Source organism: Argopecten irradians, chromosome 7, assembly GCF_041381155.1.
Source record: "Argopecten irradians isolate NY chromosome 7, Ai_NY, whole genome shotgun sequence".
NCBI lineage: Eukaryota > Metazoa > Mollusca > Bivalvia > Pectinida > Pectinidae > Argopecten > Argopecten irradians.
In genome coordinates this window covers 34,477,788-34,621,966 of record NC_091140.1, presented here as the reverse complement: position 1 = coordinate 34,621,966, position 144,179 = coordinate 34,477,788, and the positions used below count along the sequence as shown (strand labels likewise).

At 34.4% G+C, this 144,179-nt stretch overlaps 3 protein-coding genes across 3 annotated transcripts; 1 reads left to right on the top strand and 2 right to left on the bottom strand.

Annotated features, from left to right (window-relative positions):
* Positions 1-6,021: 6,021 nt before the first annotated feature.
* On the bottom strand, positions 6,022-11,051 carry LOC138328246 (small ribosomal subunit protein eS1). The gene is made up of 6 exons (XM_069274961.1): positions 10,893-11,051; positions 9,624-9,727; positions 9,182-9,495; positions 8,056-8,138; positions 6,471-6,580; positions 6,022-6,174 (listed from the first exon to the last, which is right to left on the bottom strand). Exons 1-6 carry the CDS (start codon positions 10,952-10,954, stop codon positions 6,059-6,061), a joined length of 789 nt encoding a protein of 262 aa, XP_069131062.1. The 5' UTR covers positions 10,955-11,051; the 3' UTR covers positions 6,022-6,058.
* LOC138328247 (PDZ domain-containing protein 11-like) lies at positions 11,048-18,172 on the top strand. Its single transcript, XM_069274962.1, has 7 exons — positions 11,048-11,212; positions 12,587-12,673; positions 14,830-14,886; positions 15,267-15,317; positions 15,570-15,617; positions 16,334-16,394; positions 16,644-18,172. The coding sequence occupies exons 1-7, from the start codon at positions 11,132-11,134 to the stop codon at positions 16,709-16,711; spliced, it is 453 nt and encodes a 150-aa protein (XP_069131063.1). The 5' UTR covers positions 11,048-11,131; the 3' UTR covers positions 16,712-18,172.
* A 26,129-nt stretch (positions 18,173-44,301) lies between these two features.
* On the bottom strand, positions 44,302-141,711 carry LOC138328245 (carbonic anhydrase-related protein 10-like). The gene is made up of 10 exons (XM_069274960.1): positions 141,216-141,711; positions 103,439-103,486; positions 84,485-84,618; positions 81,813-82,004; positions 79,405-79,500; positions 55,033-55,108; positions 51,103-51,257; positions 49,428-49,535; positions 48,735-48,774; positions 44,302-48,150 (listed from the first exon to the last, which is right to left on the bottom strand). The coding sequence occupies exons 1-10, from the start codon at positions 141,337-141,339 to the stop codon at positions 48,128-48,130; spliced, it is 996 nt and encodes a 331-aa protein (XP_069131061.1). The 5' UTR covers positions 141,340-141,711; the 3' UTR covers positions 44,302-48,127.
* Between the last annotated feature and the right edge of the window lie 2,468 nt (positions 141,712-144,179).

The window sequence follows — 144,179 nt, the reverse complement described above, 5'->3', positions numbered from 1 at the left end:
CAACTGATCTACTAGTCTTAGAAGTGTGTAATTAGGGCAACGCAGTGTATCAAATCCAAAGACGGGGATCCTCAAGAGACAGGAACAGTGGTGTGAAGATAGCAGAAGAAGGAATTAACATTACGGTGCTTTTAGAGTTGAGTTCATCGGTGTGTGTCATACAGCATGTGGTATACTGTGACAGCTAATCATCACAATGGTAACTAATAGATTTGTTATTTTAGTCAAAATATAAACAAATGTATACCACAAGTATTTCCAATATTATACAGTAAATTAGTTTTGAAATGTAATGAATATGTTATATTTCATCTAAACATACTTTATATGTATACCACAAGACCTCACCCTATGGGATGCGAGTTCGAATCCCATGTTGGGCAGCTGCCAGGTACTGACCGCTGGTCGATGGTTTATCTCCGGATGCTCAAGTTTTCCTCCACAAACAAACATGGCATGTCCTTTTACATGAGCTTTGCTGTTAATAGGACGTGAAACTAATAAAACCTAAACAATAAAAATCCATATACAGACATAAAGGGTATAGGTACTATACATTATATGAACTATAGATCTTTTACAGGTATTTTAAGTTTTATCATAAAGTTAAACTTTGAAATTGTTCATCATCATTTTTAATTTGCGGTCATACGGAAGAAGACTAACCATGATAAGTTTTTAAACTTGTGACTGAACCCATTCAATGCAATTAAATATGTTTAAAGATGCTCCATCGCCGACAGAGTATAAATGATATTCATCATTTAAACAATAATTGGTGTTTAATCGTGTATATATGTGCCTAATTAACACTAAAAAATATATCAAATAATTTATTTCGCATTTGGTGCATGCTCAAGCAGTACTTCATTCCATAAAGGATATAGTGCCACGGAATTTTTTTGGGATGCAATTAATTATTTTTCAATTTTTAACTTTAAGTAAAATTAGAAGCTCACACTTTTCAATGGTGGTAATGGCGTAAAGTAAGTAACTTTTGCAACTTAAGAAAAATACTAAATCGTCTGCTCCTGCTTTCGACAGTGAAAAAATACCATTTGTCAGCGGTGGAGCATCTTTAAATCAATCATTGTAAAACAAGAATATGATATTATTTACATTACTCCTACGTCTCAAATTACGTAATTTACCAATCCCACTCAAGATTTATTTTAAGGGAAATTGAGGTTTTCACTGATTACTCTTTTATGCTAATTGTGTTTTGAACAACTGGTCTCAGGTGTTGTAGACAGCCGATCCTTCCCTTTCCTCAAAGATGAACACTATCAAAATTCTCCAACTCTGTGGTTTCGTAAGGGTGTTTCTTTATAAGTTACATAATAACCAGCTGTGTCAATGATTATGAGCTAAACACACCATTGGAAGTGACATTTTTTGTAGATAGTTTCCGTCTAATTGGCGTATGCATGTTCAATATGATATTAATATATATAATTAACCGGCTTATTCATGTTATGTATATCAAACCTCCCTGAGATATCAGCAGTGTATACCATTATAACACAGATGTTCTAATTTGCATCTCTGACTTTAATTGCTTAGATTTCTAATGTGTGATTAATGTAAAACATATATCCTTTATGTACAGTAACTTTAATATACAGATGTACCTTGTACATGATGTTGTTTTGTACATATATATATAGTAAAACCTCGGGGTCAGTGTGTCAATAACTCTTTCTTAACGTTATTAAGATTAAAAGCGCTATTAAGTTAATAACTTTTTATTTTATTTTATTAGCAGTTTGCAAACTGGATGTAGTGATCACTATGCCTCTCCATGGTTCTTTTAGTGCTCTACCGGTGATCATTTATAAATCCAAGATGATTACACAATGTTCTTGTATGTCTGAGTTTCCAACATCAACAGAAGCTATGTAGAGGGTTCCTTAGATAGAGTGAAGACATTTACAGCCTATGTTTCATTATCATTAACATCATTTACAGCCTATGTTTCATTATCATTAACATCATTTACAGCCTATGTTTCATTATCATTAACATCTAGCATTACTCTGATTCTTTTTTATGATGTGAAGTCATGATGCCTCTTAATTAGCTAAGTACTGTTGTAGCGGAAAAGATGATCAGAAGGGGATATCTTTTCCGCTATTCCGTATTGGTATATAACACAGTTAACTGCCATTGCGGGTATAGGTATTGATAGTTATGTCATATGTTTGCGAGCGAAACGTCATACTTTTTCGGAGTTAACGACGTAAATTGCGCTCTCAAAATAATGACGTCACAATCGATACCTACCCACAAGGGAGCTAACTCTGTAATATGCAAAGACGGAATAACGTATGCAGTAGCTATACCCGTTACACTGCCTATTTGATTGTTCCTGTATTTGACCTAGATTTGTATGGTAGTTGCTACCAATAAAGACAAGGAGGCTTCCGCACTAGAAACACTTTGTCATATCATTTATATTCAGTTATTAGACTCTGTATGCATTTGTATAAATGTTTCTAAGATCTGGATTACGTTTGACTAATTTAAGTTTATACACACACGTGTCAATGTATGTAAATTTATATTGTAATCATTTCGTCTCATTTACTTTCAAGTTTTAGTGATCTAGTCTCGGTTAACAAAGTCATACACTTTATTATATATGTCTGCCGTAAAGGAAACATTTAATATTCTATTTATCTTTACACTCAGGACAATACACCGTAATACATTCAGAGTTGACGATATGTCCCTCTAGCTCTGCCGATGCTATAGGGCCATGTTCTATACATTGCATGCATTATGTACCATCGTAATGACCGAATTACCACAGTAACAAAAACACGATGTCTAAAATTTGTTTGGGTTAAGATGATGAAAGTATGTGGGATACAGCTAAACTAGATTGCTTTAATGTACATGTACATCTAAATTGAATTTCGATGCCATTTATTGGAAATGTAAAGTTACAACACCTGCACGTTTACATGAAAATTAGATAGAATGAATCTGTAAAAATGTGCTGTATTGCAGTCCAAAGTAACTAATTAAATCAACAGGAAATGATCGTTTTAATCTCTCTAAGATCGTATAGTTTACTAAATGCGTATATGCAATGATACGAATACATTTAAGTTAGGCTGGTTATAAATACTACATATACTACTTTACATAATGCTGTTAGCTAATGAGGCCTTGGTAATCAATTCCACTGCATGTAATTACAGTTGTTTTCGTTCGATTTGATATATAATTTGCATATCTGTTCATTATACTGCTTCTATTTTGCTAAAGCTACATAAATTTTGTACATTTCAGATCAAAAGACCGACACGACATTTGAAATCATGCTTTTAATTATACGCATTTGGTGTGTCGTGACATTCCTTAAATAAAGTTAGGAGCGTGTGAAGATAAATTATGATTTGAAGATGGTAGCAAGATGGTGACTTGAAAAGTAAACTGCAGTGTTTTTCCATAACGAAAGCTATGTAGACGAACTGTTTAAGTAGAGACAGTGACCGTTTGTATCGATATCATGTAAATTGTAAATTATATTCCATTTGGATCAATTGTGCAAAGTTATAAATTATAAGTAATTAGCGTGTTGTTTTATAACTTTGATATATATAAACTTAATGGTTTTGGAAAACATAAATGAACATTAAAGTATTTCAGCATCGTCACTAAAGACTTCCGGACATGTAAACCCGAAATTTCGGAACATTAATCAATAATATTACAAATTAATGATATCAATTTCAATATGCATTAATGGTATCAATGAATATCATTAATTAATAATAGGTTAAAATCGCTTTTAGTTATCGTACCACAAAACATATCTATAAAGTGGTATCACAAATCCTAGTTTTAGTATTATTATTAAATAGCGACATGATTATTTAATCGAATTAGTACTAGTGATATATTACATTCTGCATACCTACAGATAAGTACTATACTGTAGTTCCATATATTGTACCCCTAGCTACCTTAGTACATACGTACTAGTACTGTAACAGTACATATGATGCTGGGCGTACGCGTGTGATTCAGTGTACATGTAACTCATCACATGTACACATATCTGATAAGAGGCGACCAGTACAAGTAACCTGCATGCAAAATGAAATTCTTTAGTTTAGACCATGGTTACATTAACACTGATTGGCACTCAATTGGTTGCCGTCTTTATCCGAGTGTACTTCAGGTCCTCTTTCAAACAAAGTAATTATAAATACAAATGTCAATTGAACTCAATTCGTTGTGAAATCGTTTGACATCCGGTTAAGCAGATTATCTACCATGTTCACATTCAATCAACTTGTTAATCTTCTCATACAAAATAATTAACATCATTTAACTTTTCATTGAGTTTTAGGCTAATATAGATGGGATGTTGTAATTACCTAATTATAACGAGGCATTGAAGGTGATTTGGAGTGGTTCACCATCTGACAATGGAGCTCAAATGGATGATCTCTATTACAAACGAATCAGAGAATGGAAGTAGTTTTGACATTAACTCTTCAGCCTTCAGTATCAATTTCAAAGATGAATTTTAAATTACCGGTATTTCTCTTTATCTAAGTTCATGGATGAATTTTAAACAGTCAGTGACCATTCAGTAATGCAACTTACATGTAACAGAGAGACCACATTCCACTTGTTTTGCTGGCATTTTAATCACTTTACTACATCTTTGCTTTCTGCCTGTATTGTGATACTTATTTTTTCACCTTGCCTATAAAAGCTTGATATTACCCCTGCGAGATGGTATTCATGACATCATAAATATTCATGAATGATTCATGAACTTTCAAGAATATTAACAGATTGTGGTTCATGAACATTCATCAAATGACTTTCATGAACTCTTCATGAAGTTTTATGACTCCATGAAACATTCATGATTGTTCATGATAAATGTGTCAAGAATTATCCATGAAGTTGTATGCATGACTGATATTCATTAAAATTCTTCAAAATGAATGAAAATATTTCATTCATTTTGAAGAATTTTAATGAATATCAGCTATGCATAAAACTTCATGAATTATTCTTGACATGCTATTTCATTCATTTTGATGAATTTTTATGAATATCCACTAAAGTCACGTGACTAGTCACATGACCATATGAGTCACATGACTTATATATATATTTCCCGCTAAAGAAGTCACAATCCAAAATGGCTGCTGTTTCTGCTGGCGTGTGGAAGGGGAAAAATTATTCATCTTAAAATGGAAGTTTTGGAACATTAGTGAACGGATAATTCCATTCCTGGATTTCTTTAAGCACAGATGAACACTTTCAGTAAGTTTTGATTTATCTGCGGTTCTTTTTCAGCATGAAATTGTTGCCCATTGATACTGCTATAGTGATTATGCATAGATATTGGTTTGTGAAATTTTGTCAAATGTTATTGAATGAAATCGCCCATATACATGTAAACTATCATGCTTTACAATTATAGGTTTATTTTGGACATATACTCATTTACTTGTATGGAATTGACTGCTGCGTATCACTGAAAACAGATTTTGTTAGCACTTATAATTACTGTATCTGTGACAGAATGAAAATGTAATGAACACAGTAAACTTTAAATATTCATCAACTTTTGATGAATTTTCATAAATGGGTTGTTCATAAATGTTCATGATTTCATGCATAAAAGAGATCCATGAATGTTCATGAATTCATAAATGTTCATGAAATATTTTTTCTAAATTATTCATAAAGTTTTAAGTTCATGAATTGCATTAAAATATTCATGAATAATTGAAGAATGTTCATGAATTATTCATCAACGTCTCGCAAGGGTAGCCACAGTAGTGATTATGTAGTCACGTACAAAGATGCAAACCTACATGTATATAGCTATCATCTGGAAAATATAGCTGTCTGCGTTGATAATTTACAATGTAAATACACTGATGTAGGTGTTCCTCATGATCATGAAGAGACTTCCTAAATAAAAGACACCCACATGAATGGTTTGTAGCAGCTTCCAAAAGAAATCCAGAACACAGTATATTCCTTCACAGTTTTTATTACATAATAATGTACAGAGTTAGACCGACTCGAGCACTGGTGGTTCGTATCCTTCTGGCCGTGTCACTTGCTCACCAGATTCTGTAGTAACGGTCTTGGCTCCTCCCTCACCGTGAAGTTCCATTAGTTTTCCCACTGTAAGGACAAAGTATGGAATGGTAAAATATTTATACTGTATATCAAACCACTTGAATATCCTTTAGTAACATGTGCGGAATTAAATTACTATGTGAGAAACAATTACATGGGGAGTAAATAGATAATTTGACAGATTGAAGCACACGTCATACTATCAATGCGCCTAATAAAGACCTAGGAAATAGTTGAAAGAATGCAACTAGAATATTTCTTGTTTCCTGATGAATAAGAGTTAAATTTTTCTTGTGAGGTAGAAACTTTTCTATTGGTCCCACAAGATAAAATAAACTTACAGTCAAACTTGGGCTTCTTCAGGACCTTAACTTTCCTGATGAAGACATCGTGTAATGGGTAGATGCCTTGACAAGCTTTCTCAATATCTTTGCCGATGCTGTCTGGAATCCTGAAATAACCAAAGAATAACCAAATCAATAGAATTTTGAAATGATAAATCATATTCAAATCAATTGATTTATGCTTCACTTATTTCATTCAATAGGTTAAGTTGCAAGACATGACTGAGTGAAGGGAGCAAACTCTATCATGTTATGTAGTATTATGCACAGTCCTTTGGTTCAATACCAAGTGTCACTTGAGTGCAGTGTTCTTTTTCCGTCAAATGCACAAAGTTGGAGCATGATATTAATACTTTTATTGTGTAAAAATTAGAAGATAAATATCTAAATCCAGTTTAAAGTTGTATTATGCTGTTTTGACACCACATTTTTTTCTTCAGTTATGTAATTAAACCTACAAGTTTTCATGAATTCAGTCGTGAAAATCATTCAATGCATGGAAAAACATGTTTGATGCTTTATAAGCATTGGTAAAAACACTGCACTGTAATGTTTTTCAGCCTTTGTATGATAGATAAAAACACATCTGATGAAGTCACTTAATAATAATCAACAATTACATAAGGAAATGGTATATTTTATCACAACTTGGCGTGTTAGTTAATCCATGTGCAATCATGCTGTCCATTACAGGGGTACGTACAATTAGAGAGGGGGTACCTGCTGTCAATTACAGGGGTACAATTAGGGAGGGGGTAACTGCTGTCCATTAAAGGGGTACAATTAGAGAGGGGGTACCTGCTGTCCATTACAGGGGTACAATTAGGGAGGGGGTAACTGCTGTCCATTAAAGGGGTACAATTAGAGAGGGGGGGGTACCTGCTGTCCATTAAAGGGGTACAATTAGGGAGGAGGTACCTGCTATCCATTACAGGGGTAGAATTAGGGAGAGGGTACTAGCCCGAATTGTGATGTCCATCACAGGGGTACAATTACATTTACAATTTCTATCTAACAAGGCAACCCAATGACATTTAATACTTTTAAATCCCTAGTTAAATTTAAACTAGCTATATAGTCAGTATCAAAAATTTTGCCATGGTTAAAATCTAAAATATGCATAAATTGAGCAAATAGAAAATTTTATGATAAACGTAATCTTATAACAAATTTTACGTTTACTGAGCATTACTTGGCACTACAAATATATCTTTCACGAGAAATACAAAGTTTGTTCAAGCATGTGCTGATTTTCTAGTTGAAAATTGACACACTTTCCTCATAAGCAACTGCTGCAGCTTTAACCATGTGACCATACCTATTGTACTATTGTATCATAATCAAGGATGTACTGAAGTATTTAAATTCAACAATTTAATCACTAAATAAGATGTTTGATTTTTCTTTTTCTTTTTGGAGGGTGGGGGGAGAGGATCAATGGAAAGGTCATTTCAAGGATGTAAATTATTATTTTTTTTAAAGAGAACTATTCATTATAACTACCCGATAAACTGATTATGGGCTAGATATTCGACTATAGACTTGGGGTAAAGTAAACTACTGTCGACTGGTATCAACTTACAGTTTGTTGACGACTTCCTTCATGTCATTTGAAGAGACCTCTCGTGTGATGATGTCCACCATCTTCTTCCTGATGGTCTTAACCTAAATGATGTTAAAAAAAAAAAAAAAAAATCCAAATTATTGTCACGGTATCAGAAATATTTCCTTCTTAATACAGGGGTTTTGAGTTACCAAAACAACTTGTGTAAAGTACAATTTACCATTGATTAGTCCCACCTTCCGGTGATTTTGATGACATAAAATCGACGTAAACAAATGACTTCGCAATTGCCAGAAGGTAGTGTTGGGAAACGGTTGAAATTTTATGACCAAATCATTGTTTTTGTGTAACCAATCAATGATCATTTAAAATTGATTATATTTGATGGCATATATTTTCCAGAAAAATTGTACAAACTTTTTTCATTAGGCTCATGTGTTACTATTTACGCAGGTCGCTTATGTTTTCACGAATAAAATCATACTCCTTTAACCATCTACATTACTACACGGTTTTTAATATGTGTTCTTCAATTCGTTTAGACACTATGACTTGATATTTGAAATGATATGAGCGACAACACACAAACAACTGATTGCAACAAGTTTTCTATGATATTTCTTGTGTGTTTTACTGATGTCTGGCAATTCCCACGAAACTCGATTACAGATTTCTTACTCAATTAATCGGTCAAACACCTCAAACCAACAATACTCTACGTATATGAACTTGATTAATTGGAACACCATTACCAGAAAGTGGGACTAACCACAGTTAATTGTACTTCACTCTTGTTGTTTCGAGAACTCAAAACCACCGTATTACATCAATTTCTCCTCAAATTTAATATTCAAGGCTTTTATTAACATGCAGGATAAGGGGTACAATGATTATCTTAGCGTAAAATAGTTTTCTTTAAAACCAAATCATTTCAAATGATTTAGCCAAAATCCCACTGTACTGCAACCAAATTAAAGCAAGAAAGTACCAGATACTGCAGGCAGCATCATAATGTCAGATATCTAGGAACTATGTATTTTGAATGATGTTAAAATTTATTTATATAGTAGTTAAAATAAAACATTGATATTATATGGAATGGCTTTTGAAATGTGATGAATTTTGTAGCAAACAAAAACATTACCTGTGTGTGCTGGGCATAGCAGGTTTTCTTTACTTGGTACTGCTTTTTCTTGGTAAAACCAATGCAGAACATTCGGAGGAGAAATCCGTCTGTGGTCTTAACATCTACGTGAGCCTCAATCAGGGTCTGCCATTTCTTGACCATGGAGCAGAGTTTGTCTCTTGTCAGGTCCATTCCATGGAAGTTGGTCAGTACATTGCGACCTTGGACATCCTCGGCCATCAACTTGAATTTTCTGAATGATACCTCATCGTTCTGCAGATCAGCCAAGGAGATTTCAAACACTCGGCCTTTCAAACCATCAGAAGCAATTTCTGAAAAAGACAAAAGAATTATTTTTAGAAAAACTAGGATTCAAGAAGTCCAGGCTAATACTGAATTTTATTTCTTTTGATTTTATATATTCCTAGTTATTAATCATAGAGCCATATGATATACTTACTTGTTCCCTGTGTCCTTGTTACAAGAGTTTTACCAATCTGGCGGACAACGAACATGGATGGGGCCTTTACATCATACCAATCTTTCTTGGTGAAGGGATCGACTCTGAAACAAATAATAATTAACATAAATTAGAATTGTCTGCGAGATATAAATGCTCTCATTCTTTATTCTTCTAAAATACAAATGTACACAATTGAACTATAGATTATATATGGAAATCAATATATTTAACATGAGCCATTTTCAATACAGGGGTTTTGATATCCCAAAACAATACGGGTAATATTAATTCAAAGTACAATTTAGTACCACCATCAATTATTTTCATCATCCGATATTATGACGGAATCAATTGACCTACATTTCATGTCATAATCACCAGAAGGCAGCTGTGACAAAATGACATAGGATTCACCCACATTGTTTTTTAGGGATCTCTAAACCCCAATTTTGGGAATATGGCCTTACATTGGTCCTAAATTTCAGTGATGCACTACAGAACAGTAACAGACCTGAATAAATTTTGCATATTAGTATAATTGACATTAACAAATACAATGTCCATGTTTTATGGCATGAAAACAATGTAAAGCATCCTATCGAAACATAGGCAGTCATGCAAAACTCGTATGTCAAAAGATATTTCACTGCATACGCGGCCACATGGTAAAATCTCAGATTATATATAATAGGGATTTATGAATGCCAGGATAAATCGATATTAAAAACTGTAACATAACCTATCAACATTAACCTCAGCTAAAAAAAAATTGGGAGTAAAAAAAATCAACCCATTTTGGTGTTTAGACGGAATTTATTTCAGATGCTTAATTAATTGTTTTTGATATCCAAAATCAATTAAAACGTTCATGCACAACAATAACACTGTCGTCTAGGCGTGTGCTAGACCATAATATGCAATGATAAGAATAACCATATTACAGTAGTAACGTTTCGGAGACTAGTGAATTCGGTTTCGTTTTCATTTCGTAAGCATAGCGACTCAAAATTTGTCGATATGTGTATCGAAAGACAGCACACATATCAAAAGAGTTGATCGCGATATATAATTTGATTAAGAACTCGCTGTAGACATTAATATGAAGAAATTGCATGTAAATATTGTTATTTCACGTGTGGATACAGGTCAAGGAGTAGTTTTCAATCTATTGAAATCAATCAATTTCATCCACATCAGTTGATCAACCCAGTTTTATTCCATAGATTAGTATTTTATTTATATCATATGCTCGTATAGTGCACTTACACCTTCTTCTTGGCTCCCTTTTTGCCACCTTTAGTAAGCCTCTTATTTTTTCCTACGGCCATTTTGGCTATTTGAGGCGAAAAAGGAAGTACATATGCACAACTCGAGGAATTATGGGAAATCCGGATCCGGGTCTTCAAAGTGTTTTGATAGGACGATGACAGAGCACGGACCGTCAGACGTCTTATTTACGCTGAACATTAGTTTATGTTGGTATTTTCTTATTCTAGCCAAGAAAAATGGCATTAGACGGCAAAGAATTAGTGTATGCGAACCTGCCCGATTATGAAGATCCACCTGAATGGATACATCCTCATGATGTTCGTTAATCAACTTAATTTTATTTACATGCAGATAATAAGTCTGTGCGATCTTTCTCATCAATCAGAGCACGATTGGGGTCACTGGCCATGGTTTGATGGTCGTGCGGTTTTATCGTTTCACCCTAAATCCCGTTCGCCTAATCCAACAATGTTAGACTGTTAGAGATTAACATAACGAGATACTTTTGAAACATATACTTTGTAATCCATCACTTGTAATAAGTTTAATGACCCATACACGTGTACCCTGTTAGTGTTAGTGCACACATGACACAGATGCATGTTTTTGCCTATAATCACCTTTTAATTATATTTCTTTGGTGTATCACCATCCGTTGATATTGACGATTTTAGGTGAGGTGATTGGCTCAGTGGCGTGGGGGAAGGGGTTATATACAGTGCATTTTTTTTATATGTATATGATATCGTGAAATTAGATGATATTACTTTTAACATAATTATGTACAAGTAGTTATCCATTCAAACTGTTAATTTGTTCAGTATCCATTAATGCACAAATTTACATCATCCTCGATTGAGGGGTTCCTATCACTTACAATCTCTACACCCCTGTATTATCTCATAGTTAATTCGAAGGCAGCTAAGAGGAAAAAATCTGAAGAACTCACAGGCCAGCAAAACTATTCATTTGAGACTAAATAGTATAAAGAGAGTGACATCCAACTTCAAAGCCAAACAGTCAACCGCAGAGTGCTGTTATACGGCTCTTTTGATCTGACTGACTCTTTTTCACTACAACAGTAGCTAACTCATCTACTACTCCAACAATGCTCCATGCATAGCATGACGAGACACTTTTGATCATTTATCAATATTTAAATCTAATATAATTGGATTAACTCATCTACATGCAATCTAGAATATCTTGAATATTTGTTGTCTTACACAAAAAAAATTACCTACAGTGTTTGGTATAAGTCAGTAAAGGGGAAACAAAGTATTATACTGGCTTGAGTATAACTTACTGCATATGAATGATGCCAGTAGAAAAGATTAGATTATATATACCAGCATAATGAGGATTTGTTAATACAGAAATGACAGGTATAATATCAAGTAATCTTTCAACCTCTGAAAATCTGTAAAATTACTGATTTTTATAATCAAAGCTGTTTTGGTTTAGCTGATGTCATACAGGGTCTACAGACTGTACTAGATCAAAGAAACTTAATTTACCGTCGCATATTAAACAAGTTAAACAACATTAGCACGATAGCACTATTTCTGCAACTGCACCTATAAATACAAATTATAGGATGTTCACATTATTTTACAAATGGTATACATATGTATATGTTCTACTCTGTCAATACAAAAATGATTCTTTCAGAACTTCTCTTTTTTTTCCAGAGAGACTACAGTGAGGACTACAACAATGACATACATCAGTTTTTGCCAAGACAATTAATTCTGCAGCGAAACCAAGTTTCTGAGCAGGTACAATATACATATCTTTACTACCCAATATACATGTAGTCATTAATTTTCCAGGTACTTGGCAAAGAGCTTAGATTGAGTCACATATACAGTGAGCTATTAGGCAAAGTGTACAGTGAAATGCATTCTAGCGTCAGGAATTGCCTTTCGGATCGTTTAAACCACATATCACGTGAATAGTTTCAACCAGTCGTATGTGCATTTATCGGCTCGGGAATGGCGTCAGTCAAATTATGGGCGGAGTTTAGTAACAGCGATAATCTAACTGAGGGTGGAGTTAACCTGTTATAGCCATTTCACATTCAAAAAACTTAAGTACTTTCAATCATTAATACCACAACCATTCGGTTACATAAATGTAAAATAAAAACAGAATTACATGCATGTATATATATATATAGTCATGGCCTACATGCACATAGACATAGTCACAGGTTAAAGTGTGTGGAAATTTGCTATTTGGTATCTTAACTTTACAATACTATTTTATTTGAAATCACCAGTGAGTCGCTACTTTATACATGTTTATGTATATTCGTCAGTCATGTAATATAGAGTATTCCATACGTCAAATTATGCTTTCTTGAACTACAATAGCGGAACATGTTTTTAGCACAACTTATAGCATAGGTTCGATTACATATTTATAAGCACACTTTTAAACATTATTATTACAATTCATACAACTAACAAAGCATATAAGAGGTGGGATATCTGATTATGGATGAAACATCGACATATATACAGCTACAACCGTGTATGTTCCAGGGAACATTTTACCTAAGCTGTTAGGATATAAAGTTGTTGTCTTTCGATGGTTATGTGTTAAGATTGACTTAACAAAAAACATATATTAAACCTTTTTATCTACAAGTGTATGCTAACAAATCTTTGGTACAAAGGTGTGACCAAGTCAAATCAGTAGGTTCTTTTGAAGTCATCATAGTTTGCGCTACACCACATGGAGTCTAACCAATCAAGACAATCTCCAGAGTTTCATTGGCTGTCGTTATAGAAAGCTACAACATTTGGGGGAGGAGTCTAATCCGGATGCTTGAATGCAGGTCACTGTATATGCGTACTGTACTGTGGCACGATTGAATCATTTCACCCATTTCGGCCCATTGGGATGTTATAGTGTATTCAGCCGTGTCGAAATCAACATAGATCTTGACTTTGATTTCAAGGACAGCTCATACATTTTTTTACACTAAGATGTACTTATGGTGCCTGGTCTTTTGTCTGATTTAGGCTACAGTGTACATAGTGTACTGTACTAGTCATCAAACATCACACAGGAAATATTCGCTAATTTTGTCTCAAATGAAATATCATTACATAAAACATACTACAGTTGGAAGAGCTAAGACTATCTAATCTGATTAAAATACAGATCCTTATTATCATTTTGTTTGATAAGAAGATCTGACAACATCCCATTAGGGGTCATGTCCAGGTGACCTTTGGAAATGACAAATCAAACTGCTGCTGCCAGAATCTTAAATGTGACTTTAAGGGGACAAAATGGTTTGAAAAAAGCTGTCAGAATTATTATTTTCGTGTACAAAATTATCTCGCTCAAATAGCACAAGAAAGCGAATAGTATATGTAAACTTGGACGAAATGACGTTGTCAATTGATGTAGCAATGTGTAGAAAATACTTCAGATCTGAAGTACACATGTTACAAAGGTCATCCAAACACCCTTATGGGATGTTGTCAGATCCTCTATTGAACAGAGTGGTTATAAGGATCTGTATTTCAATCGGATTGAAAGACTATCTAAATCTGCCACAACAAGTGATCAACAGAAAATAACCAGACAGTAATCGAGGCTTTTACTGTAAATTGTCTTCACATGCAAATAAATTTTGTGTGCAACGTTTTTTGCAGCTAACTAAAATTTACAAAAGGAAAATGCTGAAAAAATGGTTCAATTGATACAAATCATATTGGCTATGATATACCTCGAAAAAATTGTTGGGATTGAAAGTGTGAAATGAAGTCCTGCATGGTTTGAAAAAAATGCATTCAATGCATTCATTTATATACTGAATTCTTGATTTGTAATTCAAATTACTACATAATAGATCTATATGGTTTGTTTCATTGAAAACAAGTATATTTATTTATTTCATTTTTTTTTTAAATTTTAGCTTGGATTCAATATAAGGGGAGGAAAAGAACACCATTGTGGAATTTATGTATCTAAAGTAAGTCATACAAAATATACTATATTGTAAACATATCTTTTTCTTCTTAAATTTGGATTATGGATTATTAGTCATTAAAATCACTAATTATTTTAATTAAAGCTAGGAAGTGCTTGACTTAATCTAAAGTTGTAATAATACAATGTTCCTTATTATGGTTAGCAATGTATGATATATATATATATATCTTGTACATTATAACCCAAGTATCCTCATTCCCTGACCATAGGGCAGTGATTTTTCTGTGGATACTCAGCTTTCTTAAATCTCCTAAATCTGTGCTTTAATAATAATATTAATAAAAGAATAAGTAATTCCCCAATTGGCAATTGATGAATTATATTTGTAAGAGTTGTCTCTCTTTGTTCTACTCTTTGAAGGTGACTGTTAACAGTGAAGCAGACAAGCTTGGATTACGAGAAGCAGACCAGGTGATATTCTAACAATTTCTTATTCAGTCATGAACTTAATTGTCTGAATAAAGCTAGAAAATTGTGTATAAATGAACAAAAATTATAAATCTTGTATAATTGTTTAAATTTTAATTATAGTGTTGTTTCACTTTTATTCTACTTTCTGAGATTAACTGGTCACTGATTTCTTCCTTTTGTAAAATGTCTCAATATATAATTCTTTTTGTTTTAAATTAGCTTTATTTATTTTTTCTACTTTTTTTCTTTCAGATTTTGTCAGTGAACCGAGTAAACTTTGAGGAGATAGACCATGCTGAGGTTTGTATAGCAAGATACGTTGTATACATGTATATAGTAAAACTTGTGAACTTTAAGCTGGATAAACTGCATATATATACAGTAACCCAACTATTTGATCACAGGGGTTGGAGATCGCAAAACAATGTGAGTAAGCTAGGTACGATATACCATTAATTAGCCCAACATTTTGGTGATTATGATATCGCCAAAATCACGTCAAAATATGACGTAACCATTACCAGAAGTTGGGACTAATTAGTGATGATAAATTGAATTATACCTAAGTCGTTTTGGGATTTTAAAACCAAACACAACACTTCAAGGTTTTCAATTTGTAAGAGTTCCTGTTTATGTCATATGTGCTATTTACAATCAGTCACATCTAAGGTTGTCCATAATTGTTTTAAAGATAAAGGGAAACTCTGGCCTTTAGATAGTGCATGATAGCCGACATACTTAGTTCATGGCCTAAAGATGGATGACTAGTGGTAGAAGCTTTGGATGGCTTTGCCAACTTCTTTTAATTTATACCTTCTTCGGTCCATTAGAAATGTTGATACCCTTAGAATGATCTTTATCCTTCAATACAACCAAGACACTGTTTTTCATTCAAACTACTGTTCTTATTTTTTTTCTATTATGTGTGTATGAAGCTGTAGTTTAATTCCTTTAAAGCAGAGAAACCAGAATACATATACATGTAGCAATAATTTACTATTTTCATTTATATTCAGGCGGTGAACATTTTAAAAAGAAATACAACAATCAATATGCAAGTCCGATATTTTCCATATGGTAAGTGATGACGAGTTAAATTCAACATTCATATTTTTTTAAGAAACTTAATAGATTGATAGCCATTTTTTGTAAGGATTATCGTTTTATTTTCCATTTAGTGTCAAATAATGCATACCTAGTATTTTGAGTTACTTGAAAATGTGTTTTCAGTCATGTTATGGAATTTACTTATAAGAAAAAGTTCATAATACATGTAAACTTTTTCACAAAAGACATGCAAATATGATATAATGTTTTTGGTTTCAGGTTACGACAGAACTTACAATAAGAGTCGGTATTTATTGGCCAACCATCAACAGTCCCCGAACCATTAACTCATATTGAATATGGAACCTGTGCCACTTCTTGGGTCCAAACTTCTCATTCTGTGTCTGTCGACTATCTGTTACAACTCTATTTTAAACATTATCTACACTTGTACAGATCGAGACGATACTTCACCAGTTATTTTTTTTTAATTGTAGTCGAAATTTAGATAGATCTACACATTGATTACGCATTTAATAGCCATGTTTGATGTTTGTTGACTAATTAACCTTAACAGAGTATTTGTTCTATGGCTTTATTAAGCCAAGAAAATCAAAATGAAATTTGCAAGTTAAATGAGCTAACATTAAAAAGTTCATTCTGGTCAAGTTACAATTTTACTATTGGTATGGACTCTTTAGACAAGAATTTACTTTTGAAAAAATATAATTGATGTAAGTTTCTTGAAGATGCAGTGTATTTTTTGTGATTGATAATGTGCTTTTTCTCCAAGATCAAGTGGTTAAGACCCAGGGTTATGAACAAATTCAATTTTGTAAAGATCTATTATTTGTTATTGTACATACATAAAATTTGAATGTATGCTCATTTGGCAACTTCATTATTTTGTTGTTATCAAGGTTGTTATATTTTATTTACAAATAACATATCAAACAAATTATTTCATGATGTTTACAATTTTAATTACTGATGTATCATAAATTATTGTATGAATATGTGCCCTCATTCTAGTAAAGCCAGGCATATAAAATTATTTTTTGTAATTTTTTTTTTTTTTTCTTCAAATTTTGTAACACATTTGACATGACAAACAAGGACACTTTCATTCTTCACATACACACACATACACCTTATACTATCAAATATACACAGAGAGAAAAACAAAGGGAAAGGAAAGAAAGGGAGAGAGAGAGAAAAAAAAGATAGATAAAGGGGAGGGGTAGACAGCGTGATGGTATTTAGAGTGGCACGTACAGTAAGCAAAGATCGAAGAAATATAAAATTATATTCATGTTTAATATTGTGGCTTTTTAATTATTTTTGCTATGATAATTATAAGGCAGTTAAAAGTATAGACTAGCCACCAGTCTCTAGTATATTGAAAAAAAATCACTTAAATATGGCTTGATTATTTTTGTCTTTACTACATGTCTGATTCTAAGTTTCAAACTAAGGGGAGATAATCTAGTAAAGAACGCTGCTGAGAAAGCCTTATCAACAATTTAGTGGCCAGTCTATTAAAATCTAGTAAGTCAGAGGTCCTGATTTTCATTCATAGCAATGAAAACCTGTCATAACTTGCATTTGTACAGTACTATACAATTTTTTTTATTGTTGAGATCTTTCGTTAGTTAATGAAAGTACTAAATCAGGTATTGTATGATGAATTTGCTAGTATACTATTTATATAATATATTGTGTATCATAAAAAAATGATCAAAATGTCTTGCATAATACTTTTATATAATGATATAACTTTATATACTAAAATAAAATAGTAAAATTCATCTGAAAGAATTAGCGTTTTTTTCCACAATCATTATCTATTTCAATAATTGTATTACATGTGCCTCTTCATGTTATTTCATACATTGTACATTTGTGTATACATGTAGTATCTATCATTATTGCGATAATTTTAAGGAAATTAATATAAGCAGGTGTGTTGTCTAATCAAGAAGGAAAGAATGACAGTCTTCTGTATCTTGGTGTACAAGAGCCGGACAGTGGCGTAGCGCCCGTGCATGCTTGCATGCTCGAGCATGCAAAAAATAATCTGACTAACATTTTTGTACGGTCAGAAAAAACCCACAAACATTTGTATACACTAACGCTGCAGAATATAAATGACGTATAAATACACATGATATGACCGACTGTATGTCTAACATAACTTTGTGCACATTTGAAAGACTTAATGAAGATTGGCCATTCCGGAAATTTATTAGAATAGTGAATATATTTCCTGTCACCAAGTTGTTAAATGTGGTTATGTTTGAATCATGTCGAAGAAAATATTAGATCCCTCCAGCAAATGTGGATTTTGAATCGGCAAACACTTACGATCACCAAAATAAACAACATCGCATGAAAGTTAGATATTCTAAAAACAAATGATTATGTTAAATGATAGCAAAACATCTCAAAAATAGCACTTACAGCATGTTTTTTTCGCCTTAGTAATGACAAAAGTGTTTGTTTTCTTTTTCATTTTGGTTCACTTCCAGTCCGTTAAAACGCGTGTTAACCCATGAATTCCGGGGTACGAAATAGTTGGCTTTGTTTTTTGTCGAATATGAAGTTCAGGTTGTGGATTAAGAAAATTGTTGTTGATTTTTAGAAAAAAAATATCTAAATAGACCAGAATAGGTAGAAATCTTGTCATAAATATAATGTTTCATTTTTTATTGACGTGTTCGAGGACTGATCTTACGCAATTTCCGCCATTTTGGCAGTGGTCTTTGACTTGCTGTCGTAAACAAACAAACAAACCACGTGAACTTAATCTTAATTTTGTTAAAATATTCACCAAAATTTTCTTTTAAGTTAAAATAATACAAAATCCAGCCATTGCTTAGTATTTTATTTTCAAAGCAAAAATCCGTGGTTTTTTTTCCGAGCACTGGTCAGGGGAGTCTAGTATAGTACGATTATATGTATATAAACTCACCACTGTTCTAATTTTGTGTATTATTTTCGCACGATTGTAAACCTTAATATCGTGACCTCCATTAAACCATTCATATATCTAAGTTAATAGTTACCATAGAGGTAAAATATTTATTACATTGTAACAATTTCCCGTCAGCTTCTGGGGGGATTCGCCCCCATACCCCCTACCGGGGCTTCGCCCCTGGACCCTGAGCAGGGGGCTATCGCCCCCTGCACCCCCAATTGCAAGCATGCAGGTCTTTCCAAACCTAGCTACGCCGTTGCCGGAAATGAGAATACATCTTGCATCTCTTTCGTAAAAAATGACATTGCTATAAAACGGCCTTTATGGCAATTTTGGTTTCAAGACTGCTGCAGAAAAAAAAAACAAATATAACTTTAATTTGAAATAGCTTTTGGTTAATATGAAATAGTTTTGGATAAAGAAATGAACCCTGGTGAACACTTAGTTCTGGAGGAAATCATTAAATTATCGATATCACAGGACCCGAGACCTTTAGCGCTATTTAGAAAAAAAAATCTTGTTGCATTTCTGTCAAAGTACTACAAAAGCCTAATGGGTTTTGTCAAATTGGTACCTGGACGAAATTCAATATTAACTCATACAGCTCCATAGCTGATAATTTCAAGTAATTGATGTCCATCACTACATAATGCTATTAGAATCATTCGCACAAAATAACTTATATTCTAGTGTTAAATGGCGACAAAACATCGATATCAGTATAATAAAAAGATGGACATCTTTTATTTATGACTTGTACACTATATATACCAGCTAAAAGATACTAAACGTGCTTCCAAACATTTTCTACGCATTAGAAAATATTGGTTTATATGATGATGTTTTCTTCACGGCCATTCAATGGTTGTGTATGGTGGCATATTTCTGCCATCGATTTCCCGACTTACGACTTAATAATGTCGACATCGTTAAGGCATTAAGTCGACATCATATCGGAATATGTCGACATTAACAGAAAAATATGTCGACTTACCACATGTACATGCCCACATAATGATTCCAAGATATTTATGTAGACAGTCGGTAACTCGGCGATTAATGTGTTTATGCTCGGGTGTGACACCGATTTGTCAGTTATTGATGTCGACATCTAAACTAAAAGATGTCGACATCTGGTCTTGAAAGTGGAAATCAAAGGCCACCCTTTCAAGCCATACAGCAGAGATCGACGTTGATTTTGTTAATTCAAGTTTTTATTCATTTGATTTCAAAAAAAAAAAAATGTGATCCTGCACATCCCGGCCATGAAACTGTAGCCTGCGTGTACAATGTACGTAGCTGTTAGCCCGAGCTAAGGAAGTGTACAACGAATTATTAATATATATAACCGTGGGTTGAAAATTCGTTTCAAAGCTGTGTGTGTGTTTTGTTGATTGGCATTCGTACCAAGTCCATGTAGTACATACCGTACTATACTATATTAAAAGAATGAATGAAAATAAAAATAAAAAAATAAAATAAAAAAAGATTTTTTTATGTTGTATTTTCTTGTGAATCCCGAAAAAAACCAGTTACGTAATTTAAAAGCCATAAAGGTCACAGTACAGGTACACAATACACGTTGGGAAACCAGCTTTACTTGTTAGCTTGGCCTACAATATACACTTATATAAAGGCACAACGAATTTTTGTTACGGTCTTAATGGTCAGATTCAAACTTTGGGCTAAAAATCCTCCAGGGACGCGGTTTTAAACTCCCAACTCGCGATACATCTGCATCTATTTTTCGTAGTAAAAACATGCGTTCTTTGTAGTCAAACATAGTAAAAAAAAAAGCCACGTGCCTATACCTCATTCATGCCATTGGCCGGAATATACAATTGTATTATGGGTAACTAGTGATCACGTGATTTTATGTTTACTTCCAAATATGGTGATAGTTTGCTTGCCATTTCTTGGGAGAAATTGATTTATTTGAAAATATTTAGACTCCAAAATATTACTAATATTGCATGCTTATCATTTGACTTGCACATATGCACTGTTTTACTATAAATAATGAACTGAAATGAGTTGTATAACTGCCATTTTCACGTTTTGTAAATAAATGATATTATACGAATTGACCAATTCAATAGGTCTAACCGTCTAATCTAAAATCAGCGAAGATCGGCTACTCCCGGCTAAATTCGTAGAATTCTAGATTTATATTTATATATATTATTACCTGCTTTAGGGCTCAGAACATACACATATAACACAGAGAAAATAAGGACAAAGTATGTATAAATACCAGGTCAGAGAAATCACTCTATTTGGAAGTAAACACACACACTCATGTGATCACTAGTTACCCACTAATACAATTCCATATTTATTTCGGCCAATGGCATGAATGAGGTATAATCACGTGACTTGTTTTACTACGTTTTACTACAAAGAACGCGTGTTTTGTACAATTATGGGGAAAATCCTCCGCGGATCGTGGTTTCATTTCCACCATTTGAAATTGTTAGCAATACTATCATATCATAGTTTATTTTCCATATTATTTCCAAACAAATAATTATAAGCTTCCGCATAGCCCACTTAGCTTTTTGGGAATCTAATACATATGTACACATATACTAAGAAACACGGGCTTATGTGCTTACATGGCATGTCTCAAGGCCCTCTACCAATATTGTGAATTTCATGGCCCTGGGTGTCTCGGAATTTTCCCCAGGGGAAAGGGTCTTTACCATAGTTTATATAGGAGACATATTTATTTGTTTGTTTAAAAGCAAAACATTATTCATAACTGTGCATATCGGAATTCAGGTGACTGTTAGACATTCTCAACTCTCATCCATTTGTAAAAAATTCAAATTTTAACAAACTTCTTCTCCACAACACGGTTTTTACTCATTTTACAGCAAGTACAAAAACAACAACAATCAAATTACAATCATGAATATTTTGTATTGATATTATTTTTTTTTTGCAAATTTTCAGCAAAACAAACATGTTTCAAATAAAATTAATACACATATTTGATTAATATATTTGATCTGCATTCATTATTGAATTAAAAAAAAATAAAAAAAACAACTTTATAACATAGCATAGTTTGTCATTTGAATCAAGGGAGATAAATCCGATTTGAAGGATTTTCCACAAAGTGGAAAAGTTAAAGCCGCATAACCCGTATCTTTCAGGGTCCGCAAATCAACAAAAGAAAATTAGGGTACATATATTATAAAAAGTTATCAACTTTCCCCTAATTACACACCCAAAAAGTCCCGAGTTCAAAAGAAATTAATGATTAAAAATTCGATATCCAGAGTGTTTGAATAATTCACTTTCCATGCATTATTCAACCAAAATTTAGACTGGTACATTTCCTGGTCAACATCAATTATAATTTCAACATAAAATTATCAGATGATGTTTCAAGTAATTGTCGAGTATATATACATGACCTTTGTCATCTGCCATGGCACAACATGTAATCTTCAATTTATCAATGTTTCACAATCAAAGTCTACTCTAAGCCTTCTGTTTCAAATGGTGGAAATGAAACCACGATCCGCGGGGGATTTCCCCCAATAATGGCACAAAACACGCTTTTCTTTGTAGTCAAACGTAGTAAAACAAGTCACGTGATTATACCTCATTCATGCCATTGGCCGAAATAAATATGGAATTGTATCAATGGGTAACTAGTGATCACATGAGTGTGTGTTTACTTCCAAATAGAGTGATTTCTCTGACCTGGTATTTATACATAATTAGGCCTTTTGAAGAAGATCTTATTTTCTCTGTGTTATATGTACATGTATATGTTCTGAAACCTAAAGCAGGTAATAATATATATAAATATAAATTTAGAATTCTACGAATTTAGCCGGGAGTAGCCGATCTTCGCTGATCCTAGATTAGACGGTTAGACCTATTGAATTGGTCAATTCGCATTATATCATTTATTTACAAAACGTGAAAATGACAGTTTTATAACTCATTTCAGATCATTATTTATAGTAAAATAATACATATGTGCAAGTCAAAATGATATGCATGCAATATTAATAACATTTTGGAGTCTAAATATTTTCAAATAAATCAATTTCTCCGAAGAAATGGCAAGCAAACTATCACCATATTTGGAAGTAAACACACAATCACGTGATCACTAGTTACCCATAATACAATTGTATATTCCGGCCAATGGCATGAATGAGGTATAAGCACGTGACTTTTTTTACTACGTTTTTACTACAAAAAATAGATGCAGATATATCCCGAGTTTGGAGCTAAAACCGCGTCCCGCGGGAGGATTTTTAGCCCAAAGGTTGAATCTGGCCATTAAGACCGTAACAAAAATTCGTTGTGCCTTTATATAAGTGTATCGAGGGATGTAAATATTTATGTATATATATGGACAGGGCAAGCTAACAAGTAAAGCTGGTTTCCAAATGGGTATTGCGTATCTGTACTGTGACCTTTTTGGCTTTTAAATTACGTAACTGGTATTTTTCGTGATTCAAAAAAATGAAATCTTGAAAAAATAATTGTAATATAGTATAGTACGGTATGTACCACATGGACTTAGTACGAATGCTAATCCACAAAGCACACACACAGCTTTTAAACGAATTTTCAACCCACGGTTATATATATTAATAAATGATTATGGCCAAGAGGATGGAAATTCGTTGTACAAAGCAGAGTCCTTTTGCACTCTAACTTCCTCAGCTCGGACTAACAGCTACGTACACGCAGGCTACAGCTGCATGGCCGGGATATGCAGGATCACAATTTTTAATTTTGTAATCAAATATATAAAAACTTTTCTGAATTAACAAAATCAACGTCGAACTCTGCTGTATGGCGCCTTGCTGCATATACACAGTGCCCTATGAAAGGATGGCCTTTGAATTCCACTTTCATGACCAGATGTCGACATCTTTTAGTTTAGATGTCGACATCAATAACTGACATGTTGGTGTCACACCCGAGCATAAACACGATTAATCGCAGAGTTACCGACTTTCTACATAATTATCTTGGAATCATTATGTGGGCAGGTTCATGTGGTAAGTCGACATATTATTCTGTTTCTGTCGACATCTTCCGATATGATGTCGACTTAATGCCTTAATTATGTCGACATCATTAAGTCGTAAGTCGGCAACTCGATGGCAGAAATATGCCACCAATATGGTCTATGGTACAAGCACTGACTTCAGTTTTCTATATTCAAAGATAGTGGCTATTTCATATGATTTGCGCATGAGTAACAGGAAGGCGACAAGTCGACAACTCGACAACACGACAAGTCGACAACACGACAACTCGACAACACGACAAGTCGACATTTTACCGCGACAACACGATATTCTGTACGCGCTAATTAGCGTGTTTGAAATATCGACTTGTCGTGTTGTCGACTTGTCGTCTTGTCGTGTTGTCGACTTGTCGCGGTTCGAAAACGCGACAAGTCGACATTTTAACTGTTAAATCTCGGGTTGTCGCAGTTTGAGACCGCGACAACTCGACAAGGCGACAACACGACAAGGCGACAACACAACAACACGAGATGGCCGTAATCAGCCACCATATAAATCCATTTTATCCTGCCATTTTGATATAAATTCGGAAAAAAACACTACTGCAAGTCAATTCTCCATACTAGAAACATATATTCATATACCAAGTATCTAATATATGTTTCTGTCCATACATGAAAATTGCGTGATATTTCAAACGCATATTCCGTTGTTTGCATCTTTTTTAATGAATAAAACCAGTCTAGTTTATGAAAACAAATGCTTAAATTTTAGAAAGAAGAAAAAAGAAAGAAGCATATTTTTGCTTGACTCCGCACGTTACGGGATTCGATTGCATGGGTAGCCGTGTAATACAGCCTCCGGTGACAGGAGTGTATGGGATAAGACCAGCCAGTATTACACCGGTAGGTACATTGTATGAGAGAATGCTATTTTACCTCATGATTTACCATGATGAGACAGCAAGGAATATTCCAATTAAAACACTGCCAAACTATCTGATCCATTTCATAACACATACATGTATATGGTTAGATATACTGATTATTGTGAATTCTACAGGTCGCCCAATACGTTGCTTGAGCATTGCTGAATCAACGTAGTGGCGATCGACTAAGATGGACAAGGTAGTACAAAGCATGGGAAATTGGCAAATTTGAAACTGAGCTTTACAGTTCCATAAAACCATGGCTACAAAGATTTATATTCTACGAACACTCCATCTGAAGACATTCAAAAGAATTTTCTAAGAATTTAATGCTCTAAATTTTTCGAGGTAGGCAAAAATGATTTTTGTTTATTTGATTTTTTTTAAGGTCGTGAAACAAATGGATATCTTTTTCGAAAAGAACCCGTTGATAATTTTCTGTATTTATGTCGACAAGGTCGTGGTGAATTCATTATGGTGTCTTTGCCGTATTGTCAAATCTTTATTTTTGAGTTAATTATTTATTTCTGTTTCGCAGAAACTCGGCAAATATATGAGGCAAGGCCGTTTCTTTATTGACTATGAATATGTACACAGTAAATCAAGCTCTTCCTATCAAAAGTAATATGAAATGTGACCCGATAATGAACATTGCAGGATTGACATTCATGAATAGTTTTTTAATAACAAAAAAAAAAAAAAAAAAAAAAAATGTAAACAAAATAAAACCGTGAAACAGTTTTTTTTATATTTCTGTCTAAATTAACTCCATGTCACAATCTACGGCCATATATCTCTTTAAAATACTAAATTGATTGAGGAATTCTGTTTATTTTTGGATTCAATACGCCGTTATATCAGCCAATCAGAGGGTGCGTTACAAACAGATACGCCGTATTTTCTCTTCATGAGCGAAAATGATCACTACTAGACAGATTGATTTATTCTTGAATGATGGTATTTATTTGGCTTTATTTGAATTTTTCTGCATTTTTGAAAGTTTGTAAATACAATTTGTAGCTGTATGTGAATAATACCAATTATGGTAGACCTAATATATCGAATATTGTTTATACTCAAGGCCTAATTGAATTTTTGTTGATGGTGGTGATAGTGTTGATGACGACGATTTCGACGATGCTGCTGCTGCTGATCAATGATAATGATGACACTTTAGGCCAAAGCGATAGATAACAGATGCCGGGAGCTGAGATTTGACATCATATATCGACAACACAGGTTCGTGTCCCCGAGTGTGCCCTGCAGATATAGCGTTATAACTGTACCTGCTACCCCTATTGCCTGATGCATAGCAGTGAAAGGTAACTGCCCCCCCCCCCCACCCGTTCCCCAGGACGGGGGGGCAAACATGTCTTTTTGCCCCCCCATTTTCGCCGACTGAAATTTTCTAAAAATGCTTATTTGAAAGAAAAAAGGGTCCTCCTGCACATTTTTCGTACTTCATTCTAGAAAAGTTTCCGCTGCGCGGCGCATTTCCTAAAACGTTCAAGCACATAATGTCAATTCAATACACACAAACTAGACTAAAAATGTCCATCAATGGATTCTATGTACTATTTTAAAAAATGTCTCTTAAAACATCAATTTGTTTATGACTTAGCGAGACAATTAATTCTTTTTTTATGTTACATAACAATGTGCCGATGGTGTGAAGCCGGTATATTCAGATCGAGTAGGGTTGCATAATGTTATGACGACACAATTATCATTTCTAAATGCAGGTAGCTTTAAATCGAAAAATTACCATGTTATGAACGCTTTATAATCATTAAACTTTATCGTAAAACTCATCTCAGCCATTCTAAATCGTATTTTTTTTCCCGGGGGAGACCCCCGGACCCCCCTAACACCAAATTCTCGCGCCTTTGAGCGCTCGCAAATTCATCATATGCATCCTAAAACTCATCTAAGCCATTCTAAATCGTAATTTTATCCCGGGGGAGACCCCCGGACCCCCAAAACACCATAATCTCGCGCTTTCGGGCGATTGCAAAATCATCAAAATACATAAAACTCATCCCGGGGGTCACCCTCAGACACCTTATAAAACACCAAAATCTCGCGCCTTCGACGCTCACACGCTAATTTGGCCAATTTGCGTATTCGTTAATTTCCTTTTACCGACCCCACTGTCTATAAATGTGTACAAGGATTAAATTTAGTGATATATGAAAAATGTACATTAAGCATGTATACATTATATGGTTGGGAGTTGAATTAATCTCCTCCTGTAGGTGTGGCGGGGGGGGGGGGGGGGTTGGTGGTTGGGTTTACAAAATACTGAAGACCTTTGCCCCCCCATGAGGTTTCATCTTCCTACGCCACTGAAACCAGTGTGATTATGAAACTACTAAAAACTGGATAATTGAAAGTAAACTGAAAAGCAATGAAAAACATTGAAATTTTGTTGTCTTTTCAATTTTTATAGGGACTTTTTATCACATTGAACTTGGCTATTGAGGTTAAATGGCTGAAGCGGGAAATTCAAATGTTCACTCGCATCTAAATTATGTTTTTATGTTGAGCTAGAAAGTAAACTGTAAATATAACAACTAAAGCATTGTTAGGTTGCATTAATTGGAGATATCAATGCAATGTGGGCGCAGGCGCTGTTCTATTTATCTACCACCCAGATTGCATTTATATCTCCAATAAATACAATCTAACAATCATTTAGTTGTTTAAAAATATGCTCAGCATTAAGAGATTGGACGACTAATTCCCAAGTTGTTAGTACAATGTGATCTGGTGGGGTTTATTGCTTGGTGCCTTCGGTGGCATGTTTCAGCGATATTGCTATTTATAAAGGGCTAGAGTTTCACAATACAAGAATCTGGCACAACACAAATATACCACAGTCTCCCAAAAAGACACACCTCGCACTTCACACAAGCAAGACGCCAGATACACGGGATACTCCTGGCTGTTAATAAGACGTACATGTAGATATAATGAACCAAATCACACCAAAGTATGCCTGAGTGTTGAACACGGATTACAACTGCATTTTTAAAATTTTTCTTTAATCCTGATCACTGTGCTTGTTGTTGCGTAAACCCAATAGCTATTGTCAATTGTAAGGTATAGATAGACATGTCTTCAGGTCGACAAATTTCTTGTACACCTCAAAGTACTAAAGAGTTCCAGGAAACAATCCATTGCTCAAGCTAATGTAATTTATTGTGGCTACCGGAAACATCAGAATCTTATACAGCAAGATTTGTAATAGTGTTAAAGTAAAGTTTGCGTAGCTGTTGGGCTTAAACCATGACACACGAGAATTTAATGTTGTAAAACGAAACGTTAGACATAAGTGTATTCGTTGTCGGAAAAAAAATTCACAAACATCTCTTTCATGTTTGCGTGCACGTGCCTTATTCAATAAGATGGAAGAGCTTATAGGTCTAAGATAGATAAAAACGAACGCCATGGAGGGACAATAAATCTTCACAAATATCCAATTTAACTTGAGTTTGTGCTTCTATTGTACACTGTGGCAGTTCGTTGCCCCCGCAAGCTACACCTCCAGACGACATAATCAACTTAAGCATGCTTATGATCAGGCAACAGAACGGGGTACTGTAACACTAGTCGTGACCGAATACATTGTAAATTGAAAATCATGACATGGAATTATAAATAGATGAATCTTTAGATAAAATTCTGTATAAACCTTTACTGTATTGTTTGGTATGACCTTGGGATTTGCAAACTGGCCAGTCTAGTTTTTTTCGCATTCTTTTAAAAGCTACGTAGTTAGTGTTTCCAACAGGAAAAAAAAAGGGCATGGTGCTGGGTTTTGAAAAGGGCACCTTGACCGCGATAAATAACCATCAGAGGGGCACAAAGGTTACATCGACAACTTCCAATACATGGGGAAATCTTTAAAACTGTCTTGTTGTTTATTTAATTCTGGTTCAACTTAATATCATTTAAAAGCTTTAAACTCTCTGAGTTGCTAAGTAATATCAGGACATCTATTTAATTATTCTGAGTGAAAAAAATGATTTTGAAAATTGTAATCTGCAGATCATATGATCATGACTATAATTGATTCACAAGAAAGATCTAAATTTCATTTATATTAATTAAAAGAATGGGATAATTCAAAATGTATTTCTTTATTTCAATCCAATTACCTCTATTTTAATATATAACTTTATTTAAATATTAAAAATACTGTATTGATTTGAATAAGATAACATGCTTCATAATAATGGACAATTAATTAAAATAATGTTCTACATTTACAAGCACTAAATTACGAAAATACAGATAAGTGTTAGAGTAGTATGCAAAATATTTCAATTTAATCTGATAGAGAAAAAGTTGATTTCTTTTTAATTTGATTTATTTTAATTACTTTGCTATTAATAATTTTATTATTATTAAGATATCTTTTCTAAAAATAAATTCACACCGAAATTCTAAAAAAATAATACCGTTTTCATTTTTAAAAACGTGAATATTAGTAAAATCCTGAAATTCAATACCTCCGGATCTACTATTACAAAACACCCAAAATGGCGGCCATTACGATTGCAAATCTTGTGACATCCATCCACAGGGCCTCGTTACTATTGATGATATATATAAGATAGGTCACGTCTATTTACATACATTACACAAGGGAAGAAGCTCCGCCATTGGGCAGGCTAGGGGCGCCAATTTCAAACGAATATTAAAGGGACAATTCACTCAGGCTAATTCCTTTACATAACCAAGAAGCAAAATATGGCATAAATGTATTGTTCTACATTTCTTATGAAACATATAACGTAAAACATTGACAAATTCCACGACATTGTTAAGTATTTTAATTAATATCGTTGAAATAACAAATCGTTGATCAATGCGATTAAGCAGGTACAATATGGACGCTGTACCCATACCCGAGCCAAAGTCACGCACGTTAAACAAATAAACTACATAACCACTGAGAAGGGTATAAAATGATTTTAGGCAAGACAATTCACCTGATAAGGTAAAAACACTACTGTCAAACCGATTTGAGCAGTTCTAGATAAAATTGCATTACTCGACGAGCAAGGGTCAGGGTTCGGCATACAAAAAGTTCGACCACAATGTGTAATGGCGGACAGCGAGCGAGTTTGAACATCTACACACATGTCACAACCATGGGCTTTTCAGGCATATCATAGTAAAACCGACTGATCTAATTTCCATTAGAACTGGGTTTTTTTCAATATATAATGTTCTCTTAGACTGAATTGTCCCTTTAACAACACTTACTTTTGTTATTTCTTCGTCAAAACTGTTGCTATCGTTTCATTATATGTTCTAGTTTTTGTATCCACAGTAGTTTCGTGTTCGTTCTACGATCTTAACCGCATTTTAAGCAATTTTGACGAGAGGTTACAAATATCCCGCCCTGTCCAGCTTCCATTGGACCGGAAGTTGCGCAATATCATTGGTACTAAACGTACACGAGACTATAAGGTCCCTTTCATGTCATAAAGAATTCTGACAATTTGTATCAATTAATTCAACGCTTAAAACATCGAAAACTTACCAAGATACAATATCATACATTGCTTTTCAAGATATTGCGCCAAATATATATTCGCTGCGGAACTAGTCTTTCCATGTGCATCGGCATTCATAGTACTTCAGAATGGTACAGTCTAGAAACCTCCGAACGATATTGCGCAACTTCCGGTCCAATGGAAGCTGGACAGGGCGGGATATTTGTAACCTCTCGTCAAAATTGCTTTAAAATGCGGTTAAGATCTTAGAACGAACACGAAACTACTGTGGATACAAAAACTAGAACATATAATGAAACAGTAGCAACAGTTTCGACGGAGAAATAACAAAAGTAAGTGTTGTTAATATTCGTTTGAAATTGGCGCCCCTAGCCTGCCCAATGGCGGAGCTTCTTCCCTTGTGTAATGTATGTAAATAGACGTGACCTATCTTATATATATCATCAATAGTAATAAGGCCCTGTGATCCATCCGATATAGATAGGCCTATTAAACATTTAAAACGTGAGTAAATCATTAACGGTTGAAAGCAGTATTTGTTTTTGAAGTAGTGCTCACTAGCTGTAGTCATAAAACTTATTGAAAGGCCAGCTGATTGTTTTCTAGGCTGCCGATCGGCTGTTTGACTTCAGCTTACGTAATACACAGACCTGAAAGTGACACCACAAGCCAAGGTGGAAATAGCCCAAGGCTGCTAATTAGGGCCACTGGGGTGTTGGTCAGGGGGTCAGGGAGTGGTCACACTTCTTTTGTTTACTTAATTATCAAGCCACTACCTGGTATTTGGTAATTTAGTAGAAGTGTACTGGGGACAAACAGGGCACGGCGTTAGGTCAAAGGGGCATGGCGTCAGGTAAAAAGGGCACGGCGCGGCGCCATGCTAATCGGGGCTGTGGGAAACACTAAGTAGCAGTCTATTACAATTCGATTTTTAGGTCATCATGTGTCGTCCGTCGTCGTACGCCGTGCGCCGTCAGCCGTGCGCCTTTCTCCGTGTATCGTCCGTATGACTATTTCCTCCTTATCCATTGAGTGGATTTCAACCATATCTGGCGTGAAACATTTTTTTGGGGATGACAAACATACTTTATATAAACGAGTTAGGTCTGACCACTAGGGACAGAGGGGCGGAGCTCAGAAGGGGTAATTTTACTGTCATTTGACTTTTAAGTCCTACTCTTCCTTAACCATTCAGTGGATTACGACCATATTCGTGTGAAACATCACTAGTGGATGTCAGTCATATATTATATAAGCGAGCCATGACCGATCCCTGTAGACTGGGCTCAGAACGGTGATTTTTTTTATGAAATTTGGCCTTAAAATCGTACTTCTTCTTAACCCTTTAGTGGATTTCCACCATATTTAGTGTGAAACATCATTTGGGAAAGCCAATTATATTTGATATTAATGAACCATGTTTGACCCCTAGGTATAAAGGGGCGGGACTCCTCCTTAACTCTTGAGTGGATTATAACCATATTTATCATGAAACGCCATTAGGGGAGGACAACAATATTTTATGTAAAGGATCTAGGTACGACTCATGGGGACAGAACGACGGGGCTTCGAAACGGTAACATTGATAAATTTTGGCTTTAATATATGACTTCTCCTTAATCCTTGAATGGGTTACAACCATACTTGTCGTGGAACATCTGTAGGAAACAAATTATTCAAATGAATGACCTTGACCTTCATTCAAAGTAAAATGGGGTCAAACAGGGTATTTTTAAACAATTGTGAATAACTATAAAGACCTGATGTTGGACCCCCGCAGCATACGAGGATGAAGGGCTACCAATTTTGTTCATATGAACAACCTTTGCCTACTTTTAAGGTCAAAGTCATCAATTATTTCAGAAAATTACAGCTTCAGCTAAGGAGTTCCTTGTATCGCCTTAAATGTAATTGTCACAACTGTATACTGTGACTATGTTTTGTGCCAATAATCAGATGACTGTTGAGACCCATGCGGCTATTGTTACATCAGAACTTATTATGGTTATTTTCAGAACCTATCAAATTGATAAAAAGCATATTGTGAAATAATAAAAATCAAAGGGGAAAAAAACCCCAAAAAACTGCAGATGAGACAACAAGTGACTATTGTGTTTGATTCTGTTCTGTACTTAAAACAAACAGTCGTTATATGTGGCATAGCCATGTGAATTGCTGGATATTTATATGTCTGGGAAAGTAGAAAGATAAAATAAATGTGTTCCACAATCAAATCTTTGTTCTGCAGTTTAACACATCGGCTTTTGTTTATTGTAGCAACAGAGATCGTGAAAGGCCAACGTATGGTACTTTTATGTGACGCTTAAAGATTTAATGTTTCGTTTATACTCAAATGCGACACAAAATTTAGTCGATTGACTGGCACAACTACAATGGTTTGATGTTAAAGCACACATTAATTGGTTCGAGTGTTTAAATGTATTGTTTTGTGACACATTAGCATTTAATGGTTTTAGGATATTTCGGGTAATTAAAGTCGGTTTTCAGTATCACATAACCTGAATGGTCATCAGCGACGGTGTATTGCAGTGACGAAGCATATTAAAGAAGGGTTTGCGCATGCGCAGGAAAAAGGGCTCACAAAGAATTTAAAGTTAAGGAATAGTCGTGAAATGGGGGTCAGATCAACATTAAGAACAGCCATACCTTAACGAGTCACTAAACATCCATCAATCAAGTTGTTTTTAAATGTTCACATGTTTTTTAGGTTGGGAAATTAATTTGCATCAGTTGTTAGTAAAAGGAAATGTAGAACAATGCAATGTATTTGCTTTACATCAACCAGTGTAAACAGAATGACTTTCAGAAAAGAAACAACGGCAAAATGATTCTTTCGATTTTGTTTTTGTTTATGAACCTGCAAAATGCTTAAATAGCACACTTAAATTAAACACAAACCCGATTTTAAGCATGTAAGTACGATGAGGAAATTGCTTCAACATTGGACTACAAGGCAAATTTTCTGAAATTAAAATGCTAAAGCATCACTAATACTACGATGTTATTAAATTGTATTTGCAATTTCAATATGCGCCACAAGTATTTCTGCCAAATGATTTCATGAATTAATGAATTCCTTAAAAAATGATTATAATTAACTAGATTTTAATTTTGATGATTAATTGACTAATGCAAAAGAGGGCATTGGCGTTAAATGTGTCATAATATATCAAGGAAACAAGTGATATCCTGTAAAAATAATTCGATTCCCCACGACTTAAATACCTATCGTTTGCCATCTTATCTTTTTCGAAGTAATTGTTTTTATCCTTAAAGGCCCACTACCTTTCCGAAACGGCTTTTAATTTTTAAAATGGGAAAGTAAAACGAGATCGACATTTTTGTATAGTCGCTAAAGTTATTAACTTACCGTTAATACTACACGTGTCATCACATTCTGAACAATTTGATTAAAATAAATAGAATGTTAATTTTCATAACGCGGGTCGTCTTATGTTTCCCGCCGTCGTCCTAAATACCGCGCGGTAGTTGACTATCACTGCGCCAGACGGCAAAACAGCGAAATAACTCTCCACTGTTATCAAACATTACGCAGGAAATCTTGCATATGTTTGGTGTTGTAACCTCATCTTAGGCCATTGGTATATATTTTCTGATGTTATTAATGTTTTTAAGAAACCTTTATGTTTTCCTCCGGAAAGGTAGTGGGCTTTTAACAAATTCTAAATATAAACTAGACTGTTATCACCAGGACATATTCACCTACTCTTCAGCTGATTATGTCTTCTCACATTCTCACAATGTTTTATTGTGATAAAAAAATCGGCTGTACTCTCACAGCCTCACTCCGGGCCTGGAGTTAATGAGTGCTCACCGATGTAATGAAGGCTTTTGATTCTGTCCCCTGGTGTACCGTTGGAAATTGTATCCTTTACATATACCCCATCAAAAGTTTTATACCAAACGCATACCATGTCATTGCTCCGATATTTTCAAACATAATGGTGATTGTACGTTACATATCTTATTATGCCAGTTGAGAAATTTTGCTCGTAACCTTAATACGGATCTCATTAATTCTCAACACATTGGCAGTCCAGCCTGCCTGTGTGGATTTCAAATCGAAGATTTAGAATACCACTTTTTACTGTCCAGGACGGCTCATTTTAATTATGTTTTGGCATATGATAATGATATACCACTGACGACACAAACATTTTTACATGGCACTGAAAGATACGATATTAATATTAATAAAGCTGTATTTGATAAAGGTCAGTGGGTTATCAGGTACTGAATACCAATATATTTCGTTGAATATCTTGTAAAAAATTCTTTTTCTATTTGTAATGACATTAACTAGGAGACGTTTTGCATGATATAATGCATATCAATATCAAGCTTGATGTTTTAGGATATCATCATTATTGGATAAAATAGTATTCGACATTAACATTATATATTTATATATATTAGTGTTATGATTTGTATGTAATGTTAATATTTAAGGAGAAGGAGTGTACAGGTGTGTTGCCTGTTGCCTAATTTCAATTGTCTTTAACATTTGACAATACAATATTCTGAAATGATAAAAAAGAAGAAAAATATAACAGTGATAGCATCCTCGCGAATGTCAAGAATGTGTAGATGTATGACCTTGACAGTTAACGTCCTTAACCTTTGATGTCGTGATGTCTAAATCGATCGATAATAATAAAGTAGGTGAAAACCTGACGTGAAAGAGTTTTACCAAATCCATAATCAGAGAGTGTTTTGCCTAATAGTGTGGTCTTCGTGACGCAATCAAAGTGTAAACCTCTTGGGTTATCCAATTTAATCCTAATTATGTCTATCGACGCCATTCTGTCTGGTCTGGCTTAAAGAGCATGATAAAATCTCGATAAAGTTAAAAATAAAAAAAATCCGTGACATTTTTGTACTCAAAGAAGAATTATGATCATTAAGCTTATAAGATGAAATTCCAGAACAATGTTAAGCTGTCACTCTTCAAGTAAACTTAATGACTCAAAATATGCTATATTAAGAAGAAAAAATGTACGAAAAATTGGAAACAGTCTGGAAATTGATTGTAGACAACTTATTTGGATAGCAGCGTGTCTACTCAATCGTTCGGAGTCACTGCCGATGATTTATTATGGATGATGACATAATTTGATATCTCAATATATTATACTATTTACTGGTTGTGTTCGTTTCAATTATTGCGGTAAATTGACCAGCTAATATTGCTGCGCTTGAACACGCTCTTCATGTATCCAATCTTGATATCCGTCCGCTAGAGTAGGCATAATGCGCGGAGGATTTATGAGTAAAAAGTTCATGTTAGCGGAACAATGAAATACTGCGTGCGTTCTTGAGGCACTTCAAGAACACATAGTAAATAGTATATCCTTTTTGTTCAGAGGACTTCATAATTTGTCATGCTGCCTCTTTTTTTGGTTTACACAAGTTGTGTAATAAGTGTACATGCGATTCATTTGTATTTAGTGTAAAAGAATACTAAATCACACTCTCTGGATACTGAATAGGATAACACTTTTACTGGAACAGAAGACATTATTTGGTACTTTAACATGAAATATATTTTTTACGTTTTGGTAAGCAGTTCCTACAGAAGAATTTCTTGTGCTAGTGTAATTTAAATGAAAAACAGTATTACAGTACAATATATAACTTAAATGTTACTAAAGCGAATGATAAGACATTTAAAAAAATATGACTCCTTAACTCCGGTTATTTTTGCGGAGATGGTATTTTCGGGATTTCGCGGAAAATTGCAATGACTTGTAAATTTGATCTTCTAAATTTTAAGAAGTGATTGAATCAGATATACCTTTAAGCCATATCTAAGAAATCCAAAACGGCTAAAATTTGATTTTCCAGTTTGTTGATCAAATCTCTTAAATTTTGAACATTGAAAATAACCGGCTATATTTATTTTGATTGGATATTATAATTCATGTTTATACAACGAAACTACATGGACTCTTGATTGTACATTGCACTTGCATCTCAATGAAACATAAACTGCTTATAAATTTTAGTAGTATATCCTATTCGACCACCTTACAGTCATAACTCTCTAACTTATCATGCTGTCCTCTATACGAGTAAAATCAGTAACTGTCTTTTTTACATGCTCTGATTTGCTTTGAATAATGAACGGAACACAATATCACGAATATTGAAAAACGTATTACAAAAAAACAAATAGAGAATGGTTCCATGGACATCGTTAAAGAATAATAACAGATTTTTACAAATAAGACAGAATGAGTTAAATGCACATTGCCATACATGTCCTACCTGGGTGTCAGTTATTGAAATAGAGGTAGTTGTTATAGATTTGTTTCGAAAATTCTCTTACCATGTATTCCAAGCACTGAAAGTACTGCTGCGGTAAAACTTCTGGATGATAGGAGTTGATTCGAGTGTTAAAGATTGATAAGTCGATGGTTATATTATCAGTATAACTGCAAATTGGAAAACTATCCAAAGAAAACAGGACTTAAACTAAGGCTGAAAAACTAATACAAATAATTGTTTTTTTATTTGGTCGTAATAATTTATCAATTGATTTATTTTCTCGACATGTATTCCAAGCACACTATTCCTTAGAGGCCATGCATTAAAAAACTAACTGACATTAAAGATCACGCATTCAAAAGACAATTTGCATTGTAGTTCATGCATTCGAAAACAATTTGCATTGTAGTTCACGCATTCAAAGGACAACATCCATCGTGGTCCGGACATTCAAAATACTATTTGCATTATAGTCCACGCATTCAAAACGACAATTTGCATTGTAGTCCATGCATTCAAAAGACACTATGCAATGGAGAGTCCATGCATTCGTAGGATAACATGAATTGGATTCCATACGTTCAAATGGCTGCGTTTGGCGTTTAGGGATTAACAAGACCACATGCATTAGTTTCCGCACGTTCGAAAGGCAACACGTATTGGTATCCACGCATTCACAAACCATCATGCATTGGATTTCACACGTTCAAAAGTTAACACCTATTGTAGTCCACGCATTTACAAGACAATTCATTGAATTACATTCATTGAATTACATGCATTCAAATGCATTCTATTGACAAAAAGCATCTATGCATTTCGTTATTGGCGATTATAAATATATCCGCTATGTTGTTGCTATATTGATAAGTGGAAATGTATCCGTAATATATAGTAATTAGATAATCTCGTTATATTCCAATCTTGTTATGTCAACGTCATTTGACATCGTGTACGTGTGTGTCAGTCGACAAGTTAATATTAACATATAAAAAAATGGACCAAAACAAAAATGACACTACATATGCTATATGTACAGTACATAACATTTTAATGTGTAGAACCCCGACATCAATCCTTCTAAAACCCTATCATACCGCGAAATCTACCTTCTTATATTCCTTCAGAACACACGCACAGAAAGGAATTTATTCTTGTATTGTCTCCAAAACATAGATACTAGTTACAATGGCCAAATATGCATTTACTCATTCACGTTTATATTGAAACAACATATTTCGCAAACCATACAATTTGATTAGAAAAAAGGAAGTACAAAAGCCACCATGAGATGTGCTTATATCAGAATGAGGAGGCACAGAACTTAATGTTACAGTTCCAAGCTGTGCAATTTATTGTTGTGTACATAGGCTGCATGGGTATTTAGTATATCATTCTAAGAGAGAAAATTTTGTTAGGATGTATAAAGAGTTGCTCCCCTTGGTGGAAGTTCGTCTTGTATCTTATTTGGAGAGTAGAGTTAAAGATTTATGCTTCATCCGGACATCAATACAGTAAGTAAGTTGGAGAACGAGTTCTCCATACCCTCTCATTACATTGCATTTACTGAGCATAGGTAAGAGCCATGGAAGTACATGTAAGATATCCAAATGTAATAAAAACGATGGATAGCTATCTTTTGCATTGTTCTTAACTCACATTGAATTTGCGATACATCAATCGTAAGAGATATTTGAATTACTGGTGCTTAAAACGGATGGTGGTAATTCTTTAACCTTTCTAAAGGTAATAATTCACGAGAACTATATTCCTATATATAGAAGTTTCATGCCTTCCATGGCTCCTTTATATAACATAGATGTTTGTGAATTCGAAATGTTCCGTGCATCTGGTTTTATGGCCAGAATGTAGACTGGGGATTATCTACCTCACTAAACGAGAGAAAGTTATTGCTTCTTAGGATGACTGGATATGTTTCTTTTGATCATATCTCTTCTTTCATGAATCGATCCTGGGACTTTAGAAGAGCTTTAAGCTATATGATCGCTAGGCCATTAGTTGATTAGGGAAAATATTATCCAGCCTACGACGAGTAAATGAGATCGGAACTATGACCTCGGTGGTCGTTAAAGCAAACCAAAACCAGGAATTTACTGGTATTTCTGTTCTGAATACAAAACTGAATGACAAGCATCTGAATGATTGCCATCTAACGTGAAAGAGCTCTGGCAGATAGGGTCGCTGTAGATAGCTGCATGCGATTGACTTTATTTTGCATTGATCGTTTGCATGGTTTGGCACAGGTATAAAGCCAAGACGGGTCACTACTCTTTCTCGACCATAAATAAATAAAATCCGTTTTATTAACCGCGCAGTTTTCTGTGTTAACAGGATTTACAAGTTCCGGTATATCATCACTTTACGAGTCAATTTGATAAATGAACTGCTGGAAATGGTTTATACAAGTACGCTGTTGCCCAAACAACATTAGAGAACTAGCACATTATCACTAGAGCGCAAACACTTCGTGGACCAAAGAAAACCTTTTTATATGTTTCACTTTAGAAAAACAATTCTGAATTATTTAAGGACCTGCAATGAATTTTTTACTTACTTTATAACGGATATTTCGTATGAAGAAGAAGGAAACATCTTCATTAAATTGATCGTTCGGGGATCTCGTAATAAGTATAGTTTGTTTTGTTTTATCCGTATATATTCAATTTTGAGGTTGAAGAAGTTGAACCAGAATCAGAAATTTAAATAATTAGAAGGCACCGTATTTAAAAATTATAGATCTTTGAAATATGCTTTTAGTACTTATTTAGTAACATTGAAGCATTATTTCACCCAATAAAAGATTCACCCTGCAGATCACGATGCACTGTGAGGGGTCGTTGTTGAAATGTCTGAACATCTAAATGGAAATTAAACAAGATATGGACATCAATACTTTTAATATGGAATAGGATGCCATCTTATCCTTGTAACATTACTTCTTTTAAGTTCGTTTCAATTTTGAAATATATTATATCTTGTAATTGGTTTATAAAGCTCATCGCATATCAATGATGTAGGGTGTTCAATTCCTAGTACTTATCAACGTATTATATAACATACAATTGAGTCTTAAGTCTTCATCGTTTTGATTTGAAACACTCTGGAACATTTATTTTTCAAATATCAATTTTGTACCTTAGTGATAACTATCTGACTTTGGTATCCATTGGAAAAAAATAATTAAATTCTCTAACAATGTGTATTAATACTGCGAGCATAAAAAGTTAACATGGTCATTCTGTTATTCTCTGATGGAGCAGAAATCCTTGTTTACAAGCCGTCCGCCGTGGCTGTTCGGTAATTGACTAGCCGTAAATCACATGTTTCACCCCCGGATGGGTACATGTCTGCGAGCAGTGATTGGTGGGGAAATGATTTGTGGTCGCGTAGTGATACATTTGGCCCTTGAACTATTTGAGGTCAATGTAAACATGATCCGACCACATCACACTTCCCAAGGCTTTAACCTTTCCGCTGTCTCAACATCTTGAGTAATTGGCGAGTGTGGCAATTTATCGAGATGTAACAAATTAGCTATCGACCGGTATGAACCCGTCGGAAAGCCATATCAGCTTGATGATACCTATCATCGACACTTGAAACGGTGTACGTTGATGAAAAATTAAATACGGAAACATATAGAACACATTGTGAGCGTTATTCAAGGCTTAATTCTTTTTAAACTTTTATATTCAAATTTGTCATAACTCTTTTTGATCAAAAACATGGAAACATGTCATATTTGTTGCATTAAACATTACATTAAACACCCGTTTTTATCCAATCTAAAATTATTTAATGAGATTTCTATACCATTGATTTAATTGAGGAAATTATCTTAAAATTATTTATCAAAAAATGTTAAATGCCGTTAAAAAGTCTTAAACAACTTGACATTATCTTAGGTTTGAACTTAATCAAATATACGTAACAGACAATTTCATCGAAGATAATGACCATATTTGGAAAGACCTGGGAAGATGTAAAAGTAATGGAACGAAATCAATTGGCTAATCAGATATAACGCTAAAAGTACTATAAACACCACTAAACCGCAGACCATTAGCGACAGGAAGCTTTCGATGACCACTACATAGAATAGCGGTTCAAGAGACCCTACTTCGACTGTCGCAGAGCACGCGACCTTTGCGTGACTGGCACGAGAAGCCTGGTTGACAGATCGTCCTGTCAAGTGACAGTGGTTCGTTCAATTCTCTTACTCAAATTAAATGCGGAAAAATAATTAACGGCGGCAGACTGGACAGATCGGAAAAGTGCATCTTATAAGTGAAGTTAGGATCGCAGAATACTGAGATGTACTGGTGCTTTGGTGTTGCGGCGAATAAATTTATCTATGACTTGATATTTTCTTTATCCGATAATTTTTTGATTTTTTTTTATGATACGATGATTCTACTTCAAATGCTGACAGGAATTTATTTTAATTCATTTGTATCTGCTTTTATCCTTTGCTTTGTATGCTATGATGGCGCTCCGGATATCATAAAGATGTTTTCTAGCTGTTTCACGTATCATATATTTCAGAAATAATTGGATCTGTTGAGTACGATGATGAGTTTCTTGTATATTTGAAAGATGTCAATTTAAAGTTTTTGGGCAATCTCTTCACGTTTTGATTTTAGCAAACTTTCTAATTCGCTAATTCTGGATTCATACTTTTCCATCATGTCTTTGCAACTCTCTTTTATCTTTCGGTCTACTAGGATGCGTTTTTCTACCACTACTCTGCAAGGAACACAGAACCACATAGAATTTGATGCTGATAAAACCTTATATTTCCGGTCTGTAATCTCAACACATCCGGTACAGAAATCCCATTACAACGGATACAAATCATCAATTTGACTTCTTTGTCTTCAAAGATCATTATTGTATCTCAATCTAACAATTCGTTGAATCAACACATTCGATTGGTTCAGAATGTGATCGGTGTCAACAAAACATCTTGTCTCTCCATGAAAACCTCATATCCCACCTGTCTGGAACCTTCCGCGTATTGGTAGTAGGGTTTTTGTTCTCCCTTTGTTCGTCCTAGGTAACAAAGTATTTGAGAGTTGGGGTATTTTGAATTTGCAGAATACAGTCTAAATTACCAATAATGACGAGATATATTTTATTTTAGCAGAAAAAGATTAGGAGAAACTGAAAAACAGCATACAATGAATTCAGGTACCGTGTGGTGGTAATACAAACATTAGCTTATAAGAACTTCCTATATAATACTCAATTTCAAATCTCGATGTTATGGTAATTTGCACTTGTAATCGTTTTGAGTTTGGTTTCCGATTTTGTTTCTCATCCGAGATATGTTATTTTTCGTGGTTACGGATTTAGATATATATATATATATATAATATAGAATGTAAACCAGCTTTCTCTCGCGTGCGATTTCTTTTCGCGAATTTCGTGATCGAAGTAAATTCGTGAAAGTTTCTCTCCGCAAATTGATATATTCCACAAGTGTTTCACAATCATATTCAAAGATATCTCCATTCAATTTTAAATTATCATTTATGATATTTAGCATAATGACGACACATTGATGCTACCAAGCAAATTAATACTCATAAAAAACTTTTGTTGATAACATGTGCGTAATAAATGATATTGCTCCCGTTGCTATGATCAGCTTTAGTGTAATAAGAATCCATAGAGTTATAAGAACATATTGACTTCCTAGAACGATTTATCATATTTGATTTCCCAAAAATAATAAAACATTCAAATTACAGACAAGATGGCATTTACAAGAGAATATATACATAATATATAAAGTTGTATTTGAGATAGAGAGAGAGGGAGAGAGTGAGGGAAGAACGAGAAAGAGAGAGGTGGGGGAGGGAGAGAGCTATTGTATAACCAGTATGCTCCTCAAGTTTCAACTCGTAATATACTATTATTTTAAAATCTAAAATCAACCCCTCCGATAAAGACGACAGAAGTTCTAAACCACTTTTCTTAACTTTCATAGAATTGAGAAGGGAGTAATTATAACCTGAAGCAGGTGCTTACTGTAATATAGCTTTCACTTTTGACGTGGATTTAAGCGCTATTTTTGATATCAAGGCCATATTACTGTTGGTGAAATGGTATTGATATTCATACAATTCCTGCTTTATTTTTCCGCGTTTCTATGACTTATTGTTATCTCTGTGAAATCGTCCATCCCCCGAAGACTTTACATCCACATGCTAAAGGTTATATTGTTGCTTATTTTATGTGAAATATTACCTTAACCGTGTTAAAGTATAATCAATGGTATAATTAAGGCGCCTGAATTTAATCATTTATGATTCATTTAATCATTTATGATATATTTAATCATTTATGATACATATATTTATACGTTATCACAGGGGGCACAGAGGTGACACAAGAAATATATATTTCTGTAACGTAGGACAAACAATTTTAATGTCCGGTGAAAAATATGTTGTTTTTTACGTAAGTCGGAAAATACTTTTTTTCGCAGTTTTCATGGGGAAATTGGATCGAAATATCATTTTTGATATCATCAAGCGGAATGCAGCATTGACTGTGAAAATATCAATTTGATTGCTGCATCCTTAGTTTGTGCACAAAAATGACGTCATAATTTTGTTTGTAGAAATTTGACGTTATGCTCACAAAAATACGACGTGATAATCGCAAGGGCAAATATGTCTGTAAAATATGATAGCAGAATAACCGTTGGCAAAACTAGTAGTGATGGTCTTCTGTAAATGGAAGCGGAATAGTAAATGTAATAAATAGAGTATTCCTTGTTTCTTGATGAAAAGCATAGAACCGGTATTCATCAAGAAACAAGGTAAAGTCTCTATTTATATAATGTGTACTTTTTTCTTTTACGTGCTCTGTTCGGTACTTGTAAATGACTGCATGTTCTATAAAACATTTCGATGATCCAAAACCAATATATTAATGAGTTCCCCGTGGGTTGTCTGGAAATAAATTGATGATACATTGTATTTAGATTTACAGATCGTCCCCGTATTTCCTCTTTATATACCGGGCTCCAATGAGGCGTTTCGAGATCCTGTTCCACATCAAATTGGATTGATCGGGGAAGTTTGATATTCAATCCTCCCTTAGTCTAATAATAAGGATTATATGAAAAAATCACTCAGAGAAACGTTGATTATTTTGATTCTTTTATTAGGAAATCCAGAATCATTTCATTTCTCAACATATTGGACATTCCCTAATGCATTGGATCAATAAAAATAATTTATATCACTATCGTTATATTCCCCCTTTTTAATACGCAACTTAACGCATCAAAATAACAAGAAACAAATAGTTATTTGATTTATACCATACATTCAGATGAGATGAAATATTACAAACGAGTAAAAGGGGGATTTTGAAATTACGTAATTTACGCTTGTTTAGACAATAACACAGAATCACATAACCAGATTTATTTTATGGTACTTCTGACGCCCCTCGTAAATCACTCGCTGGTTAAAATGTATCCGTGTCAGTTTCAATGATTGGTATTACTTTGAGTTCTAAATTGATTGTAAAATCACGCATGTTATTTTCACTTTCACGCCGCATCCATCACAAATATTGACGCACGACTATTACGCGTTGATACAATTCTGTTTGACTCAGAACATCCGTTTTCAAACCAATTAATTTAGACAGTCAAAATAAGATTATTGAACTTTTACATCGACTACAGCACAGCACTATCCCGTCAGTTCTGCTTATTTAATAACAGGTTCAATATCTTTCTGTTTTCATTTAGCAATATAAAAAGTCGCAGAAGGAGGGAAAATGTGGTTATGGCTGCAAGGTGTTTGTGATCATTGGCCTCCAAAGAGCGTTTATAATTAAATCAGTTATTTAAGTAAATTGCTTACAATGTTTTTATTGTATGATGCCAATAAATCGCCTCAAAAAGTTCAAACCATCACGGATACGTTTAATATAAGTCTAACATCTTTTCCTAATTACGCAGTAGCTATAGAGTATAACCACGTCTTATGTTGGTCGTTTGTGTAATCAAACATCCATGGATTACAGCAGATACATGTACATGTACATCACTGTAGCCGCTTTAAATCACAGATAGTGTTTCCTAAAGACAATTGTGTTTAAGTTTGGTGCTTAACTAAAACATTTTTAATTGTTGCTTTGAAACATGTCAAATAGAACATCTAAACTTAAAGAAAGACAAGAAAAAAATCCCAGTATTATCCATTTCAAACAAATATTAAACACAAGTTTAAACTGCGATATAAAGAAAATGCTTTTTACTTAATTCAATTATTTTTAATTAATTATAACTTTCAATGGTCCGGATGAAACTGCGCGAGGGTTCTTAGAGTGGTTGGAAATCGGATTGCGTGAAGAAGCCGAAGTGATCGGGCAAGTGACCCCTGACCTTTCACGTCCGTGCCGGAAGTCGAATCCCGGTCGACTAGGTGAAAGGCGGGTGACTTTAACCACTACACCAACTGATCATTCTATAACGTAATTTATAGGATAAAATGCGAATATCGTTTTGGTGACTTTTATCGTGGACGATATTGGTGAGTGTCGATAATTCTATCGATGTATCTTTGATTGCTTTGGTTTTCATCCATACGTTCAGTTTTATGCATTAAGCCAACATCTATAATCAGAAATACAACTAAAATCTTCATAACTATTTTGACTTAAGTCAACAAGGCATTTGAGCAGTTACATCTTTAACCAATATCACAGTTAATGCGCACGTAATCATTCAGCAAGTTATCCATATTTTACAAAACATATTATTTATAAACACAACACATTTATACAGAGCAACAGTGTTTTAAAACTGAATGATTCACGTTAGTAATCATTTAACTACACAAACACAATTGTTACATATTTGACTGTAATTGCCATCAATAGTTGTTGCTTAAGTAAGCATCATCCAATGATTAGAGACCTAGAAATCAACAGTCAACAATACAAAAGGATAAATTATCCCCATTTGAACGAAAACAAAGTGCTGCATGATATCCAAAAAGATTTGTGGCCACGTGGGCGAATGGTAACACAAGATGGCTTGGGTTCGAGACCCCGATCGGAAGGGAGCAGCTATGGGGAAATTAACCTGGACATTTGTATCTTAAACAATTTTTCTCATAAATAAGGACCCCTCGGACTCTCAAATTCTATTCGTCTCACTTATATATAATAAGGGTGTGTTGCTTGGTGTCGTCGGCGGCATGCTTCAGTGATATAGCACTATAAAAAGGACAGTTCCTCTATACAAGAAGACACAACATGAATATACTGCAGTCTCCCAAAACACGCACCTCGCACAACATACACGCAACAAAGCGCATACATGGGAGGCCGTCCTTACATGACCATAGCTGTTAATATGACGTTAATTAATCAAACAAACAAACAAACAAACAAACAAACAAACAAACGATGTTAATACAGTTATGAAGAACTTGATTACAACGTTTATCCTGTTGCAAAGAAATTAACTCTTTTTCGTAACATTTAAAACCTATGTAAGTTGATTGGTATTATATATATACTTAATGGCCGTTATGTATTAAATCTTATTCAAATTTCTACTTAATTCATAGTATTGAATATTATTATAATATATATTCTAAACATAATAATAATTTGTCTGAAGAAATTGACAATTTCATTGTCATATAAAGATGAATTTCAATGAGGTATCAAAAAGGCAAGGTCAAATTATACCAGTGAGGCAGTCTAGCACTACTACCTCCAGGCCTACAATGATGACTTGATTCTGTGAACTCGACGATTTAAGCTGGAGACATAAAAGTCTCGCGTGGTCCCGCGAGAATTACAGTGCTAGTCAATAAATTTCATTGGATGCAGCAGTCTTGCACTCTCCGCGTCAAGGTATCTATAGCAATGCTGTTGACACAATCAGCACAACCCTGACTCGCGCGGAAACTGTTTTAAAAACGAAATCATTTTTTAATTAATTGATTTCTAAAGAACACATTAGATTAAGGAACAAATGTCAGACGAAAATTGACTTTTGACAATTGTGACATTGTCACTACACATTGTAACTCACTATAAAACATCCATATATGCACCACATATAATCGAAAGGCTATGTCTGTCTATCGCATGTCTATGAGTGAGGATATACAACCTAATGCGATAGAATTAGTTTTGAATATGTGTCGCCATAAGCACTTGGCTAGCTACCAATTCGAATGTCAATAGACGTCAGTACAATACACATCAGCGTACATTTGCTTGTTCCTCACCTCACAATCACGTGATCAAACATGACGCACACCATTAGATGATGCAATCAGCATCATGGTGTTATTAAGGTTTAAGGAAACTTCTTCAGTTCGTCACAATCGTCTTTTTCTTTCCATGCTGTAGCCGGGTTACTGTAGATGAGATTGCCTTTTCCAATGAGCGCATACAGGAAGCCCAAATGAATATAGAGCCACTAAAGTTTTTTTTTTAATAATAAACCTGCTCTTACAATCAAATTACAAAAGAACGCGTTAGCCAAACCAAATCGTACGTAACATTGCACATGCATTATTAAACTGCAGAACCAGTTTCTTTTGGATTTAATAATAACATTTCTCATAATTCTGAGCTAATCATATTTCATGTTCTTTTAGTCCATTCAAACATCCAACTTTGTCATTGAACTCAAGTCCCTCCGTGCGTACTTATATGTAAATGTCAAACACAAACGTACGGTTTTATTTGTGTTCCCAACGGAAAAGATAAATCCATTGTTGTCCACATTGTCAACTACGGTTCTTGATTGAATCTGAACGAAATATGTCATGACCATGTACTCGAGTGACATAATATTACTGTCCAAATTGCACCACTAAATGCGGAGCTATTGCCCGATTTTAATGAACGATTTCCGCCGGAAGCAGACAGAACACTTTTTATTGCATAGTGTATCTTTGGTTGAAGAGGAAATATCCGAAGTCGTTTATGTTATTTCATGTTCTAAAATTGGAGTTAACTGAAACAGAAAACAAAAATGAATAACATTCCTGATGATTCGTATGATAAATAGTTTCCCCAAATTAATTGATATCTAATTCATTTTTATTTCGTAGTAAATGTGTAATACTGTTACCTTATCCCTACAATTGTATTATTGTAAAATGTACTTATTTTAATGTAGCCAAAGTTTTGTAAAAATATGGAAAATTATAGATTAGGATGGACTTGTACGAATATAAATAAACGCGATTTGCTTATTCAATATTGGAAATACCCCTTACAAATTTAGCACTGTACATGAATTAGCGCTTCCAAGATAGGATGAAAAGCGTTAAAATAAAACTACCTTTAAATAAGTATGCTTACACTACATAAGATGAACATATCTTACATGCATATGAATGTTTGTTCTCTTATTTCGTTTTTTTAATTTATTCTTATGCCGTGCTTCTGTTTTAGTAACCAGAAACGTATCATTGATTATTACTTATTTATAATTAATTTTTTTCCAACTATAATCCGATTTTACTAATGTAATATAATATTTCTTTTAAACTTTTACAAGTAAAAACCATTGGAATGTTCGAGAAAAATACTTACTGTCGTAGAATATATCTCTTTTCATACTACATAATCTCGACTGAAAACAAAACATATAACTATTAACAAACATCTCAGAATAAGTATTGGTATTGGTTTGTAACATTTGGGACTAAATTAAATACACCACTTTATAAACATTAGCTTTAGAGCTTTATCTTTCATACAGTAGCCGCAATGACCAAATGGCTAAAATGTCATATATCGAAATACTAGGCCGCCACCTCTGTATCCAGAGTTCGAATTCCATGTGGACCGGTTGAAAGGTTCTACGGGTACTAATATTTTCCTTATTGTCTTAAACCTGGTAAATCCTTAAATGATACTTTTCGTTAAATGCATGAATATATATTTTCACAAACATTATTTCGTCATACATCTATACATGAGATCCACTGTGTACTTTTCTTATAACTCAATAAATCGAATGTAGTATTTAGTTTCAACGATATGAATGAACAATTCATGCAAAACGATGACGGAAGATCCAAATACAACGGAACCCGGCTATATTGGTGCCAATGGGGAATGGGGAATCTCTTCAAACTATCAATATAACAAAGAGAAAGACCATGGATAACAGGGATTATGATTTCCAATTAAGCAGTATTTGGATATAACCGATTTCAAATCAAGTGGATCCAACTGTATAGCCATATCTACTTTAATATTTTGTGACTAGTTAATGCTTACTTGTTTCCTGGAGTTTATATTGGTTCGTACTACGCGATGGTTAAGAGGCATTGCCGGTCTTACATTGTCCCAGGGCCAAGCCATTCGAACATCCCGTAATTCCCTCAGCTGAAAACAAATTATAAAATTATTTGAAATAAATATTCTGTAGTCTTAAATCAAATATAAGGTCGTCCCAATTTAGATATATTTTACAATATTGTCAGCTCATCGCAACTTGAGTGTTTTGGCCTTAAGAATATAAAGTTATCTATCCTTAAAGAAGGCATTTGTTGGTACGTTATCATTACTTAAGTATTAACTTGAATAGATTTTTTATGTTATGGAGATATAACACAAACAATTAAGTGTATTCTAAATACACCGCGAAGCGGTTTACGATAAGAGTACACTCAGATTTTTGTGATATATCGCCATAACATAAAAGATACATTCAAATTAATCCTTGTAATCTTGTAATTCAATTTACTGGAGATAGTCTCGTAAAATTCAAAATTCACCCAGGAATTGTTTTTTTATTACGCCGTTACCTCAGCCAACAGCCAATCAGTAGCGATGTTACAAATGGCGACGCCATTTTTTTCCTTTATGGGTTAATAAAGTAAATTGATAAGCCAATGAAAATGCTCGTTAAAAGCAAAATTGAATTATATATGAGTAAACTGTGACTTTTGTAATAAAATGTATATAAATTCGATCAATGAATAAAACAAAATGCAAATGCTTGCACAAATAAATGATTGCTTTCGGATTAGCTCAAGCATTTTACCTAGTATAATGTTTGTTTTCGTATATATATTAAATAATGGCAACAATTCTTCGATGATAAAACTGTTATATAATATTATATTGTTTTTTTTTCTAAAATGCAATATTTTTCACAAATACAGCTGTTGTCAATATTGCAATATGGAATATTCGTTCAAAATTAGGTAGAATGAAGGGTCCTGTTAATGTACAATATAAATCACAGAATCATTTAGATCTTGATACCCTTTGGCCACTTGTCAGTCGTCTGTTTATAAAACTATGATCGTTCTTCATATTGATAGTATACATTTCATACAGACATATACTTTTCATTTTGCAATCATAGATAATCATCGTTTGGTTGCTTTGTCTAGTTTTGACTATGTCTAATTTTGATTGGCTTGTCTGGTTTTTATAATGATTGGCCTGTCTATCTTTGATTCTGATTGCCTTACATGTCTTCGATTCTGATTGGCTTGTCTGTCTTTAATTCCAATAAGTTTAATTTGCTGTTAGTGTCTACAGCTAAATTCGATTACATATAACAAGCTCGGTTAAAATGACGTTTCACTAACAATGAACTACAAATCAACCGCCGACAGCATCACTATATAATGTTAGTAAAATGAGCATTGATATTGCGAAATTTGGTTCCTAATATACTCATTATTGCGTTAAACTCAATTACGAAACTATAAATCACTTTTCTATGACGAATAGCGAATGGAATATATAATTTTGGACGTTTTCAACAAGACATTCCTGTTTGTCTTTTATGAGGAAAAGACATAATAATATCATATGAAAATAAGGTAACAAGCTGACAATCGTTTGTAATTGTGCCAACGTCATTGTTGAGAACAAAATACAAACGAGTTTTACCGTATATTCCTTTGTGTGGTTCAATTGACTTGTGTTTGCTTACCTGTGTTGCTGATATGTATGTAGGTTTATTAAATATAATCCAGGTAACCGTTTCCTGGCAGCTTGGCTGCGTCATAGACCCATCGTATGTGATATACTGGTCTGTTCTAGGTAAGAGATCCGCTATAGAAAATGCGTTTATCTGTACGACGGAATCTGGTAAAAAGATGAGAGACAGCATGTTAAAATATGTGCATTCAAATAGTATGCAACGAGTATCCCATCTTTATATCACATGACCAGTATACCAACCATTAAAACATCATGAAGATGCAAAATGAATGGTCACTTCTAACACTGAATTCTTTTAATAACATACCTTACATAATTAAAAAAATACATTTTTGTTTTTGTTATGACATAAGGAACGTATACTCCAAAAGCATCTTACACATTTGCGATTTTTGGCTCAATTCAATCAAACAGCATTCTAAATAAACTTATACGTCACGGACGTTTATAAACGAAATTTGTTTGTTTAGTTTAGAGATTAAATAAGTTTATTTTATTAAAGATGTCAAGACTGGCAACGATTTTCAAAGAGTAAGATCCAGCAGGAACTATAAGGAATGCATTTTTCATTTAGATTTCTAAATGCAAATCTTCTAAAATTCCCGATGAGATGAGACAATGAGATATCATTTCATCTTGTTTAATAAATGATTATTTCTTAGTGCTAATATGCTTCCTGGGTTAAATATAAAATAGATTTTGTATCTGATTCCGAAATTAATGACGTCAAAACCAAATATCGAAGACGCCAGAAAAGACAGTAAAGTAGACATTAAGTTCAATGGTTTTACATTGGATTATGCCTTTGAAATTTGATCATGTTCCGATATTAAATTCGGTGAATATTTCTGATCATATAAGTCAAAATACATCGGATTTTCAACGATGGATGAAGCTTTAATCTTGAAAGAATTGCCTGCCATGGTAAAAATTCCCTATACGGGATTGCCTGTGGAAATATATCATACACTCATCGATTTTTCTGTAGGACAATAAGTTTTTGTCTCAAAATGGAATTAATTTAAAACCCATTATACTAAAGCGAACATGATGCATGTATTATCCAAGGATGAAAAAGTAATTTCCTTCGGAAAATAAATTAGAAAGAAAATGGGGCTTGGGAACCTGATTAATTTGTACGGATCTGTTTTGCCTAGGACTGTTGTAAAACGTTAGCATGGTATCTGAGTATGATATTACAGAGCGATTTCCAAATACAGTTAGTGTGATTTTGATTTATGATAACCATAAGTCCAGTTTGTTTTACAATTGAAGTTCATGATCATATATTGTATCTTTACACGAATGTCACCGAAACAAGAATATTTGACCGGTATTGATAGGTTTATATCTTTTTCAAAGTTTTTATTATTAATATTACATGTATCATGAATACAATTCAGCCGATAAAGATAGGGCTCCAGATTATACAAGGACCGGGTTATTACGCTGTGGTATGTCGGATCATGAAAGCAACTCCTTCTTTACTGTATGTATTTCACAGGGTACATGAACATCGGAGGCAAAATGATGTTATTACAACGAACTATATGCATATGAGTTCCAGTATATCAGTTACCAGTTTATATATATATATATATATCTGCTTATTCTTTGCTATATAACCTTACCAATTGGGAAATCATTAACACTTGTGTAAACAAAGTCGATTGTTGCGCAAGGATACAAAGGAACGCCGACACAAGTAGTGTTGATGCGAATCAAATTTGGCCTTTACTGTTTCTGTATTTTTAATTATTCAATTAAACAATTTAAATGTAATCTTAAATTATATTTCAGGAAATAAAATATTTGAGAAATATTACATTAATAGAATGAAAAAGATGGTGTTATTGTGGAACTATATTTTGTGTATTTATTCAACTTGACGACATTTCCCGCCAAATAGGAGCCAGCTCTTCCGGGATTCCATCAATTGACCGGCTGTTACATCAATCGTATAACGTTGAATAAAAATTCTCTTTTATCGGAACATTAAATTTAAAAGAAATAATCTGTTGAAATGTAGATACAAGGGATGGGTTTTATTTTTTTAACTGGTGTGTAAACTGCATTTGTTTGATAGATATTTCAATATGATGCGCCAACTGCATTTGTTGGACAGATATTTCAACATGACGCGCTAACGCGCGTCATTTAAAATATCTGTCCAAAAATGCATTTTACACACCAGTAAACAAGTTCAGAAGAACACAGTACAGAGCATTACAACTGTGCAAGTGTTTCTATCATCACATTTTTAAAATATATTTTGTATCATTCCGTATTCTGTTTCCATGTTTTTTCTACTGATATTTCGTCAATATAAGAACATCTCGTTTCCGCGTTCAATTTCATTTAAGGTTTGGTTTTTTTATTAGTTTAGCGTCCTATTAGCAACCAGGGTCATGTAAGGACGTGCCAGGTTTGTTGGGAGGAAAGGCGGAGTAATCGGAGTACACTTGCGACCTAGATGTGGAGGTCTTGTGGTGATATGTCGAAACGTCTTAACCACTCTGCCACCACTGCGCTCTTTGGGATTTACTCTTCCCGTTTACATAGAACTCTATCATATTTTTTGTATTCTTATATAAGGTTAAAAAGAATTTAAATATATGCAATCGCATTTGATATAATATAAGAAATATTCAATAATAAATCATCTTTTTCGCTGTGACTGCTTTTTAGTTTTTTGTACCTCATTCATCATACATCGTTGTCCGTACATGTCTCTTGATGTTAAACCGGATGTCGAAGCGGAAATAAAAGAGACCAGTAAAAGGGACATAATCCATCACCGTCTTTTGTTTCCAAATTAGACAGACATATCGACACGGACATCGATTAAAGTCATCGTTTGGACGTTAATGGGTTTAGGGAGAATCGTGTTCCTATGCATGCTTCACGCGATATGTACGAATTGGGAAGGTTTCAATAATTGCTGTATGAAATGTATATACGTGATTTTGTCATATAACAGTGATGTAAACCATCAAAACACATTCTATCTTTGAATTTTGTTTATAAATAGTCATGTTAACATGAATCCATGTTATTATTTATTATCATGGTATGTGTTAGATTGTAATTTTGGATAAACAAATATTGTGAATATTATAGTAGGTTGTTTATATCTTCAGTAAGCTAAATATTCATAACAAATGTTACTTGGTTAAAATATTAGATAATTGTATCTTACTTAGGAATCTCTCACATATCAATATCACGATTACAAAGAGCAGTTCAATTAATAAAAACAGTATAGTTTCGTCCTCACATATTTAGAATCACCAAAGCGCAAATGAAATGAAGCTCTTGTATGTTTTTTGTTCAAACGTGTAGACCTTTAAACAGAGCGTGAACAAGTAATTGAACGTCATGTAATTTCACACATAGTCGTTATAAAAAACATAATGATGAAGGGTAATCTACGTTTGACACACATAAATGTCAAAAATGAATGTTGATATGTATAAGTATATATATATTCCGAAGTTTTATTCTGTGGAAAGATCGAGTGCAAAAAGGATACGGATATGCCATTTAACAAAACGCCTACAAAGGAATAATAATGAAAGTTTGTTGTTGGCAGGTTCGTTTCCTGTAAACTGGCAAACTGATAATTAAATCAAGGCTACTTTAATAGCTCTGCCAATCTTTGAAAATGAGTTTTCAGTCCTATACATGTTGATGTTCGCGAAAACATATTGGCTGACATACTTGTTTCCTGAATATTCTTGCATCATACATCAAGTTCAAGTTTGTATGTAATAAACATTTAACATCATCTCAACAGGTTCGTATACGGAGGAGGTTGCATAGCATAAAACAAGCAGATTAAAAGATGTGAGAACAAACAGTAAAAGCAATAAACACGTAAGTATGATGGGAAATTTGCAATTTGGCTACGATTACGTACTTCTTTCACTAATGGCTTCCAAATTACTTGTAAATATTTTTAAGGCTCGATTAGGTTCCAAACCCTGTGGTTGAATCTGAAAATAAAAGAAAACAATAGATATGTATTGTCTATCATCTATTGTATTGCATTAATAAAACATTGATACCGCTATGTTTTCCCTTCATCGGGGTATGAAAGAAACTTTATTACGCAGATTCTCACAAAAGTTTGTAAACAAAATACCCCGATAAAGTGAAAAGGTAGTGACATCAATGCTATAATTAGTTTTCCATACTACATGAACTCATAAAATACGTTTAAACATACGATTCCATTGATTTTCCAATGGATTATTCTATTCTTAATCATTACACAACGTTTACGTCTCTATTGTGACGTCATTACAACGTCGGGCCATTCTCGGATTCTTTCTTCATAGTAGTATGAAGAAAAATAATCCGCCAATCAGAAAGTCGGATTTAGTTTGAAAAAAATCAATTATTTGAATACGTTTTTTTTATTTCGTAACCATAACAGGGGCATTTTGACGCAACCATTATTCTCTATCGGAAGGTATTTGTTTGTCTATACATAAATGAAACACTATTTCCATATGTAAAAGCGAAAACAAAGAATATGTTAATAGTGAACTAATAGTTTTACAGATATCTCTAACATAAGTTATAACAAATAACCAGGTGTTCTAGATGATTGAGCGTCTTCTGTTTTATGAACGACACATCCTATCAATGGCTATGACACACCATTTATCAGTTATATGTAGGAGTATTTTACTACACGAAATCACATAACAGATTCAGAAGCGCTGATTAGATCAAGTTAGGTCCTTATTCATATGATCTAGAAGGAACTCTTCTAGAAACGATTAACGTTTTGACTACGTGTAATTGAAAGAAGTGAAAAGAGAGAGGAAAACAAAATGACACAATTTTGAATTAATCACAACTCTGTATTTTTTTGTTCAATAAAGATTTACGGGTTCATTATTAAATATTTTCCCTTCATTGTAAATTTTACGAAATATTCCTATTAGACATTGTCTTAGACATGTTTACAGTTAAAGAGCAAATGTTATAGGTTCGTATCACGATAAAACAGATTTCTGGAGTGAAACGATGGACAGTTAAAATATTTGGTATACAAATGCTGGAATTATATCAATGTTAATATTCTGACGAAGACTGCTTCTTTTCTATTTCATGACCTTGACAGCATGTACCTCCAAATTAGTCATAGTTATTGATCTTTATTTTTAATAAAGATGCTCCATCGCTGACAAATGGTATTTTTTCACTATCAAAAACAGGAGCAGACGATTAAGTATTTTTCCTCAGTTACAAAAGTTATTACTATACACCATTACCGCCATTGAAAAGTTTGAGCTTCTAATTTTACTTCACGTTAAAAATATGAAAAATAAATAATTGCATCCCGAAAAAAATCCGTGTTACTATATCCTATATGGAAGGAAGTACTGATTGCGCATGCACCAAAGGCGAAACAATCATTTTATATTATTTTTTGTGTTAATTAGACATATATATATATACATGATCAAATACCAATTCTTGTTCAACTGATGAATATCATTTATGCATTGTCGGTGGTGGAGCATCTTTAAATATATATTTCGATGTGTTTTCATGTTTCTGTCATTCCATTGGTGACATCAACAAGTGTAATTTTTCAGATTAATTTATGTCGTGTATATCGTTTTTTCTGCACCGAATACGATTTTGTCAAATATATAAAAAAACACTTTCCTAATAATCATCTCAAATATTCACTGTCGACGAAGTATCATATACGTTATTTAGCAAGTCGATATTGCCTATAGCAAGCCATTTTTTACTGTAAATACCTACTCAAAAGTTATTATCAATATCATTGTCACTTGGGCGTTAAATAAAGCTTCCGGAACGATGACAATGTTAGGTGAGAAACAATATAAAACATACATGACAAACGCAAATTTCCGGTGTGACATGAAGTGTGAAAGTTCATTACCGAAGTGTGTCATTTCAATATATTTTATGGAGTAGCTTTTGAATATAATCTCTTGAATTATGGTAAGTCTATTGGGATTTCCTTGAAATGTCTAAACCGAACATCTGCCGTATCTATTCATCATCTTATAACTTTCACGTAAAATTTACGAGGTACAATGTTAAGCCGGTGCGTTTTGGGATTTCAATCCTACAAAAGATGCTTCATTTCTTTCTTCGCATCATAGCAATGCATAGCAATGTCACATGGCAATCGATATTATAAAGTTATTAGTACAAACAACTAGGTTTAAAGGGTAAAGAGTTTGATTTACTGAAAGTCACCTGTTATCCGATTCGTTTGTTTGCTCCTACTTTGGTTTTCATGGTGAAACATACACTCTATGACAAAGACAGACTTGATTTCCCCTTTAGTACATATGTGCACAGTATTACCCGAGAATGTCACTTTTGGAACACGGAATTGCCTTTGGATGTACGTGAATGTAACACAATGAAGTGCACTTTCAGATTTCTTTGACCCTTGTGGGTGAAGAGTGTCTTTGATTTCCTATGGCATATGTAAGACGTTAAACCGGTATTCCTTTGTGAGCCAATTAAGAGCTAGAAAACGTGCACGAAAGGGTTTTCTACTTACATAAATGTTCCTTATTACGTCTTAAGGTCTATTAAGATAAATTTTCTTTTATCTGTGATCCTTTTATTTTTTATTTTTGAGTAAGAAAGTTATATGGCTCTACAGGCCTTCGTCATTAATTACATCTAATAGACACTTTGACACACAAGATCAACGGATAACAACACTTAACAAAAAATCCAGGGGGCTTCACAACACATTCCAAATACACACGATGGGTGGTCCGCTACAAATTCAAATGAACTGGACCGCTAAAACATTTGTCCAGCAACTCTTCATCACCAATCTCCTCAACCGCTGCCGCTGGTGTACAATCCTCCATTACAGGTGGATCCAGAATGACACTCGAGGAGCGAGAACAAACGGGTGATCTCTACCCTACTTTGATTTGGACAACGTGGCGCTCAGACCCTTTGCATCTGCCCTTGCATTACTGTGTCCCTCCCAGGTCACACACGCAATGACGGCTCGCCTACAAGTGCTCTTAACATGCCTACATATGTCACAAGACAGAACTCTGGACGAGCCGAGACAATGCATGAGGAACAGGAGAACACTGCATCCCTTCCTCTTCCAATGTTGTGACCATGTCAGTATCCAGAGTTAGGACGCTTCCTGCGCCGACACACCCTTGACTTCTACCTCCACAGTCTCCATTGGCTCTGGGTCCATCCTTTTTTTTTCTTTAAAAAAAAAGAAAACAAATAACAAAGTAGAAAAATCAGTAGCCACTTATACCCCAATTACAGCGAATACAGACCTCTGCCTTCTTATTTCCTTAGAGCCTATTGTGCTTAACTGGAAATACAGCATCTGCCTTCTTATATCCATTTAAATGGAAATAGGTAAATTACTTAAATCAAAATAAGATATTGTAATTAGTTATAAATAGGGGACACAACAACACAACAAAAAAGACAAAGACAAGACAGGACTGACAGTGACAGGTCCGCACATCAAGGCGGGCGGTGGGACTGTAGATGACCTTGGGTCTGAGTCTCCTGCCAAACGCTACTGGGTCTGGGGCTAGATGGAGGAGTTCTCATCACAGGTTCAGGTCAGGACTTGGGTGGTCATGAGTAAGGTACAGGATCAAGGTTCAGCCAATGAAGAGAGGGACAGACATGTCAGTTATCTGACACAGCATCCATCTTCCTCCCCTCATGCTTCTTGGGGATGCCTGTTTTCACATTCAACGGGCTTTTAAATGGTCTTAAATACATAGGAACTTGTTAGTAATGACAATGGGTCTTAAGTACACCTTAAAGGGTTTTACTCTGTATTAAATAGGTTAAAAGGGACACATTAAACTAATGAATTTTTATCTAAACACAATCTTAACCTTATAAACGGACCTGTCCAAACCTCTTCCTAACTTGCCATGATAAGGCAGGGGGTAAATTTCTCAACACGTAATCACCTACATCATATGTTCTTGGTTTTAATCCATGGTCATAATGATTTTTCTGTCTCTCGGCAGCTACTTCTAGATTCTTAGCTACAAAATCAAATGTTTTTCTCATACTATGCTGCAACCAATTTACATACATGTTTGGACAAACTGGATATTTCTCAGGGGTGGGCACTCCCATTACTACATCTAATGGACAGTTATTTCCCTTCCCAACATTACAAGATTCGGGCTACACCCAGTACTCTTCTGTGCAGTGGCCCGATATGCCATGAGAACATAGGGCAAATGGTCATCCCAATCATCATACTCGGTGTTGACACACCTGGATTAACGTCCGGTTGAATCTTTCAACTAAGCCATTGGAATGGGGATGATATGGGGTTGTACGACTTTTCTCCACCCCCAACTTCTCACATAATAGGGTAAACAATTCTCCCTCAAACTCACCCCCGCGGTCTGTTAATATCTGGTATGGCACCCCAAATCTACTGATGAATTCAGAGCACAACTTGTCGGCTACTGTATGAGCTGTATGATTAGGGAGAGCATAGGCTTCCACCCACTTTGAAAAGTAGTCACAAACAACCATAATACACCGCATACCGTTAGAGGTTACAGGTATCCCACTAAGAATATCTATAGAAATTCTGTCTAAGGGACGGGAAACTTGATGAATGGAAGGCTGTAAAGGGGCCTTACCCTTCCCAGGACCAGGTTTACGTCGTGCGCAAATTTCACATTTTCTGCACCAGCGTTTAACATCATCAGATAATCCAGGCCAGTAAAACCTTCTTTTGATCTGAGATGTAGTTTTATCCCTGCCCAAATGTCCTGCAGTATGACTACTGTGTAATTGGTACAAAATCTGTTCCCTAACACTAACAGGGGCCAAGACCCTATAATGCGTATTACCGTCTGGTCCATTGTCTTTGACATACAACAACCCGTCCTCTGCCTCAGAAATTCTATCCCACATTTGACAGTATACCTTAACCTCATAAGCCAAACCAATAGTATCAATCTTCTTAGGCTTATCCTTCCTATCAGCCTTAAGCTGCTTAAACACTGAAATATGAGGGTCAGCACTCTACTCTCTGCCTAAGCCAACTACACCCCAAGAGTCTATCCAATTGGAAAATTTCTCCTGTATGTCAATGGAGGGGTTATCATCATCTTGGGAGGGGAGTACTGCATTCACCGTTTTGGTTGTCTCTACACAGTCAGGGCATAACTCCCTACCACACTGCTTCTTGGGTCTGCGTGACAGCCCATCAGCATTACTGTGTTGACTACCCGGCCGGTGTTGAATTTCATAGTCAAACATATCAATAACACTGATCCACCTAGCGAGAATACCTTCTGGCTCCTTAAAATTCTTTAGCCAGGTTAAAGCGGCATGGTCGGTACGAATGATAAAATGGGCACCGGCGATATAATGTCTAAAGTGTTTTACAAAGGTAACTACAGCTAGTAATTCCCTACGCGTAGTGCAATAGTTTTGCTGAGCCCTGCTGAACATTTTACTACCATAACACAAAACCTTTTCCTCCCCTTCCTGAGATAGAACACATCCCATGGCTGCACTACTGGCATCACAGTCTAAGATGTATGTACCTGTACTCTGGGGATATGAAAGTATAGGGCTAGTAGTCAACAGAGTTTTAAGTTTTTCAAAGGAAGCCTGGCATTTTTCATCCCAATGAAATACCTTCCCTTTCCTTGTTAATTTGGTCAGAGGAGAGGACAAACTAGAGAAATCAGGGATAAATTTCCTATAATATCCAGCTAATCCTAAAAAACTCCTAACATCTGAGGTTGATGAAGGGGGAGGCCAGTCCTGGACAGCCTTGACCTTTTGGGGGTCACAGCTTACTCCAGCTTCTGACACCACATGACCTAGATACGAAACATGGGTCTGGAATAGGGTACATTTTTTCCCTTTTAGTTTTAAATTAGCTGTCCGGAAGCAGTCAAAAACACTTTTCAGGTTTGTCATAGCAATATCAAATGTAGAGCCGAAAACAATCACATCGTCCAAATAGCATAGGCATTTTGACCACTGTAAGCCCCCTAACACCAACTGCATCAGTCGGGAAAATGTTGCTGGGGCATTACAGAGACCAAAAGGCATTACATTAAATTGAAAAAAAGCCCTTTATGTGTGGCAAAGGCTGTTTTAGCTTTGTCCTTTTTGTCCATACGGCACTGCCAATAGCCGCTTGCTAGATCAAGGGTCGAAAACCATTTCGCACCTGAAAGTGTATCTAAAGCTTAATCTATTTTAGGCAAAGGATAAGCATCTTTCTTTGGTGACTGCATTTAGCTTCCTGTAGTCTATACAGAACCGAATAGAGCCATCCTTCTTGGTACATAAGACTTTGGGAGCTGACCTACAGGGGGTCTTGAGCTAGGCTCAATAACACAATTCTCCAGCATGCTATCAAGTTCTTTTTACCACAACTAGTTTTTTGATTGGGAGAAATTCTTCTAGGGGCATTTTATATTGCTGTAGAGCCCTGAGTATCTATAGTATGGTTCCACTAGTTTAGTGTTGCCCAATGCCCCATCAGGACTTGAGAAAATGTCTTGGTAATTAAGTAGCAAGTCCTTGACCTTACCCTTTTGGCTATCTGTTAACTTGTCAGAAGTCCTATTTAGCACATGTTGTAAATGAGGAGGTAAATCTGTATCCTTAATCTCATGTATTTGAGAGACAGGAGAAACACAGCCTACAAAAGTATTAACATGTAGTTTTTATATATCATTGGCAGTAAGATTTAGCACTGTCAGAGTTATCTCCCTTCCCATCAGAGGGGCTATTACTGTTTTGGCCATAAACAACCCTTGGTTAGTCACTAATTTGTTCGGTTCACAATACCTATTCCACCGTATATTTCACCCCGGAAAGTAACTCAGAGTTTCTCGGAATGGAAAACAGTTTGCTGTTACCCTAATGTGTGCACATTTACTGACAGGACTCTGCATTTAACTCTACCCTGTGGCCTTCTAACTTCAGAGTTTTTTCACCAAAATTTCAACTCTCCCCCCATGCCCAGAGAGAAAATCAATACCCCAAGATACCCTTGAGTTCCTGAAGCGTTACCACTATAGCTTCCTGTGTGAAACTACGGTTACCGATCTTAAATACAAAATACTGCCTTTCCAATATACCACTAGATTACTCCCGGAGGCTGTTGTTAGCTTGATATGACAGCTTTTCAACTCAGGCTTATACCTTCTGTCTAATTGGCTGTATACATCAACATCAATTAATGTCACTGATGAACCCGAGTCTACTAAAAAACTAGTATTGGAACCACTAACGCTGATACCAGCAAACAAAAACTAGGTTGAATTGTATTAAGCACTATGCCGGGCCCCTTCTATCTCAGATTGAGGAGCTGATACTCTGGCCCGAGACCAGCTCTGTCTAGTTTCCCTGAATATTTTTCTGTCCATTTTTAGCATCCTGTTTGTTTTGAACAATCATATGATAGGTGCCCTACCTCACCACAGATATAGCAATGTCTCTGTTGAGAGTTACCAGAGGTATTCCCCTTGGGACGATTTCTGTACCTGGAATTTAATTTCCGATTAAGTTTCTGAAACTGCTCTAAGATTAAAGAAGCCAAGTCAGAATCTGATCCACTTTCCGCGCTTTTTCTGAATCCGCAGCCACAGCCTGTACGAAAGCTGGGGCCTCAGGATTTAGCTCCCTTGGTTTTCTAACTGGAATCTGACCTATATGCCTAGCGCATAGAATAATAGAGAACAGAAAGTAGCCAATCAATGAGAAGAGAGATAACAGATTGAAAGTGAAAGTACGACACAAATAGAAGTAACACTCCTTCCGGTAGCTGTCAAAGATATGTACAACAATATTCAACAAAGACTGCACTCTCTCACACCGCCACGGCCGGGTCTACAATCTCACAACTTCCACACATATAATACAGTACACTCGGCGACTTGTTGATATTTCGCTCAAGTTCATTCATTAGTGTCTTTAATTGAAAAATAAATCATGCACGGGTCAGACGAAAACAATGAGACTGAAGATGTCTAAGTGACAAGTCTAATCCAAGTAGCAGATATCAAGAACAGAACAAAAACAGAACTGTCATTCCGAATAGCCAATGTCGTGCTGCGTTAATCACTATACCTGTATACTGCAGTAACTAAACCGCGTAGTCAACCGAGACTAATGAGGGGGCTACCCAGATTTACGTAAGAAAGGTGTTTAGTGACCTGTCACGCTTTGTTGATTAGCTCGCGTCAGCTGTCAAAAGTAAGATCATAGGTAAGTAAGCGATGGACCATCATGTAATTGTTGTATTTAAGCAATAAAACTGTTACCAGATTGGACATACAGTTGATATGAAGCCCATCCGGAAGGAAGATAAATAGAATGGCGCCCGTTAGGGCGCCATGAATATTTATCTTTCGGACGGATGGGCTTCATATCAACTGTATGTCCAATCTGGTAACAGTTTATTATTTATATTTCCATTACGATCATTCAAATTCAAAACTATACATGTATATCTTTTGAATTTCCCGCTTGTGCTAGTGTTGACGTCACCAAGTTCAATAAACGGAACAGCCATAGCATCAGCTTCTGAATATAGTTCAACACAAAACGGTTTGAAACAAGCGAACAAATGAAAAGTATGCGATAATATTTTTTAATACATGCTATTTTGTCAACACGATAATACCATTAGATTGCATAGACCGCACAACTTTAAAACCACTTTTAAAAATATTTGACCGTTATGTATAGGCGTAAGTATACAGTGTATACATTGTCAGTGACGCGGCGGAAACGTCAGATATTCATACGCTGACCAGTTGGAGTTCATAGCCAGATATTGCTCATCTGGTTTAACATAGGTTAAACGGGAAACTGAAAGTAGAATGGAAATATAATGTATACACTTAAAAATCCCTGGTGTAAAATATACCGTTCTAACATAACATATAACAAGTGTACCAATTACTAGATGTACAGTATATATTTCAGAAAGACTCATTATACATTTGTCTTGTTTATATGTTCTGGTTACACGTAAATGTATTTTTTTATAACAAAAAAAACTACAAAAATTATTTACAAATGGCATGTCGAGAAAGAAAAAATGAAAATATAATGCTCATTGTCAGAATTTTGATATATCTGATAGTTGCTAGATTTCGGATATCCATTTTTTACTCCCCTCCCAATTTATGTCTATGATATCTACGTGTATTGAACTATGAAATACATTTAAAACATTTTCTTTTCGTTATGTTTGGTTCTTGAAATCAGAAACATATATATACATATATATTGTGTTGAAATCCATAGGCCTATAGAGAATTTTTATTTATACAGAAACATATTCAAATGAATAATTATATAACCATTATTTTTCTAATTCGTCTCTTTTTAGATCACATTATGATAATGGAATATTCCCGAGGTTTGATAATTTAGAAAGTTGTTAAAACAGAGATAAGATGTCTAGTTAAATGTACCAGAAACATAAATAACGTATACATGTTTCCGCTTATCTACATATGTATTTAGCCTGATTTCAGTTGTAATGTGTTTCCTATTATATATATAATTAAATCGTCAACATAACTGTTTACTGTATATATATTTGTAAAATTCTCGTAACCCCATTTCAGGAATACATATGTGTCCCCCTTTTTGCTATAACCCCACTACAAAACACCTCACTGCCGTTGTCCTCGTGACGTCACATCCGGTTATTCCTCAAATCAGCGTGAGCGGCCGATTCCCTGATTAGCAGTCGATATACAGGTAAAAATCGAGCACTTCGGAGGGCTGTATCTCAGTACTGAAGCGGCCGATTTTGATGCGGTTTTCAACATTCTTGTCAGGAGATCAAACAGAATAACATATCTAAATATTATTTTCCGTTCCGTGTACACTTTAATTTCCAATTAAAGTGTTAAATTGAACTTTCTGCTTCTAATAATAATTTACGAAAACCTGCTGTAAATGACACTTTTATGTAATAAAAGAACATGTCTATAAAATGAATACTATCAACCAAATTTGATGCAATTCACTACATATATATCAATTGACATCTGTCTATTAAGAACTTTTTCGCTTTGTCCCTTTAGTGTCTTATATAGACATGTTTGCAGTCATTTGAATTACTTATTAATAACAACTATCAAACATATAATAAAATTTCATAAAGATAACATATATTTTAGCTGCCAGACTTTTTTACTGATTACTGGTAAAATTGTCTTGAATGCTGTTGGCATGTGATTGTAGATATAGACGTCCTGTGGCAAGATGAACCTTAATTGGATTTTTAATGTGGTTCTTGAAATAGCTTATTAGATATTGTTCACCACAATTAGATGTAAGATGACGATATCACACATATGTGTCAATATTATCAGATACTTTATCATCCTTTATTTTCTTTGTTAGCTCTTTGTCTTTTATATTTTCAGAAAGGGAATTTCCACTGTTTGAATTGGGGAATAGATGATACATTTGCCATAAAAGATGACAGCCACACCTATGGAATAATTGGCATTGTGAACAGAAAACGAACTTGTCTTGCATGCCAAAACAGTTGCTCACATGTAGCCACATTGGAACAAATTTTTTGATGAGACTGACTTTTCTGATGAAGGAAGTTATGATTTGTTGGATATTTATTCTTCAATAGCTGAATCAACAGATGCATCGCCAATTTATTCTTTAAAAAGCATATCATCAAACCCCATTCCATTCCATCTCTCCACACAATCGAAGGCAGTTTTGATAAGGAAGCCATCAGAAATGTTTGTTGAAGAAGATGGAATTTTGCAAATAATTTCTGGGGAGTCACATTGTCCTCAGTGTGGAGCCGTTGTTAATAGCAACCAGACAGCAACAAAAGATTTGTCATGTATTATTACGAAGTATAATCTTCAAAAAGCACAATGTAAGTACCATAAACATGATTTATGACTGTAAAAAGCAGAAAACTCCTTTATGTAGATTTGTTTGTTTGTTTGATTTAATAACGTCCTATTAACAGCTATGGTCATGTAAGGACGGCCTCCCATGTATGCGGTGTGTTGCGTGTATGTTGTGCGAGGACAGTGTACTGGGAGACTGCGGTGTGTTCGTGTTGTGTCTTCTTGTATAGTGGAACTGTTGCCCTTTTTATAGTGCTATATCACTGAAGCATGCCGCCGAAGACACCAAGCAACACACCCCACCCGGTCACATTATACTGACAACGGGCGAACCAGTCGTCCCACTCCCTGTATGCTGAACGCTAAGCAGGAGCAGAAACTACCACTTTTATAGACTTTGGTGTGTCTCGGCCAGGGGACAGAACCCAGAGCCTTCCTCACAGGGGCGAACGCTCAACTCAAGGCCAAAGGTGAGGCAGTGCCAAGGGAGGCATTAGGAAAGATAAAGTCAGTTAGGAAGAAGAGAAAAGATAAGATCCTAAATTTAGTCGCCTTTTACGATCATGCAATAGGGGCAGCAGGTACAATTCTAACGCCCTACAGCTTCATAGTGGCAAAATTGCAAATTGCTTTGAAACGAACCCAGTTCCTTTTTAGACACCATCTGATTTTTGCAATAGATTGATGTTAGGTTTTCGCCAAAATTTGTTCTAAAACAATACTGTGTGAGGACAGCAGTTTCTTAAGTAAATATTTTTTTATCAAATAAGAAAGAAGTATATTTGCCTCTGTGGCTGTCCAACAGTTGCAAAGCATGTAATTATTCAAACTTATTGAACAATTCAGTAAAGTAAAACATAAACTTGGTCATTTGGATTATGATCTATCAATCTGTTTTCAAAATTTCTTTATAAGTAGGGCGTTAGAATTGTGCCTGCTGCCCCTATTGCATGATCGTAAAAGGCGACTAAATTTAGGATCTTATCTTTTCTCTTCTTCCTAATTGACTTTATCTTTCCTAATGCCTACCTTGGCACCGCCTCACTTTTGGCCTTGAGTTGAGCGTTCGCCCCTGTGAGGAAGGCTCTGGGTTCTGTCCCCTGGCCGAGACACACCAAAGTCTATAAAAGTGGTAGTTTCTGCTCCTGCTTAGCGTTCAGCACACAGGGAGTGGGACGACTGGTTCGCCCGTTGTCAGTATAATGTGACCGGGTGGGGTGTGTTGCTTGGTGTCTTCGGCGGCATGCTTCAGTGATATAGCACTATAAAAAGGGCAACAGTTCCACTATACAAGAAGACACAACACGAACATACCGCAGTCTCCCAGTACACTCACCTCGCACAACATACACGCAACACACCGCATACATGGGAGGCCGTCCTTACATGACCATAGCTGTTAATAGGACGTTAATAAATCAAACAAACAAACAAATCTTTATGATAATGTTACATGAACGAATAACAGAAATGAGAAACCAGCAGCTAAATTCAAAACACACTTTAATTATATATACAATATTATACAGAGATGGTTTACAATATCTAAAGTAATTGGTGGTGGTACAAGAGTAATACGATGATTTAAAGTATTACTTATCTGTATGCGAATATCCTGGTATAATCCTTGATCCTTCCAGGTTTCAAATTAACAATAATCACAAATCCACGAGGAAAATGAATTTCCACAGATAATTTGTAAAGTTCCAGGCAATATGAATAAATCCACACAAAGTGTTGTAATAATCCACAGATAAAGTCACAATAGCTCTTCCAATACAATCTAATATGGCACTGTACAATTCTTGATATGTCTCATTACAGGTCTCATTACAGTTCTGATTAGCTTTGGACAGCTGGAGTATATATAGCTAAACTCTTATTCAAGAATATTGGAGAACCTTCTACTTCTAGAAATATCTAACAAAAAACAGTAAACAAATAAACACACAGAACTTTCTGGAAATAGATCAGTCTAGATCTCTACTTATAATCAAAATGTTTACAAACATATTTGTTTATACATGATGATATTCTAGAAAGTTCTATAACCTAAATCAACGATATGACCTTTATAGGATGTATTGATAATAAAGCTATAGGAGTTATCTCCCTTATCTAATAACATGTATTTAGTGTCATACATAACAATAATCATAACCAGAAGATTTTTTCTTCATGTGAAGTCTTTGTACAGACGTGTAGCCAGTGTAACATGACCATACCATACGATGGACAAGAGGCATACCTATTAAACACGGGGAAATTTCTAGTACACTATGACGTGATGAGAGACTACATGTATCAATTTTCCAATTCAAGGTAGGCAGGTTTTTTATGTTTTCAGAAAGAAATATTGATTAAACATTATCATTTATAAATGAGGTTGTTAAGTAGTGGACAGAATCTAACAGAAAGCATAATCAATTCATTTTAAACTCACCTGGTCGGAAGGACCTAGACGAGCTTTCGCAATACCATTGTGTCCAGCATTTATCTGTTGTCTGCCCATTAGCCTCGCGGTGGCCGAGTGGTTAAGATGTCCCGACATATTACCACAAGCCCTCCACCTCTGGGAAGCGGGTTCGAATCCCATGTGGGGCAGTTGCCAGGTACTGACCGCTGGCCGGTGGTTTTTCTCCGGGTACTCCGGCTTTCCACCACCAACAAACCTGGTACGTCCTTACATGACCCTGGCTGTTAATAGGACGTAAAAATAAACAAATCAAAACATTAGCCATTGATTTCTCATTTACAACAGCTTGTTTAAATCTAAACAAATATGACTGGTAGTATTATGGGTTGGGGACTCTAAATTCTACAAATGATTGCGCTGACCTGCCTGGGGCCTAAGTGGAAGGGCCAAAATGGACAATAGCAAATTTACTAAAGCTCGCTAGCCATTTACGTTTAATTTTCTGCAATCCAGTTAACATTCCTATTCCAATATTTGACAACTGAATGTAGTGTAATGCTTATATTTGTATACATGTATATCATATATGTATTTGATACACATTTTTGTGTTATATTCTATTAATTTTTTTATTAGATGTACACTCTCTGCCTTCTACAACACTCTATGTAACCACCAGGAGGATGCAGGAAATAATCAGTTTCCAACATGTTACATGTATTTCCACTTTAAATGGAGTTGGTAATTTTTCATAAGACTGTTGGATATACAGTATGAAAAGGCATGTACTATGTATGATATAATTCTGTCCATTTCTACCTCAACTGGTCCAAAGGAACTAGGTGAGCTTATTCGATAACACGATAACTCAGCAACCGGCGTCCGTTGTCCATCCTTCCACATTTGACAACTTCTAAATAACCACTGACTGGAATTTAACAAAATTTGACTGGTAGCATCTTTATGGGTTACTGACTTAAAATTGTACAAATGGTCATGCAGATGTCTCTGGTGCCTGAGGGGCGGGGTCAAAAGGGGTCAAATTGGTTATTTTCATAAAAACAACTTCTCTGAAACTAAGCATGGGAAAGCACTCATAATGTAATGGATGCATCCTTATAGTTTTGTTTGTTTGTTTGATTAATTAACGTCCTATTAACAGCTATGGTCATGTAAGGACGGCATCCCATGAATGCGGTGTGTTGCGTGTATGTTGTGCGAGCTGCGTGCTTTGGGAGACTGCGGTATATTCATGTAGTGTCTTCTTGTATAGTGGAACTGTTGCCCTTTTTATAGTGCTATATCACTGAAGCATGCCGCCGAAGACACCAAGCAACACACCCCACCCGGTCACATTATACTGACAACGGGCCAACCAGTCGTCCCACTCCCTGTATGCTGAGCGCTAAGCAGGAGTAGAAACTACCACTTTTAAAGACTTTGGTGTGTCTCGGCTAGGGGACAGAACCCAGAGCCTTCCTCACAGGGGCGAACGCTCAACTCAAGGCCAAAAGTGAGGCGGTGCCAAGGGAGGCATTAGGAAAGATAAAGTGAGTTAGGAAGAAGAGAAAAGATAAGATCCTAAATTTAGTCGCCTTTTACGATCATGCAATAGGGGCAGCAGGTACAATTCTAATGCCCTACCTGCAGGGCTGAGCATCCTTATAGGGTGGAGATTTAAATTTGTACAAATTATTGGGCTAACCATACGAGAGCCTGAGGGGCAGGGCCAAAAGTGTTCTCTGAAACTAAGCACGGCATAGCACTCATAATGTTTGAGGGGCAGTGCCAAACGGAAGACTTTCACTTAGCATTGACTACCACACATAGTCATATGATATTGATAGCATCATTATGTGGTTGGGTTTAAAAATAAAACTGACTGTGGGATCAAGTTTGCTATTTCTGATTTTAAAACTTTTTGTGATAATTAGTTAAAAACAATAACACAAGGTGAGCAATACAGGCCCTCTTGGCATCAAGTTTAAAGTTTTTCAGGACATGAAAAAGATTTAGCAGCAAACTGTATGATTCTGCATAGCGAGATTATAGATAAAGGTATTATAGATTATTTAGATTTAAATGCAAGTAGATTTCAATTTATTGAAATAACTTATATATAAATATTATGTATATTTATATGTATCAAGTAAGAATTGTTTACAATGTTATGGTATTAGGTTGCTCTGTAGATTCACACATACAGATAAAAACAGTGGTCAAAATGTGAAAATATTTATTACAAAAGGTGTAATATGCCATTTTGGCATCTGTCAATTTGAATTTGAAAGACCATGCAAAATAAGCAGTGTTGTTTTTTGATCTTTTGATTTTTCAATTAGTTTATTTTGTTTTAATTGTATGTTGAAGCAATACATGTACATGCATGCAACCATATTATATTATATTTTGTTTTACTTCTTCAGCCTTTCTTTGTGACATGCCATCATGTGGGAGGGAACCAGAGATGTTACTCTTTGATGTAACCTCCTTGGCCTTTCAGAGGGCATCACTTCCAGTGATTACAGAAAAGGCAGAAGATGATGAACCTGTTTTAAAGAGTGGGAGATAAGTGTTAATAGTTGTTCTTCAAAAAGGAAGATTTTTTGGTAACATGTTTAATGTGGATAACATTTATATCAATTATGGAACTTTGTTGAGGTCCATATGGTGTTATATCGCCCCAGTAGAATAAATAATTACCGAGGCAAAAACTGAGGGCATAGCCTGGTGTAATTATTTTAAATTCTATAAGGGCGATATAACACCATATGGACCAAAACAAAGGTCCTTAATTTTGATATTAGATATGTTGTTTCTCTAAAGAAAATACCTCCAAAATATGTCATATGCAAATGATTTAAAAGTAAAACGTTAGCCATAGTATGCCACCTTGAAGACAGCAACATTTTGGCAAGGAAGTTCCCCAATGAATATTGAGTCGGTGTTCCTAAAAATGGAAACACTGAGTCGATATGCTATATATTGAATATCACATGACCATGTATTAGCCAATGAAAATAGTTGGTAATCATATCATATTAATGTATATTTATGATATTTTCATTGACCTTCACAAGTTATTATGTAAGCATGTTATAAAAAATGACATACGCATTGTATTGCTCTTAATGTGTGTATGTCATTCACTAACGTTTTCCTAAATTGAAATACAAAATAGATAATAAAAGTATTTTGAAATAAATATATCATGATAGTAAGATTATGGTTATATATATATATACTTGAGTTGATTTTAATTTTTTTGTTTGTTTACCAGGTACAATGATCGGATTTTCATATCAGACAAAACTACAAGATCTCTTCTAAGATCTTTCGCCAAAAGTGATAGTATATTGCAGGAGGAGTTAGCAATCTTGAGGCAAAAGGTTTTGCAACATCAACCCTGCTTGTTGCCACTGCTGCCAGAGTTGCCACTTTATGTTGAAGTACATGGCTCTAGCCATAAGGAAACAAAAGGTATTACTTATATGAGAAAGTAGAAAAACACCAAACCAATAAGAATGAATACTAAGTGAATATTTGTAGACCATTGCACATTCCAATGGTGAAGTTGCTATGATTAATATTCGACAAAGAAAGCATAAAACTTTGATAGTGTGTATGAGTTACAGTAGACATTTATGAAACCAGTGTCTACTCAATGTGTCTGTTTTCTTTATTTAAAACGTAAACCACCTTAATTTCACCTGTATGTATTACACTTATATATCATAGACCACTCCTACATGTACATGTTTTCTGCAAATGTTCTATGCTTTTTTACCAGGAAATAGACCTTAAATAAACAAACTGTAATGATGATATTTTGTTTTTTATGTCATCTGCCCCGAAGGGTCATTTTTTTTGTTTGTTTGATTTATTAACGTCCTATTAACAGCTATAGTCATGTAAGGACGGCCTCCCGTGTATGCGGTGTGTTGCGTGTATGTTGTGCGAGGTGAGTGTACTGTGAGACTGCGGTATGTTCGTGTTGTGTCTTCTTGTATAGTGGAACTGTTGCCCTTTTTATAGTGCTATATCACTGAAGCATGCATAAAGTGATGAAGGGCTACCAAGTTTATTCAAAGGACCTTGGCCTTTACTAAGGGTCACAGGGATCAAATAGGCTGAAATCTTTAAATGATTTATTGTTAATAACTATATATAAGAGGACTAGACTGGATATTTGACTAATGATGGTGGGGATAAAGTGACCTTCATTCATTAATTGCATATATCAGAACCTGAACTTCTTGTATTAAAAGAGGTATTTTGTATTGCCTTAATTGTTGGTACTTAACCATATCCTTTGAGGTGTTGTATTATACTAACAGTCAGATGATTGTTAAGGCCAATGGGCCTCTTGCTTTACATTCTATCTAGTCAAGCTTTTACAATTACTAAGAATAGTTTGGTATTACTTTGTAGATCCTAAACTCTTTCGATACCCTCCAGAGTACAAAGAGCTGTTGGTGTTGTTGACTTGTCAGTCTCCTATGTGTGCAACTGTGCACTTCTCAGATGTAAACTTAATTCTGGAGCTGTTGGAGCTACCCCAAGAAAGTACAATACCTTCCATACTAATGGCTAATTTGCAGCAGAGAATTCCAATATTGTTCGATATTCTGAGCAATATTGGATATGTCCCCAAGATATTTATACCTATCTTTGATGACATATGTAGAAAGGTTCGATCCCCGTTTGTTCCCTCCAGTGCTACTGTTGAATTTACCCATCATCATCATCCTGGACCTGACACATCATCACCACTGGCATACTATCCATCACTTGCTGTGGTTAGAAGAAGGGGAAAGTATGAGGCAGATAGGAAAAGAGCAAGTGGTTCATGCAGGAAAACTGTTGGAAAGCATCCATCCTTGTTACCAGGAATCTTTAGTCTTTTGTCCACATGGTAATATAGGTTTTTATTTGTTTATTTCCCATTCAACAGATCAGTAGGTCCACTTACAGAATGGATAATAAATTAATACATCCAACATGAATATGAAATAGCACATAAGTTGTAGGTAAAAGAGAAACAGAAGCAAACATCCAGTTACAAACTAATGTAAGATTGTCTTCAAACAGGTTTTAAATGTTACAATGAATAAACAAAACATATCACAGTCAGACGCAGAGTTAATAATATTAAAACTAGATTGCATTCAGTTTAAGATACTGTGCTGTCTCACATTAACTCTACTACGCTGGCAATACAACTGATTGGAACGACTTGAACGTGAATTACGACTAGGGACTAAAAACACAATTGGTTGACTAGGTAGGAACAATTGTAAGTACTGTTAACACAATTAAAAAGAAAGACCATGTCTTAAACATGTCCGCCTACAATCCAAGCTAAAATGTTTAGAGATGTCAGTATAAGACATAGAATTGTAATCAAATTAGGCCTTGAACCATATAAACTTCAAAAAAGTTTGTTTGACAACTTCTACATGATAAATTTTATATGTTTGGTAAGGAGACCGAATCTGACTGCAGCATACCAAACGCTTATTTTTTAAAAATTATTTTATCATTAGTATATAACTGGATAGTTTACATGGACCTTTTAGTGAAACATATATAATATCATAGGCCCACATCAGGATGCATGGCCACTAATAGCCCTAATAGGCCATGGGCTAGGAGGGTCCCACATGCACCCCCCCCAAACCTCCGAACCAATATTTTTCTTAACCCTTATGACCCACTGATCACAAATCAAAATGTTAACATTGCATAAGTTGGGATGAACTTCCGGTTATGACGTCATCAAGATGGCCGCCATCTCAAATTTCACTAAAAAATGAAAAATAGTCATAACATTGACATTTTTCAACCGAAGTAGTCAAATGAGGTATCAAAATGACCATAATAGAACACTAAAACATATCAGGGCCAAATAACCAAATATATGTAGTGATTTATACGCAGGAAGTGAAAAAATAGGATTTTAAGCTCAAAAATGGTAATTTTTTAGAAAAATTTTCATATTTTGCTTGGCGCAGTAAAAACGTTTTCCAACCGCAAACTATTATTTCTAATTAGTTTTTTGTCCACTTATAAATCAGTTTAAACAAAAACAAGAAAAAAACAATGTTAACATTGAATAAGTTCCGGTTATGACGTCATCAAGATGGCCGCCATCACGAATTTCACTAAAAATGAAAAATATTCATAACATTGACATTTTTCAACTTAAATAGACAAATGAGGTATCAAAATGACCACAATAGAACAACAAGTACATATCAGGACCAAAACATCCAATATATGTAGCAATTTGTACGTAGGAAATGAAAAAAATAAGATTTTAAACTCAAAAATGGTAATTTTTCAGCAAATTTTTCATATTTGTCTTCATGCAGCAAAAATGTTTCCCAACAACAAATCATTATTCGTAATCAGTTATTTGATCTCTTATAAATCAATAAATCAATGAAAACACCAACAAAAATTAAAATATATAGAAATGCAAAAGATAATTATTGTTATACCCTCATTAGGTTTACAAAACATCACCAGGTGCGTATAATGGGCATATGCTATTTTTCGAACTCGAAACCGCTGACGCTGACCAGCGTCTCAGAAATAATTATTACAGCACAACACCTACTGATAGAGTAACAAATGTAACCTAAGCCTGTGTTTCTCTTTATATCATTTTTCAGAACGTTTGTGTCTTTGAAAATGAGAACATTCATTGTTTATTTCCTATGCATATCATAGGCAAAATGTTAGATGGTTACTACAGTGTCACATATTTCTTTCATTGGTTCTTTATGATAACCATTATCATTGTACGTGCTTTCTCGACTCACTGCTCCATCCACTGAAGAGACTCGGCATGTCTGGTAGCTGGTAGTCCAAATTATCAGAATAATCGAGATATCAGTATCAAATTCGTCGAAAGCCATAGCGTTGTCTTCAATGTCGATGAGCTGATGTGACAATACATTACCAGTGTTGTTCTAGCCTGTCATCTTTCATAACCCATCCTTGGCCAGAGTTCATATCAGGAACAATAGGTTCAGAGATGTGGGATCTCCCTCAGATTCTAACATATCGTATATACTGTTCCAGACTTCTTCGGCATAATGGAAACTGCACCAGATCCACATTATTCGAATGGTGGAATTGGTTCTCCTTAGCACATAGCTCCATAATTTGAAGTACCATTCATTAATCTAGTGGACCCTCGTGCGCCCATAAATGGCACAGGTGATATCATCGAGGTCATTAATGAGGCCATTAATGTTAAATGTTTTTCATTGGTCTGACTTTTCCCACTCCCTTGAAGGTGCTGGTTGTGTCACATCTGGTGTATGCGTAAAGAGACCATTGAAGACTCTCCAGAAATAAAATTTTCTACAGTGCTTTTCAGACTTGGCAAATAGTGGAACTTCACTGCAGACCTCATTTATGACCTCAAAGAATCCACCTGTGCCATCTATGGTCACTGGAGGTTCACAAGAATGAGGAATTGTGCTTCATACGAAATAAGGAGAACCAGCTCAAACCTTCGCAGAATGGGGATCTGATAGTCTGGAACATCATATACGATATTTGAATCACTAGGTTGGAAACAGGAAGAGCTCCTACATCCCTGACACTGATGTTTCTTATGTTAACTCTGGCCATGGACGGTTGACAAGCTACAACCACGATGGCAACCCGGTAATGTAATGTCACATCAGCTCATCAGCTCATCGCTATCGAAGACAAAGAACTAGTGAAAGAAATATGTGACACTGTTAAGTAACCATATGACATTTCCTGACGTTATACACAGGAAATAATACTGGATGTGCTCATTCTAAAAGGCACAAAACGTTTCGGAAAGTGTCATGGTATTTACGGTATGACAGAATTACCTCAGTTTTAATTTGATACCATATAGCTATTAGTTGGCATTTTGCAGTTATAATTCAGTTTGAGACGCTACTAGTGTACAACATTTCGAACATGAAAGTGAATTATTTTGAAGTCCAACTTAGATATTCAGCCAACCTAAAATTCTTTGTTAAGATTTAAATTTTCAATAGCCACTATTCAGGAAATTCTAAGACACCAGGAAACTGTAGTCTCGGCGGTTTGGGAAAAATACACTATCATATGACCTGTATACGCAAACGGTGATGCTTTGAAAACCAAATGATGGTATAACAATAATTCTCTTTTGCATTTCTATATATTTTGTTGTTGTTTTTACTGATTGACAAGAGATTAGATAACTGATTACGATCAATAATAATTGTTGGGAAACATTTTTGCTGCATGAAGACAAATATGAAAAACTTGCTGAAAAATTACCATTTTTGAGCTTAAAATCTTATTGTTTCATTTCCTACGTACAAATTGCGACATATATTGGATGTTTTGGTCCTGATATGTACTTTTTGTTCTATTGTGGTCATTTTGATACCTCATTTGTCTACTTCAGTTGAAAAATGTCAATGTTATGAATATTTTTCATTTTTTTTAGTGAAATTCGTGATGGCGGCCATATTGATGACGTCATAACCGGAACTTATATAATGCTAACATTGTTTTTTTTCTTGCTTTTGTTTAAACTGATTTATAAGTGGACAAAAATCTAATTAGAAATAATAGTTTGCGGTTGGAAAACGTTTTTGTTGCGTCAATCAAAATATAAAAATTTACTAAAAAAATTACCATTTTTGAGCTTAAAATCCTATTTTTTCACTTCCTGCGTAAAAATCACTACATATATTTGGTTATTTGGTCCTGATATGTTTTAAGTGTTCTATTTTGGTCATTTTGATGCCTCATTTGTCTACTTCGGTTGAGAAATGTCAATGTTATGACTATTTTTTATTTTGTAGTGAAATTTGAGATGGCGGCCATCTTGATGACGTCATAACCGGAAGTTCATCCCAACTTATGCAATGTTAACATTTTGATTTGTGATCAGTGGGTCATAAGGGTTAAGAAAAATATTGGTTCGGAGGTTTGGGGGGGGGGGGGGGGTGCATGTGGGACCCTCCTAGCCCATGGCCTATAAAAGGGTCTTCATGAAATCAGTAATTTGTTTTTTGGGACACTGAACGAACAGTTGTAGTAAGGTATGGAATTCTACAGTGACCGCTATGGCTACAAAATTCAAAAGTCATTTGATCTCAATAACAATAGCCAGCAGTATTCATTACTGTTATGAGTTAAAGAGTCATCACAAATCTGAAGCAACAGATTTTAAAAATGAGAATGCAAAACGAGATTGATAATTCTGTAGAGTCGAAAAAGGTATTTGCTTAACATTTATACCTAACTTATGACCTTCTGATCAATTTAATTGAAGTATTTAAAATGTTTATTTCATAACGCAGGTCGTTTAATACTTAAAGTTTGATGTATATTTACCTAGTAAATTTGAAGGACACTATTATTTCTTGGTAGGAATATGCTATGGATTTGAGGTCATGATAACTGCTGAATCTTCCAACGTGCCTTATTCATTTCATAAAACAAGATTTGAAAGCGAGTATACTTAATGAATACAAAATCTTGTAAATACTTGAGACACAATATCAAAATTTAGCTGGTTGCTTGTTTTCAAATATGCCCTAGGAAGTTTGCAAGTGTTTGAATTTGACATGAATCTATTTATTACAAATTCCTGCAAGTACTGTATTACTCGTTTATATGAGAGGTCGATAATTCTGACTTATAAGATAATGCGATAAATATTCAACCACGCGATGTCCGCAATGTCCGTAATAGGTTTTTTCGTCTTAACCTCATTCAGTTTTAACTGATAACAATTTTCGTATATGACTTAAACTTGTCAATCGTTAATGGTTAAAGAGTTATGCCAGACCTTGACCATATAACATTATAGTTTTAATCATAAGAAGGAATAACATCGTTTGCTGTACCGCCGACAGAGCATAGATAATATCTATCATTTAAACAATAATTGATGTATAATCGTGTAAAATATGTGTCTAATTAACACAAATATATAAATAAATTGTTCTGCTGTTGCGCAATCAGTACATCATTCCAAAAAGGGCATGGTGCACCTCAACAAAGGACCATACTTGATTGATAGATATTGTTCAGATCATCAGATGTTTCTGAGATAGCACTGCGATACAAACCAGCATAAACCCATAGCATTTGGTCAGTGTGACATAAAACAGTATAGTCCTACTTAAAATGACTCTACATTACCATGAACCAGGAAATCGGTAAACAAGTAAGCATGAAATAGCATACAGAATTCACCTAAAAACTCCTTAGATTGCAATATTCACCCAAAACCTGTTAAATTCTCATGCATGCCTTTACTATTAACATGAAATATTCTGGTATTTCTGATATGACATCCCATCATTACAGATAACTCTGGCAGTAATTTATCTTTGTTGCCTAGTTACCGGACCCGCATACAATCATTTAGGTTCACAGATTTCCCAATTCGGTCGCTATTTGTTATTCGCGTTCAGTAATTATTGTGGATATTAATTTGAAAGCAAAATTACTTTAACAGCCGTCTTTAGATGTGATTGTGAAATGATGTAACGCTAACCTGTATCCTAAACAGATGAATGGTTTCAAGGTTGGTTAATCTGTCAAAATGTCTGGCGAGTCTTATATGCGGGTGTATCATTCAATAAAACAAATTAAAATGCAACAGTTCCTAATTTTAAAGTTAAATCATTCACCAATTAACCAAATCGATATTCCCATGTTTTAGTGCTATTTTTACACACGTGACTTTGTTCAAACTTGCACACTAGATAAATATGCCATTCCCATTAATTTAAAACGCCCTGTTATATTCCATCGGAAATATTCGTAATTTTGTTTTCAACAAAATTCTACAATCACTTTATTTCGGTAGGAGTGCATGATTTAATCAAAGAGCTTTTGTCATTATATTTTTATAAAATAGACTCTCTTTGCAAATGAATACTTCAATACTTACCTCTAAAAACGTTGAAATAATAACTACTCCGTTTGAGGAATTTTCAGCTTTTGACATATTTTCATATAAATCACCATTATATCCTATCATTTGCATCTGAAAAAACATAAACGTAATTTAATAAACAAAACTCAACCAAACACTATCTTAAGTATTTGATAGCATTTGTATTAAAAACCTGGTGAAAATGTTCTTTGTAAGTAAGAGTATAATCTAACTGTATCTTTGCTGATGCAAAACAGGATGATTTAATAATCTGACTGCAGGTTAATTACGGTAAATTCGTTGTTAGAACCAACTTCTTTCCGCTGATTATCGATTAAATGGTACATGTGCCTATAGTCCACCGTTGCATATTACATAGTTAGCTCCCTTGTGGGTATTTATCTATTATGACGTCATTACTTTCTGAACGAAATTCACGTCGTCGTCTCTAAAATATATGACGTTACGCTCGTAAACACATAACAATTTACAAGGAATACATATCCGCAAGGACAGATACCTCTGTAATATGCAAATATGGACTAGTCATGCTTATTTTACTGGTTGATTTTACGTTCAGTTGAGGTGTACACAGGAAAACAAACTAGATTTCCGAGCACTCCTTTTAACGCTGCCGTATGTTGTTTATGTGATTTCTATATCGCTATACGATTCAAAACAAGGCGATCATAGTTTGACAGGTAAACATTATTATACATTTTACATTATAGAAAATCTCCCTAAATCTATTTCATTGTTTTCCCCGATATTGATATATAATAACACTGGAAATTATTCCTGCTTCAATATTCGATATAAGTATCAGATAAATATACATCTGGTAGAAGTAACTTAACCGTAAAGATTGTGCCAGTGACGTAGATAGGGGGACTTAGCCATTCCGCAGATGAGCCCCTTTCACATTTATGGAGATATGCGTGGTTATTTCCTTAGAATCACAGCTTGCACGATAAGCTATATGGAAAGCCTTTCAGAAGAACAATGAGTGATGTGCACAATAGGTGGATGAAGTAAAATATTGAACACTATAACTATCTATTGTCTTTAACGGTCTTAGATCAGACATCTTTCGTCTGTTTATATGCTGTTCCGATTAATATGAAAATGCCTAAATCAGCAGGAGGTTTATCTCGGATTCTGGCAGTGGAAGTTATTTACGTATATATTGCGGTACATCGATTGAGAAATGCATGTACCATTAAGTCTCTGGATAACATTCCAATTAATATTGTCTGGATAATATAAATAAAAAAGATCTAAATAAACAGATATAACAGTTTCTATGAATAAAGTACACTAAAGTTTGGATGAAGTCGACGTGATCATAGTGTTTACTATGTCACATGCATGGAAATTGGTTATATTATTCAATAACCATGTAATACTATGAATTTTTAATTCAAAACAGGTTGATTGAAATTAAGATAATAATTCATATTTTCACTAATTTCCTTAATAAAATTCGTGATATACGAATACAATTATAATTGACACAGTAACCGTTGAATCTACTTCAAGTCTCAATTCATAAAATTTGATTTTGGAGACTTACTTAATTATTATATAACCGTTTCACACTTTAATTTCCAAAGCTAGAGTTTGATAAATACAATGGAACATTTCTATTTTAAAAATTCCATATTTATCTAGAATTGCAATGTACGATGTTAATTTTTTAATTTCATTATATATATCGAAATTGGTAGACCCACCAGATCCTAAATTGTTAAGATTTTCTCAGCAGAGTTTTTTTTATTAGATAATCTCCTCCTAGTTTGAAACTCAGGTCATTTAATAGAGACAAAAATGATAAAGCTGAATTTTTGTGAATTTTTGTTTCAATATTCTGAGAGATTGGTTGCCAGTCTATGGAATCGGGTCAACCTCTTAATATAAATCTACTAGATTTACAATGTGAATCTTGACATGTCTATTGTACACCTGTATACATAACATACTCCATATTATATCGATGTAAATCTTCATACTAATATCAGTATAACACATTGGGTTAAACAAAGTTCATTTCATGTCGAGAATACCAGGTTAAAAATATACTTTGTCAGTTTGCGCCATGTGTTGATGTGTTTTCATTGAAATAAAATTCTTTTCAGAATTTGCCATTTCCTGTTGATAATCAGTAAGTATGTCATCAACATTTTTCACCGAAAACACAACATGTTAGAACTTTATATATTTTTACCTGGAAAATCAACTTCTAGAAATACATATATCATATAGATTTTTTTTATGGAAAGCAAACTTTCTGGAATTTACAATGTTAATTTTGTTCCTAGAAAAATAACCTTTTAGAATATACCCAGTCCTATTGACAGTAAGCATGCCATATTCATCTGCTTAAACAGACAACCGGTAATAAAGATAAAAAGCGATAGACTTACTTCCGCCGGAAATGCTCGCCCAGCAATTCTGTGCTCTGATCCGTTAAAATGTCTTTTACTGAAATGAAATTTGATTTCTGTCACGTGATAGACGTATGACAAAGGACCTTCGCTGACGTTAACGTGAGTGGGGAAAGAGCTGTCCAACATAAACGTGATGTCATTTCCGGTATTCAGCAGTTTTCCATTTACCTGTAGAAATAATGAAATCTAGTTTTTATTTGATTTGTTAGGGAATCGGAAAGATAGTCCTTATCAAAGAAAGATCTGTCTCATATTTGCATTATCGAATCAAATTTGATTGTCGGAATGACCGACCTATAACTTATCCGATAACCTTTGCGAAATAAATTTCAGGTAAACCCTGGAAAAAGCCCTCTAAGGAAGTTAAGGTAATTTGATTCTTTTCTATTTATTGACAGTTATTACCCACTATCACGGATGGAATGCCTGAAGATGTGTTACAGTAAACGTCGATATTTTTGATCGTAGATTAGTCTGTTTGGTCAGCTTTGAACTATTCGTTTTTTTTTGTTTTTGTTTTTGTTTTTTGTTTTTTGTTTTTATTTTTTTATTTTTTTTTCTATTTTTTTGCTTTTTGGTTTCGTAAAAAGGATAATCCATTTAACATTCGGATTTAAAGAGACAATTCACTCAGGCTAATTCTTTTATATAACCAAGAAGCAAAATATAGCATAAATGTATTGTTCTACATTTCTTATGAAACACTTAACGTAAAACATTGACCAATTCCATGACATTGTTAAGTATTTTAATTAACATCGCTGAAATATCAAATCGTTGATCAATACGATTAAGCAGGTATAATATGGACGCTGTACCCATACCGAGCCAAAGTCACGCACGTTAAACAAATGAACTGCATAACCACTGAGGAGGTGATAAAATGATTTTTTTAGGCAAGACAATTCACCTAATAAGGTAAACACACTACTGTCAGAGCGATTTGAGCAGTTCTGGACAAAAGTTGCATTACTCTACGAGCAAGGGACAGGGTTCGGCATACAAGAATTTCGACCTCAGCGTGTAATGGCGGATAGCGAGCGAGTTTGAACATTTCACACACAAGTCACCACCATGGGCTTTTCAGGCATATCACAGTAAAACCGACTGATATAATTTCCATTAGAACTGGGTTTTTTCCGATATATGTACAAATTTTAATGTTCTCTTAGACTGAATTGTCCCTTTAATTATTATGGTTCAAATGATCATATTAAATATTTATGATTTCTATTTCAAATGACAAAACATATTCGTTGTTTTTCGTGATAATACACCGTCAAATTTTGATTCATCACTCTAAAACCCAGTTCCTATCATTAGTTCTCAGTGAAGCATACTACATACACCACGTGTAGATACTTAAATATGGTGGTAAAATTGAAGGAAATTATCACTTTATATTCTTTAAGCCGTATTGTCCAAAGTGTTTCATTTACTTCCGGTCGTAAAATTAATGATCATGCGCAGATGTCTCCTGTTGATAAGGTCAATAACCGGTCGATCGTTAACTTTACTGGATCGATTTTAATTCTGTATTTTATTATCTCGCAAGAGATTTATTTAAAGTATGACAAGGACAAACGGATTTTCTAACAGATGCTTTATGATTTAATTATTTCTTGTGAGATGATTCCTTTTAATTGTTTAAATCTATTTTTCATGCTCAAAACATTCCAAAAAAAGGGATTTTATGAACGATTTAAAGAGAATCAAAACCGATAGACGTAGTATTATTTTAGTCGAGAAGCTGTGTCAGAACAAGGACAGTAGGAAAAGAATGAATGATGTTTTCGATTGATTTTCGGAAACATTTATCTTTAACTTTATTTTGAACATGATACATGTACTCACGATGCTTTACAAATAAGACATTTGATATTCATATTTAAATTTTCACTCCGTAATTATGTAAGTAAGTTAATCGCTATACTGTATATTTATTGAATAAACATCATCCAGTAATTTTTTTAAGTAAATTTACACATAATTATGTAACAGTGGCCTTACTTGTATATAATGTATATGTAGCAATGTTGCCAAACAGTAGTCTGCTATAATTCCTATCACAATTGTCATAATGCAGTAACGTAGTGCTGTTAGGATTTTTCTAATTATTTAAAAGACTCATATTTATTCGTTTCGACATAACCAATTATCACGCGTTAAGTTAACTACTTAAATGATTAAAGGGAATCAAAGAAAAGCAAACTACCATCTCATAAATTGTATCGTTCAACTAATCAAAATTGATATTAGATGTAGTTAATATATTAAAAGAGTGAAATCAACTCACTACGGATGACTATACGTGTCATGTAGTATTTTTTTCAATCTCGCTATAACGAGATAATCTATCTCGTTTTAACAAGATAACGATCTCGTTACAACAATTTAACTATCTCGTTATACCGAGACAATCTATCTCGTTATAATAAGACAAAAAAGAAATACAACATGGCACGTACAGGCTTCCGTAATTTACAATCTATCTAATCAATAAACTTTCAAAATTATATTTTTGCAAGGGCACCACATACGGATACGCTAATGTTATCAGACGACACAAAAATATTCATCAATCAACTGTAGACCGGAAGTAGACAGCCCCATCATACATCACGTTAACATCGATGACGCCTACTCACATGAGAGCTCTCCACCTTGACATGTTTGAGATTTGGGTCGAACAGAAGCATTTCCGGGTGAATATCTATAGGAGACTGTTGTTTCCCCCACGAACACATCCGGTACGGTCCCGTAACTCCCCAGTTGGCAGGACCTATCAAATAAACAGAAAAAATCAAAGTAAACCAATGATATTAAAGTAATTTCCGCTAATAATCAACAAAACGTCCCAATGACTTTGATAAGCGAACTTTCGATTAGAACCGGCGCCTATTTAATAACGTCTTATAGATGTCGTCGTAAAGCGAATTTGTTGATTTAAGCTTCCTTTCGAGCATTTGATGTAATGGATTTTTTTTTACGTTAAGAATATTTGAAAGGTTTATCATTTTAAAAGGTACCACTCTTCCTTATCATATGATGAGAGGATGGTGGATATTTTTTAAATAGAACATATGTCATATCATTATGTGGTTCCTCTCTTTTTGATAGTGCTATTACGGGGGTTACCAAAACGATATGAGTAAAAATACGACTTTCTGTCGACGAATGACACCACAAAAATTACGTCAAAACATAACGTTACAATCACCCGAGGATGGGACTTATCGATAGTATTGTACTTCACCCATGTTGTTTTGGTTTCTCTAAATAGTCGTATTATGCCGTTACTTCCATACCGATAAAAGAGCTTTTAATATGTCAGCATCAAAAGTTAGCACACGCAGTGATTACGATACTCCGATGCATAGGTTTTGAATTGACATTGTTTTTTAAATTACACCTAACACAGTTATGTCACAAAAATTATCATTAAGTATGCGTTCATTATTTGTCAGAAAAGAAAGTGAAGTAAAATCGATCAAACCATTTAAAACAGTGATCTACAATATATCATTCTACATTTGGACAGCATTATTTCTTCAAGATATTTTCCGTGATATCTAAACAAGGGTTATAGATAGGTATTTTTGCTAGTATTCATAAAGAGACTTAAAAGTTTGTTTTAAACTTTTAATTTTTTATTTTTTACCTTCTTTAAAAACATATTGTTTTTATTATAATATAGAAGAAAAAAACTACAGGCCATTACTTTTGACTAGTTGTGACACACATAACTGAAACAAACTTGAGAGTGACTTATACAAAGAATTTGCTGTGTTTATATACCTTTGGTCATTGTATCACCACAGCTATACACGTAGGGCAGACATTGATACTACCGATGGATATTCACGATAATTGAAACGTTGTTAATGTATATATCATCTTAATGGTGAAACCATACCATTTCTATGCATTCCATTTTAAGACGGTAAATATTGATTTGAGTTTGAAGCATTATATTGACGTAAATGAACATGAAACAAATATGTTGACGAACGCTTTGAATACTCTCGCAGAAATGTGTCTCAAACTGTACTTTCTATCGGGGGATAAAACTTAAATACTTCTTTTACACCGCCAATGGAAAACATCAAATATCGACTGTGTATATTGAAATGTCAACCCAGGTTGGTAATGGACGATTCCTGTCAAAATAAGGAAACAACTTACTGCATTGGGTAAAGCGTATCGTATCATACATGTATCATATTAATCTCTGCATAAAAGCTTTGTCAAAAATGTTAAAAAAACCAACTTTCGTTCATAGCTAATATACATATTTACAAATTTTCTTTTTTTATTTTTATCATATAATTTCTCAATATGCAATTCGATTCAAACTGGAAATCACCTTTTCTCCCAAGTCTCAATGTAAATAGAAAATACATTATTTCATTTGAACTCTTTAATCTATGATTTATGCTGCTTTAACGGTGTTATACCGTTGCCTATTTCCACGTTAAGGTCGGAAAGATATTTTTATTTTACTTGAAATCTATGACGAATGTTGCTTTAACAATGGAATATCGTCACCTATATTTCTTTGCTACCTGTTTATGAATGTTATGTGTCCTTCTATGATACAGACTAAATGTTAAATACATGCTATCGTGAGCCTTATATAGATTATTTAGAGTCGCATAATTCAATAATCTAAATCAAATTACATAAAATAAACAAGAAAAATTGATTTAAACTGATTTTAAAGAAACGAAGAAGCGTAGGTAATAGATATTTAGCATTACAAATTAAAAAAAAATTGCCTTTAAAGATACGTGGAGGCGTATACAAAGGTGATGTTGTAAAGCAACTTTTGGATTTTTTGCATTATTCTTCTTTTTTTTTTAAGGAAGAAAATAAGAATCCTCATTGCTGGAAATCGTTTTAGGTTTAAGTCACGAATTTAACATTACTTGACAATAATGTGGATAGGCAGTCCACATGGGAAATACATATCGTGTGAGGAGAAAAGCTATCCTACAACTATAGGAGACAGGAAAACACAAGGACAATTTGAAACATTGATTCCACAGGCTCCTCGTTACTGGCATGCCGAAAGGCATTTCAACATGAAAAATCCAGAGATACAATTGCAAATGGAAAGTGATTTAGCTGCATGGCGTGCTTTAAAGAAATGTGCGGGTAGGCGATTTCACAAGAAAGTAAAATGTTGATATAAAACGTCTTTATGGATTTGAAGTGAAAAAGAGAAAAATTGAATAGTTCTCAGAGGAATTAGGAAATGTCTACTTTCCCTGATAAACATGAGATATTGGCAGTATTTGTACAGTATCTTTGTCGGTTCACCGCCGACTTCTTACATAGAGTTCACACCATTCCTCTCTACAACAATCGTCTTATACGCATTTGTCAGTGAGAAAGAAACGCTTCAAATTGGGTTATGATACTTCAAATAAAATCATCTTTACAGACAACATTGATCTAGGTTTGAGTTACGGTGGAACGAGTCGTGTACACATTTATCCATTTTCAATTGCGAAACAAGTTACACATTTTATGTAAAGTTAGATCTATTAAAATATTTTGTGTTATGGCACTTACTATATACAATATATTCAATTTAACCTCATGCTTAAGTTTACTAAAGACATTCTTTTCAAAATTCCAAATTCATCGAGGCATTATTTTTTCCATGAAATCATAACGCCGTTGTATCAACCGACCTGAAGTGACGTTACCAACGGCATTGTCATTTATTTTCTTTATGAGCTGGTACAGTAAATTTTAAGTCAATAAAAATGCTAATCCGAAGTAAGATTGGATTATATGTACATGCATGTCAATTTTGTGAATTGCATCTGTTCTAACAAAACAAAGGGATATTATTTACTATAAACAAAAACTGTAACACACGAAAATATCATTAATATCCATGTATTAAAGGTGTTATCCGGGCTTTAGGTAAAAATCACCATTTTCCAAAAGCTTTTTGAATAGTATGTACAGTTAGACAACGTAACACTTGAACAATTGAAGAAGACAAAAATATAATGCCAAATTAATTTGGGATGTACGGGTTGGGCACGACAAGATAAGGATGCAAGTGAGCACGTCTTCTTCCCGACGGGGTAGCGTTTTCGTCAGATATAAAATAGATAGGAAAAATCGAACCTTGTTTCAAAGATATGCGATCTTATTATTGTGCTATCATTTCGCAATTCTAACCATGTGCGTGATTTAATAGGCATATTGTAAACTATAGGTACATTATGTAAATTCTTCCTTGATATACAAAATAATTGTGACTTACGGGGCACCTTATTAACCGTTGTAGAGAATATGAGACCTAATTCCCATCTAATAGACAATTTTCAAGCAGCAATTAACATTTTTAAGGTAAGAATAAAAACAGCCAGGATTCAATACCAAACACTATGCCTTGTTAGCTTAAGAATATCAAGATAATGAAATTTGGATCTAATAGGGTATATTTCCTTATAGTGTTCGGTCAGTTTGGCGAACAGTAGTAGCGTCTATGAAGTGATGCAAGAAGTATCAAACTCATACTTAGTACTACAACATCATTCATATTCATAGATGTCAAAAAATGGGTACAGTGCATATGTAGGATGCACAAGTGACGGAAGAAGACAACTTTAACATTTGTGCCCTATCCGGACCTCGAACTCACGATCTACTGTATTAAATCGCCAGGCAAATATACTCGCAGCTTACACCACTGTACCACATTTACGTCCCTCAAAAGAAGGTTTTAATGGTACAGATAGTGGATAGGTGTAACATTGTATGTTATATTCTTTCATACCTACACGTGTAATACTGGCTGGTCTAGGGCAATATACTCATGTCGCCTGAGGCTGTATTGCATGGCTACCCATGCAATTAAGCCTCGTGACGTCATGGCGTCAACAAAATCACTATTTCCTCGGTAAAATGTTAACATTTTTTTTCATAACATTGACTGGTTTTACTATAAAAGATGCATGCAACGGAATTTGTGTTGAAAAATATCATGTAATTTTTCATGTATGGAAATAGACTTCATGCAGTCGTGGATTTCTTCGAATTTATTTCAAAATGGCGGGATATTATAGTTGTAAAATTGCAATAAATCGTCGAGGTATGAAAGAAAAATACTCTTTCATAAGTGGATATGAAGGATAGGGATATTCTACCCTCGGGATCACAAAAATATTGCAAAACCCTCGGCAAGCCTCGGGTTTTTCTACATTTTGTGACCCTCGGGTAGAATATCCCTATCCTTCATATCCACTTATGAAAGAGTCTTATAATGTAATACCTTCGCTGAAATAGAAGCAACGTGTTTGCACTCTTGTGTGAAGGGTGACTGTGGCATCGCTTGCTATGATGAGGAATATCTTATCATGATTGCCGTCTTGTAGATGGCGATGTCTAATGCTTATTTTGGTAGATGCAAGATGAAGCTGTAGATTTGGGCATGCGACAGAAATATCGTGTATGTAAGCTGTTATTGCCAAACATGGCGGTTACAGACATTTGAGAAAGATCTCGTTGATCGTGTACCAAATTATTACAACAACGATAGACGAACTGCTCAGATTAGCGTATCATTTATAAACGTTATGGTCCTATTGAATTGAAAATCATAATCATAGGGATGACCTGTTGATCCTATACTGCTGAAATGATATTCTGGAGAAGATTAGAAAGAATATTGCAGATTATAAAATACCAACAGTGACTTCTCACTTGTTGATGGTCTCAATGATTGAGAACGGTATTGGACTTGTTATGTTGCTTATATTATAGAACTTATGATGCAAAAGAATGCTAAAGAGACTCAAAACATTTAAGCTTTGATGCCGATAATTTAGTGACACCAATGCTCATAATTAATTTTTCAAACTACTTGATTAAATAAAATACGTTTAAACATACGATGTCATTGATTTTCCAACAGATTATTTTTATTTCAAATCAGTACGCAATGTCGACGACTCTACAGTGAGTCATGATAACGTCGAGTTTCCGCGTCATTTTCGAATTTTTTTCTTCTTAATAGTGTGAATAAAAAGAATCTGCCAATCAGAGAACCGCATTTAGTACAATCTGATTGAAATACAGATCCTTATAACCACTCCGTTAAATAGAGGATCTGAGAACATCCTATAAAGGATCATGTTCGGATGACCTTTGTACCACGTGTACTTCAGATTACATACATTTTCTAAACATTGCTATTTTGTCCCAGTATACATATACATCTAGCTTTGTTGTTCTCTTTGTGCGATATTACTACGTACACGAAAATAATTCAGACAGCTTTTTCAAACTATTTCGTCCCGAGTCAAGATTCTGGCAGTGTCAATTTGATTGGCCATTTCCAAAGGTCATCTGGACGTGACCCCTAATGGCATGTTGTTAGATCCTCTTATCAAACGTAGTGATAATAAGGATATGTATTTTTTATCAGATTGCATTTAGAATGAAAACAAATGAAAAAATAATTATTCAAACATAAATGCGATTGTGTAACATAATGTTATTGTCAAAATGTCTTTCTAATCCCATCGATAGCCTTTCACATGTAATATATACCATAACAATTATGTACTGTACATCAAAGAGTACTCAATTTCCATTATTCCATTAAGCGAGACACATTGCTACACAGCCGTATGGGTTCTTTACTGATATTCAACGATTCCTTGTATATTGATTTATTCCGTACATATGGCTTGATTACGCGCATAAACGTGACTATACATCTTAGAGAATATATTATCGACGGAAAAAATAATAGAAAATACATAAGATTGCATCGAACAGGAGTGGTCAATTGACGGATGTCCTATGATTGTATAATGACATTTATTTACTGCCATATTAAATTGTGAGTCTCCATCTTGGCTATCTGACAAAACACGCGATATGGTTTAATGTTCTTTTATTTCGTTCCAAGTGTAAATATTTCCTTTCATAGAAGGAAGTGTATACACGTTTTGGTGATATGTACAAGGGTTTTCATGCATTTTGTTCCTTTAAAAGTAGTTCATGCCTTATCAACTGTGAAAGAATGTCGAAACGATTACACAGAAAACTGGGACGAAAATATTGATATACTTGAAACATATATATATTTATTTACTTTTTCAATAATGTTTGCTTTAAATCAGAGGTCCTTCTTTTTACTCTATCTAATAGATGAATGCAGTGAGAACAGGGACGTTAGCAATTCAGATTAATGCATTGATTGTTACAAATCCAACAAAGATCTTTATTTAAACATCAAATAGATGCTAGTAAGTGAACATTATAATTTTGATTTGCAAAGCTAACCTGTATATCTACTGGTTGTACAAATCTCAGAAAAAATGCTGTAATGTAAATATGTTTTAACATATATATAATAAAATAGAAAAAAAAAACTAAAACAAATCTGCCATCGATCTAACGTTAGAGATCGATGTCAGATTTGTTTTAGTTTTGTTTTTCTTTTATTTAAATTCCATCACAAGGATATTCAACATTTATTTATTATATAATAAAATATATATACGCAGATTATGAAATTATATTAAATTGCTATGAAATGAATATCAAGTAAATTAATTTCAACGTATCTTTATCTCATATATTAAACATCATAGGCTGGTTTAATGAATCTGCTGAGAACAACAATTATAAAAGTGTTATAAATAATAGTTAACATTTATATGACATATTTATGTCAAAAAACCACATTTATTGAAATGAATAATAGCATCATATCAGAAAGGTACCACAATGACAAGACGCAATGACATATAGACCCGGCTTTGTTGAGCAACTGTCTCAAGAGAAATCGAAAAGTACATATCAATCAGACTCTCGCTTCAACGTTTGACTGCGGATCACGATTACTATGACCTTTTCTTCCAATTTCATTTTTAAATTTTTCCTGACTTTTACAATCAGTAGCTGAAACCATCTTAGACAACACAAGCCTGAGTCATGCAAGAACACACGTTAAACCAAATGAAGGGAGGAAACTTTAACAGTGCACATAGAATTGCCAGTTTTCAATCTAATTTTAAAAGCGCTACAATGTATTCCTTTTTACATGCTGGCTTAATTTCCCGAAATAAAACAAAGTTTATATTTTTTTTTACATTCTCAATTGAGAAATTTTCCTGTTCCGAGTGGGATATTCTTAGGATTAATTACTTCACTTCGTTTTAATTTGGCTTTCTGTTTCCCTTTTCTTCAAGTACCAATCTGATTGATTTTACGGATTGGATCATCACGCAACACCAACATCGATTTGAGTTTCGTGACATTTTCGACTAGTTTTTGATCATAGTTTTAGTTTAGGACGAATTTGTAAGTAAGATGTGTGGTAGATAAAAAAATGGCAAGGAATATGAGATCTTTCTGAGGTTGAAAAGAAACACTTATGTATGATGTTGAAAAAAAGTTTTTAAGTTCCTAATGTTAGAATGATTCCATTGTGACTTGTCCATACTAAGCACAATAAATAAATTATTTGTTTAATACAATATTAATATTAATTAAATTACGTATTGTGGACTTTTGATACTAGTTAATAATCATTATGTGTCTATAGACAAAGAATTACAATTACAATATCACACAACGAACAATATATAAACACATTACAGTCATTACCATAATAATACAAGTCGATATTTATTGTATTTTAAGATTGATAATTTCCGGATTTTATCCGAAGATTGAGGGCGAGGTTTATTGTTATCGTAACGTTTGTTCAGATGTCATTTGTCAGGGGAGAAATATTGTTCACATCGATTATAATTGATACACTGGGTAAACATTTATTATGTTTGGTATACAAATATTTCATCCTCTATACCGCTATTCATTTCCGTAAGTCTTCGAAATACATTGGTTTTAAAACACTTCGTCCTTGCAATTTGAATACATTGGTTATTTGAAAATGGTATTTACATGTTACATCATATTGTATATTTGATTAAGCGTTTTTATTTAAATACTTTGACACTTTGATAAATAATGCAAGCCTTAATGAATTCTAAGTTGTTTTTATGAATATGAAACACCGGCCTTGGCATGCTAGATAATTGACAAACACGTGCCTTGGCACGGAAAGTGTACAAGGGCAATATAGTCTGACTCAAATCTTCCTCTTTCACATGATGTAAAATCATAATAATATACACCTCAAGCGAGATTTTACTGCGTGGATCATCGACGACCAGGATACTTGATCAGTGGAGCATCCGGCTAGTGTTTGGAGATTTCGTGTTCGAACCCAAGTCTGGCCGTCATATTTTCTTCTCTCTTATTACAGAATTGACACCAAACTAAAATATCCATGGTGGTGATATAAAGGTTTCGTGAACAACAACACTGAGAAAAGAAGGAGAAATGTAGAAGGGCTGGCCTTGGTCAATCATTGTGATCAAGTAGCTCAGTCGGAACAACATCCGACTAGTGTTCGGAGTTTCCTTGTTTGACCCCTGTCTGACCAACACATTTTTTTTTCTTTTACTACTATAATATTGATATGCATCAAGGCTATGTTGTTAACAAGATATTAATTTTGTCTTCAAATGTTTTCAAACAGTAAACTAACGTGTAATTATAGTAAGCATAAACTAACATTACAAGAGGTCCATAGGGTCGTTCAAATGATAGATTCAGTATGACAAAGACGCCCTTTGTAGTAATGAAATATACCACCATCAAGCCGAACCGATATGCTCAATAGTCTGTAATTGTACTTCAGTGACATCCAAAGTCATTTTAAGACTTCTGCGCAAGGTTTAGTTCAAACCCATATGTACATGGGGGATTTCATGCTATTTGTATAATTTTGAATTTCCACAACTAACGGATAATGCCAGGGAATTACGAATCGTTTCAGTTTATTCTTTCAAAATGATGTCTTCGCTTGAAAAGCTAAACTGCCCATCCATTGGGCCCCTGGTGCTTTCTCGTTTATCTGATATAGGCAGCGTTTTCAGGAAGCTTGCAGTAAATCTTTTTTCTGGTCTTCGATCACTGTACAAAACTCTGCTCCGGCGGGTGAGGTCTGTTCGAGGATTTGTTCAATTTGGAATCATCGTTTCATAAGAATTTATTGATATGATAATTGGCTTGTTTCACTGATATAGCACCATAAAAGGCAAGAGTTCCACGATAACAAGGAGACGCAGCACAAGTATACCGCAGCCCAACAAAACCTTCACACATCACAACACGTTAAAAATGTTTCAAATTTTGAAGATTGACCTCTCACTAAAATTACTTGGCTTTTCTATTTCGCAAATAGATCCGGAAGTGACAAAATGTAATATGGAAATATATCATTAGTTATAAACTTACGGATTTGACTCGAATCGTATAAGCGTTGTCTATTACGAGTTTCTCCTTATAGAAGTTATCATAAACAAACATTAATCATACCACAGCCAATATCACGAAGTTCAAACAGTTTGTCAAACTCCTGACCTATGAAGTTGAACGATGGAGGGAGAGGTGAAGAGTATGTCTAATCAAAGTAAGTGAGTTTTTGGGATAATGTCAGATTAGTCAGCTTTATAGATGATATGTTTAATAGTTCTCCTATCTTGGAATACAATTCCCGTGAGTCAATTTTCCTTCTACATTATTTGATGAATGCTGTCAGTTTTACAAAACATGTTTTCGCATAGAAAAACATGACTTTGTCAGTATTTATTTTATTTTGAGTTATGTTTTTAGTTATAAAATATAATGCAAAAACCCGACAATGCATCTGGAGGTCATTGCTATGGTAGATATATTAAAATCAGAAACAATCTTAATGCATTGTATGCGTGACTGGCCCGCATTGACTTCGGAACGCTACTATGGGTTCGAGGTCATAACTCTTATTCGATCGCAATTACACCTTTGTGCATCTTTAGATGAATAAACGATACTCAATGATTCCGCAGGACGGAGGTCATGTAAGTAAACGCAATCTTAAATAACATTTACCAACATTACATTACTCATCTTATGACTGTTTTGCAAGTCTGAATCAACGTAAAATGCAAATCGATGCTATTACTAGTTCCATTTACTATCTTGACAAGAGCTTTGGCTGTGTGCAAACGATAAAATACTGACCTACTGACACAATTTAGATATTTGATATAGAAATATAAGCTTCAGGTTAAAAAGTATACCACAAACTAGCCAATGTATCGTGTAATATAAGTAACCTTCCGGTGTAAAAGGAGCTGGTCACTGTGACTTGTAGATAGTGTTAGATACTTTCTTTGTCCTCAGTTGATTTCTCTGTATAAATCTTTGTCTCAGTCGGTTTCGTTTCGAGGCACTCGACAAGAAATACGTATTTCAGTATTTTTCTAACCAACAGTTTTGATGTTGTATGGAACTTAGTTTTAAAAGAAAACACCAGTGCTTCTGCTTAACATATCAAAGTCGTATACTCCTATCATTATACAAGAAAGAAGTTAAAATACAAGTACTTAGAGTTTTTGCTTATTCTGGTATGTCATTACCATTATATCGTGAGTCTTACACATTACAATTACACATTGCTAAGCATGCAAAATTAAACTACCTGTTTGTCTATGCATAGGCTTTTGACATATATAGACATACGTATCCTATTTAAGATTCAAACGTCTTGATTGACAGAAATTTTTACCTTTAAAAGATCCCATGTTTAAGTCATTACATTCTAATTCGCTCAAATGTAAATTAACAATACATTACTACAAAAAGGGCCAGACCGAAAACACTTATTTTTGATTGGTTAAGAGCCACAAAATAATTGAAATGGCATACCAAAGCAATTGAGAACCCATGCATTGACGGAATCCAAACAACGTTTAGGTGTTTTGCAAATCTAAGCAGCTGACCATATTAAAGGTTACATGTCTAATGTCTCAAGTAGATGTTTGCCATGATTGTAAAAGAAATTAAATCGATCAATCCATGCATCAAAGTAATATCCATGGAAACACATCGAAGCCCTATTAACAATGTTAGTATATATTTTGAACAAACAATCGATTAGCAATGCACTCACCAGTAGCATTCGTTTATAGTTTTAACTTACTGTAAAAACAACTCGAACATATTTTTCGAAATTAAAAAAAAAAAAAAAAAAAAAACAATGCATCATATCTAAAATCTTGAAAACATATCTGTTTTCATGTAGGCATTTGATATAATTATCTGGTATTCCAGGGATACCAACCGTATTCGATTAACCAAATATTAGTTACACATCCATGATGAAGGTAGGGATCAGCTAACTGAAGGAATTTCAAGACAATTCGTTCCACAAGGAATATTGATATCCCGGCAAAGATGATGTTTTCTGACAACCGGAAATTATTGGACCTACAACATCGTTCCGGAATGACTACGACCGTCCGAATCGGTGATTTAGTCGATAAGGCTGTCTTCCTGTTTAGGAGATTAATTTGTTCAGGTTTTACAGAGTCTGTATGTAAATCAGACGTAAGCCAGTTTTATATCCTGTTAATAACGGTAGATTTTCGGGTTGTATCATCGTTTCGTATGATTTATTGTTGTTGAAGGTTGGTCGAGTGAAACAAGTGGCTGAAGACCATGCACCATTAAAAGACGAACGATTGGCGAGGGTTGCTAGGTCGATATGGCTACGGTTTGAATTACAGGACGGTCGATTACTCTTGTCTGTGTCCATAGCTGTAAATACACGAAGCTTCGCCTCTATTGAATATGACTGTCGTCCGAAAATGGTCACTTGATCATTTGCTTACTATTTTACATAAACATATTTATTGATATTATTCAACATAATGGAAATACCACTTAAAATCTTAAAAGATTTAGATAGTATACTACATTTTTGTATCCAAATCTCTGCTAAACGTTTTAACATATTTCAATGTATAAACAACCAAGGCATAAGAATATAATGTTGACACGATGTAATGCTATTGTATATATAAACATGTAATCGATTAACAATTTTAATACTTTAATTTTTGAATTGACTCTAAATATAACATCAAGCTAAATTGACATTATCAAAACCGTAATAGCTACTTAGCTTCAAATTCGATGGCAATCAAAGATTTGATAGACTTCTAGAACACTGGCGTTTATTCATTTCGTCATAAAACAGTTGTGAGGTCTGTATGAGAAGATGGGATACCAAGCTACCGTATACAGAAAAATCACAAGGCGGGTTATATGGTAAAAACCAGTAACAGTGGTGACATTTTTGTAAGTTCGATTTTCAAATAATGTTAAATAAGCATTTGTTTTTATCGGGGATTATGCATCAGATAAACGTTTAAGTGGAAGAGGATACTGAGTCGTAAAATGTAAATAAGGATTGCTTTATGGAGAATCCATGTATGTTGTTAGGACACAGATATATTGGATCTCGTACAGAGCAGACATATTGGAGGCATGGTTAGAGCATATATCATTCTAGAAAAATAAAATGAGGGTATTGAAGGGAAATACGAAATATCTGTATTGGTGGAATATGTACCGAAAAATTATCAAATCATGTGTTTTATTCATTTGAATTTTCCACTGATGATTTTTATTTGTATTGGAGACTTGTTTGTCGACACGATGTTCAATATTTTAATTGTTGAAAATAAAGGGAGGGATTCCCACAGACGCTAGATAACTCCATTACGAAAGAAGTGATACTATGGCAGTAGACACCTAGCACATTAAACTAGGATGATACTGATCCTGCCTCAAGTTTTAATATCCAAATCACAAACGTAAATTACGTCTGTCTTAAAGTCGTAGATTTAACTCTGATTTATGTGAACATTACGGAATAAAAAGGTTATTCTCGACTGTATATAAACTACAAGCGGATTGCCGTTTGATATCTACCGTGTATTTTTTTTTCTAGTTGGGAGACCTGGGCTAGGCCTATATGATTAAGCGTGGCGTTACTGTATGAAGAACAACACTAAAACAACCTCTATGTGATGACAACACCGCGTTATTGATTCTTGATACCGACAGACATATTCGATCAAAGACAACGCCGTTCTGTCATCATGGTCTCACGCATTAACTACTTAATGCAATCGCGCTTTTAAAGGAATCCTTTCAAACAAAAATGTACTAGAATACCACCCATTTAATGACGGAAAATGTTGAACTTTAGAATACAACGATTAAATTACAATACATTCTTCCACTGGCATGTTTTGATTATTTGTTGGGAATATTCACATCGGTCCAACCTTCTTTACCGCCCATCTCTGTATAAAGACCACCTGCTTTCTTATGGTCTCAAATGGTCTGTTTCAACACTTTTTTACCTGTGTGCAAAACAACTTGTGAGTAAAACCATTTTCCTTTATCCCTTAGGTTTGAATATAGACTGTATGGCCACTATATTTCAAGTTACCAGTTAAACATGATACGTATCTGACATATCCGTATACGGTACTTCGAAGCGAATTATAAAATAATATCAAAGAATAAACATAATTTCAAACCGCAGATAATGTTTCTATTTCTGAATCATGTGTGCTGATGTTATTTTGATAACTCATTGACTGTACTTTGAGGTTCACTTCCCTCTTTCCTTTTCGCATCAAACCCTTTGCTTCAAATCATTGCTGATTAGCCATACAGGTACTGTAATTATTAAGGTGTTCAACATCTGGTGTACCTGTTGTACGATATAGTAAGAATATATCCAAACCACGGCATCACTGATTGAATTTGTTATGCATAGCAGAGTTATTAAAAGATCAATATCTGGTCTGAAAAGTCAATTTCCGTTGTGGTTCGGAAATGTAATAATAAATATTTCAATAAGAAGAAGCGTTTTGACTCCATGTGACTCGACAACAGTCGGACCAGAATGTAAGCTTTTTTATAAACATTTTAGAATGTTTAAAGCGGCATTATGGATACAACACTCTAAACAGTCCAGAGTTCATGTGTTTAATGTGCGACGTAAGAGTACGAAGACCCGATCCTCAAGGCACATTCTTTATTCAATTATTGCGAAAAAGGGGAATATTAAAGAAACTCCATCGAATAAGGCATTAACTTTCATAACTTTCCCATGCTGTTCGGCAGAAATAGGCGGACTTAATAGACTTTCAAAGTATAATGGCAAAACGTGGTATTTTTGGATCGTAAAAAGGGTGGAATAAGAAAAGTAATGAAAGTGTAACGTGTGTGCTCTAGAACTCGGAAATGGCATAGGCTCGTGCACTGATTGGCATTAAAATGAACAAACGTTGCCGAAAGCTGTAATTTGGACAGTTTTGATTTTATTTAAATCGTTAAAAGGCACGTTGATTAAAAGAAATGTCAATGTGAATGATGGAATATTGTTCATTCAAATAAAAAAAACTATGATCATCGAATGCACACCTGTCAATGATATTTAGAAACTACGCTAATAATTATTGCAAATCGATTTATGTTCGCGAAATAGTAATTTTTGCGTAATTTCGAGAAAGATATCGAACGCTAATTGAACTGCTGTACCAACACATTGCATGTATATGAATGCGTGGACGTCAGAAAGAACATGTGATCGTAAATCCATGTTGTAAATAACGAAGAAAGACGCAAGCTATTGTCTATAAAAGTGTTATATATGAAATACCGGTAACTTTAATCAGCACATACACCTGACTTGCTATGAATGACCGTTACATAAATTGCAAACACTACAATCCATTTGTGTGATCTATCTGGTCATACATCCTCTGAGGTTTTCAAGAATAAAACAGAAAACATGGAGACGCAAGTAAGTATGGCGTTAAGGAAGAATGAAGAGTCCCGGATCAACAAAACGGCAATCTCAGATTACACTACATAGAAAAACTATGTGTTTGAACGAGGAATAGTGCATGCAATTGATATAGAGAATAACACTCTTCGACAGCAGCTGAACAAAGCCATATGGGTACAAAGCAATTACATATTCTTAACGGGCAGGGACGAGTAGGTACACACACTACTATGAATAGACTGGTCCTCGCCTCAGTTACCTCCCTTGCGGAAGCTACGCAGAGCGAACGGAGCGCAGCCTGACGGGAAATAGAAAACGGAACCAGTCTACGCCAGTTGAAGTGTGTGTATGAGATGCTAAGCATCACTGACTGTTAGGATGAATTTTGCCATTTTCTACAGAAAAAAAACAAAACAAAACAAAAAAAAATAAATAAAAAAAATGATAGAAAAATGAAAAATTGAAATAAACACATTCAAGTTGAAAAATGGATTTTAGATTTGCCAATACTTTGTTCATTTTTCGTCGTAAACATACGAATGATGGTATGACAAGCATAATCCTTAATTGCATCATCAGTCGTATGTTGAATGGCTTTATATATTGACTTACGCTAATAAATACATTAGCAGTATCGTAAAGGTGAACTTTTAGTGTAAGTTCTGTAAAATTATTACTACTGAGCTGAGAACTTTTAAATGAGGTGAGAGTACATATATCTATACGATACAGACCTTTTGCTGAAAGTTAAATAATACCTCTGTGACATATTTCGATAAGACCTTATCGTATTAGGGACCTTAAAATCTAATTGTTTCGTGGTAATGAAGTTAAAGACTTAGTGTTAACGCCAAAGGCAGTATGTACCTCCCGAGACCGGACTATTTCTGTTGATGACATAGCTATAGAGTAGCTGCCTGAAAAGTCACAAATATTCATATAGGGATTGGATTGCGTTTTTATGTTAACCATGCTTGTATGGAGCAATTCCTCTAAGGATATACATGTATTCTATGGGGCGCTAACGCGCCCCATAAGAGGAATTGCTCCATACAAGCATGGTAAACATAAAAGCGAAATCCAATCCCTATATTTACACTCATACGACTTTTTTATTTATATTTTATGCTATAAAATCGTCATTTGAATATGACGTAATTATTCAATAAAAGTCTGTCAAAAGTGGGAGGAGCTTACTCAATTGAACAGCGAAAGATGACTCTTCACGTAAGGTAGAATTATGTATCCGCAACGACAATAAAGTTCAATATTTCATTGTAAAATAAACATGACAAACAAAGTAAATTTCAGAGAACATTCATCAGATCAGAACTTTAAATATATATAATAGATTTTGTTAAAAGTTAATATATAGCGTAATAACATAAAGAATTTGTACTCGACCACATGTGTGAACTCGGTGACCGTTTTGTGCAGCGAGGCGAAGCTGACGCACGCTTACACACTGGAGTTTGCCGAAGTTGTCAAAACACCGATGTTCAAATAGCTCAACGTGTTTGAGATTGTCGTCTGACTTGACGATATTACATCCTTGGGAGCCATGTGATTATATAATCTACGCTTAGATCCATCGCCATCTACAGACGGAACATTTTCACTAGTGTTCGATGGGTACAATGTATTTGTGGTGACGCGTAACTGTCAATACGTGGATTACTAGCGGTGCATGTTTTATAATACACATGATTAAATTCTCAAAGAACAAAGACAAGAGGATATGTTTATAACTGACCTCTGTCAGAGGGTCTCACGCCTTTCCACCCCAAAGACGAGATCGTACTTCATGAAGACAGACACAGAGGTAATGTTTACATCTGACAGCACTGCACGTCGCCCCGGTCGAGTTATTTTTCCCGTTTCTTTATACAAGTGTTAATTTTTTAAAATGTTGGTATCGTATATAAATATAAAACATATATGTATTGTTTACATTTTCCCAAAATTCTATGAAAAACAACAATATACACGTAATGTTGTGTCAAAATGTAAACAAAGCCATATGTTTCTTTTATAAAAAGTAGCCCCTTTACGTTGCATAGAACATTTTCACACGCAAGTTCAAAGTTCAATGTTACCATGCAGTTATGGTAAACTAAATCGGCTAGTACTTGCGTATAATGAACAAGCCTAGCAAGTGTAAATATAGCTGTAATGACATCTCTTTGTCTAAGTGGTGGATTTTTTGTTTGTTTGTTTGATTAATTAACGTCCTATTAACAACTATAGTCATGTAAGGACGGCCTCCCATGTATGGTGTGTGTTGCCTGTATGTTGTGCGATGTGCGTGTTTTGGGAGACTGCGGTATATTCATGTAGTGTCGTCTTGTATAGTGGAGTTGTTGCCCTTCTTATAGTGCTATATCACTGGAACATGCCGCCGAAGACGCCAAGCAACACATCCCACCCGGTCACATTATACTGACAACTTAGTGGTTGGCATCAATTGTACATTAACATAAGGTCAAGACATCAAGCTCTGATAAAGATTAGCGGAACAAAGGAAATAAAAGTAGTAGCTGAAACAGGCCATTGATGCGGACGGATGTTTATTCATATACAATTAATTCCTTAAGAGATATGTAACGTTGATTTGCCCTGTTCCTAAAATGTTTGTGAGATACGGTGAAACAGTCTTTCTGTCGTTTAGGTTTGAAAATGCAAAGTCAGCTTAGTTTACTGTAGGGATCAACCTACATAACAGCTCTCGTTCAACATCATACTGCAAATGAATTTAGATTAGAGATCAGAACTAACCAATGAAGAACTTGAAGATCACGGGATGCCATTCTGAAACTTTTTTTACTTATTCAACTTTTGAGTAGAAGACTGACGGTACATTAGGGAAAGGCATGAGTTAAAGGACATTATAGAATGGCATGTGTGAGGCAGAAGTAACATCGTTACCGTGCTGATGGAAAGAACTCTTGACGGGAATGGAGCGTAAACCTAATAGAATAAACATGTCTCAATACACTGCCAACGTAAAGCTACACCTTTATTTGATCGTCAGAAGGAAAATGTCACAGAATGTAGGTAATACAATCGGCTGAACGTGACATAGTGTGACGCTTCCATTGCACATGTTTGCCACAGATACGCCTCGCATGCTAGGATCAGAAGCGTAAGCTCATTTCTGTTAGACCTCGTACAATGTATATGATATCCGTACTCAACATGTACCACCAAATAATTATTGACAGGTGAAATTCCGGTGTTAGATAGCAAAGGTTTACGGTCCGTCTACGGAGAAGAACTAAATTCTTGGAAGATGAGTGTAGTTGTGTTTTCAGTTCCTGATAAATTTGAATTTTAAGGTACATTTTAGTTTTTTTGTAATAAATGTTAACAAACTAATAAATTTCATTCTTCATATATATCTATTACAATATCATAGTATTTCAGTGTCACCTACCGAAATCACGAGGCAATATCCGCGAAAAGTCGAAAACGAAGCCGTAATTACTATGACATTCTAAGTCGTAATTAAGAGATAAAAACGCTTTGTGGCACTAAAATAAATTCCGTTAGCCATTTGCTATTCTGCTTTTCTCGTAGTTACGATCTCTGATACCAACAGTCTTCTGTAATAATTAGTTTTGAGACTTTTGATCGTAAGGAACCAAATTCAGTTATTTTATGTGATGAATCCAGCTACATGTATCAATGAGGAGTATGTGACATAAGCTGGGATTCATGAAAACGTCAGTGAATGGAAATTATAACTTTGAAAGATTTTTGTTTACTTTCCGTAAAATCTGAAGCGTTTACATACTTTTTAACGCCTGTAAAATACTTTTTTGTAGAAGACGAAATGTAAAGTGAAATATCTTACCTGAAGTTTCATCATACCCCCACCACTGTTCCCAACGCTCGTCTATATCTGTAATACAATAACAAAGAACATGAGGATCAAACGGTTCAATACTTTTCATCATCGAGTGTGACCTCGTCGAATGACAGCGTGATATCACACAGGTGGTTACATTAGCGGCAAGAATACTCGTATAAAATGAAGTTTGTATTGAATTATTCAAACGATCTGCCGAGTAACCATGTATTGCAAGGCTTCAAACTTTTAACTATTTTCATCGACATCTAATAATATTTCCCCAGTTTGAACGACCTTGAATCACGCTATCAAATCTAGGTGACCAAGTACACAGGCTGATGGAATTTGTCAGGAATTCAGTTATCAAATAAGATGTTGTTTTTTACGTAGCGTGTAAAGCATTCGACATTGTCATCCATTAAAGCAAGAATATGACAAATTGAATGTGCAGCAATTACGTCGTCTGTTAATGCAAACGACGGAATTAGACTAATCATTAAACACCAAATTAACAAATAGTTTTAGATAATGAAAGTGGATAACTGTAAGATATTGGGAAAATAAAATGAATGTTTCTAATGAAGCTGGATAACTTAAAGGCATTGGGAAAATAAAATGAGCGTTTCAGTATTCATTTTGGATATTAAGCGACCATATATCGATTTAATATTGTAACGGATGAGTTTAACAAGCGCCTAAATGTATTGGTATTCTGCAATGTAAATTATGATGGTTTAAACTTTTTAAGCATTGAAAGCGGTGATTGTGACGTCACTGTTTGGCGGGATTGACTGCCGTTTCATTCATTCCTACTAAAAGTGACGTCACTGGAATGTTCGGGATCAAGTCATCAAATTTAGAAATTGAATCAAACGAAAGAAATAAAACATCTTATTTACTGACATCGTAATATTTTTCTATTTCAACTATTACAGGAAATTCTTATTATCTGGTATCTAGTTCTGTGCCCGACTAATGTCGATATTAGAGCTGAAAATGCACTGTTTCTTGATATTGTTCCGCTTCTTTTGTTGACTTTAAATTCGTAAAATGAACTTAACCCGCGAAGGGCGTCAGAACGTTTGTTTTCAACGGGAATAAACACCGTAGTGATAAAGACCTTCCAAGTGAAAATTTGCATCAGGGAAATAGGGACACAAAAAGACGATTTTCTCCAAAAGTAAGTAAGTTACACTACATTAATTTTGCTGGAACACTTAAAAAATCGTTCTGATTTCAGAACAATTGGAATTATGAAGAAACCTCTTACAGTATTTTTATTATTATTATTATCATATATATAATGTAAGTTAACAAGCTAACCGATACTTACATTATATATATCATTGGCTTCTTAGGTAAAATATATGTTTTTGTTTAAATATCACATACATTGTATATAACAATAATGACAATAAAAAAGCTAACCGAGTTTTATAATTTGCGTGCCCCTGTGTTTTGGCTGAGGTGACCAAGATTGCATTTTACGGTCTCGGAATAGCAGTTCAGACTGCTTGTTTAACACATGTTCATAGAAATTTTACTGTTGAATACAGATATACCTAGATTTAATATTCCATAAAAAGTCAAGTTACATAATATAAGACCACGATCGAGAGCATCGTGGGTAGCGATAGGCCAAGGACATCTCCTTGCAGGCGGTGTATGGGATTTGCAAATTATTTAGTCTAGATGAAATAAATGTTTATTCTTATTACTGGTTTATGTAAATAATGAATGTTCTTGCAATATTTCAAACGTTGGACATTTTTATTTTGCTAAAATTAATATCGATGCTGCTATCGTTTATGCGAGGAGATGAGATGAAGAGGTTTTGCCGAGTCATCTCGGTTTTCCCTGTCGACACCAAAATAAAACTTGTATTGTAAGATAGTGACTGTGTATTCTGTTTATCCTGCAACTTTTTTCATTATATATACAGAAGATGGTATTCAAAACGAAAGCAAATTGCCTGTTATTTACACGATTTCACTCAAAGCGAAACGCTTCTTTGATGATCAAGAAAAGATGCATTCACTAAACCGAATGAGTGTGTACTCCTTTTTACTACCGTGGGAAATATGTAAGCGACGTCATTCCGGTGATTGTGACGTCATTGTTTGGCGGGACTGACTGCCGTTTCATTCACTCCTACTAAAAGTGACGTCACTGGAATGTTCGGGATCAAGTCATCAAATTTAGAAATTGAATCAAACGAAAGAAATTAAACATTTATTTACTGACATCGTAAGATTTTCCTATTGCATATATTACAAGAAATTCTTATAATCGGTATCGAGTTCTGTGCCCGACTAATCTCGATATTAGTGCTGAAAATGCATTGTTTTCTTGATATTGTTCCGCTTCTTTTGTTGATTTAAAATTCGTAAAATGAACTTAACCCGCGAAGGGCGTCAGAACGCTTGTTTTCAACGGGAATAAACACCGTAGTGATAAAGACCTTCCAAGTATGGCAAAAGTGAATATCTGCATCAGGGAAATAGGGACACAAAAAGTCGATTTTCTCCAAAAGTAAGTAAGTTACACTACATTAATTTTGCTGGAACACTTAAAAAATCGTTCTGATTTCAGAACAATTGGAATTATGAAGATACCTCTTACAGTATTTTTATTATTATTATTATATATAATGTAAGTTAACAAGCTAACCGATACTTACATTATATATATCATTGGCTTCTTAGGTAAAATATGTGTTTTCGTTTAAATATCACATACAGTGTATATAACAATAATGACAATAAAAAAGCTAACCGAATTTTATAACATATATGTATAATTCATTTTTCACAAAAAATAATACGGGCAGCCTCTTGAAACGTCATGATATACACGTGCATATAAATGGTCTCCAATACTTTTAATGACATACGTATCGAATTACTAGTAAACGTTTCTGTCATAATTTGCGTGCCCCTGTGGTTTGGCTGAGGTGACCAAAATTGCATTTTACGGTCTCGGAATAGCAGTTCAGACTGCTTTACATTTTCATAAAAATTTAACTGTCGAAAACAGATATATCTAGATTTAATATCCCATGAAAAGTTACATAATATAAGACCACGATCGAGAGCATCGTGGGTAGGGATAGGCCAAGGACGTCTCCTTGCAGACGGTGTATGGGATTTGCAAATGATTTAGTCTAGATGAAATAAATAATTATTCTTATTGCTGGTTTATGTAAATAATGAATGTTCTTGCAATATTTTCAACGTTGGACATTTTTGTTTTGCTATAATTAATAGCGATACTGCTATCGTTTGTGCGATGAGATGAGTTAAGGAGGTTTTGCCGAGTCATCTCTGTTTTCCCTGTGGACACCAAAATAAAACTTGTATTGTAAGATATTGACCGTGTATTCTGTTTAACCTGCAACTTTTTCATTATACATACAGATGATGGCATTCAAAACGAAAGCAAATTGTCTGTTATTTACATGATTTCGGTCAAAGCGAAACGCTTCTTTGATGATCAAGAAAAGATGCATTCACTAAACTAAATGAGTGTGTACTCCTTTTTACTACCGTGGGAAATATGTTAGCGACATCATTCCGGTGATTGTGACGTCACTGTTTGGCGGGACTGACTGCCGTTTCATTCACTCTTACTAAAAGTGACGTTACTGGAATGTTCGGGATCAAATCATCAAATTTAGAAATTGAATCAAACGAAAGAAATTAAACATTTATTTACCGACATCGTAATATTTTCCTATTGCAACCATTACAAGACATTCTTATTATCCGGTATCGAGTTCTGTGCCCGACCTAATATCGATATTAGAGCTGAAAATGCATTGTTTTTTGATATTGTTCCGCTTCTATTGTTGACTTTAAATTCGTAAAATGAACTTAACCCGCGAAGGGCGTCAGAACGCTTGTTTTCAACGGGAATAAACACCGTAGTGATAAAGACCTTCCAAGTAAGGCAAAAGTGAATATTTGCATCAGGGAATTAGGGACATGAAAAGTAGGTTTTCTCCAAAAGTAAGTAAGTTACACTACATTAATTTTGCTGGAACACTTAAAAAATCGTTCTGATTTCAGAACAATTGGAATTATAAAGATACCTCTTACAGTATTTTTATTATTATTATTATATATAATGTAAGTTAATTAATATTCTATAGCCAATATGAATACCAACTTGATAGAGACAAATTCAATGAAGCGTTTTAGCGCTTCATGCATGATTTGCCTCTGTCTAGTAGGCATTCATATTGGCTATGAATGCCAACTGAAAGACGTTCAAAGCTTATATTTACATTTGGATTACCATTTTTTTGTTAAAATACCAAGGGATTTTGCATTTATAATGAATTAATCATTCGTTATCGTCCAGGATGGAACAGCTATTTGAACAGCCGTTTCCGTAGTGATCGCTGGTACGACAATTGTGACGTCACAATGAAGATGACGTCATAATTAGCATTTGAAGTTTATAGTCTTTGTCTGTCTACTGCGCTTGGTAAGGCTACATAGTGGGGCTGATAAACGCAACTGACGTTTACGTCATATCAAAGTAACAACTAATGCTAAACAATAACCACAAAAACAAAGATCAAATGTCACTACAGGAGTAAAGACCGTTTGCTAAATATCAGTTGAGAAAATGCCACAAAAATAGTGGTGAAATTGTTTATACACATAATAATGTTGATCAGTGTGACTGGAACGTGGTGATCGTGTGTAATTTTACAAGGGTTGGTCGTGGTCTAGGAGGATATAGGGAACTTAGGCTGGAGATGTGTATGGAAATGTGGGGTATGCGTGCGTCTGTTAGAATGATTACTTTGCATATGGAATCAAAAACTACATTTATCACGTGAATACAGTATGTCAAGCAGGTGATGCCATAGTTCAAGCATTTTAGAATATAATTCATTTTGTAAATTTGCAAGATGGAAAAGAAAAATGACAAAGACACAAGTACTGAATACAATAACGATCCGAGAAAAAATACAAAACTGTAACACCAGTGTCTTTCCTATGTCAACATAAATTTTGTATTGGATATTGTAAATGGAATTAAACAATAATTATTGAAACATTCTTGGCTTCTACATATATTTCTTGCCGATGAAGATAATGTTGGGCGCAACCTCAACGACTTGCATACGAAAAACAATTAGCTATGACGTTATATAGATACAGGATAGCTGTCATGACGTAATTTTCTGTAACTTGAGGTCCACAGATGGCTAATGAGGAACCATGGCGAATTCTGGTAGATATTGCATAATTCAGTCAACCGAATGTACAATGTATAGTTTGTTCTCCATTGAAATAATTCACTACGACGTCATACATATATTAACAGATTCAGATTGAAATTAAGATAATTCTCTTATGCTTAGTACTTCATTCGGTAAAATAATAAAGAAAAATATAGATACAGGAGGATTAGCATAGCCCTGGAATTTTAGAAATAAACATTAAATATATTCACTATGCAATGACTCCAGATGCTTAATGAATGTTATTCGATTATTTCCTACTCTCCTAACATGTTTATGTTGAACATTAAAACGTTTAAACTGTAGTCATCAGCTGAAAGTCAGCCGTGCAATATACTTTTTCTATAAACTACTTTCGGAAAAAAATCGTGCAATATAGTTTTTATCGGTGATCACGTGGCGTGTTTTTGACCAATGAGAAATGACAAAAAATTCTGAAAAATAATAATATCGAATATAGATAAAATGTGCACTTAACGATGGCGAACGTTATTTATTTAGCTGATATAAAACACGTCCATCCATTAATATATACGAAGACTGGTCACACAGAGTGACTGACCGACATGTTTATTTAGATATAGCGTGCAGCTAAAGGCGTTTAGGAAGTGCTGTCTTCGCTTTTGGTGTCACAAAAACACTTTCTGGTTACCTTCCTGTGAGACACGTGTGTTGTTTACGTCCCAGGGGAGGCCACGACAAATAGTCTCGGCAACGTGACCTAACGAGGATGGCACACGAGATGTAACTTTTGAATTTCTTCACCGAACACTCATCAGAGTAGAACGAGATAATATAGTTTAGGTGTTAAAGCAGCACACTTAGGAAATAGGGTATCCTGTGTGGCTGTAATTATTCATGAGCAAGACAGCTATGACTTAAAAGTCAACATGGAACAGCTCTTCAGACACAGCACGAGAGAACGTATACAGGAAGTTAATTTTCCTGGAGCCAATTACCTTCGAAATGGCTATTGTTTCAGGAACTGGATCGTCGCTAGTAGAGTATGAAACTTGATCGGATGAGTTGAGCATCCGTGAGTTTTAATTGAATTGCCGAAAACAATGAGAACTTTAGTATTTGTTGTTACAATAGTGATAAACATTGATCAATTTTATTATTAGCAATACTGTTGTTTCAGTTCAAGAACAAGTTTTTAATTGTGCAATAATCCAGCTTCAATTTCAAGTGTATGGTGTATTTTCGCGAATCATTTACACAAATGGTAATTTTGGGTAATCGACACAAAGCCCAGAATTAAAGTACAGTTCCTTCGTTTGAATAATGAAATAAGAAACTCAGGGTGAACGAACCAATTGACGAACCGAAAGAAAATGAATGTTTTTTTCTTATGCCTGCCGTCATATTTACTGTCAAAGAAATTATGCTATATGGATGTGTATGAAATTAATGCGTACTTTGATTTTTCTTCTGATGGGACGTGTGTTTGTTCTCGTTGGGAGAGAGATGACACGGTTGACTAATCCATATCACATCTTCTGTGGAGGATAAAACGACAAAAGGGGTACTTATTATCGTGTGCGAATGTTTCAAAATCGTTAAAACCAATCGTGCAGAGTGGCAAAACGTTAAATCTCGATAACTGAAAAAATAATTCACTTTTAATAAAATCACGATAAATGAGCAATTAAATATAAGATAAATCGTCGCAATAAATAATATTAAAAAAATATTAAAAAAACATAAAAAGATAAAGAAAACATGGATATGAGTGTCCTCGTATAGCGACACATTTGCACGATGTGAAGTGAAATATATTGGTGTACGGTATCATTTTAATCTTTGTAACGATTATTTAGACATAATCTCAAGTTATGTGTTTGCATGTCTGAATTTCTTTATCAAATATCAAATTGTGTAAAGTGCAATAACAGTCTGTACTTCTTTATAAAACAGGCGAGCCAAGCACTGATATAACAACAAATGATAGCTGTTTGAACTGTTATTACCAGAGGGACTATATCACTGTCTCATACACGTGCTGTATGAATGACGTAACCAGAACATCCTTGTGATACAAAAAGGTCACAAGCTGTGTAGGTTATGTTCCTAATCCTTCGGGGGATATGGCGAGTACCTAGCATTAGTAAATCTATTCAGACAAGACGGGGTGATGAGGAATGGCATAGGAAACATCAAGCTATCAAACGAACAGTAATTGGTATTCCCTATTGTCATATATTGTTTACTCAAGCCATTATTTCATTTGGCCGGGTTTGTTTTTAATCTATCTTTTCTCTTTAACGAATTCAGAGTTATCGTAATCAACAGATACAGTTTAAACTGTGAGAGTGCATGAATTTAAATATATAACTTTTTTCTTGGTGTGTTCACCAAAGACAAAGCAGACGTAATCTTAAATACTTTATAGGTGAAATGAACGCCAGGTGTAACGCAAAGATCAGATGTAATTTAACGTCAATTGAAGAGGTTCTGTGAGTAAAATGTTTGTACCAAAAGAATAAGCGTCCAAGAGTTGTGATTTAACAATTGAAATGTAAAGACTTAAATATATATTTAGACCTTTTATCAATTCACATTCAGGCGTATATATTTACAATTTCACTGCAGTCTCACTTTAATAAGGTGGAAGGTATGATTATTATACATATTCAATTTGGACGAAAACAGGGTTGTCTCTATTGTCAAGATTTACTTTGTTTTGATATCAAATAAAAAAAAATGATAATATTTAGTCTATGATTGTCAGATTTTTTTCTTTACAACAACCGTCACAAGAAAGATAAGCATACTTTGAAGATGCTCCATCGCTGACAAATAGTATTTTTCTTTAAAAAATAGGAACGGACGAGTTAATATTTTTCTTACTTAGAAAAGTTACTTACTTAAAACAATTACCAGGGTTGAAAAGTTTTAGTTTCTAATTTTACTTCAAGATAAACATATGAAAAATAATTGTGTCCCGAAGAAATTCCGTGACGCTATGTCCTATATAGAATAAAGTACTCATTGCGCATGCACCAAAAGCAAGATGAACTATTTGATATTTTTGTGTTAATTAGTCATACATATATACATGATTAAATATTTGAAAACAAATTATTGTTCAAATAATGAGTATGGTTTATGCTCTGTTGGCGCTGGAGTATCTTTAAAAGCACTTATTTATAGTTGCGATCCAGATATGAAGATTTGAGCATGGTTTGATTTGCTTAGTGTGTATATATTCCTGTTTATTCTGCTTTTTTATTGCTTTATACCAGTACTGAACAAATATTCAGTTTGGTAACAAATGATATGCGCCTGTCATAGCAAATCTGGTGATGCGATTTGAAAATAACAATATTGAAAACGTATTTGGTATTCCAAACCGGTTCCATATTTCGCATTTTTGACGTAAACATGTCTTACATTTTTGACGTAAACATGTCTTACAACCACTTTCTATGCAAACATGAGCAAACATTTTGAATAATGCATCATGTTGAACAAGCTCACATGTAAATATCTGACACGCTAAGTACTAGTTGCAAAATACTACACTGCCTAGAGGGTATCTCCAAAACGTTAAGGAAATCTAGTGTTTGGTTTCTTGTTGAGGTTTGAGACAACTATCCAAAGTATTACCTTACATTCTGTGAATACACAAATACACAACGCATGGTAATATTCTACTACACCAAGCCACACCATGACGCCTCGCAATGCACAGATGTTTTAATAAGATTTCAAATCTTAAAGCTGTCGAATTAACAGACAATAAAGAAGCAGTGTTACAGTTAATCTAAAGCATAACAACCGAACTTTACCTTTGAGATTAATATTTTTCTAAATGCAATCAAAGCTTGATCCAAATGGTTGATTAGCCGCGCTTTATTTAGTGCCAAACTAATTTGTGAGGAGAATAATCTTCATACGTCAGTAATAAACTCCTTTAAATCAGGTTTTGTAGACATAAAGATGAAAAATAGCATCGATGAAACATATCACGGAAGGAGCTGAAATGGAGGTATTAGTTCTAAACGTGGGCGCAGCCTGGTATTGCGTTTAGAAAAGATGACTCGACAACATTGGGAATAGTAATATATTGCAGGATAATTCCAGCATGCTAATTCTGTACCAAATTCTTTTCCCATTTGTTAACTAACCGTTATTGTTATGGGATCGCCGATTTCTTTCTTCAGCTTTGGTCGCTTCATGCTCAATTAATAACGCTGGTACCGACTTTGCAATCTTCCTTTACCATAATTATACTATACAAAGAATAATCGCCTATGACAGGTGTTTGCATGTCAGTACATTGAAATAAAACATGTTTTACTACTTTTGATATGTACGAAAAATGTACGAAGCTTTCAAGTCAACCATATAAGAATGATGCGAAACACTTGCAGACGTTTTTCCTTATAAACTTAGTATCATCGTGTTTATTACGGAGACCGTCATACGACCGGATTTTATTTCCGTCTATTTCGCTGGTGATAAAAAATTATGAGAGTAAATCGCTGAAACATTAAAAAACAAGTATCAAATATGATTTGTTTCTGTGAATCGCAAATTAGACCTCTGTGAAAAAGTATATGGGTATGAAACCCTAAAGTAAGAACTCACAAAATACTTTATTTTATACACTATCTGAGGATGAATAATCTTTATGCAATGCTAGGGTCTGCATACATTCGACTTGCATTCCACACATTCACACGTTCAATTTGAAGTTATTGGATCAAAGACGCCTCCGTATTAAAGAAATAATTATGTGTTCGATTACTGCTTACGCTTTGTTATCATTACGCGAGAGTAGAAAGATAATCGAATTTCAAATTCTAGTCTGAATTCACAATCTTGAAGGCAATGCTTTACCGTAGAGTTTGTGAGGGAATAAACCCAAGCTTAAACATTCAATTAACATCAAATATCGTATCAAGATAGTATTGCTTTGCTGAACTCGTCACCTTGAGGTGTCAGGATGAAGGATGGTTAGCTACAAAAATCGAATTAAACGAAACCGAGTGAAAGTATAAAAACTGAATTTATTTATTTTTATTGTTATTGCAAAAACATACTCACAAATGATGTGATTGTGCTAACGGAGCAAATTACTCTATTACTCTGGCAATACAGAAAAATTAAGTTCAGTGCCAGTAGGATCTGAAGCACCAACTCACGTTACACTTCCAATACCATAGTATCATTACGGTGGTACAGTAGTTTATGTATACTAGTCAGTGAAGAAGTAGGAGGATTACTGCTTCTACACATTCCATACTGATAGTTGTTGACATGGCCAGCTCAATGTCGTCGATGGTGTTCCAGTGAGATAGCACTACAGAGTTTTGTTTTATTACAAGATCATATAGTTTATTACTCTACCAAAATTGTAAACTATGAGCTTTTTATATAGGACTTTAGGTGAAACATACATAACGATATATAAGCAAAGTCAAATCGGACAGTTATTCGTTATTCAAGCGTCACCTGTTTTGACGGATGCAGCGAATTAAAATAAGTCATTTTTTTGTTAATTCCTTGGAATAACTATACAATATACTATATCAAATATTGACTTTTGCTAAAGTTTTTATGGTGTTATACTGCCTTGGAAGAACTAGTTAATACTATATTTTATACTAAAAATGTAGTTGTTTTTACAAATGTCAACAAATGTCAAAAGAATGATCAAATGCATATATTTATTACGAGAAGAACGTTGATCAAAGGACGTCACCCTGAAGACTTCAAAGAACAAATATGGGCTCACCGAGTCGATATGCTATAGATGGAACCTCACGTGACCATGTATAAGCCAATGGGTATAGAAGGAAATCGGAGCATATCTAATACAGTGCACAAATGCCTTACATAATGTATATGTCGTTTATAAGTACGTATCCTTAAAATGTGCGTTTATTTTCAGATGGTTTTAAAGAATATGCTTGATGTCTACAGATACACTAGAAAGATATGCTAAATCGCATTAGAGATGGTAGAAGTGAATTAAAATGTACACCGTGATAGATCATACATGTTAATATAACCCCATTTAAAGTAAGCAAAGAATAGACACACAATGGACTTTGTGTGACGGTGTTTATATATTTTGAAGTCTTGATTTCCTTTTAGACAACTATCAAATTATATCATGGAATGTTATCCCCATAAGCACTTAAATTTTACAAAATATTTCAATTTTAGCTAAATTCCAAGATGATGCCAAGCAGTAGCCCCCCCGGTAGCAAAGTAAGTTGATAATCTTAATAGTTTAAGATGTACTTTATGAGTAATGCATGAGGAAGTCTAGACAAACAAGCCGTGTTTAAAGGCTACGACATAAAAACATACTTTTAAATAATTTTACAATGAGCTATTTTGCTGTCACTACAAGGAAGGATAGACGATTAGTTGCGAGGTCAATTTCGAATTGACTAATATCGATATGTTTTTCTCTTGACGTTATTTCACCTTTGACATTCAAGCTGAAAGCTACATCCATTTGAGGGAGGCTTTGCGGCTTTGTTTTAATGTCAATATATACAAAAGTTTATTAAACATAGGATAATGCTCACAGTCTGTGAATATTGCATACATAGAATACCATAAATTTTACAAAATTACTCAAAACAAAAATAGTGAAAAATGTCAAAGGTGATACCTTATGCCTTTATCAATGATGACTTCTTCACTGTTTCTAAAGATTAAGGTTAATGTCCTGGATCATATTAAAAATACCCTTAACAAATGCGTTTCATGGCGCATTTAAACGGATTTAAAACGTTGTAAGTAGAGGTGGTAAGAACATGTAGAGCATGGTTAATTCCAAAAAGGTAACAGGACTTGTTGATGGTGTGTATAAATAATCCAGACAAGACAAAGTTGACAAAAAAAAAAAAAAAAAAAAAAAACCGGGCGAAAAGAAAATGAATTCGCAATGTTAGGTGAGAAGTAATCGTAAGCTACCTAGGCCCGGAGGGATGAAATACTATCATTATTTATAGTTGTTTTCACACACTATATTTCTTCTAACGAAGCCAGGACGAGCCGCACCAACAGCGATGTTAGAAATTCATTGATTTAAATTGTACCTTAATAAATTCCCTTACTTGACATTCTAGTAAATCGATTAGATTTTGTGTAAAAGGTCTCGCTCCCAAGGGCAAAGTTTATTTATCATCAATAAACGTTTGACTTGATGCTTTTTGGTAAGCAATTTAAGTGTGGGCGGTCATTTAGTGAGTCTGTGTGATGCAGTACGAATATAAACATGGCTTCAAAGAAACAAAATGTTTCCCATTTTGTCTCTTTATTCTTAATTAAAATTTAAATCTTACATTTGATTTCTATTGTAATTTAGTTTAATTTTATTTCATAATTTGTAAATTTGGACGTAACTTCTCATAAAAAAATATATGCTTGTTTCATAATGCGGATCTTGCATGCTATTTCCTACCAGATCAACTACGTTACATTGATAGACGCCCCAAGCCTAGTCGAAACATGAAAATTTGTGTACTTTTAATTTAACTTTGTCGCATCTTTAATGCTCTTTAACTCCTGTTAGAGCCTTTAGGAGTTGAAATATCAATTCAAATAACGTTGATGAAATTTGCATTAGGAAAACGCAATTTCCAATGTTTCTTCCTAGGAGAGGCGCAATTTCTAACTAATTTACATGCATTCATAATGTCAAAAGTGCACCAAGGTGGCGTTAATTACCATGAAATCGGTTTACAAAGTCACAATTTTTCAGCGATTAAAGCTGGAATTAATCGATCGAACGATGAAGGATTTGAGTTAATCAGAATGTAACAAGACGAAACAACAGGCCTTCGTCAACAATGCAATCGTCAAATTGAAAAAAAAAATGCTTTAACATGTCTTGGGACCATCATCGATTATATTGTGGGAAGTGTAAGGCGACGCTTATAAAATATCATTTGTGGGACATATATCTCTATAGAACTTGTAATACCTTCCCGTATGAGTTTTGTTAGGTTTTAGTCTTCTTAAAGTCTTTTTCCAGCAATCAGCATTTCATGGTTGGAATTCACTTACATTAAAATACCGCTTACATTTCAAGATACTCAGACCATGTATTCTTTACATCAGTTCAAGATCCCCTATGATACAAAACGTCCTATTAAGCCTAGTGGCATGTCAAACTATTTAACGAGACTGATATATGTCATATCACGAGTGTAAGATTATATGTATCACAAAACTTTAATTATCAGAAATATAAGCAAATACAATTATTCACGATCACCTTTAATGTATAACGTCCTAAACACATCTACTTCCTCCCGAAGTATAAGGACATTTAACACGCGATGCACAATACATACCAGGAATACCGTTATTAAGTTACATTAGCTGTTAACATGACGTTAAACCTAAACAACCAATCAACCAATCAAGAATCACGCATGCGTGTTTGGGCGAAAAAAAAACACTAGATATAACATCATCATAATATACTCATGAATTATTATTATGTCATAGCCTGAAACCACTAATGTAACTCACTTTATCTTTGTGCGGCATTTTGCGGGAAAGCTCGGACTCGGTATCAAAGATTTCATAAACAATTGTATAACATATATAATATTCTGTGTTTGCATATTTCAGAAATGTCTGCCCTTGCGGGTAGGTATTGATTGTGACGTCATGTGTTTATGAGCGTAACATCATACTTTTCGGCGAAAACGACGTGAATTGCGCTCACAAAATAATGACCTAACAATCGATACCTACCCGCAAGGGAGCTAACTCTGTAATGTGCAAAGACGGATTATGAATACACGATTTTATTGTATTATATCGAATATAGCGAAAATAAAGAAGACGAGAAATAGTTTATACTCGTAATTAAAATGACTTACAGTTGGATGTCTTCTCATGATCATCTCATGAGCGCTGAGCAAGAATTCCGATTACACTTTATGATAGCAAACGCATTTTTAAAGGAAATATTTAGATAGACATGGAATAAAAGAAACGTTTAGCTCTTTTATACATGTTGGGCTGTTCATACATATATGATTTGAGATGTACATATAGTGTGTTCAATTTTAGGATTTTCTGTTGTAAATTTCTCCATGCAATTTCACGTGCCAATTCTATGCTGTCTTTAGCGGAGCAGTATTATGGGACATATATAAATGTTTATCAATATATATATCACTGACGGGATGTTAAAGAATCAAAAGGATCCAGAAAATGAATCGATGGACTAGTGGGTCCGTTAACATGACGTACTATACTTACAGTGTTTGCAGTTACTTGATTTTTGTGATGAATCACTGATTATACGCCGACATTTAACAATCAATATAAGACACTTCCCAGAACACAAAGCGTTTACAAGACCGTGACTGAGGGCCACTCCAAGACGTTTGTAATGGTCGGTAATTGTGACAAAGATGTCTGCGTTTGAACGAGGAAAAATGGCCTTCTAACAAAAACGGAAATGTACAGGTAATGAATTACAGGTCATGAACTGAAAGTAAGCGATGACCTTGACGAACAACGGTGAAATACAATTTCGGCTTTTCACATAAGAAATGTGGAAAATGTCTGACCTGCAGGAAGGGGTTGGTCCAAACTAGTATGAATTCATACACCACGCTGATTTCATTTTAGTAGGGGTTTGTTCATATTTTTTATTTTGGTTTATATAATAGATTGATAATGCTGTTGGTGGGATGTTAAAGCTTAACACCATAGTAACTATTTATGTCATTTAAAGGCGCTCTCTTTTAATTTAAATGTAATGTGTTAATCATGTTTATCACATATAACTTACCCGTCCAGCAATGTCATACGTCCATGTCATACGTTGATGTCAAAAATATCGTAAGACACATGTGTAATAACACTATTATGAAGTCACATATAAATTTGACGTCATAATCTATATGCCGTCGCATGATTGTCTGTGTAGACAGAAACGTCACATCCCGGCATGCTTTCTTATGTACAGTTGTTTATATAGAGAAGAGATTTAAAGTTTCACTTACAAATGTATATTTCGATTAATAAAAGATATGTGATAAATAACATCTTGCATTCGTGACTATGTAATATGAAATTCATCAAAAACGTTAAATAATTTGATATGCCATTCGCCTAAAGGCTCGTGGCATATCAAATTATTGATCGAGTTTGATAAATTTAATATTACATAATCACTTATGTAAGAACCTCTATACAAAAGTACACATACCACAGTCTTTACACCCAGAAGCCATGATCGTCCAACGCACAATGGACAACAGATCATTAGTTAATTAACCATATATTGAAACAAAAATCTGCCATTTTTAATAAAATGATGTGAAAAAAGGTCATCCCTTGTAAGTGTTATTTTTTCCCATTACCATTACCAAGGCATAACGTTAAACGATAAACAGGTCTGGTGTTTGTCAGTATTTCTCTCATTGTACTGAACATTAATAAGGATTATACCAGTGAATGCAGATTGGTAGAGAGACTTCAATCAACCGTGCACACTCGATCCGGATATACAGTTTTCATGGGATATTAATCAGTATCGATATTTTGAGTATCGTGAATAGCTCATTAAACCGGATATTAGATATGGCCATGAATTGGAAACGGCGATTCCTTTGTCATAACGTGAGTACAATAATGAGCGGAAACGGCGAAAACGGCGATTCCTTTGTCATAACGTGAGTACAATAATGAGCGGGTAGGAAAGGAGGATAATTAAGTAATAAAATTTGAACGGACAATCCTGCATACTGATGAGAATGGAATACGAAACAAGGAAAATGGAAGCAGAAGCGTCTTGTTTTCACCGCGGAAAACCATAGTAATGTATACATAGTTTAAGGCGAAACCCGAGTGGAAAAGGGGTGATATCAACGGCGAAAACTGGAGAGTTCAGACACACCGCTGATTTTCGGTTTCATTGCGAATTCCAGCATATACTCCTATAGAAAACCATTGCCATTGCCGTGTTAAGATTTAAGGTCTAGACGATATCCCGGTCAATATTTTGGTCATGAAGATGTGAGGATTGATCGCGAATTATCACTTCACAGGCAGTGCTAGCAATGAAAATGGAATCAGTGCTACACAAGGCAATAGGTAGAAATAAAAATGAACCAGGGGCTACTCAGATAATAATGAAAATGAAAATAGGCTCAGAGCTACACAGTGAATAAAAAAATGAAAATAGACTCGGAGCTAAATAGGGAATAAAAAATGAAAATAGAATCGGAGCTACACAGTGAATAAAAAAATTAAAATAGACTCGGAGCTACACAGGGAATAAAAAATGAAAATAAACTCGGGGTTACACAAAGAATATATAAAAATGAAAATAGACTCGGAGCTACACAGGGAATAAATACAAATGAGAATAGACTCGAAGCTACATAGGGAATGAATAAAAATGAAAATAGACTCGGAGCTACACAGGGAATATATAAAAATGAAAATAGACTCGAAGCTTCACAGGAAATAATTAAAATAAAAAAAACTTAAAAGAGACTCGGAGCTACACCGAAGATATGTTTGTAAGTATATGTAAACATGAAAACAGACTCGGCGCTACACGGCAATAAGTAAAAGGAAAAAAGACACGGTGCTACACAGCAACAAGTAAAATGAATATAAAAATACAATATCCAGCAAAAATATCTTAGCAATACGGAGTAAAGTATATATTACGTTTGAGAGTCTTATGGTACATAATGATAGCATAGGTCGTTCACAGTTTTATATTATTTTATGCTTTAACAAGAGAGAAATGAAAGAGAAATAACTTTTGAAGCATGAATTTGAACCAATGCTAGACATGGTGAATTTAGGCTGTTTGTATTAAAAGAAAATAAAAAATAAAAAAAATAAAAAAAACAACAACCTTATTTAACATTAAAAATACAGACATTTAGTTCACTTTGATGTGATTATCTATGCTCTCCATACCAATTATATTGTTGCCTGTTAGCATCGTGTCCCCTTTCTTTGATAGTTAAACATCACCTTAGCTCTCTGCTTAGCTTGTTTAGTAACAGAACACCATCAGTCTAGTTTGCATACCATGTCGGCTGTGGCTTTTTATTAATGATGCATGGTGAGTTCACACAAACCCTATTTAGCATTGACTTTTCTGTGTGGGTGGTGGAAAGTTTCTTGCTTGGTTGTCGACTTTTAACAAGATACCGTGACTTTTCTCACGTTTCATACTTTCTAAAAATGGATAAAATAATTAATTGTTCTAGAAATAATTAACTAAATTCGGTATTAACCTTTTCCTTAGCATAACATAATTCCGTATCCATCCGTTAACCCTCAATACAGCTTTGAGATGACTTTACCCTTCGCTCTCTGATTTCATTGATTAGTCATGTTTACAAAACAGATTTTTTTCTACATGAATACAAGTGAATGAGACGCCTCTAATCTAGGGTTAAGAACGTGGTATAGTGTCTAATTCAATACCTTCTCGTGTTGGATGATTATAGGCTACACATCATCAAAGAGACTATGCCGCCATTTGATTCCTCAGAAAATACGAGAGATAAGAGCGCAGTAGACCTTAAGGCATTTCATACTGTTGTCTCGGGTTAGTTTGCGGATGATATGAACGTTCTATTAAGACCAAAAGTGGTCATTTCTGACAGCTTTCGTGTATGCGATGTTGACTAGGTGAGTTGCCTATGTGCTTTTTATTTGGAGACTAAGTTCGAGGTGTGACTCCTTGTAATAGTAGAACCATTGCCCTTGTGCTGTCAAAAAACACAGAAAAAAGCACACTCCACTCGGTCGCATTATATTGGCAACGGGCAAACCAGTCGTCCCGCTACCTTTCTGCCGAGCGCTAAGCAGGGACGTAAAGTAACCTTTTTATTGTATATACTGTGCCTCCGGATTATACAGTTTTAATAACCATAAATAGAATAGGAAAATATCATGCAATACGTCGGAAAGGTCATGGATCCATTGAAGGAAAGAGTAAGTTTTGAAAGGTTTTAAGGTTGGATAAAAACTAAAGTAATAACTAATAAAAACTAATATCAACTAAAAGACCACCTGTTTAACATAACGCACTTTGTCGGGATTTATATTGGTTAGTCTAATCTGCGTAAAATGATCACGTGGATATTAGCTGCAATATTGTAGCTCAAAAGACTTTTAGACAGAAAATGGTGTCGTCTTTAGAGCTACAATTGGTGCCTATTACTGCTAATGGAGCAAAGTAATGATTATGCAAACTATTATAAAACGTTTGTTTGCATTTTATCGTACTTGTTTGATATCGCTTACCTACCAGGCAATAAAACTGAACCACATAAAATCTCAAATTCTCATCGAGGATTTTTTTTTACATAATACATGTATATATGAAGGGCTTTCTGAAGGGAATTTATACGGCAAGTCTACAAATTGTGAATTTAATGTCTTGTGGGCGGTACGGTAGATATTAAGAATGATATTTATGTTTGTTTTGGACATATATAATATGTAAATGCATGTATACGCATAAACTAATTGGAAACCTACAAAAAAGTATAGAAAACTATGCCCGAGTGATTTTCGGAGGCAGTGCTCCACTACGACACATACAATGTAGGGACCACGGGTACGTATATTCGTTCTTGTGGCTATAGACGATTTATCGCTGTCCATTGTGTAGAATGCATACTTTTAGGACTGACTGAAGTAGTTTAACATATGACCACTACTACAGTATTCTTCACATCCGTTCTCATGCTAGATCAGTGCAAGTAACTCCATATTTTATATCAGTACATTTATTTATAAATGAACCACTATCAATTCATTTTTTTCTGAATGATTGTTTCCGTTGTAATTATATTTTTTGTGATCGTAGTTGTTCTTCAAACGAATCGTTTGTGTTGATTTTAACATACAGTCATTTCAATAAATTAGAGAGAATAGATAATTTGATAAATTTAATCATGTCCGCCTTCAAAGTCTATCAAAAAGAATTCCTTGTAATGTTTGCTTAAAATTGATTTTAAAGAGAAGCGTAGCTTAGGATGGGGCTTTCGGAATTCGATTGGGCCATAAAATGATTACACAAGAGGGAAAAGAAAAGCGTGATTTGACCAATGACATTTGATATTGATACTATCAAGAGAAATCGACTGGAACATGCGCTTTGACTGAACGTTGGCGAACTCGTCTTTACGACACAAAAGGGCGCCAACGCCTCCCAAATTACCAGGAAGTGAGTTTTGAGAACCGCGCCGTGGTGTCCGTGGAGTTGGAAATGAGGTTGTGGCTTCAATAATGGATAATCACATGCAATGCCCATTTCCTGATCACGATAATGAGACATCGAGGTTAGGTATTCAAGGTCACCTATTGACCTTAGACCATATTATGATTTATTCGGCCATTCTTTCTGTATTCCTTTAGAGATATCAAACCTGTTTATGAAAGACTATCCAAGGGCAACGACAAAAATGGTCTTATAGTCAAGTTGGTCTTTATTCACGGGTTACATTTTGTTGATTTTGCAATTTTGAACCCCAATAAAGTGCAAAAAGGTGATGGCAAAAGTAGAAGTGACTGTACCAATTTCTATACGAGTAATGATGTAATAAATTGAACAATTTAAGATAAAGATACAATGGAATACAATGTGATAAAGCCCCCTTCGACATCATTGTTATAGTATCATATCAATACATTTTATAAAACAGGTTTTCTTTACCTTTATTTGTTTCAAAGCAAAATTCAAATAATTTCAAATGTGCATTGTGTTTTGGAAGATATAACATACTCAACAGAGATGCATTTTTTGCTTTAAATCATGTTGTGCCATGCTCTGTGTTTTTTTAATTCATGGCAAAAAATTGTCCGGTGGTAGATATGTTGTCACTATCAGCTGCATACATTCAAAGCGCTCATAATATCTGGTACAGTTAAGTATTAGTTTCCCTACAACAGCCTTTAGTATTATAAAATACTCTCAATGGGAAACATCTGTATTCAGAAAATTTCGCACGTACGCAGATATTATTAATAGAATTTGAGCGAAACAATATTGCAAGACAAAAATGGGATTTGCAATATTGTTGAACAACGGAAATACGTTGGTTTTTCAATTTTTAGGAATTTATTTTGCATGAAAAATTATCAAATCGATAGTTTAAACAACTGTATCTAAATGATTTTGGTATAAAAGCCATAGAAAGTCGAAAGGTTAGTTAAGTTGGTATTGTCTAACTCCACTAAAACACCAAGATAACTGGTATGTTTCCCAGCCACAAGACTGTACCAGACACTTGTAATGCAACACATTCTGAAATGTTCCAATCCCCAACAAGACTTATATTGGATACATTGAGTGACTGAACTCATTGTACTTAAAAATTCGCAAAATGTTAATTGACAAATGCATTATTTTGTAAGATATAATGCATATCTCTTAGAATTATCACTGTATCATGGTAAAGCCGCACTATACGTAACTATCAACACAAATTCAAGTTAGATTCGACCCTAAAATTGTTAATATTTGTAGATGTAGTTGATATTAGGTTGTATCAAAGACTATTTGTAATGATATCTTAATTACTTCAATACAGCATTTGTTGAAAGTCGATATTTGTAAACATGCCTTCATTTTAAACTGGTCGCCATAGAAGTTACGATTATTCCCAAACGGAAGTCGGAAATATCATGACCCGTTCTCGGAAGAGTTCGGATAGACGTTATGTAGTTACAGTAGTAACATTCCGTTCTCGGCAACGACTTAACAATGTCGATACTTGTAAACATGCCTTCATTTTAAACTGGTCGCCATAGAAGTAACGATTCTTGCCGAACGGAAGTCGGAAAAATCATGACCCGTTCTCGGATGTGTTCGGACAGACGTTATGTAGTTACGGTAGTAACATGCCGTTCTCGGCAACGACGTGACATTGTCGATACTTGTAAACATGCCTTCGTTTTAAACTGGTCGCAATAGAAGCAACGATTATTGCCGAACGGAAGTCGGCAAAATCATGACCCGGTCTCGGAAGAGTTCGGACAGACGTTTTGTAGTTACAGAAGTCACATGACGTTCTCGGCAACGACGTTACAATGTCGGGTAACCTCGGTTTGTTTGATTTAATGAGACCCACGTAGCGATGTTTAGTATTTTTTATCAAAAATTTCCGAATTATTATCGCTCATCTTGACTTCGATTTAGTCCTGTCTCTGCATGATTTACAACAGGATTTGTTTTCAACATTCTTCTAAACCATGAAAAAAAACCCAGACAGATACGGATATTATGACTTTAACCTACATGTATGTATTTCATAGTTAGAAAACAAAAACCTCGGTATATTTGATTTTGCATGAACATAGTAAAATTTCGAATTAATAAACGTTCAGTTAAATGAGATGCAATGTGTAATGTTTGGTCAGGACTAGTGAAGATCTGAAATATAGTCATAGTAATACCAACTCAAAATGACTATATTATAACAAATATACAGAAATACTGATAAGAGATTAGTTAGAAGGTTCTATTTTGAATAACATCAAACAAACGACCATTATCAGATCGAAAAAGCTCTACTGACAACATGCCATAGTTCTTAGCTAATGTGCGAGCCTGAGGAGAATAAAGGTAAACTATAAATGAAATACCCATGTCTTCAATGTCCTGCCTTTTCGCGTGTATTCTGTAAAGACCTTCAACGAAATGCACACGATTTAAAACATAAATAGTTTGAAGACCTTGGCTTTGATTCAAATATCATGCAATCGATACCATGTATGGAATCTGATTTTTGTTTTCTGTACATGTAGGATCAAAATGCTATTTTTAGCTCTCACTTTTCAATCATCTTCTGATATATGATTTTTTGCTAATATCTCGTGTTGTAATGTAAATGTTCGGAAAGTTTAAATGTATCTAAATTTATCCAAGGTAAAGTATCGGAACAATACGTGTTAAACACATTGGACTTAAAAACGTAGAATAAATATATTTTATCCACGATTAGAGCAGAAAGGTGATCGTCTTTTATTTTGTCAACAAGAGCTTTTTACACTTTCTCATAGTAAATATATTTTTTGTTTTGTGATCTCTAGCTCGAAACCCGAACCAGAAACTGACTGAAAGACAGCATGGTGGACAAGTAACAATCTATTATTTCGATTTCCAATTGAATTTATTATTCTATCATTTCAAAATGTTTCATTGTAAGATACAAATATACAAAGATAATTAGACAACAAACAACGGATAACGCTATATATTGGCCCTCTCCCGAATCTATTATTGAAATCGACAACAAAATAAAAGCAATCGGTAGAGTAAATTTGTAAAGATTAACCTGGCCAATATATAACAGCATGTTATTTTCTGTTTTGATAGACTTTAGTTTAATAATAAACGTACGATTTTATACTATTAGCTTTAAACGTCAAGCTAGATTGACCGAAATCCGTATTACACGTGTCCAAAAAAATAGCAGATTTAATATGGGTTCTATGGCAGGTTCAGATACATCTTATTGCTTTTACTCAAATTTTAAGTCGCCGTTTGCCGTGAAAATAGGAAACTATTCTAAGCCAGGTTAAATTATATATGGAAACTAATAGCTGAACTATTTTATGTACGTTAACTTTAACACACACAATAGATACCAAAATTTATCAAGTTCTCAAGATAGAAACTCCAACTGCGTTGCATATATATTTGGAGAAAGTTTTCTTCAGAGAGCTGAGTCAACTAGATATACCACAAAACGAAGACGTGCCGTAACAATCGATTTTGTGTAATTATACACATATATACAAAACACACTATTATCAACCATATAATATACACCTTGGTAAGGCGATAACAATTCAACACACTTTAAGAACCTTGATTTGTGTTAAACGTGTGTATATAGTACACAGTATACCAAGAACAGGAACCAGTAGTGCATTTAACAATGAATTATAGATAAAGAAAAAAGAGGTATTAGAAATGTTTTAGCACCTTTGATTTGCTTTAGGTTTTACCTCAGCGTCCGCAGCTCCCGCACATACACCTAAAAGCTTCTTGGAGAACACATATCCCGGATTTGTGGCAATCAAAACTGTATGTGTATTGATTTTTATCTTTAAAACTTAAAGACGGTATGTTTTGGGGCCTGTCCAACACAATATCCTCAATAATGCAATATATGTAGTATTTTGAAACTGCATTCTCTCAATAATGCAATATATGTAGCATTTTGAAACTGCAATCTCTGTAGGTAAAAAACTATAGTGCCTGGTATTCAATTGACGATTATGGGAGTATGAATGCCACCTGGACAACGGCGAATTGCTACTTCATTAAATGTATATTTGCATCTATAAGCAATAGACAATTCATTATCGTTTTGGACGGAACAGCTAGTTCAAAGGTCATCTTCCGAGGTCGCTTGAACGATAATTGTGACGTCACAATGATGATAACGTCAAAATAGGCGGATGGCAGTTCATGCGCCAAATACTACCAACTGTGTTTCTAAGGTTACATAGCGGAGTTTTGATGCAAATGTATATAATGTTATGTCAATGGTTGAAATTGACGAACTACAAACTAGTCATTGTTTGCGTCGGTTATATAAGTACAAAATTTTGTTATTGTTTTTTTTTTTTTTTTTTTCGAAAGAAGAAGTCAATTTTCAATCAAACTGATTTTACAATATCTCAACTTTTCACGTAAGCCTGAAAAGTGCACGGCGCAAACATATATCATGCTTATAGTACACCTGCATAGGAGCATCATGATAGATGCGACCTGCCAATCACCGGGACAGACGAATTGAAATATATGATCAACTTTTAAAGATAAACTAGATTTTCAGTTTTATGGCATGAGATACCAATTATTCCCCGTACACACGAAGAATGGTTCGCTGGAGGAGTGCGGTGAGGTCCATTAATTTTCCATAATGTACACAGATCGCGCTCACTGTACTTTTCACTTAGGTTTATTCATAGTTTATCGTTAGCGTAACTCTCATTGCCCACCTAGAGCTAGGAAGGGCGTAATGTCAAGACTAAAAAAACGTCAAATCTTAATTAGATTTTGTATTGTGGAAATCTTAAATCTTCTTTATATACTGAAAAGAAAGATGTGGCAGCTACATTAAAAAATACATATTACAACGTATCGTTTCCAATGAAGTAGACTTGAGGAACTTTGTACCAATTTCCTTATATGGATATGGGGTGTCAACTGTCATTTTAGTGGTTTAGTAAAACAAGGACAGGTTATCATGTATGTTTAATGAAGTTTTTTGTTATGTGATAGACAAATACAAACTGCGTCATTACTTTTACAGACAGTTTCCATGTGGCTTTCATGGTGTTCCCTTACGAAATGTTTCATAAAATAGCTATGAAATGAGCACGCGATACATATCTTACTTAACCGGAAACGTCTCATATAATATAATAACGAAAAAATGAGTTTTATAAGGGATATGAATATCAACATCTAACACTTGCTATCGATGTGCAGTGACTAATACTTCTATTGAGAGAAAATAACATATACATTTTGAAAGCAGTTCATCTTATCATTTTAAAGTTGATGTCATGGGAGAAAGAGATTTATAATAAGCGCTGTTAGGCATTCAATCAATGTCAGAGAGATGTTTGAATACAGTATCAAGTGTTTGCCCCTGGGACAATCATTCCTTGTGGATGTACCTTGTAAATGTCATGCAAATGGTGTAAGACATATATATCAGAACCAAAAAGCTTAAGTATGTTGAGAAAAAGTTTTGAGAAGAGAAGGTGATATGTTTATTGCTAAGATCCCCGACAGGGACATCGTGTTTCCAGGCGAACCCAGGACAGCTCTCGACCATGTAATAAATCTTACACCCTAGTCGACGAGACGCATAAACAAGAGCAGCAATTCTAAAGCATTTCATCGATCCGGATCGAGCAAGGTTGTGCTGGTACGATGACACTACAATATCCATATCAAACCGTCATGAGACGATATTGATGCTTCAAATTCTCAGGGAACATATTTTACATACGGCCAGGACAGGAAGTGCATTGAGTATAAACTATTTGTGTTCAATTGATGCCTTTTATCAGTGTTACCAGCTGTCAGATTTATTAACAATTTAACTTTACAAGGAAAGAAGCAGACGGTTCTAATATGTAGAGACAGACGAAATGTAGCATGCATATTTAAGTTAACGAACAGACAACTACGTCTATAAACTACTTGTCTGTAAGACTTTGAGTTCTTTCCCTTCGTCGCAACTCAACATAGGCTTTACAGGTTGTAGTTTTTGCTGTTTAACGTTCAGCTTCAAAGGAGTGGAACGATTGGTGTATAATGTGACAGCATTTCATGTGCTAATCTTTCGACATACAGCCAGCGCCACCATATAACTAGATTGAGAGAGACTACACTGCACTTGTGTGTTGGTTACATGTTTGAATCGATAGTTCAATTTTCACATAAGTAGCGGTTTTTTCCTCTTTTGAAATTGCCGTTTTGTAAAACGGTTAAACCGTCATTGTACATCTACGAGAAATTTCTCACAGATATCTAGATAATTAAAGGCATTTTTTTCACAAAGTCGCTGACATTAACTATAATCACAATACATATTGGCGTTTTCCACAAAAGATAACACACAACACAACGAAGCTATTGTCTTCAATCCTTCAATACTGTGCCTTAGAACTCCGGGAAAAGACAACCTGATAGAGTAAATGTCATGAAAATGTCAGGTGGCCGTCCCAGATGGACCATAAAAGTGTTTTGAGAAGTAAGGTTGCTACTGAAATGTTAGATAACGTGGACTTACTTCATGAAAATATAAATATCAATATACCTCTTATTTAATATTAATCGAAAATCTTTCAAAATTACTCTATGACATTATGAGCATCATCAAAGTAAAAACACAATGCAATTCAAAATGGAAAGTATAATTTATAACAAAAGGAAAGCATAATAATAGTATCATGGTCGAAAGTAGAGATAATTGGATATGTGACTATTATTCTTCACAAACTAGTACTGAATGAAACCATTATTGTGACATCAATGCTATTAATCCAATACAATCGCTGTTATAACATTGATAAACAAATTACATCTTTCCTAGCTCTTATTTTGCTTACATTCTGACTATTGGAAAAGTGTGTTGGTCAATTAACAAATAAACAAATTGTATATAAACAATTGAATGCCGATACATTTCTGTTGATCTTTTGTTTTGTTTGAGTGTGTGTGTACTTGAAATGACCCTTTAGTTTTTGTCTCAATTTGTTATTGGGCAATTTGACATTTAAAATAAACATTGATGTCCCCGAAGCCATAACCTTCGTATCCCTTCTGAACCATTTTTTGAACTCGCTCCATTATCATACATGTATAAAGTCTGACAAATCAAAGGCCCGTATTGTTACCATGGCAGTGGATAATAACAATCATGTTGGGTTGAAAAGTTGAATATAGGTTGAACTTATTTTTCTTTGGCTGAACGGACGCAGAAGGCGGAAAACAATGTAAGAAGTTACAATCGCAAACAATAATCTATAAGCATACAATTAATTGATCAATATTTTATTGAAGTCCTTTGATAGTTCTCTAGATTGAGTGATATTGTTGCTGGATTATTGAAGATATTGATTATGGATTTGTGTTTTAATAGTGGGCAATATCACTGTTTGGTAAATACGTGTTTTGAATAGAAGACAACTGTTGGTGTAGATGTTAGTATTTGTCAAAAGTATTTGGAGAGAGAGAGGGGGGAGAGAGGGAGGTAGAGAGGGAGAGGGGGAGGGGGAGAGAGAGATAGAGAGAGAGAGGGAGAGAGAGAGAGAGAGAGAGATAAACTCAATATGAAATGCTGAAAATACACGTCGATGATAAATCGTTGTTCGTTTACAAAATGATTTTACATTTGAAATCAAACAAAGTGTAAAACCGATAGAAGCGGAGATGAAAATGTAGTTTAAACTTCGAACTTACATAGAAATAGGCGACATGAAATTTATATTGCGATTGTCATATACATGTATGTAGATTATGATGTCCCGTTTACAGGCGACAGTTTGGAACCATTTCAAACCACTAAGCCAATATATTGAGTTGTTCGCAATGCAATGGCCGCATAATACAATTATAGCTCTGAAGAAAAACCGGTCTTAACATTGACCCGATTTATATAGAAGCCAATTTAATATAAAGCTTTTAGGAAAATGGTTCCCAACAGGAAGCTTGGCTCTTTTGAGTTTGTCAATGTCAACAAGCACATATATTTAATGGAATCCAATATGTAAGACTTCAAAGAGATTGGGACATCACAATATTAAATAGACAATATCCAGTAGACGATGTCGAGCCATGTACATACTGAAGGACAATAGCGGCCATTTGTAATTGCGCTCGCCGCTGCATCACAATAACGTTTCATTAATCTTGATTGTGTATAGAATTTGTAATCCACATTTATTTCGACGAGAATGGTAATTTTCCGGATATATTGTTCGGAACACAGGTCAAATTTTAGTGTCATTAATCCTGACCTCAAGTGCGTTTGTCTGTAGGCGTTATATGCACTGATTTCAAATAAGGCATGGCATGGGAACTGACAATGTGAAAGATTAACCAGATGCAATCTGACCTGAACTAATAACAAAGGCCAAGTTTCATAACGAAAGCAAGAGGTTCACATACGTATATTCATAGTAATGATATTGGTAATCAAAAGTATCAACAAGTACATATTAAATTTGCGAGCTAGTTTGATCAATACGTAATTTTACAGGCATAACAACATTGCCTAATGGTATATGTAACGGGTGACATTAACATGTAATCATCACTTTGCCTCCCTTGATAGTTGGCAACGCTCGGTGTAGTGTAATCAGTATCAGTTCAAGAATGCAAAATTAAGAAATAAAACAGTTCTATGCTTAATGCAAATACAGATGACCTTCTATTAGGTAACTACTTATGTCCAACTATGCTTGAATGATTTGAAACAAAGATATCATATCATTTAGATAAGTACATTGAATTGTTCCAGTGTTTAATATCGGTCAAAAGGGGATGGGATGTTTTTAAAGTTGAAATAATTACTTATTGGTGTAGAATAGGCCAGAGAGAGCATACCTATCGAGGGCCGAACTTGTGATTTATCATACATATAATCCCGCACAATATTCATTAACTGAAAATCGGTTGTGACATCATGACTTGACGTCAGAAAACAACGACGTGACGTCAGCATTCAAGGACATCGTTAAAAGATTACAGCTTCTGTTGTTCAAATGTTAACACTAGCCTTTCAAGTCAAAACTAAATATTGTTTGTTTGTTTGATTAATTAACAGCTATGGTAATGTAAGGGCGGCCTCCCATGCATGCGGTGTTAACACTAGCCTTTCAAGTCAAAATTAAATAAACAGCTTGGACTTCTATGGATACTTTAAGGTAAGAACATGTATAAGGGAGAGCCTATCTAGCACTTAGTGTTGAATGTCGATGGTACTGTTCATTTAAAACAGCAGACCACTGTAACTGTGCATACCATGGAAACCAGAAACGAGAAAATAAAGCTTTTTCCCGTCTCCATATGTCCATGCCGTAAAGAAAGTTAGATTTCTTATTCAATTAAAAAACAGACGATTAAAAACTTCAAACTATCCCTGAAATGTTGATAAACCAGGTGATATTTCAAAGCGAACTACTCCTACCATTTCGTAATATTAATTCTGCCGCGACATATTACCACAAACCATTCACCACTGGATCATGAGTTCGAATCCTATGTGAAACAGTTGTCATGTACCGATCGCTGGTCGATGGTTTGCAACCGGAGTCCTTAGAAGATCGGACAAATAACATTGGCAGTATGTCAATAGTATGATCCAAGCATTGCTCATATGTGGTGTGTCTAAATCTGTGTTGCCAAGATGATGAACATGACTCGTAAATCTAAACTTTATAAGTTTTTTTTTATTACACTTGGTGCAATCTAATGCATTCAGAAACATATATGGTTGCATTGGGAACACTTAAGTAACCGTCTGTTGCCATAATACAAATACGATTTCAACTTCCTTTATAATTACAACTTATTTATGGATAACTCTGTTTGTAATGAAACAAAATATTTTCCCATAAAATGAGATAAATAAATGTATTTTATACCGGTCTTTGGTTTAATCCAGTGATCAGCAGTAACGACATCTAATCAAATCTACACCAACCGAGTTACTGCTCTCTCTGTTTAATGTAACAACGAAATAAATCAATGCAACAAGCTGCCGATGTAAAAGTATTGGAGATCCGCATGTTGATGTAGAGAACGACCCCCGGTATCAGAGAGACCACAGCTGTCGAAGGCCGCGTGTATATAATCGCTTTCTCAGTTTCCACAAGTGCCAATTCCCATGAGACGAAAGTGTAGGCTGGTAGACTGATCTCAAATAATATCATTAATATCTATTGGGGATAATAACATTCGTGATCGCGCCGTCACAGGACGCAAGACACAGAGGAAGGATGGTAGTGTTATTCTACATTACCAACCGAAGTTAGTCCAAATTTGTTTATCACAATGCATTAAAAACTTCTTGTTGATCAAAAGATTACGGAATTCACGCAAAACATATGCTTTCAGAATACACTAAAATGCATGATAAAATTCAATATTCTGATTAATGTCATTTTCTCACCGTTTTTGTAATTCTCAATAATGTTTAATCACATGTGGGAAGAAATGAAAGATTTCTTCACGGTTGCCCTTTTAGCAAGCACAATATTGCACTTAAAGTCTCGTATAACGTTGTCTTATTTCAAGCAATTTGATATATTTATGTAAACCGACAATTTAACATTTTGAAAAAAAATAAATCTTCCTGTGCTTTGTGTTTATAAGAGGGTGTTTAAAATACCTGCCTTTATATATCGACTTCTTAAGTTAAAATGTCTGACGACTTTTCATTATTCAAATTTCTTCTCCGCTATTTAGCTTTGTTTTAGTCTCTCTGTGGTTTTTAAAGAACTCAATACCGTATTGTAGGATGTTTTTTTTTTTTTTTTTTTTTTTTTTGCAAATGGAATCTGATAAGAGAATATCGTTTAGGTTCTTTACTGTATATGTCATCCTGAATGTTGCATAATTGAATTTTATTGTTCCTAGATTCTACTTGAAAGTATAAATACAAGCATGTGAATCATTTAGCAGCAACTGTTTGTCGCCATGTTGTTCTTTTTTTCGTGCATAAACTCTCAATGAATATTCACCTTCCATTTGACATTTCCATCCCTTCCATAGCAATAAAACGACATATAGAAACTATACATATATTAGAACACCATAAAAAGTTTTATAGTTTCAGATGGCTATTTTTCTTAACAATTATCTGAACTTAAGTCTAGATTTGTGGTCCATTGTTTTCTTAAAGTGACTACAGAATGCAAGCCACGTTCTTGTCGCGTAAATCGTAATTTCTGTAAGATCGATATGCATAAAGTCTCAAGCTAATGAAATTAGTTTTCTCTACATAAGAACTCCGTGTTTTCTGATGATGAATCATATAATATTAGCATCTGCCAGATTATGATTTCTCATTCTTATACTTGAAAAGGCTTTGTGAATAAACCAATCATATTTTTATAAATTAAGTTAGATATTTCAAAACCACGATGCATCCAATCTCTCTTGTCATATTAATTTTCAGGAAATACATGAACAAGGAGGAAATATGTTGCCTTACGCAAAAATAATACCATAAAGTGGTTCTCGATATTTCTTCCATACAAAATTGCATAATGCCGGAAAACCAAACACAAGAATGCGAATCGACAGCGTAAAAAGCAAACTCAGAACGAAAACAGCAATGGTAAAATTAATTAACTGTTGTCGGAATAGGGGAAATGCCGGAAAGAAATGCCACCCTTTTATTGTTCTTTGTTTTTGTAAAGTACGTGCATATGCATGAGAAGCACACAGAGCGATGAGATGGGGCATCACTCGGAATATTGATTCCTGGGGGACTTCAAGTAATTAGTTCCAAGATCTGGACATTTAGCTCTAGGGCTAACGCAAATTGGTCAAATTACTATTACCAGTGTTAACCTATTACCTAAATTAGTAGCTCGTATAAAAAGGTATTGGATCAGTAAAGACAAATTAAGACAAGGACAGACCTGTTTGGAGTTCGTAGTAACTATCTAAAGGCAGTAAATACTATGTAAGTTTAATGTTACCATACTAATTGCCTTTCTATTTCCAGTTGGTGATTGCGAATGGTCATTATTTAAGTTCCGCCCATCATATCCACGTGTCGAATATTGGTGCCAAACGCTAGTTCTAAATTCCAAAGTAACCAACTTAACACACATTGGGAAGATTAAATATAGGGAGTCTTTTGTTCATGGGATCTTTTGTTTCGCAATGCATTTCCAAGAAACCGTTCCGTCTTTGCATATCACAGATGTATACCTATTTCGATTAGGACCATGTCATAGTAAGCAATATTTCTATATATAATATAGAACGTTATAGTGATAACAAAATGATGCAATAAGCATTGCGTACTCGAAAAGGGCAGACAACTCTGTAGTATGCAAACACAGCATAGCAATAAGGCATACACAAAGGCAATCAACTTTCAGAAAGAAAATATCCCATGGGCTGTCGATTAAGCAAACTAAGCAAATCAATTTTAACTTTAATCTTAAAAAGAAATTCATAAAGAAATCGATGTGTAGAAAGCGAAGAGCGATACATTGTTCTCTTCGTGCAATCAAAGTCTTCAAATATTAACATTTCATTCACTATAAAGTAACAATGTGTTTAATGTAAACGTGTGTAACGATTGGTCGGTACATTATGTACAGTGTATTTGTGATCTGGTCATGCCGGTACGGACCTAAATACAACACACATATACCGCTCCATTACTATATTTACATTCTAGACATTTAGCTAACAGTAATTTTAGTAAAAGCCTTCTCTGGTAAGTAATGAGTCCGAGTCAATGAAATGATATTGACGGACCGTCCATTTCAACAATTATATTTCATTTGTGAAATTGATTCTGAGCTATTCACCAAGATATTCAAAGTAGACTGCCAAGCGTATTATTGACAGTTGAAGAAATGGGGAATTATCACACCATGTGGCATCAATTGTATTTATGATCATCGGATCAGGATGATGCGTTTTAAAACGCTGATGGAAAACTAAATCATTCGCTTCATACAATTAACTTTGATCACACAGTCATTTAATTCTACACCCAAACTGATGTTTTCGTACAACTTTTATCATAATTACTGTTTTATTCATTAGAAAAGGCTTTGGTTTTTTTTTCTTCTCGTGATAAATTAAACTGTATGAACAAGGATAGTGATTGTATTTCATGATGTCATTCAGTTTTCACTGTTAGACTAATGTCTGATTAACGTTGATCATCCGGCCGTGGTTACAAAGCATATGATATTTTGAAGACAAATGAAAGGTATATGTTACCTGTTTATTAGATGGCTGATAAACACCATTGTCAAATAAGGAATACAGTTTGATTCATAATTCAAATGGATATATACCACTGTGATATAGTTCATACCGATTTGTTCCAGAAATATTTCATTTAATATATTTATCGTGATATATCAAAGTATCGTTTTTTATGTAAAATGGAATTCTTTATAGGCCAAAGTTACAAAAGACAATTTTCCTTCAAAACAATGCAATACAAATACAATTTGTTCAATTATAAACCTCATTCATACTCATTTAGGCATATCGTAACGCTTACCTCACCTGGTTTTGTCAGCAACATTACCATACATTTTTACATAACTTGCCCTTTCAGCTATGTCATAGGGTCATATCATTGATGTCAAAAGATAAGTGTGGGATAGCAATAGTATGACGTCACATGTAATTTTGACGTCATAGCCAGTATAAGTTACTTTCCACGATTGTCTCGATAGACGCAAACGATACACACGAGTCTGTCTGTCTTTATAGAATTGACATTGAAAATTGTGTTTAAATTTACATTTAATATTCAATGTACATACATATCCACTCGTCTAAGATCCTCTATAATGATGTTATATAATATTGTATATATACCTTATGTATGTATAAAATATTAAAATGTATATTACTTATAAAGCCAGATTTAACTTTTATTCGTTGACATCCATTTACATTGTGAGTTATGTGGTTATTTTTTGGAAATATCTTATTAAGCTTTCGAAACGAGAAAAAAACTCATTTTAAGATAATTATTAAAACAAACAGGATGTGTGTTAACAAAATCATCTATCGGCAGAGTATGTTTGTTATCGGTTTCAGCAAAATAAGTACCATCCACTAGTTATAGTACATTTGCATTACAAAGTAGCGTTACGTAACTATGAGCTCATTAGAAAGTCTGTTTTATTCCATGTAACTAGGCTTCAATATGGAACTCATTAGCGTCTCGATACGGCCTTGTTCAATTATGCAAACACAACGTTGGCAGTATAAACGTTTATTTGAACAAAACGGATTTCTACAGAATTATTTTTAACCACAAGCGGATACAATCCACGGATATCGGAATCTTTGATGTTAAAATTGCATAAGTCAATGTATTAAAGGGTCAATATATACAGCGGGGTCGGATGGGTTATAGAACATTACACGTGTCAAATTGCAATTAGAAAATATTCTTAGAAATGTCAATGAAATGTCCAAAATAGAAATGTTTCAAAGCATCGCCGTTATGGGTTCGTGTAAGATACAAATCTACTATGCTGTTACAATAACGTTACCAGCATGGGTGAGATGTACATCTGATTGGATAAAGAAATCTTTATAGGATCATACAATTAGCTTGATCCGCAAAGGCAATGTAATTTGATAATTACTATTTTGCCTCGCGCCTTCAATTTATTTTAACAACAGCAATAACTGTGATATATAGCAATTAACACTTTGACGCTAATTGTAATTGATATAAAGTATGAATTTCAATTGATACAACCGCTCAGTTTTTTACATTCAATATATAAGCTATGGGTTTTTCTATAACATAAATGAACTATTATTTTTTACATCGGATGCTTAGTATCTTATTTGAGTACACAACGTAACCGTTATGCATGGTTGATTTTTCCACGAAGAAAAAGGAATTAATTTATTTCATATCTGATCGAATAAATAGATATTACAATTAAGATATCACAATGATAAACAAGAACAACCACATGTTCCGGTTGTGATCATATCATCATATCAACAGTTGCGCCAGAAGTGCCATATCAGTAACAAAATGGCGGCTGTTTACTAATTGATTTCGTCTTTTATGAGATACCCGGAGTTGAAGTGAGGATGACTTTGGTGTATTATTCCCCAGGCAATAACATGTTGCTATTTGTACTCGACAAAAGTACCTGCATGCTTCGGTATAATCCCGGGACACCTGTGATAAGCTTCAATACAATTGTAAGCATCCTGTTTGAACATAGTGTATCTACATCAGCAATTGCATGATCATTCTCCCATAGAACTGACTTATATAGCAACGATTCATGAACATTCTCCCATAGAACTTAGTTATACAGCAACGATTTATGACCATTCTCCCATAGAACTTAGTTCTACAGCAGCGATTCATGAATATTCTCCCTTAGAACTTAGTTATACAGCAACGATTGATAAACATTCTCCCATAGATAGTTATACAGCAACGAGTGATGAACATTCTCCAATAGAACTTAGTTATACAGCAACGATTCATGAACATTCTCCCATAGAACTTAGTTATACAGCAGCGATTCATGAACATTCTCCCATAGAACTTAGTTATACAGCAGCGATTCATGAACATTCTCCCATAGAACTTAGTTATACAGCAGCGATTCATGAACATTCTCCCATAGAACTTAGTTATACAGCAGCGATTTATGAACATTCTCCCATAGATCTTAGTTACATGATATACGAACATTCTCCCATAGAACTTAGTTATACAGCAGCGATTTATGAACATTCTCCCATAGAACTTAGTTATACAGCAACGCTATATGAACATTCTCCCATAGATCTTAGTTACACAGCAACGATCTATGGACATCCCTCCATATAATTTTGCTAAAGAGCAACGAATTATGAACATTATCCCATATATATTAGACATACATCGCAGATGAATAAACACACGCCCATAGAAGTTAGTTACAAAGCAGCGGTTTCTGAAAATTCTCCCACATAAGCTATACCGCAACTCAATTCATTAAAACTTTCCCGTTTAAGTTATTTTCACAACAGCGATAGATGAACCATTGAAGTTTTATAGCAATGCTTAATGAACACTTTTTCATAGAGGTATGACTTAATTATAAGTTAATTTCGCCTAATACGACGCATATAATATAAATGATTGTATCATAGCGATACTTTGAGGGTTATTATATAAGTAACAAAGGAATTAATTGCTGAATTCACTACAGAGAAAGCATTGTATCAAGATTGTCACTACAATTTTTTGTCAATAACTATTTGTATAATATCTTACACAGTTTTAAGTGATATGGATCGGGTTTAAATGTTGTTGTAATTGTTTTTGGATGGGCACTTGTCATAGAAATACCAGCACTAGTCCCAATGGAGCTCTGTAAGTATTTATACACACAAGTCACTCAAAACACTCATAGCTGTATGCTCTTTTGACAAATGTCAATGTTTGCTCTCTGCGATTGTAAAGGTTCTTCAAAGTTAATCAATAGTTTCATAGGTCCGTGTCATGACATCGAAAATGGCACTTATAACTCCCAGAAACATGTTTTCAATTCATTAACAGTTTTGTTCATGTATCAATTGAAATATTATAGATATGGATATCTCATTCAAATATTTATTTTAGTACAACACTTTTTAGTATCGCATGATATAATCGAGGAATATCATGTCAAAGTTTGCAATGCACTTCATAGAATGTAGTTTTGACGTGAAATATTTTCCGGTTAATGAAGTTATGTTGATATCAGATGGTTCAGTAAACCTACACTTTTATTATTGAATTAGATCAGGAAAAGTGTTGCACCGAATAACACTTATAAAATGTATATAGCATTTCTCTGATGGATCGTACAGATGTGGGACTAAAACGGAATATTTAATTTACCATTACTGATATGAACATCCATCTATACAAATATACAGAATATTAATGTCCATATCGATTATATACTATCATTTGCCAGGTTTTATACTATGTGACACCTGTGATGTCAGCTCGGGTCAATAATTATTCATGTGTACATTTTTATCCAGCTTTAACTTTTAGACCCTCCACAGACCAGCCCACAGGATAACACTTCTGCATTAAAGTTATATGTGCCGTAACTGGCCGAAAATTTGAACATGTTATCTTTTCTTCGATTATCTATTTAAAACCATACGTTTTAATGAATAAAGCTGTGAAAATCATTCAAATGAACAGAAAAACATATATAATGCCTTAAAAACGTTAGTTGAAACACATAGGTTATGCACTATGAATTTCTTGTTTTGTGCATGTATGCCTTATATACGTTTAGATGGAGACATACCTTCAGAAATCACTTTACAATTACTAATAATACTGTAAAAATGTGCAATGAAATTATGGACAACAATATGGCTTCATTGTCTGACCGTATGAACTCATTTCACTACACTGAAGATGTTAATATATTGATTTTCGGCAGTACTGCCAAAAATCATTTTCAGCTCTCTTTTGTACTTGTAAAACTAAAACCTATACATTGAAAGTATTGTTATTCTCAAAATGTTGGTAACTTTTGGAGTTGAATAACATATTAAAAGCTCTTCTTGATTCGTGACTATGAAAAATACGGCACATATAACTTTAAATGTTGTGCATATCCAATTAGGTTGAAATTGTTACAATCGTTGAATAAGACTTTGAGGAAGTTGAGTATAACTGTTTTATATTTAGACCTTCAACTACTGGTACTTGTTATTTTATTGGCAGTCATTTAGGTATCACAAACTAGCACATAACAGTACAGAACATAGCGTACTACTTGGTAGCAATAGTATATTAGGAAAAGGCAGATGTACTGCAAGATCGGGGATCGAACCTGCGATTCCCTATTAATGATCTCAGGTATTATACTTTTACTTGTTTGCAACATACTGTATATGATATCATCAAGTTATGTCATATATATAATTAATAAGCAGATGGCCTTATACCATTTATGTACTCAACCTGTTTCAACTACAAATGTATTCAACCTTAATAAATTGTCATATGTGCGTTTTTTAGTTTACATTGTAAAACCTGCCTGCATTTATTAAATATTTTAATTCATTAACTAGCTCATTTCGACAAAAAAAAATATGTGTAAATTGACTACTTGATATGAAAAACCAAATTTCATTTGTCTTGTGGATGGACGTTATAGAAAAGTTTGAAGATTTACATGAACCATAAAAATGCATGAATGAAATATTAAAATAATGATTAAGATCTTAATATGTTGAATCTGTATACTTACGGTCAGTAAAGACAGTGACCAATCCGGCCATAATATAACACCACACAAACGATGTCCATGCCATGGCAGTGTTGTTAGTGTCCAAAGAATACAGAACGAATATCCAAAACTCGAATATCACCATACACTGACGAAGAAAATGATTCTGATATAGACATACATTTCAATACTAAATGATTCCATAACGTTGAAAAGAAGCAGTCTTCATTAAAAATAAACGTCTTTTGAAATAAAGGGGCGGGGCTTCCCAAAGGACTTCACTGATTAGTTGATAATCTATCAGCGCGTGCACTGTGCGAGTGCCTTTCTGAGTTCCGCTGATTTAAAATGTGTGTGTGTGTGACTTTCTTATGTTGGAGTTGATGGCCCGCCCGTCCTTAGCAGACTATTGGATTTAAACATCAGATAGAACGCTATCTAGAGCACCTCCAATATTCTCAATCAATCAAGAATCAGTTCAACATCGATTGCACACAGAAGGCACATCCATTCTGTATCGTCCAGTGGCGAATTCGGCTTTCTATAATAACGTGCTAAATAGGAATACAATATTTCGAGAACTTGAAGAAAACATCTATAGTTATTTCATACTATTGAAGGCACACTGATTTTATCAGCTCAACCGTAAACACATCTTACACATTCTTCTGATTAAGCAATTTACATCCTTCGAATAATAAGTCCATAGAGGTGGCGAAAAAACAGCGTTAATTACACACACAAATTAAGCTATAACTCCGAAACAAATGAGAAAGACACGCTCCCGCAATCAGCAACACGCTTATCTAATGTATCTACAGTAAGCGCTGGCATTTGAGTTGGTACATATTTTCTGTTGGAACTCCAGCAGCAACGCAAGGTGTATACTCATCAATATAGGCGAACCTGGAATAGGGTGACTTGTTGACATACACTGGAAATCGATCCAGTTGTTTCGGTTATATTTAGTTTAATAACTTGTAACCCAGAAGGTGTGAAGTCGGAAATCAATAAAAAAGGTTCCAAATTTAAAACACGGATACCTGGATTTATAACTACTCTTATTAAACTGATAATTAAAGCACAAATATATCCTTATTGTATACTTTCCACCATGCGTCTGAAGTTTGGAATGTATCGACGTCTCCTGTTTTTACAAGAGGCCAGCACTGTCACGGTGTAGTACTAACCCCGAGATGGGTATAAAGACAAAAGCAGCTACTGGAATGGTAGTTATATACTCAGTCTATGAGGATGTGAACGCAGTGTGGTGACACGGCAGAGTGGTTCCCTTGTGGGTAGGCTTCAGCGCTATACAATCCGCCCTAGGTGACAAGCCTTTAGGCGATGCTGAAGGATTAACCCGTTTAGCGGAATCGCACATGCGACCTTATCTTGCACGCGCTGTCGTCTTCGATAATTGATTACAATTTTTACCACCATGTAACGTTAATCACATATAATAGTCAAAGTGGGAGGAAACAGGATGACATATGTACTGGTGGAGTGGTATCAACGGAATATCCGTAGGAATATACCCATACCGGGTGTCAGAGGAGTGCCCCTTTCAAACATCAAGGGCAGACCTAAATGATATTCGATATATAACTGCTGTGTGAAGTCACAATAAAATACACTGAATACAGTGCCAGATTTCAATTGATAAATATATTTTATATTTTATTGTTATAAATTTAGACAGCCTTTTAGGCCTGTTTGTAAGGATGAAGGCCAAACATTGACTTAAAACTGACACATAATGCCACCTGGTACAGGTACGGAAGCTTTTCCAGTGAATTTCCTCGTCAGTTTTAATCGATAATCAAACTAAACGTGTTAGCAAAGTCTGCCTCGGTTGTATCAGGCTCATGTGTTCATAACTTGAAAGACATACTAACCATGCTTGCTTCACATATTGTCATCATTCGCTCAATGTCAGTAATCTGCCGGTCTTTATCTGTCAACACAGCGGCTGATGGCTCATTACACCATCTGAATGGAATAAATGGTTGTGTATTGTTTCGCGCAGCTGATTCCTAACATTTTCAGACATTGCATATATTAGCTAATGTCATAAATAGTCTGATGGTTATATTGCTATGACACGATTGAAATGACTCGGGTGTCCGATTAACAATGACGTAAATAAAACATGCGTACAATGTATATACATAGCAAGGTGTGTTATGTATTGCAGGAAACACTCAGTTGGATACACTCGGGTATGAACAGCTTCAGCGACAGAATAGATTATGTATTTCTAGAACAATCGTGTTTCCATAAAAATATTACCATGCTGGTGATATGTTGATAAATTTGCTAGATATATTTTCATTCTTTACACTACTAACTATCAACATCCGAGTGAAACGGAATAGAAACTAATCCTTGTACCACGTGATACATGAAAACGTTTGCACGGGACTGTTGTTTCTATTGCGAATGGTATGACGCTAAAAGGTGATATCCCGCGTTAACGTCATTTCATCGGGAAGATTACAAATAGTTATTTTCCATCACCACTGGAGATACTAATCCCGCACATACGGTATCGGGTGATAACTAGTGGAAATACGAGAAGGCGTTAAAATATATCAAATGATATAGTTTAAGCTTAAACAAATGGTATCACCCCATTTTTAACATTATAAAAGTCTTCAATGAAACCAAAGCCTTTTGTCGTCCACAGGACATTATGGTGATCACATTAGTCATAATTATTAATGTTTATCATTTGTTTCCATATACTGTAAACAAATGTGTTTTTGTGGTGATTAAAATTCGCGTTTTGATACATTAAGCCTTTTTATGGCAATAAATATATTTTGCGGTTGAGATTCGTATTGTTCTAAAGTGTATACAATTATTTATGGGATTTCTAGATAATTACCTTGATATTAACGACTAAATAAGTTGGTATACAGTAATAACATGATATGTATTATCATTTCTCTTTTATGAATATTCACGTCAAATACCGCCCAT

What these genes read in the sequence shown, in the direction of transcription:
- LOC138328246 (XM_069274961.1), bottom strand. Translation starts at nt 10,954, where the DNA reads ATGGCCGTAGGAAAAAATAAGAGGCTTACTAAAGGTGGCAAAAAGGGA. An exon ending in AAGGGAGCCAAGAAGAAGGT is followed by an intron (nt 9,728 to 10,892) that starts GTAAGTGCACTA and finishes TATTTGTTTCAG; the next exon opens with AGTCGATCCCTTCACCAAGA. An exon ending in GCTATGCCCAGCACACACAG is followed by an intron (nt 8,139 to 9,181) that starts GTAATGTTTTTG and finishes AACATCATTTAG; the next exon opens with GTTAAGACCATCAGGAAGAA.
- LOC138328247 (XM_069274962.1), top strand. Translation starts at nt 11,132, where the DNA reads ATGGCATTAGACGGCAAAGAATTAGTGTATGCGAACCTGCCCGATTAT. An exon ending in GATTACGAGAAGCAGACCAG is followed by an intron (nt 15,318 to 15,569) that starts GTGATATTCTAA and finishes TTTTTCTTTCAG; the next exon opens with ATTTTGTCAGTGAACCGAGT. An exon ending in AGGAGATAGACCATGCTGAG is followed by an intron (nt 15,618 to 16,333) that starts GTTTGTATAGCA and finishes ATTTATATTCAG; the next exon opens with GCGGTGAACATTTTAAAAAG.
- LOC138328245 (XM_069274960.1), bottom strand. Translation starts at nt 141,339, where the DNA reads ATGGTGATATTCGAGTTTTGGATATTCGTTCTGTATTCTTTGGACACT. An exon ending in GGGGTATGATGAAACTTCAG is followed by an intron (nt 84,619 to 103,438) that starts GTAAGATATTTC and finishes TTTATTTGATAG; the next exon opens with GTCCTGCCAACTGGGGAGTT. An exon ending in TCAAGGTGGAGAGCTCTCAT is followed by an intron (nt 82,005 to 84,484) that starts GTGAGTAGGCGT and finishes TTATTTCTACAG; the next exon opens with GTAAATGGAAAACTGCTGAA.